Source organism: Rosa chinensis, chromosome 7 (assembly GCF_002994745.2).
Source record: "Rosa chinensis cultivar Old Blush chromosome 7, RchiOBHm-V2, whole genome shotgun sequence".
Lineage (NCBI taxonomy): Eukaryota > Viridiplantae > Streptophyta > Magnoliopsida > Rosales > Rosaceae > Rosa > Rosa chinensis.
In genome coordinates, this window is record NC_037094.1 from 21,009,419 (window position 1) to 21,153,021 (window position 143,603).

Genomic DNA, 143,603 nt, shown 5'->3' on the forward strand with positions numbered 1-143,603 from the left:
CCCATGAATGCTGCCCCCCTGTCCGAGACTAAAACCTCTGATATGCCAAACCTGCAAATAATATGATGAAAGATAAACTGCTGAATGGTGGCCCCGGAAGCCTCTTTTAAAGGCTCATCCTCTACCTACTTGGTAAAGAAATTTGTGGCGACGATGATGAACTTGTGCTGAAGAGAGGAGTGAGGATGAATCATGCCAATCAAATCAATGCCCAGCCGCGTGCTGGCCAAGGCTTAATAATAGGCTGTATGGGTATGTTGGGAATGTGCTGGACTGGTCCGTGTGCTTGGCAATCCTGACAACCCTTCGCGAACGTGATGCAGTCTTTTAGTATACTGGGCCAATAATAACAATGTCTCCGGATTAGCCAACGCATCTTTGGACCCTCTTGATGGGCTCCACACACGCCTGCATGTGCTTCTCACATCAGGCATTGAGCTTCGTGGCCATAAACACACCTGAAATCTATGCCATCCTCTCCACGACGCCGCAACTCGTTGTTCCTGAGAAAGTAATTCAGCGCGAGGAAACGGATCTTCTTATCGGCGTGGGGATCCGGCTGCTTGAGGTATGCGATCAAGGGAACCCGCCAATCCACGTCAATAGGGTCCAAAGTTTCCACTGTCGATTCCTCTGCTGGGTCAGGCCGCGCAAGCCACGAAGGCAATGTGCGGCGCTCAACTTTTAAAATTCGCTTGCAAGCTCCATATTTTAAAGTAATGCATGTAGTCAACTGGGCGAGTTCATTGGCAGCAAAGTTGTGCTTGCGAGGAATATGTTCGAGGTCCACGTCATCAAATTGGACCAGGAGTTCAAGTGCACGATCCAGATAGGGGGCGAGCAAGTAACTCGTGCACCTGAACTTTTCGCGTAGCTGATTAATAACGAGTAAAGAGTCACCGCGGACCTAGATATCTCGGACTCCTAACTCTAGCAACACCTCTGGGCCTATAGTGAGGACCTCATACTCAGCCTGGTTGTTAGTACACCGGAACTCCAACTGGAAGGAATATGAAAAACGATCTCCGGTTGGGTTTTCCAAAACTACCCCTGCCCTTGCCAGTCTGTCCGTTCTCAAACCGTCGAAATATAGCACCCAGGGTTGGAGTGAGATTGTGGCTTGAAACAACGCGGCATACTCGGGCAAGCACGCTGTTAATGTTTAAAGTTCAGCGGTAGCTAAACCTTTGTTAAATCTGGTCCGATGGGCGGACTGATACTTGTGATGTTATCAGAGCTTCTACTACCTGTCAAGTAAAATACAAAGGGCGTCAGAGGGAGACCGCGTTGGGCGGTCTTCTCTTCTCCGATGCCTAAGTTAGTCAATGTATTTATGTTGACAAAGTAACAGTAGGTAAGTATTGAATGTGTAATTAATGAGGAGAGAAGAGAGAACCTTTTATAGGTGAAGAAGGAGCTGATCTTTTTCATGTTTTCGATGTGGGACTGATGTGCTTCAGTCCCCAGCTTTGGAGCTTCTGATGCTGTCTTGGCGCGGAGCGTGGCGGCGCGTCGGCGGTGATCTGGGGGTAAGCCGGGGCTCGGGCGGTAGCCGGCCTGGCTGTGTTCCGGTAGGTCACTCCCTTGGCGGGAGTTGGTACCGCTGGCGGTAGCATGAGCGTGGCTCATTATAGCTAATTATGCTTGCAAATGGCTATGTAAGTACAATTCCCCCAAGTCCCCAGTCAAGGAGGGCAATTTTGGTTGGGGAGTTGCCATGCGGTTCGAAGCGTTGCTTCCGCCAGTCTTGCCAAAAGCATAATTAGCGTCAGTGCGTTGTCAACCATGGACTTATTGAGCAAACTCTTTAAACCATTTCGGGTGGGCCAGTGCTAGGCCCCTAGGGAGTCCCCCACTCCCCGGCTAAGATAGACCTCCATTTGGCCGGTGTATTGTTTGTTGAGGGGAGCTGTGGTGAGCAGAGAGTGTTGGGTAGCGAACCCAATCTTTGATACCCAAGTGGCGCTAGTCAACATGCCTGATTAGGGTTGTCGAAGACTGTGTTGATGTATCCCCCTGCCTGTTCCGGAGGACCATGTTTTGACTGCAACGCCGCGTTGCTGTCGTTGTCACAGTGAGGCGTGGCCTCAGGAATCGCCGTTGGCGGAATTCCCTCCGCTGAAGATAAGTGGCCTGCAATGTTGCGAGGGCCTGCCTGGCGGTAGCCTGGCAAATGTTGTTGCGGTCAGCGGTGACGAAGGAGAAGTTCCGCTAGCTGAGTTGCGCTTAGCGGAGACTATCTCGCTTGCAAGATGGAAAGAAAGAGGTTCCGCTAGCGGTGTTGCGTTTAGCGGAGACTATCTCGCTTGCAAGACAGAAAGAGAGAAGTTCCGCTAGCGGTGTTGCGCTTAGCGGAGACTATCTCGCTTGCAAGATGGAAAGAAAGAGGTTCCGCTAGCGGTGTTGCGTTTAGCGGAGACTATCTCGCTTGCAAGACAGAAAGAGAGAAGTTCCGCTAGCGGTGTTGCGCTTAGCGGAGACTATCTCGCTTGCAAGATGGAAAGAGAGAAGTTCCGCTAGCGGTGTTGCGCTTAGCAGAGACTCCATCGTTTCGTAGTCTACCTCCTCAGTGGTTACTTCGGGTAGACGCTTCGTTTGGCAATGTCCGACACGTGGTCGTCATGGATTGGTTTAGCGTGTGCAATAACGTCTTTTTAGCACGCCCATCTCCTCGCCATTAATACGAGTAATTATTGATTTTATAACCGAGGCGTTGCCTCGGTTAATCCGGAGAGTAAGTGCATTTGTGGGGCACGTGTACGGTTGTGGTGTGATGTCGTTTTTCAGCGGACGGCCTGGATTAGTTTGATGTTGACATAAAAGAGAGGGAAGATTGGAAGTTTGATACTTTGTACCTTTTACCTAGTATCGTCGTCTTCCAGTCTCGCCCTGCGTTCCGAGAAGGAGATTGTTACGATTTTGCGAAGTTGTCGATCTGCGAAGCGTGAAGATCTCCTGAAGTGAGGACGAGCGCCTCAGATCGCACCAAAGCTTTCGTCTTTTGAGGTTGGTACCCCGAATTGCATCTCTGTTCCATTGGATTTCTGTGTTTTTTTTTTTTTTTTTTTTTTTTTTTCTGTCAGTTTCTGGGTTTCCAATTTGGGGTGCTGCTTGTTCTGCCCTGGTGTGTGTTGAGGGTGTAGAGGGAGTTTTGGAGATGGGTTTTGGTGTTTTATAGAGGGTTGGGGTTTAGGGATTTGCTAGATGGTCGAATCTGGGTGTTACTTGCTTTTGTTTTGGCTTTTTCTGGGCTATTGTTCTTGATGTTCTTGGATGCAAGTGATGAAGGGATAGCCTAGATCTTGTGTGAACTGACTGGTTTGGGTTTTAGGGTTTTGGGATGGCTAGCATCGTAGATATCTCGAGCGATGAGGATTCCGGGTCTGACGAGTAGCTCAACACGGCGGATAGGGTGTTTATTGACTTGTTGCGTCCGTCTGCCCCTGCAAGAACCTCATCGTCCGAATCGCTAGACATTGTGCTGCTGCAGACCATACCTTGGGAAGTTGTCATGGGTCGTGCTGGTCATCCTGAGAGTTCTCGGGCAAGAGAAGATGCCCCTGCTCTCAAAAGGCGGGAGGAAAGGCTGGAGAGCAATAGCGCTGCTAGCGGCTCCGCTGATGGGCTGAGAGAAATTAGCGGGGAAGAGGTTGAGTCAGCTTGGGTTCTCGATGATGGGACATTGGTTGATGAGCCAGGCGGGCCGATGATGGTGGCCGCTGTCAATCGTATGAAGCGGGTGTTCCGCTTGCCAGGTGTAGTGAAGCTGCGACCACCGCTGAGGGATGAGAGAGTGTCGTTCATGCCAGCGGGGCATGCCGCTGTGCACGAGGCGATCTTCCGCCAGGGAGTGACATTGCCGCTACTGCCTAACCTCCAAATCTTGGTTTGCGAATTTGGCCTCGCTTTTGGGCAAGTTTGCCCTAACACGTGGTGGTTGCTGATGGAGCTTAATTCGCTATGGCGGTTGTCCGGTTGCGAGGGTCCAACCGTGGCTGAGGTGCTACACTTCTATGAACTTATATATGTGAGGCGCCAAGGCTGCAGTGGGCAGGTGAGTCTGACTCGTCATCAGGGGGTGCCCAAATTAGTCGAGAATTTGAGGGATTCAATGTCACCTTGGCGGGGGACCTTCTGCGTTGCCACCGCCGGATGGGAATATCAAGCGGGGCAGAATGAGGGGGAGCCGACAGTGAGGATTAAGTCGGAATTCCAACATATCCGAGGTTGTCGCTGGCCTCCGCTGCTCAGTGTTGGTTTTGGTTGCACAATAATTTCTTCTGTTGTAATGACCTTTTTTTTTTTTTTTTGTGCAGCGGGTCTGCGTTATAACCTAATGCGTGAGGAAGAGTGCCGCATGGCCAGAATTCGAGGCTGTTGGCAGAACCGCAACCTACTAGACTTTTGTCTACTAACGGAGTGGGAGTTGTTAGCCGATCAACAATTGACACGAGCCCTCGGTAAGTGTCTTACGCTGATGTGTGTTTTAGTTTGTTGTTTTTGGGCTAAGTCGTTGTTTTTCACAGATTCTCCGCCGGGCAACAAATCGAGCGGTGAGGCTTTCAAGAACGCCATGGACAACGGCGAGATCAACAACTTCCTGGAGACCATGTACTCCACTAGGCTGGCGGTCCAGAAGACCATCGTTGATCCGGAGACGCTGGCGCTAAGCCAGTCTGAGGTGCCCGTGGTGCCACCGATGCCGCATCACTCTCACCTTGGTGCCGATGGTCTGCTCGTTGTTCAGGCGGGGACTGGCGCTTACAGTGGGGCTGTCGGAGGGAGTAAGACCCCTGCTGCCACTGTGCAGCTCAAAGAGAGAGTGCCCGCCAACCGGCGTGGGCCGCAAAAAGAGAAAGTGGTTCACCCTGCGGAAACGGTCACCATTGCGGGGCTGGAGCAGCAGAAGGGATCGTGGACCGGTGTTGCGGGGTCCACACGGGCGGTGCTCCAAAGGAGGAGTCGCCAAAATGACTGCGATGGAGAGGAGGAGAGGGACGACGCGGAGACCATCAGGGCCCGCCAGCAGAAGATGGCAAGACAGGCTCCGCCCAAGGCACTCGTGGTTACCTATAGGGATGTGCAATCAAGCGACCTGGACTCGTTTGCCGCCTATGTAGAGTTCCTGACAGAACATGAGCAGGAATTTCTTTACCACCTCTGCGAGCGGCTTGGGTTTGGTGGTCTAGAAGGGATTGTGTGCTCAACCGCCGTTTATCAGTCACCTTTTAGCTCGGCCTTTGGGCACCTCTCCGTCTGGCTGCACGAGATGTTCTTGGAGGAGTCGAAGCAGCCCCGGGATGAGCGGCAGCTTAGGGAGGAGGTCAAGGGTCTCGAGCGGGAGCTGGGGGAGACCAAAGACAGGTTGGCGGATGTGGAGCGGCGCCTGACCAAAGCTGAGTGTGATGCTGCGGATGCTCGTGGCAAGCTGGCCGTCGCCGTTGAGCGGGACCTGGAGCGAAATAATGACGTCTCCAAGCTAGAGCAGGATATAGCCTTGCTGCAGGATCGGGTGGTGGTCAAGGATAAGAAGGTTGAGATCCTTCAGCGGGAATCTGCCGTCAAAGCCACTGAGGTGAAGAGGCTGGAGGGCGAAGTTGCTCGCCTTGGAGCTGAGGGGCAACGTGCAGCGGCTGCCGCTGTGGAGGTGTTTAAGCAATCGGCGGAATATAAGAAGGCACTGACTGAGGCGGCGAAGGCCGGTGCCGTTGCCAACGTGGAACTGCTGAACCAAAAGGGCGCCATCGACTGGGTCAAGGCGTCCCAGCCTGTCGGGTCGTCAGGTCAGAATGTACAGCCTGTGAAGGGTGTGGTTCCTACTCAGGCTGAGGGTGCCCGCTCGGGTAGTGGAGATAGCGGTACGCGTCCGGTGGATGACTCTCAGCAGACGCCACCTCCTTCTCAATCTGAGGTTTCCCGTGCTAACTTTCTGGCTTCCCACACTCGAGCAGATGGTACTATCATCACGCCGAGTCCTACTGCTCGTGGGTCTGACCAGATGAGCCGTCAGTCCGAGCAATAACAGCCTCCTGACCGTGAGACTGTCGCTGATGCTCCACAATTATGAAGTGTCATGGCTTGATGTGGTGCCGCTGAAGCTTTTTGTTTCCTTTCTTGTTTTTGCTGTGCTGCTGAAGCTTTTTGTTTCCTTTCTTGTTTTTGCTGTGCCGCTGAGGCTTCTTGTACATCTGACAATATTTTTTGGGCGGGGAGTCCCGATCCTCAATATATGTAACTTGTCTTTTGTGTTTGAATTTTCTAAGTGTTTGATGTTGTGTTGTTTACATGTTGTTATACCGCCAGAGTTTTGACTTGTGCTTCTATTAATCAATGAAACATTAAAGGAATTAAAATTGTTCCCAAGTGCACGATGTAGCGGACGTGGTCCGCCGAATGTTGTTGGCTTTGCCAGTTAATTCTTGTGCTGGAAGTGGGTGACAATGGTTTGAATAATTCCTCATTTCATTGAGAGCTGACAGATCATCGTGTTACAAAAGCAGGGTTGTACCCGTTGGGTAGCTTCCCTTAGCTAAATATTGAACAAAAATTTAGCTAAGTCAAGATGCTCTTGGGTGGCGGTATGACTATTTGTAGTAATACCGAAGGTGTTCGGTATTCCAAGGGTGGGTCGTTGTGACGCCATCCTTGTCCATTAAGTAGAAAGTGTCGGGGCTAGCGACTTCCACAATTTTGTATGGACCTTCCCAAGTTGGGCGGAGTGCCGTTGGCGGTGGAATGACTTCCTTCATTACCCAGTCCCCCAGTTGGAGGTTCCGGGCTTTGACCTTGGCGTTGTAGAAATGCGATACCCGTTGTTTGTTTTGCAAATTGTGCAGATGGGCCTTGTGTCGTTTCTCTTCTAGGAGGTCCCTGTCGAGATTGACGCCCTTGCCGTTAGTCTCTGGGCAGTAGCCTTCGACCCTAGTGGTAGGTTGAGTTACCTCAATGGGTAGGACAGCCTCAGTTCCAAACATCATGCAAAATGGCGTTTCACCGGTGGCGGAAGTTGGGGTAGTCCTGATGGCCCACAGAACTTTCGGGAGCTTCTCCGCCCATAAACCCTTGGCGTCGTCGAGTTTCTTTTTCAGCAGCTTCTTGATTATCTTGTTTGCTGCTTCGACCTGGCCGTTGGTTTGGGGGTGAGCGACAGATGCAAAACTCATCTTGGTGCCCAGGTCAGCGGTGAAAGATATGAGTTCCTTGTTGTTGAACTGTGTGCCATTGTCCGTGATGATTGTGTGGGGGACACCATAGCGGCAATAGATGTTCTTCCAGAGGAAGTGAGTTACCTTGGCGGTAGTTATTGCCTTCAGTGGCTCCGCCTCTATCCACTTGCTATTGTAGTCGATGGCGACGATAATGTATTTGAACTAGCCTTTGGCGGTTTGAAATTTTCCCATCAAGTCTAGGCCCCACGTGGAGTGAATCCATGGACCAATGATGATTGATAGTGGTTCCGCTGGGGCATGTGGGAGATCAGCAAATTGTTGACATTTATGGCAGGATCTTGATATCCTCCTAGCGTCGTCGCCGAGCGTAGGCCAGAAGTAGCCTTGTCGCAATGTGCGATTGGTCAAAGATCTGGCGCCCGAGTGGTTGCCATATTCCCCGTTGTGTATTATCGCCAGAACGACCTTTCCATCCGCCGAGGTTAGACACTGGAGGTTGGGGTGGGTGAACCACTGGTGGTAAAGCTTGCCGTTCTGGATGTTGTAGCGGGTTGCTCTCCGCTTGAGCTGTCGTGCTTCGACTTTGTCCTCTGGCAATGTCCCATTGCGCTTGTATTCGATTATCTCGTCCATCCAACTGGGACTGACCTCAATGTTGAAGATCTCTGCTAGGGTTTTTGTGATGCTTGGCTTGTCAAGGCACTCCACCCTTATGTCCGTTGGACTTTGGTGTGGTTGAGCGGTTGCTAGTCTTGCCAGTGAATCAGCCTTGGCGTTCTTTTCCCTGGGGATCTGTGTGATGGTGTGGAATTTGAATTTTTTGAGGAGCGTCTTGACGTAACCCAAGTATGCCACCAATTGTTGGTCTTTGGCCTGGAAACTGTCGTTGACTTGGTTGACGACTAACTGGGAGTCGCTGAATATGTTGACACTGTCAGCCCCTGAGTCAATGGCAAGGAGTAGGCCGGCGATGAGTGCTTCATACTCCGCCATGTTGTTTGAGGCTTTGAAATTGAATTTTAACGCATACTCCACGTTCAGTCCCCCTGGCCCTGTTAGGATGACTCTGGCGCTGCTGGCCTTTGCGCAAGTGGAGTCGTCCACGTGCAGGTTCTAATCTGACTGCTGGGGGGCTGGCTCCTCAGAGGTTACCATTTCCGTGCCGGGCTCCGCCTGTCGCTCGGTGAGCTCAGCAATGAAGTCTGCCACCGCCTGCCCTTTCATGGCTATTCTTGGTTTGTAGTCGATGTCGAACTCGTTGAGCTCGATGGCCCACTTGCTGAGGCGTCCCGAGTGTTCAGGGTTTTGCATTACTTGCCTCAGCGGTTGATTTGTTAGGACATGAATTGTATGGGCTTGAAAATACTGGCGGAGGCGTCTAGCGGCGACGATGAGCGCAAGAGCAAGCTGCTCCAGGGGGGATATCTGGTTTCAGCCCCGTTCATGCCTCTGCTGGCGTAGAATACGGGGAGCTCATCCTGGCCGTCCCGCCGGACAATGGTACAGCTTACCGCTGACTATGACACCGCTAGGTATATATACAACGTCTCCCATGGCACAGGGATAGAGAGGAGCGGGATTGCCGCCAAGTACTCTTTAAGGCCCTGGAACGCTGCCTCACAGTCTGGGTTCCAGTCGATGACCTTCTTGTGGGTTGTCTTTAGGACTTTGAAAAATGGGAGACATCTATCAGTGAGTCTGGAGATAAACCGAGAAAGGGCGGTTAGTTTGCCCTGGAGGATCTGAACGTGCTTCTTCCACTATGGAGTCTTCAGGTTAAGGATAGCTTGCACTTTGTCAGGGTTGGCCTCTATGCCCCACTCACTGACTATGTATCCTAGAAAGTTGCTGGCGGTGACGCCGAAGAAGCACTTTTCTGGGTTAAGGCGCATACCGTAGGCCAAGAGAATGGCGAATATGATTCTGAGGTTTGCCACGTGTCCGCTGGCCTTTATGCTCTTTACCAACATATCGTCCATGTAGACCTAGATGATTTTGCCCAGATGCTCAACGAGCATGGCATTCATCAACCGCTGGTAAGTTGCACCGACATTCTTCAAGCTGAAAGGCATGACATTGTAGCAGTACAGGCCCTTGTCGGTGGTGAAGGAGGTGCACTCCTGGTCTCCGGGGTGCATCTTAATCTGATTGTAGCGGGAGAAAGCATCCTTCATGCTGAGTAACTCGTGTCCAGCGGTTGCATCGACCAGTTGGTCTATGCGGGGTAGCGGGAAGCTATCCTTGGGGCATGCCTTGTTGAGGCCCTTGAAGTCGACACACATCCGCCACTTCCCGCTGGGTTTTTTGACCATGACCAGGTTGGAAATCCACTGAGGGTAATTTACCTGGCGGATGAATCCAATGCTCTGGAGCTTGGTGACCTCCTCCCCTATTGCACGATATTTCTCCTCATCAAAAGCCCCTCGCCGCTGCTTGACAGGGTAGGCGGATGGCTTGATACTTAGTTTGTGTGTGATGATCTCGGTGGAGATGCCTGGCATGTCAGCGTAGGACCATGCAAAGACGGCAGCGTTGTCACGTAGAAACTGGGTGAGCTCAGCCGCTACCTCTGGGTCTAGCTGGGCGTCGATGAGGACTGTCAACTCGGGGTGCTCGTTGGAGATGCTGATAACCTGCAGAGATGTTTCTCGGTTGACAGGCTCTTTTTTGACCTACTTCTTCTAGTCATCCCTGGGATCCTCAAAGATATTTGGTGCCGCTGCATGGTCTCCCACTGTTAGGATTTCATGATGGCGCGCTGACCGTGCCACGGTTGTGGAGTAGCACTCTCGTGCCAGCTGTTGACTTCCCTTCACACAGCCTGTTCCGTTGGGAGTAGGGAACTGCATGAGAAACATGTATCCGGCGATGATGCACTTGAGTTTGTTAAGCGCCGGTCAGCAAATGATGGCATTATAGGAACTGAAGCAATCTATAATGATGAACTCTGTATGGATTTCAGCCATAGGTGGACTGGCGCCGATAGCCAGTCGCATGTAGTCGGAACCTAATGGCTGTGTGACATCACCGGAGAAGCTAAGCAATGGCTTATGATCCTGTAGTAGTTTTCTGTTCTGCCGAAGTTTGTCGTAGCACCCGTTGAAGATGACATTTACAGCGGACCCGCTGTCTACAAGTATCCTTCCCACTGACCATTTATCGAGTATGGCGTCGATCAAGAATGGATCATCGTGGGGCAGATGTACTCCGCGCTCCTCCTCCTCTGAGAAAGTAATGGGCTCCCAACCAAACTTTGGGAGTTTAGCGGAACTCTCATAGCGGATATTGCACACCTCCTTAGGGTGGTTAGCACGTGCATTGAGCTTTTTTGCCCTGTGAGACATGTTGGTGATTGGAGCGCTACCGTGTTGATGCAGCCTAAGGGCTTAATGTTGGTGCACCTTGAATTGTTCCATCTTGCCGTCTCGGTACAAGGTCTCAATGGCTGTTTTGAGGGCGTTGCAATTGTTGGTATTGTGCCCGCTGTCCTCGTGGTATTTGCACCACTTGCCAGTGTTTCTGGGCTTTCCTACCCTTGGGTATTTTCTTGGGGGTGGTGGCGGAATCTGGTCCTTGCATTGGTCGTATATCTCCTCGTATGAGGCAGTGAGGACCGTGAACACTGTGTACCGCTGGGATGACTCCGTCTGCCTATTACGGTTGTCCCCATGAGATGAGCGGTTGCCCTTATTGTAGTGTTGGTCCTTCTGCCGCTTGCTCTGGTAGTTGCCTTGTTGCCACTCTCTCTTCTTATCAGTTGGCGGTGTATCAGAGGTTTTGGTAGCAGTTTGGTGATGGCTGGTGGAGACTTGGGTGGACTTTACAGGTGTTGGTGGTGGTGGGGGGGCTTCTCCATATGTGAGGAATTCCGCTTGTGCATGGATGACAGCCTCGCTCATGACGTGGTCGTAAGCGGCATTTGGATGATTGTAATTGAGGTGATAGAGAAATGGCCCCTTGAGGAGTCCCTGCTTGAAAGCAGCTAGTGCCATTGTCTTATCAAGATCGCGGCATTAGGATGTCGCCGCTCGCCACCTGGTGACGAACGCCTTCATGTTTCCTCCGCCCCCTGCTTGAGGCTGAATAGCTGAGTTGTAGAGGAAAGCATTTGATAGGGCATGGAATGAGTCAATGGATCCTAGCGGGCACTCGAAAAACCAACTCATCGCCTCACAATCGAGCGTTTCGCTGAACATGTAGCAAAGGGTGGCATCATCAAACCCCTTGTTATTGGTGACTTTTTTGAATGTGTCCATATGGACGAAGGGGTCAGTCTTACCGCTGTAATGTGACATCTTTGGTGTCTTTGCATGTGCTGGGTGGATGGCATGCAGGATCCTGGCGGTGAATGGTCCTGGCATGGATGCAAAGAGTGGGTTTTGTATTGGCGCTGGGGCGCCTGCCTCCGCCTGGATTAGCCTTTGCTCTAGTTGTTGCATCCTTTCTAGGATTAGGGCAGTTGCGTCAGCGGTGGATCCCTCTTGGAGGTTTCGCTGAGCCAGCTCCCACCGCCTGGCAGGTATATTTCCCTCGGTTCTCGCTCTGGTTGTTGAGCGGTTGGTGTGAGGCTGCGACTCTGCTTCCTGCTCCAACATTAATCGGGGTGGAGGCGGTGGACCCATCCCCAATAGCTCTGGTGGGTCCAGCGGTACCTATATCTGTATGATTGGTCCGGGTACCAATCCGCCGAAGTTGGGTTGACTGCGACTGGCACTCCGCGATTGCTGGCTTTGCGCTGGGTTGGCGTTTGAGTCCAGCGCCCTCTTCAGCTTGTCAAATTTGGACATCAGCGTGGCCACCTGCTTCTGGGCCTCGGCCTTTTCTCTGCGCTCATGTTCGCGCTTTCTATTTTCCTTGTAAAGGTCCGCCAGTGCCAGCTCATACATAGCGGCGAGGTCATGCACCTGTGGGCGGCTGCCTCTCGGTTGAGCCTCCGCTGAAGTGTGGGTTGGAGGAGCCTGGGTAGTGGCTTGGGTTTCCCCGCTAGGGTTGACCGGCGTGCCGAATAGTGCACGGTTAACATTAACCGCTGGGTTAACGTTGATCGTGGGGTTGGTGGGGTGGGGGTCGGCGGATTGGTCCGCTTGCCGCTTGGCGTTTCCCCGCTACCGTTAGTCATGGTGGATGTGGTGGGATGACATTTTGTTCAAGGATTCCCACAGACAGCGCCAATGGTAATGTTTAAAGTTCAGCGGTAGCTAAACCTTTGTTAACGCTGGTCCGATGGGCGGACCGATACTTGTGATGTTATCAGAGCTTCTGCTACCTGTCAAGTAAAATACAAAGGGCGTCAGAGGGAGACCGCGTTGGGCGGTCTTCTTTCTCCGATGCCTAAGTTAATCAATGTATTTATGTTGACAAAGTAACAGTAGGTAAGTATTGAATACGTAATTAATGAGGAGAGAAGAGAGAACCTTTTATAGGTGAAGAAGGAGCTGATCTTCTTCATGTTTTCGATGTGGGACTGATATGCTTCAGTCCCCAGCTTTGAAGCTTCTGATGCTATCTTGGTGCGGCGCGTCGGCGGTGATCTGGGGGTAAGCCGGGGCTTGGGCGGTAGCCTGCCTGGCTGTGTTCCCGTAGGTCACTCCCTTGGCGGGAGTTGGTACCTCTGGCGGTAGCATGAGCGTGGCTCATTATACTTAATTATGCATCGTCTAAATCTCGCTGAGCCTGGTCGATCTATTGTTTTAGTAGCAACCTCTAAATCTCGCACCGCTGGGACATCCAACATAGGGTGATGAGCCAGGAAGTCTGCAATAGCTTGCCCTTTGACTGCTTTCTGTGGGACGTACTGCAGAGAAAATTCCGACAAGGTGAGCACCCACTTGCCAATTCGACCTCACAAGATAGGTCGCGAAAGCATATATTTGACTAGATCGGTCTGAGCGATGATGCAAGTAGTAAAGGATAGCATGTAATGCCGCAACTTGCATGCGGAGAAGTATAGCGTGAGACACAACTTTTCCATTGGGGTGTACCTTGTTTCACAATCTGTGAGTGTCCTGCTGAGGTAAAAGATTGCATGCTTGACGCCGTGCTCATCATCCTGAGCGAGTAAGCTGGCAATAGAAGCCTCAGCTGCTGAGATATACAGTTTCAATGCGAAACCTGGTCTGGGAGGGATGAGTACTGGTGGACTTGCTAAGTAGGCCTTGATTTTATCAAAGGCCTCTTGGTGTTTAGGCTCCCAGACGAATTCACTTTGCCCTTGTAGCTTTAGTAGTGGGGAAAAGGGCTGGATTTTGCCAGCGGAGTTAGAGATAAACCGCCGCAGGAAGTTGATCTTGCCCAATAACCTCTGCAATTCCTTATTTATTTGTGAAGGGGACGCATTGACTACTGCGTTGACTTTATCCTCTAGGACCTCGATGCCCCTTTGATAGACAATGAAGGCCTAAGAAGTCTCTAGCCTAAACCCCGAAGACGCACTTAGCGGGGTTCATCTTAAGTTTGTGTTGTCGCATGCGCTCAAAAACCTTTCTGAGGTCTGCAATGTGATCCCCTCTCTTTTTAGATTTTACGACCACGTCATCTATGTAAACCTCTAAGATCTTTCCAAGTATGTCGTGGAAGATTAGGTTCATGGCTCTCTGATAGGTGGCCCCAGCATTCTTCAGGCCAAAGGGCATGACCACATATTCAAAAACTCCAGCGAAACCTAGGCAACGGAATGCAGTCTTGTGCCTATCTTCCTCCGCGACCGGAATCTGGTGATATCTTGCGGTGCCGTCCATGAAGGACAAGAGTTCATGTCCTGCTACTGCATCTACCAATATATCCGCTACCGGCATGGGATAGACGTCTTTGGGCGTAGCCATGTTAAGATCTCTGTAATCCACGCAAACCCTCATCTTGCCATTTTTCTTACGAACAGGCACTATATTGGATAGCCACTAGTTGTACTTGGCTGCCTTGATGATGCCTGACTTGTGCATCTTCTCGACTTCTTCTTTGACCAAAACTTGGGTCTCCGAGTTCATCCTTCGCGGCTCTTGCTTTACAGGCCTCTTATCAGGCAACGTTGGTAGCTGGTGGCAAACCAAGTCTGGTGATAGGGCTGGCATATCTTCATATTTTTCTGCGAAACAGTCCTTGTATTCAAACAACAAGTCAATAAGCCTCTTCTTCTCACTAGGCTCTAAGTAGGTGCTGATAGCCACCTCCATGGGCTCATCAGTTGTTCCCAGATTAACCTTCTCAAAAGGATCCCTAACCTTTGGAGGTGTGTCGTCCAACGCCGCTGGGGCGAGTTGAATTTCTTCCTCTTCCTCATGATCAGAGAACTCTTCATTAACGCATTCTAATGTCGCGACCTGCCTGTAGGCCTCTTTCTCCACCAAGTACGACAATAGCCTGTCATACAAAGAGTGGAAGGCCTCTATCCCTTCTTCTGGAAGGGTGTAATCCATTAAATAACCTGATAGTGGGGCACAACATGGCCAGGCCTTTCCAGGTCCTCTTTCGAGAGTGTAAGCCCCCACTGTGCCAATTCAGAGGCCGTCACCCCCAGGGGAGGCCCTTATTGTCGATGCCACTGACTTGCAATGGAGTAATAGGCTCCAAGTAGTACCTGGCATCTACATAATTTGCAGAAACAGGAAAAGGGCGAGGATCAGCTTTAATCACTTCTGCCCTGTTGGTAACCCTATTCCACATAATCAGTTCCTGGTGGAGAGTAAACGGAACAAAATAGCTCCGGTGAATCCAATCCTGGCCTAAAATGGCGCTGTAGGCTGCGTAGCAGTCTGTTACGAAGAAAGCGTAAACACCTTCTACCGAACCGACCTTGATATGCAGGAACAGTAGGCTCAATGTCTTTGTTACAGTCCCTGCAAAATTCTTCAGTGTTGGCGAGGTGGATTGGATCTTCTCTTTCTTGATCCCAAGTAACTGCATAGTCCTTGTAGTAATGACGTTGACAACGGCCCCAGTGTCGACCATGATTTTGCTAATCTTGGTGCCATCAATCTCCGCCGTGATATACAAAGGCCTCATGTGTTGTACCATAGCAGGAGTCGGTCTTGTGAAGCTCATAAAGAAACCCTTGCTATTAGCATATTCAGTTTCAAGAAACACTGCTTCTTCCACAGGTGTCGTTGCTGCTGAAGTGATATGCAGTGGCTGCTCGCTGTTTTCCTCTACTACCACACACTCCTGCGCGGCGATTGGAAGAGCGTATTTGGCAGGCAACACATACACCATCCCGCAAGTGGTGTCTATTACCTCAGTATCATCCATGTCCTCATCAAGGTTGAGTTTGGGCTCATTAACCGGAATCTCTGAGTTGAACTATTTAGCGACCAAAGCAACCAACGACTCTTTTGGGCCTCAATCATCGTCTCATCCTGCCTTTGTTCCTGCACTACGAGAATCAGCGTTGGAGGACCCGGCTTTTGTTCCGCAGCTGAAGCTTCTGTAGCGGTCGCGACCACTACGCTCTGGACCTTTTTAGGTCTCCATTGCAAGGTTTCCACGGTTTGATCCTTGCCCCCCAGTCTCTAAAAAACTATAGGTTTGGTTTCGGGCTGGACACATGGTCGCCTGGTTGGCGAACTTTCCTTCCTAACCGGCGGTGGTGTCCTTTCTTTGGTAAGCCTGTAGAAAACACTGGCACGCCCCTGGTGCCGAACTTGCTAGTTTCTGAAAGCTACGGGGAGCCACTAAGGGCTTAGCGACTAGCGCCTCCATCTTTCTTTGATACTGTTCGGGAGATTTAACCAATTGCGAAGGTTTAATCAGGCCTTGATCCAAAGCCTCTAGTGTTCGCTTGGCCTCTCCAAACCTGCGTTGTAATTTTCTTTTCTTGGAGGGACTGATTTCTACCACCTTTCCCTTTTCTCTGGTGTACCACTTGCCCTCCTTGATGGTAGATGTTGAAGTTGGCGGGATGTACGGTTTAGTCACGGTATCTCTGTGCTCGCTTTCGCTCTTCCCCTCTCGTTTTTTTCATCCGCGGCAGCCCTCAATTTGGTGAGCAAATTTGAATCTTTTGGGGCTGGCGGTGACTCTGTTCTGTCTTTCGCTCTTGGGCTGGAAGGCTGGTAGTTTCGCGAGGGAGAAGCCCATTTGATAGGTTGAAATGAGCCAAAGCGGAATGTCTGTTCAACTTCTTCATGTGATACTTGGATACCACACTCTTCTTTGCATCGCGTGCAGAGGACCACTGGTGAGGCCTCGCTGATGGACTTCGATTTCTTCCCAGCCGGGGTTCTTCTTCCTCACCCTTTTCCTTTTGATCCTTAGTAGTCAGATCAAGGGTTGGCTTCCTCTGGCCTTTTCTGGTCCAAGTCACATCAACCATGTTCACCCCAGTGTCGGGGAAAGGATTCAGGTCTACTAGCGCTGCAGCGGTCATTGGGGACTCAACTTGCAAACTACCATTATTGAGCCATACCTGAATTTGATCCTTCAGCTTCACACACTCAACTGTGTTATGATTCCACAGGTTATGGAACTTGCAGTACTTCTTCCCTTTCAGCTGTCCCGGTCTGGGGAGAGGTCCAAAGTCTGTCTTCACCATCTTCGCGACTATCATCTCATCCAAAATCTCATGTGCCTTATTGGCATTGTATGTATACGTCGCGAACTCAGGTTTGGTGAAGGCAACAGACTTGAGCTTGACTGGTTCCTTAGTCAACTTCAACTGTTTCAAGGCCAAATTTTTCTTTTCAGTTAGCTCAAAAGCAGAGACATCATTCTCCTCCTCTTCATCTTCCTCTGGGAAAACTTCTTCACTCCGATAATAGGAATCATAGGTGGCTGGCTGGTAGTTCAGTGCAGCCACTGTACGGTGTTTTCCGGGGACGTATGTTCCTTTGGACGCATTCTTCCTGGCATCTGTTTCTCTGAGAAGATGCTCGAAACTGCCAACCTCCGTGATCAACTCTCCTATGGATTTGATCATGCTGCCATGCTGTTTCTTTCGCTGACGCGGTTCTAAACCCTTAATGGCCAACTTGACTACTTCTCTTTCTCGCAAGACCACGTTCAGCTTGTTCTGGATCTGGAATCGTTGAAGATAAGCCACAGTAGACTCAGTAGGTTGTTGAGCCATCTGGGTAAGGGAAGCCAAATCAACCTCAGGCTCTATAGCTTCGAAGGTTTCTCGAAAAAGCTTTTCCATTGCGGGCCAATTGGCGACAGATCCTGGTCAGAGGCTGGAGAACCACTTAAAGGCGGCTCCAGACAGAGAAGTACCAAAGATCTTGCACTTGAGGCTGTCATCATTCTGGTACTGGATGCATTACACCTTGAACCTGGCCAGATGAGTTACCGCATTCTCTGTATCTTCTCCTGAGAAGGTGGAAAATATAATATTCTTGTAGCCTCTAGGAAATGGCGCGAGCATTATATGCGGTGGGAAAGGCCCCTCATAAACCTCATCAAGGTGGGCCCTAGGATTAGCCAACATGATCATCTCCTCCACCTCTTCACACCTCACGTAATCCAGGCCCGGAGAAGGAGGTATCCCCACAGCCTGGCTAGCCGTTTGAACAATGGGCGCAAGTTGACCTGCGGTCACTGTTCCTCCTCCTAGGTGAACAACCCGAGGAATCTGCGACTGTTGGAGAGTAATATTTGGTGTAGGCACATCCTTTTCCAGGGCTATTATTCTAATTGGGTTTCCAGCCTGGTCAATCCCATAATAGTTCCCTGGCAGCTCCTAATAAACGTTCTCTGTCCCATCGCTGTCATATTGGGCAAACCCGATAGGATCAGCGAGAGTACCCTCACCAGTCTTTGAAGTCTTGCTCTTCTGTGTGACTAGCGGTGTAGTCTTGTTTTGCCACCGATCACCAAGGCCTTTTCCTTACTCTTAGTCGATGCGTCAGTCGCAGCAGCAGAATGTGTCGCGGTATTACTGCTACTAGCCTTATCTCGAGTGTATGGCGGCACGTACTTGCCGGACCCGGTGGGCTGGCCGAGAGAACCAAGGATAGCATTGGGATCTCCTAATGCCTTATTCAGAATTTCTTTAGTCTGATCCAACTCAGCTCTCTGCATGGCAACTTGAGTCATGAGATTGGACCTGTCATTGCGAATTTCCGCGACGTTTGTTGCAATGTGTTTGCACTGGGAAGTTATTGTATTCACGAGTTGCTTATGGTTTGCCTGGTTTTGCTGGGCCATGTTTTCCAGGCTCTCATGTGCCTGCTGCATACCTTGGTTCAGGAATTAGACCCTATTACAAAGGTCGTTTATCTTCTTTCGCTCTCTCGCGAGGTCTTTTCTTGTCTTCTTATAAAACATATCATTGTTTTTCTGGAAGATGGCCAGTTGCTCCTCCAGGCTTGCATCCTCTGGGATAGGAGTGGGCACAAAGACATCTGTTATCTCCTTGTCTTCAACCACCTTTGTGGTATTAGACGCATCTCCAGCCTCATTAGACTGGGTGGTGGGAATTTTCTCGCCCTCAGTAGCTGGCGGTGGAGTTCCTCCTTGTTCAGTTGACATCTCGACTGACGGCGGGTTGAGGGAAAATCTTTGAATTACCTGTTCGTCGGAAAGACCATGACAGTCTGCATGTGAGTGCGGCCTGTAATCGGAGGTCTTGTGTTTCGGGCAGTTAACGTAAACCTTTTGGTAAGGATTTGTGCTTGACTTCCCAATGGTGGCGATGGCGAAGAAACGCTATGCAGGTCCCACCGGGCGTGCCAAAATGTTTGGCTCCAAAACCAGTCTGGGTGCAAACTGTCTTTTTGAGTGCGCGGGCGTGCCAACACCTTTCGGTGTAGTCGTTGGGGGAGTCCCTTGACCTGACTTCTTCTCAAACGCTGTGGACGAGGAGAGCACCAACCTCGTCACCAGGTTCTTTTCTATGCCTTTTGGAAAAAGGACTTCTTGCCTTACGGGTGAGGACTTGTGATGTGATCTCTTGCGTCACCGAGTCGATACTTAGTGTTGTAGACTAAGCAGAGCAATCACCGGGAAGCAGGAGAAAGCACAGGTTTGCTAAACGTGACTTTAGCTTCGCTGGGTTGCGAGGGTGTTACCCTTGCTTCGCTGGTTTTCAACTAGGTTGAAGGATAGGTTACTCCGGAGAGGCTTTGATAATCGTTGAGATTGATTGGAGAGTTGTGTTTTTTTGTCCTTGAAACCTGGTATTTATACCCTAGGGTTTCGACTGTTCCTTGCCATAGAACGATTATTGATTGCAGATTCCTATTCAATCTCCGCTACCTGACTCCCATAAGGGCTCGTTTTCCTTATGGATCTCGGAATGGGTGAAACTGTAACACAAACTTAAGTAGACTTAATCTTGGGCTGCAGGTATCGGCCCGCTAAGCTGAATCCCCTTCAGGGATCTTGCCAAAAATGAAGTTCCATAAAAAAGTATGGAATCCAAAAGAATAGTATGTACAGCTGCAAAACAGTATGCCAAATTGCCTATGTTGCTTTTATTTGTTTACAAGTCTAGTCCTCAGCAGCTCCATGACTAAAAGGGCATAGTAACTTACTGGGGTACATGAATCAACTTATCAGGTTATAAAATTGAGCCCTGTGAAGAAGTATTGGACCCCAGACCCACTGCCACGTGAGCAACCGGACCCCACTGCCACGCCAGCAACGGACCTCACTGCCACGTTAGCATGGGTCAACTCCGGTAAATTTTCCGGCGACTTTTTCCAGTCAAATTTTCTAGCGACCTATTTCGAGGTTTTTTTTACTAAAAGTTCCCGTTTTTGAAGTTTTTATTTCTTCTCTCTTCTTTTTCTCGGAGACTTGCAAACTCCTTTCTTCTACCCTCCTTTTCTTCATCATAGGGGAGACCTAATTAAGCCGAACTGTGGGGGTTTGTGCTCACTCCAAGCTTGGAGCTTGTTGAGATCTCCAAACTTAGAGTTTGTAAAGAATTTATGATCGACCACTTACGTCATTGTTTCGATCTAATCCAATACCTCTTGGAATTGAATTTCTTGGAAGCGATTATGCTCAGAAATTCCTAATTTCTTGGATGCGATTACGCTCATAAATTCATAATTTCTTGGGAGCAACTACGCTCAGAAATTTTATATGTTTTCGTGGTAGCCTTTTACGCTCCGAAACTAACCCTAATTTCTTGTTCTCTTTCAGGATGAGTAACCTGAACAAATTGGACTGGAACAACTGGCTCTGGATATCATAGGTGGGTTCGTGATGTCCGCCAGCATCTCAAGGCCGAGGGAATCCTGGATACGATTCTCGAGCCTAGCCAGGACGTGCTAACTGTTGAGCAAGCTCAAGCTTTGGAAGTAAATAGAGTAGCTTTGGAGGTAAATAAGGCGAAAGGCATCATCCTAATGACTCTTCATATGGATGATTCGCTCCAGTACGAGTGTATGAATGAAGAAGACCCCAGAAGGCTGTGGGTCTCACTCGAAGAAAGATTTGGCAACGTCCGTGACTCCCTGCTTCATGACCTAGAAGTGAGATGGCATAGCCTCCGCTTCTGTGATTTCAAGTCAGTTCTTGACTACAACTCGGAAGCACTTCGCATTAAATCCTTAATGGAATTCTGTGGTAAAGAGATCACAGATGTGATGTTGATTGAGAAGACTCTCTCTACCTTCCCCGTCTTTGCATTGATGGTTGCTAAGAACTATCGAATCGATATTACTGCAGGACGGATCACAAGGTTTCATGAGCATGTTGGAGCTATGAATGTCGCTGAAAAGCATGACAACATCCTTGTGGAAAACTATAATTCGAGATCCGTGGAAACATAGCATATTCCGGAATCCAATTATAGTCGTGCCCCTAAGAGAAGGCGCCAAGAGCGAAACCCTAATCTTAGGGATACTTCTGGACGTTCTGATCCATATAATCACTCTACTTGGGAAGGTAACCGCCAAAATAGGCAAATATGGAACCGAAGAGGTAAACGTGGAAAGAGAGAGGGAGGCAACGCCTCTGGCCATGTTGGTGGCGCCACCAACACTAAGAGCCATCTAAATGATGCTTTCAAAGCGCCTCAATTCATGGGGTCTAAGCACAGAGATGTATGTTCTCGATGTGGAGTATCCGGTCATTGGGCACACATTTGTAGAGCTCGTGAAGAAATTGTCACCGCCTACAAAGCATATTGTGAAGCAAGAGAAGCTCACTATGTGGAACAAGAAGATCAAGAAGATGATCTAGAGTGAAGGGTTGAAGACTACAAATCTGGCTAGGATCAATAGATCGCCAATTCTGTTTAAGTCTTTATTTTTCCAAGAGATGTAATAGGCAATTGCCATATACTTAGTAGTAAATGCCATTGGTTTAGTTTTTCTTCACATAGGCTCATCCAAATAAGTATGATGTCTAGAAAGGTTTTGACATAAGTGGTACTTAAGCGAGCTTTGCTCCACCAACATCTCTCTACTCACCTGGTCATATTTATTTTAGAGTTACTGAAAGAAGTTAAACGACTACCTTTGTTTTGCATTAGCTAGCATTTGGATTAGATTCTCCTAATGGTTAAGAGACAATGATGTACTCTGTTGGCTTATGAATAAAATTTTGAGTTCTTTTCATTATGACTCCATTTTGATTCTGAGCATATTACTTTGTGACTACGATGGCTAGGCCATCAGTATTAATTCAAGGACATGGAATAGCCCAAGTTCCCCTTGCCAAATGGCACCTTGATTATTGTCACAGAAACTCTCTACGCTCCTAGAGCAAATCACACCTATGAATAGCCAACAGATTCCATGCGAAAACGCATGTAGAGAAAGGAAATAAGTTCATTTGCAATACCTCTAATGATTGCGAACAAAGGCGCGTCTTAGAGAAGTTTATGTGTCTCTCTAGTGGACTCTATGTCACTATTCGAGCTATTAAATCCAATAAAGTCATGAGAGAAGATCTCTTGGACTTAGACACATATTGGCTTTGTCACGACAGGATAGGTCATCCTGGTCGTGATATGATGATCCATCTACTAAAGACTTCGCACGGACATCCATTCACTCGAGCGAAACGAAGCATGGATCAAAAGTTGATTCTTGGAGTAAGTGTGACCACCGCCGCCGTCCACCACCAGCCTAGGGCTGGCACAGTCCCTATCCATGACACCATGGATGGCGTCCATCATGGCGATGGCGCCCTAGGTGATGCTGCAATCACCAACTTTGCTTCAAATAGCGTTTCAGACGCTTAGGCCCAACCAAAATCCTCATTGGTTGCTTTTAAAGCCTCTCGCTCGTTTTACAAAGCCTGTTCCTTAAGGAAATTAGGACTGAGACCGTCTTATGCAAAAGATATGAAAATACTCATTTTGTTCCTACATAGAGTTCGTGGGGATTCTGTGGACTAGTTCAACCAACCTGCGGACGTTTAAATATCTTATGATGTTGGTTGACACGCAAACACACTGGTCACGTGTTATGCCATTGTCCACTTGTAAATGCTGCTTATACTACACTTCTAGCAAATATCATATGACAACGGGCTCACTTCTAGGATCATCCTATTCAGTCAATTAGATTTGACAATGCTAGAGAGTTTACATCGAAGACTTTCGATGGATATTGCAATGGGACTGATGTTGGACATCATATTCTCATGAACACACTCAAATTGTCTCGCGAAAACGACTACGATGGTAGTCAGGACATTGGTAATGCGCACCAATCTCCTTATATCCGCTTGGGGTGATGCAATATCGCATGCAGCTATGCTAATTCGTCTACGACCTACCACCACTTAATGTATCTCTGCGTTACAGCTAGTGACTGGGTACAAGTATTTCGTACTTACGCACATTTGAGTGAACCATTTATGTGCCAATTGCATTGTCACAACGCACTATGACAGGTCCTTACAGATGAATGGGCAACTACGTTGGATTTGAGACTCCAACAATCGTCCGCCACTTAATGCCCTTGCAAGGCGATCTCATTACCGCTAGATTTGCGGGTTGTCACTTTGATGAGACAGTCTTCTCGTCGTTAGGGGGAGATAAGAACATTAATGTTTAGCAGGAACGACAAGAATTGTCATGGTCTGTCCCCACTATATCTCATCTTGATCCCCACTAAAGTGACGAGATCACACATATATACTGCAAACATGCCTGCAAGGATAGACGTCCCTACGAGAGGACGTAGCGCCACCCTACACGGAGGTAGGTATGGCGCTAACGCCAAAGAAAGTGGCACTCCGGCGTTACAAGCCATGGCCCCAGCTAGGATGCATGGGAGACCCGGGGGTTCGAAGGATACCTTGGCACAACCAAATCCTTTAATCAGCGACACTCAAAATCCGTCTCATGAGAATCTTCTGGATTAAGGTTACCGTTGGGGGACGCCTCAACGTCAGAACCTATTCTTGAGAATATAGAGCTCTTTGAAAATTACACTAGTGTATATGAGACGTGGGATAGAAACTTCATCATAATTGATGATGTAGTTGCGCATTTCGTTGCGCATGAGTTTGTTGAGTCTGATGATATCGAACCACGCTCCGTTGATGAATGAATACCAACGTAGAGAAATTTGGCCTAAATGGAAAGATGCGATCCAGGTTAAGTTGGATTCTCTAACGAAGAGGAAGGTTTTAGAGCCAGTGATGCCAACACCTCCTAACATAAAACCTATTGACTAATGGGTCTTCGTTAGAAAGCGTGATGAGAAAAAGAGATAGTAATCTCGCCTTATGGCGTAAGGCTTCTCACAAAACGCCCTGGAATCGACTACGATGAGACATATTCTCTCGTAATGGATGTCAGTGCACTCTACTACCCTGTCAGTTTGGTAGTTTCCGAATAACTGATCATGTAGCTTACGAATGTGGTCACTATGTATCTCTATGGGGATCTAGATACAGAATATACATGGAGGTTCATGGTGAACTTCATTTACCCAAGTCAAGTGGCTTTAGACCACGGAGCGCGTTTACAATAAGGTTGAAACGCTCACCTAAGTGACTACTTGATTGGGAAGAGATATGCCCGCGCGTTTCCATAACAAGTTTCGGATTCTATCGCGGTTCATGTTGGACATGATCTTCATTAGAAGCCCTTAAAGAGTTAAGGGAAACCGCTAAACACTTGAAATCCGAGTTTGAGATGAACGATTTTGGGAGAACACGATTATGTCTCAGTTTGGAACTTGAGCATTGTGTTGATAGATCCTTAGGCATTTTGACAAGGTCAAACCTTCAAGCACCCCCATGATCGTCCGTAGTCTTGATCCTGAAAAGGATCCTCTTCGTCCAAAGGATGATGACGAAGATGTGCTAGGGGCAGGAGTGCCTTACTTAAGTACAATAGGCGCATTATTGTACTTAGCTCAATGCACAAGACCGGATATCTCATTTGCAGTGAACTTGTTAGCTAAGGTATAGCTCTGCGCCAACGCGATGCCATTGGATTGGTGTAAAAGATATCTTTCAGTTCTTGAGATGTATGATTGATATGAGCTTGTTCTATCCCTACAGAGAGACGATGGATTCAGACCCATCACACACTAGGAACGCCGCCAACATTGGTTTGCGTCCTCTATCGCCATCCCAAAACAACATGTGTTTTGGAAGGTTTTGCTGATGTTGGGTATCTCTCTGACCCACACAAAAGTCTTCCCAAACTGGTTAAGTGTTCACCATGGGTAAAGACCATGATATCTTGGAGATCTACAGAATAGACTCTAGTCGCTATATCTTCGAACAATGCAGAGATTATTGCTCTTCACAAATAGGTTCGTGAATGTGTATGGATTGGATCCATAATTACGCATGCTTGAACAATTGTGGTTTGAAGTCTACCACATATGAGCCTACGAGCATTTAGGATAATGCTGCTTGTTTTGAACAAATAAAGCAAGGTTACATCAAAAGCGACAACACCAAGGATAATCAGCAACAACAGACTCTCCTCAAGATCAAAGTGAACTAGATTCGATCTGAGGACAGTGTGGTAGACTTGCTCACTAAGTCATTGCCTAAATTCCACTTTCGAGAAACATGTTGGTAGCATCGTTTGCGGAAGTTATCCGAACTCTCATGACCGTTGTCATCAGGGGGAGATGCAGACATCAGGGAGAGATATCTACATGTATGGTCTCGAAACGTGAAGGGTGTGTTGTGCTCTTTTTCTCCTTCGACCGAGGTTATTTTTGTCCCACATGGTTTTTGTTACTCGGCAAGGTTTTTAATGAGGCAACGAGAGGAGCACCATGTTTGGGCGACACAAGGGGGAGTGTTCAAGTAAATCCAGAATATGTGTCTGGCCCAAGCCCTAGGTTACTTGTAATGGGGTTTTGAATTAGAGATATTCTCGGAGATATTCATAGATATCCGATTAATTGTACGATTATCTTTCCTTGTACAACTCTGATTCTGTATCTTGTAATCCTCTATATAAAGAGGCCCCTATTATCAATGAAAGTACGACTCAATTCTCTCTCAATTTTGATTTTCCTTAAACAGTTTTCAATTTCACTTTTTTGTAATAATTTTTACTGGTTTAGGGTGACTTTTGGAGTTTTGGTTGCAGAGTTACATTTAGTTGGTTTGATGTTTTAAACATTTTACTGTTGCAGTTGGCACAGAACCAAAACATAAGAAGACAGGGCTTCGCTTTTCTAAACTACCGGTGACGGGTATGGGTCCATTTTATGCGTATCGGGCCATGGGCTGAGACTTGGGATAAAATGACCGATAAAAAGCGGATACTAAATTACTAACCATATCTAAACATAAGGGTTTAAAAGCCTGAAAAGAAAAGCAAACTAAATAGCAATAAGCCTAGATTACCTTTCAAATTTTCAATCGTTACCGTGGTACTTGGTAAATACATTATAGTTACCCTGTGTGTGACACATGATTTTATAAACAAATGATCCAACATTATCGCTTTCGAGTATACGACCATGTATCTAGGAGTGTAGTGCATGTGGAGTGTCATGAACCACGGAGGTTGACATCAATGGTGTTGGTGCATCCATTTATGAGGAAGAACTTCATCAAAGAGGAGTAACTGTTTATTATGCCTTACAGTAACCATTGGCCAAGTTCTTCCTCACAACCAGAGACAAAAGTTACTTTGGGATTCTTCTAATGAAATAGAAATTTTCCTCAGCATATCACCCTAACGTAATACAAGTTCACATGTCCAAAACCAGTCTGAAATTTAGGTAGCCACAAATCCTAACTCAAGAAAATAACAAGGCAGTTTGGGAACTAATCCCTTTATGTCTTACAAACTTGAAAAGTAAAAAGGGTCAAAGGAAATAACTTAGGGGGTGATGGGGATGGATATATACAGAAGCAGGCCGAGACACCATTTCACATAACAGGACATTTTCCCTCAGACTCGGTTATATCTCTAGCAATCTGCAGAGGAGAGTAATGCTTGTCAGTAAGTTGATCGAACTGGCTTAGAGTTGTGAATGAATGAAAGCATGTTATACTGTGATAATAATTCACTAACTATTGCATAAAACATAGAAGTTTGCCAAGGAGACAGCATCTTAGATTTTGGCAATGACAAATGCAATGCACAACTTATCTTGCCCCAAATACAATGTTCTATTTGAATCTGAATTATTTTTCCCTCTCTCAGAAATTTCATTAAACACCAACCTAGTTTAAAACCCATGTATCAGTGTCACAGCTCACAAGTATCACAAAAGTCAACCACAATCGTGTCTATTACATTCACAAACCACTAACCGCTCAACCTCCATGAAGACTCAATCAAGAACTTGGCAATGTAAACTAAATGTTCAGCAAACCACCCAGGGGCGGGTGTGGAATTGAAACAATGCAAAACACATTACCTCAGATGCACGCATTCTCCACCCATTCAATCCTTGTTTTTAGTTCCTCAATCTGCTTCATCGTATTCTCCGCCCATTCATTCCTTATTTCTAGTGTTTTAACAATCTCTTTAAGCTCATTCTGACTTCTCTGAAATTTCATTGAACACAACTATTAATTTTAATACTCATGTACCGACCTCACAAGTAACAAAAAAGCTGAACTTGTCGTGTCACAATAACATTTCAAAAACTCAAGCTGCATGATGACCTCAATCGAAGGCATATTAGCAATTTAAACTTAATTTCAGCAAAACCCCCGAAAAAGAGAAAAAAAGAAAAAAAAAAGAGACAAAGAGGCGAAGAGCAATGTAAATGAGAATACAAAACACATTACCTGAAACTCAAGCTGTATCGCAAAAAACTTCATTATCAGATCCTTGCCAAAACCATCTCCCCTAGGTTCAGTTGTTGATTTTAGTCCATTCACAGCCTCTTTGAGCTCAGCCTCAAAATCGTGTATCAAGTACATTTCAAAAACCACCAAATGCTCAAGCTGCAGGAAGATTTAACATATGTAAACTTACTGTTCAGTAAAAACTCTGAAAAATGAGAGAGAGAGAGAGAGAGAGAGTATAAAACACATTACCTGAGATGCAGCTAGTTCATCCTTGAACTGCTTCATCACATTCTCCATCCATTCAGCCCTTGTTTTAATTCTATTAAGAGCCTCTCCGAGCTCAGCCTTTTCTTTCTGAAATTTCATTGAACGCAAACCTTAATTTTAAAAGCCATGCATCAGCTTCACAAGTATTACAAAAGTTGAGCACAATCTCGCATATATGCACGTCCTAGGCTAATTTATTTTACCTAGACACTAATAAAAGAAAGAGTACCTCAAAATCAGCTATTCCTTCACGAATGGTAATTACTTGAGGCCCAACCAGCTCCTTTAACTCCTTGACCAACAACTTACTAAAATCCATAACAAACACCCATTGTATCATTATGTAATTAACATCACCTAGTTAAATTAAGCAATTTGGGCGAAAGAAACTGCAAATACCCATTCTATTATACTTCTTTTTACTGGGCTGAACACAAAATGTTCAATGAAACTGTATTATTTTCTTAAACAATTTTAGACAGACGTTTTTTGAAGAACTATAAACAAAGGAACAAAATTTTAACTCATGATTTTGGTTCTGAAGAAACTCATATACAGAGATATATAAGACAGCAGATACATAAACAGAACATAGTAAAGTTCAAAGTATTGAAAAAAAAAAAAATTGAGAGATAGAAACCTTTGAAGGAAGTGGCTTAGGTTGAAGTTTTCGAGGTCATCTGAAATATCTGCAAAGGAAATTCAAAAGGTAAATTAGTTACAAGAACTTGAGGGATAAAGGGACAGAAAGAGAGGAAAAGAGAAAGCAATGCTTCTGGTGTTTACTTTCGATGAGCTTGTTGAGATTTTCGGGGTGATCAGCAGCCATGAATGAAACTTGAAACTCTCTCTTTCTCTATCTAGCTCTAAAAGAAGTCTCAGCAAAAGAGAAGAAGCAATGAGCCTTCCTGAATTGTTTGCCCTATCTTGTATAGACTGTAGTAGTGTGTCCTTAATAAAGCAGGTACTTAGCCTTCTGATTAATATCCAAGAGAGAATATTTTCCAATTGTGTTGGGAAAATAAATTGCTTTGGAACCTGGATACAGAGCTTAAGTAATGTTTTTTTAATCAAGGAGGATAGGTAATGTTGCCTTCACCATCAACATTATTTGATAAGAATGGAGTAATGACGGTTCCAGATGAAAAGACTGTACTTCATTAATTATGCATAAGATGTGGAGGAGTGCTGAGTGAAACCGTGAAGGTTTTGAGTGAGAGAGAAGAAATCTCTGAACCTTACCATAAGCATGAAAAGATTGGAAACAGATGACTTTTGACTTTGTGGCTTCACCATTTACTGCATGTCAGGTCTTGAGCCCATCAAAGTTCAAAACTGGGATTCTTCTTTTATTAGTCAGGGGACTCTCTTCATCTCTTGTATATCGAAGTATCAAACCAAGCTCTTCAGATATTAACATAGTACAATCATGCCCCTCTTTTCATATCTTCCCATCTTTGAGCTCTGATAAAAAAAAAATTTAAAAAAAAAAGCAAAGTACAATCAATCTTACTGTATCCAAAAGAGGAAAAAAAGATAAAAGAAAAAAGAAAATAATAATAATATTATAATAACACTCTTAGTCTTAGACTCAAGTGTGCTCTTGCAGTTAATCGTGTGAAGCTATAAAAAGATACACAACATATTTTAGGCCCTTTAATTTATAGAACTTAACACCTTCCTTACATGTTAGGATTCAGGTAACATTTTTCTGGTGATTCTGCGGTGGAATGGTTGAACCAGATTATACAGCTGCAATACAATTAGATAGACTGATAGACCATACTCATTACAGTGTCTGCAAGTGATCTCTAAATCAGCTTAAAGAAAAATACTGTTCTTAGAATTGGTATTTCATATAGGAAAAATTTCAATGGGGCAAAAGTACAAATGAAGTTCCATACAGAAGTATGGAATCCAAAAGAAAAGAATGTAGAGCTGCAAAACAGTATGCCTAATTGCCTATGTTGCTTTCATTTGTTTACAAGTCTAGTCCTCAGCAGCTCCATGACTAAAAGGGCACAGTAACTTACTGGGGTACTGGAATCACCTTAACAGTCCTGTGAAAAAGTATTGGACCCCTGACCAGTCTCTGAAATACTATTCAAATGTTGGACCTCAATGGTAGCTTCTTGGCTGATTTCCGGTTCTGTTGTGATGTTGGTTTCTAGAGCTGTTGTAATGGTACTAGAGCTTCCACATCCAAGAATGGATTCAGATCCTTCAGAGGTTGGATTTTGTTGAAATTGGGGATCTGAACTTGTTTCCACCTGTATATCTTGGTACACATGGGGAGGTATATATCTTCCTTCTTGGGGTTGGAATATAGTTTCAGCCAATGGGTTAGGGGGGTATAGAACTTGAAGCCCCACGGGTCGATGCATAGCTTCATGGCCTTTAAATCGTTTATACTTGGCAACATGCTTCTTTCCTGAAAGATGGCGATCGAAAAAAGCCTGCTTCTCACACTTGACATTACACAAGTCACAAACTATCGGAATTACAACTTTACGTTTGGAAGGTTCGACTGAGTGCTTCGGAGTTTTCGTTTTCTTGCGCTTCTTACCACGCTTCACATTGTCAGACGCATCACCTGGTGGAATTTCAGGCTGTCCGGGGTTCTTATTTTGTTTTCCAGTTTCCCTTGAATTTTCATAGCCAACAGGTTCGTATGGTATATTCTCTGTTGTGTTTTTCTCTTCATCGTCTTGTTCACACTGAGTCTGATGAGGCACTTCAAGCTTTGTATTAAAAGTGCAAAGCTGTTGGCCCTGCAATTTGGCCACTGTTCTGATACCATTTTTCAACCTTTCCATTTTTCTCAGGTTCCTTTGATGTCGCTTTCCATTTTGGTGCTGTTTAAGAACGTCCAAATTAGCGCATGAAGCATTACAAACTTCACACCAAGTAACCGTGGTTTTTTGAGCAACTTGAGGTTTTTGGTAGTTTGGAACTTCCGTTTTCAGTGCTGATGCAGATTCCGACTTCTGAGGTGTCAGCGTCACCGGAGATTGGTATGTCTGATGGGGAGGATGAAAAGATGTTGAAGGGACACCATGTTCCACTAAAAGCCAAGAACCACCCCTACCTCGACCATGTGATCCCCCAATGAAAGATGGGTGAGCTCCGCTGTAGCCAAAATTTCCTTGATGTCCTCTGAATAGTTCACCACCCCCTTCACCGATACCCCTATATGGAGGTTGGCCAACCTGCAAAATATAGCTTGAAAGGTTCTCAAGAATGTAGCAAGCCAAAATATAGCATAATATAGCAACAAGGTATGCAATAAAAGAACCCCCTATAACTTAGAATGTCAATTTTGTAGATTGACCCAAGTAAAAAAAGCCTTTTTTGGCTTTAAGAATTCCAAAATAGATTATATTAGCCAATATACAATTTTGTGGACTATTATTGCTTCAACCCTTTAGAATGTAAACAAGAGGGCACAGCTTCAACAAAGTCAGATTAAATCAAGACCATAAACTCTCTTGTAACTTTTGCTAAAACTAAACAGATACCCAAAACCAACATAATTTCACAGAAGAGAACGATGAAACCAAAATGATAACATAGAAATCAGGCAGAGCTTGTAACATAGAGGAATGGAAACCAGGCAAACGCAACATATTGTTATACAAAACCTGTTGCTGAATTTAAACCTTGAGTCAATGGAATCAGAAAAGCAAAACTTATGAAGCCGAACTAACATAATGCTGAAAACAGACACGTTGCAAGGCTCTAAACAGATCTAGAAACAAGTCCTGCTAATAAATATGTCATGTTAATTCTCACTGTGCAGAAGTTTCTATCATGGTCTGAATTAAGTGAACATTGTCATTCTGCATACAAAATTGCAGGTCATTTAAACTAAAAGGGTCACAATGCTAGTGGCTTGATTTTACCGTATGTAAGCACGAAAGGGAAAAAAAGCGAGAAAATAGTTAAGATCAGCCACATCATCTGCACCTATTTTGAGTTTATACAGATTCTCTCAAAGCAGGATATTACTTCACCAGAGAAATCCTAAAAGAAATTGGGAAGAGAATGGTGGTGGGAAGAAACAGGATAGGGTTGAGTTTGAACAGGCAATTGCATATGGACAGATTTTGTTTTGTTTTATATACTTCGAGAAGAAACACCCACATTACAAATTTTTAAAAGGAAAACTCCACTTGTCCTCATAATGTCAACTTCATTCGTCAAGAATTGATAGAAAGTTTGAAAAATAAGTACAGATAAACTTATAAGGAAGGGGTATCTTATTTAAACAAGAACCAAAAACAGAAGAAGGAGATTCCCTCCCCCCGCTACTTATTCCTAAAGTCCAATATCCATGAATGTTTTGTTTTTTGGGGGAAAATATCGTTATATCTGAGATCCTCTAGTCAAAATACAATCTTTTCTAACATATAACACAAAAACCAAAGGTCATAAATCCCCTAAACTAAAATTCAAACAAGAACCGCCGAAACAAAGCAATTAAGTGCTTTCTTAAATTCCCATATACTTACTTAAAACCATGGCTAAGGATAACATTACAAAGCAAAATCAGTAGAGTCGGAAACTATCAAAACAAAGAGAATGAAAATTCCAAGCTACTTGGAAGTTGGGATTATGGCATAAGTCGCCACAACTAAGAGACTAACCAATCTGCATATTATGCCAATTGACCCAGAGTATAACTATAACACCCAAGAGTTGTTCCGGTCTAAATCACTTAAAAAGATTAAATCTTTACATAGGGTCTACCTAAGTGAGCCCATCTCGCTCCCTATTGTGCATCATTTTTATGCAACTCAAACAGTAAGCACCCTCTCACCATATCCAAACTCAACATCATGAATCTGTTATGAACCTCCAAACACCCCAAAAATCATACAAATGTGGCTCCGAAACTGTATCAACTAACCCAACAAAACACATTCGACAAGCATTTGAACTCACAAGTCACCCAAAACAATGACAATGACATTAGTTCCATCAACATTCGAACATATAAACAAAACAAAAAAGTGTACCATTGGTGGAGTGTTCCATTGAGACCCCACAGCCCCTGAGTATCGCACCAAACGAGACAGCACAGCCACCGCTGGCGGGACCGGAAGCTCAGGTCGTCGAGGCACTGCCGACTGGGGATAAGCCTGCTGGGGATAGAGATTGGTATAGTTTGATGGGTGATAACCATTTTGTTGTAGTTGTAGTTGTTGTTGTTGTGGGTATTGATATTGAGGAGGGTAGTAAGATTGGTGGGTATTGGTATTGTAATGGTAGTGTGGTTGTTGTGGGGGTTGGAAGTGTTGTTGGTGGTGGTGGTGTTGGTGTTGGGCTTGGAGGAGTTGCTGTTGGTGAAGCTGTTGGAGGTGATGATGGTCCATTTTTGTAGGGGAAGAAAGATTGGGGCTTTGGGTTTTCTGGGCCGGAGGGGTTTGGGCGTTTGAACGGAAAAAGGTGAGAGAAGGCGGAAGGGGATCAACGGACGGAGAGGTATTGTGTTTGTTGCGATTGCGGGGCCGAGGGGAGAGAGAGGGGCATATATGGGGTCAAAATGTGGCAGCAATGCTAGATTCCTAGTGACATCACAAGTTCGTTATAAAAAATAAAATACTTTGTATTTTCAAAATTTTACACTAGTTTTACTTATTTATTTATTTGCAACTCTTGGTTTTTTTTTTTTTTTTTGAATTATTTATTTGCATTTCTAAAATTCGCAATTGGTATTCTCATTTTTATTCATTTGTAACATTCAAAACTACACTCAATTCTTTCAATTTCGTTCAACTATGTAAATTGGGCTATCTTTCTCTTTCTCTATAATTTTCATTCTTACTCCTACATTGCAAAGACATGAGAATATTTTTTGTGTTCAACGATGAAAATGCCAATTGAATTCGAAAAATATGATGTTGTAGGTAGTGTATTTGGCAAGCTTCTATTGAACAAAATTGTCACCCATGGGCATGTGGTGCGAAAAAAAAAAGAAAAAAAGATTGAGGTTTACATTTCGCCAAAATCAATATTTTATAATGTAAACTTTTTAACAAAAGATCACACAACAATTTAGAAGTCAACCCTCTTGGCGCTTGAGATCTCTCATTAAAAACAATAAGATGTTGGCAAGCCAATTACGCATTCGGTCCATTCGGCATGTAAAGCAAATTTTCTTGCAGATATCTTAGCAAGGCTCAGACATTCTACTCAAGCTCAAGTCTGGTCCAAGTCTCTTCCTCTGTCTGCTGCTCAAACTTTTTATTTTGATTCCCTGAATGTAGGTTGTTATAGGGCTTCTCTTTGTAATTTTCCTCCTTTATCGAAAAAAAAAAAAATTAAAAGTCAACAACTTCGAGTTACATTTTCTAAATGCAAAGTAGTTATTCAATTACTATCTGATTTTGGAAGACTTCCTATAATAAAACGGTGTGCAATTTTCTATGAAAACATCCACTTTTACAAACATAGTCATTTCCCTTTTTGCCAGGGAGCACTGTACTGTGGCCACAAATGCATTGGTGACTTCACAAAAAAAAAAAAAAAAAAGCATTGGTGAGCGAAACAAGAGTTGGACGATTTCAACCTGGAGGTGCAGAGAGGGAGAGCGAAGAGGAAGAGAGGACCGGAGCTTTGTTGCTTGCGATTTTCGAATTCGGATTTTGATCCCTTTGGTGCAACAAGACCGACGACTGCGTTGGCCGGTATCTTCATCCCTCTCTTTCTCCATTTTTATTTAATTTCATAGACGATTAGGAGGAGGGTTTCAGTAATTGTTTGAAATTGCTCAGCCAGTGAATTTTCATCTTGTCAAATTGGACGATTTTATCATTCTGCGATGGTCGATAGTTTAATTCTCAGCATTGATTTGTGGAAGCCTGTGTGTGATTAAGCTCTGAGAAATTGCCGCAAAAAAGGACTTACTTGGATTGGAAGAGGCTAAGGTTTGATTAGTAAAGTTGATCGTATGTAACTCTGAGTACCAACATTTTACCAAAGATTGAAATTGTGTTGTTGGGACATCTCTTCCGAGTTGAGGTCAGGGAAGATTCGGGTTATAAGGATCATGTCTTGTCTTGGGATTTAAGACCTAAAATAGGAAATCTTAGAAAATGATATTGTCACAATGTAGTTATTAAAGATAGTAGAAATTCTTTCTTCTTTCTTTTTGCAAGAAAACTAAATTTTGTGTCTTTATCGTGGAATTCGATGGTTTTTGGGTTTGAGATTCTATGCATGTCACTCTGCCTATGCTTTGTTTCTCTGGTTATTTCTAGTGTTGATTTGATATCTTCAGCCAAGACATTAACATTGATTTTGGGTTTTGATTGCTTTGTTGTCTTTTTGATGTTGATTACCCAAGTTTTTTCATCTTTGGGTTTCTCTGTGCCGGTCTGAAGGACTATCTGTCAATCTCTGGAAATTTTTTATTAGTTAAGACTAAATAAATTTCTTCATTTCTGAGAACCATACAGCATTTTAGTTGAGTTCATGGATGAATAAAACAAAACATATTTGATAATTTTGAGCTGCAGTTGGGTATAGATGACAACATCCAGGTTTGTATTAAGGCATTTTCAGTGTTAAAGTGAAAAAGAATGTCGTGGAAATATAAAGCTTTTGTGGTTTGTATGCCGTATGACAACAAATTGGTCTATTTTAAGTGTCAAAGAGATTATGAAGAGAAGGATCCAAATATTTATATAAATATCGCATAGACTTCCATGTCTAGCTACCTAGATCTGTTATCGGCTTTACACAACTAATACAAAACTTTTTGTTTGCAACTCAAAATCCACTTTGCTTTATATTTTTTGTCTTTATGGTTATGTCGGTGGTGAGGTAAATCGAATAAAATGTTTTAGAATCTAGCTTCAGACAATAAGAGGCGTTTAGGTACATAATAAAATGGAGCCTAAATTTATTCCAACACTATCAGAAATTTGGACGAACATGTAGCACTACGAAATTCAGTTTCAACCTCAATGAGTGCTAGCCCATATAATTAAACAACCAAAGAAGTGTCATTTGACTGGATAATAAATGAAGGAACTGGATCATTGAGCATATGATGACTTGGGTCTGGAGAGATTTCAATGGTTAGAGATGAGAGAGGTAGAGAGGTAGAGAGTTATTAGGATAAATTCTTTCATGCAAAACGAACAGCAATTCCAACTGTAACATTTTCTCTACTTCTCTTAAAGTAATTTTGTTTTGTTTCTATGAAATTAATTCTCTTTTTTCATTTGCTCTGACTGCTTTTTACTGAGGCAATTTGAGTTTGAGTTTTGACAAGTCCAGGGTATTCATTTGCTATAGGAGATACAGTTTTGATCGTATCGTCCTCTCAAATCTTTTGTAAATAAAAATTTATGATTTTGTCTTGCTCCTGCTTTATTGCTCTGAATATTTCAAGAAATATAATTAATGATTTTAAAGTTTTGTTCGGACTATTACGTGTGCTGTAATAGATTTAGTGCTATTGATTTACCCTATCAAGTGATAGGACAGTGAACACATTCTATGTCAATTGTGAGTAATTAAGTTTCCTTTTTCGATTTGATGTGCATTGTTGTGTATAAACTGATATGACCAAGTTGTAAAAGATTGAATATTTCTGAATGTGAATGATGTGGTGCTTGAATCAGTGGTCTTTCTAATGAAGCAGTTTTCACCATTGACATAGTATTATTCTTGACATAAAGGCAAATAGTATAAAACGATTTTTTATATTCTTGAGTAACTCGTTGGTCCTACACTTTTTCTGTGTTGAAAAAGGCAGCATGAAATATAGAATTAGGTGAACCGCCTTCTTACATGGAACAAGAAAATGAAGAAAAAACTGTGTGTGTGTGTGTATTTCTTTTTTTTTCTTTTTCTTTTTCTGCCAAAGAGCATTCTACTTTGGCCACAAAATGCATTATTTAAACTTTAAAGTACTACCACAAAATAGGAGCAAATTGTTCAATTTGCCTAATTATAATACAATAATGCCATGTCAGTAAACACATAATTACCAGATTCCCCAAACAATGAAATTCTGAATTGCGAAAAAAAGAAAAGCAGCTCTGACTGACTCGGTATTTGGTTATTTGTGAAGGAGGAGGAGAAGCTCTGCTTCTAGGAGGCGTCAGGTATGTCATATGTGGTTTTCTCACAAGTACCCAACAACCATTCATCCTACTTGGGCATGTTTTAGACTCTAACTTCGATTTAGATTCATGAACCATGGTTTAGGTGTCGAATTGATTTCTGATTGTTTGACTGATGAATCATTCGTGTTTCGTTGGTTCATTATGGTATCAAACTGAAATTGAAATTCATGATTATATATCAAACTACATTTTCAAGTTAAAAAGCCTCCAATTGACTCCCCTGTTTCCCCTGACTGGTAACATCTCTCTCTTTGTTTTGATCTTATCAATCTTATCAATTTGGTGTTCTTATTGATTTATGAGGTTCCTTAAACCCATCATAGACTCTGTAGTTTGGTAAATTGATATCAAATTCTTACTGCCATTGATGATTTCTGATATTGAAGACACATCCTTTAGAATCATAGCCTTATAGTTGTGTCGTTTTATGAATTGTGGGTATTGCTGAAAAAAGTTATGTTCTTTACTGTCTGCAGGTGCATTTGAGATGGCGTGGTTATTAATTATCTCTTCTGTGATTGTAATATGGATAGCATCTCTGTTCAAAATTCTCCATGGTTCATACTCACCTTCCAAGGGCGCTTTCTTGAATGATTCTAATAATGGTGGGTGGTCTGCACGAGCTTTGTATTTTGCAGGCTGCTTTTTGACTGTTGGTTTAGCATAATGTGTTTATGATATCAGGTGGCAGTGCCAAGAAGAGAAATGTGTTGCTGGTTGTTGCCCACCCAGATGATGAGTCCATGTAAGCATAGCTTTACAAATTGATGTATCATGTTTCAAGTCCATTTGGCTTTAGTTATAGCAGACTTCAGCTGAGTTTTTTTTATCAAGTCTAATTTATGTCGGGGCTATTGAATGTTGGAATGGTATGAAGGAGAATTTCTGTTCATCATATAAACTTCATATTGCCTCTCATGCCCTTCGATGTTGATGTCTGCATATATTGCCAAACTTGATTGTTGTCCTTGTAATTAACACAACTAGGTCACCTGAATGGAAAAGAAGGTCTAATTTGATTTCTAGAAAGCCTTCTTCTCCAGTACAATTGTTGAGCTTTTATGTTTTAAGAGAGGAAATCTGTTCTTGGTGGCAGAATTAGTAATGTGTTCCGTAGGATTCTTATGTATCGTGTTAAAACTCTTTGTCGCATTTTCCGCAGGTTCTTCACTCCAATAATAAACTACCTCACTTTGAGAGGGCATTATATTCACATCTTATGCTTGTCAATTGGTAACACTCTTTCATCCCTATATAACTGCATCGGCATACACTGATCTATTAATCTCTTCCCTTCTCCTTTTTGGTATTTATGTTAAATTTATATCTCTATATAACTTAAGCCATAAACTTACTCACAGATAAAAAAAATGTTGTCCTACTTTTTCTCTTAATACCCTTGAAATAAGAACTCTTACAGTTGAGTAAGTTCGTTAATGTATGTAATTTTGTTTGGCATTCCCATGTGCCCAAGACAAGGTAGAAGCCCATGCCTTGTTTGTGAATGGTGATTTTCCTTCGATACATCAAGTGTATCAAATTTACAAGCACGCAATTCTGACCTATTCGTGGAGATAGTCAAGGTCATATGACAAGAGAGTCAATGAAAATAATAAATATACTGCTGTAAGAGTGTAAGGTCTTCATTGGTTTAGGACTTTAACAGTACTTAAATGCTGTATGTTGGTTATCTCTAACCAATAGGTAAAATCCTCTTATTTAAACCATCTTTTCTTTTGAGTATCCAAAAGATAATTTATAGGATTTTGGACCATCTCTCTTCTTTAAGAAAAAGGGTGATCATTTTCAAGCCAAGCTGATCAAAACTGTTAAATGATGTTATTACTAAACTAAGTGAACATGTAACTGGTCTGTGTATTATAGTTACAACTTATACTTGGATTGAAGTTTCAGTAGCAATTTATACAAGGGTTGTATTTTCCATCCATAAGTGTATTTAGAAAAAAGGTAAGCCCGCCCCTTGGGATGCGAACTTCCTTCCAGATCTTTCTGTTGTGTGCTATTTGTAGGCTTTACCGTTGCTTATAGAGATGGTAACTGTTTGTTTGTGACTTCCTAGAGAATAGTTTATAGGATGCAGATTAAATTTGAAATTCTTGCCTATATCATTTCCTGGTGTTTGTAATTACTTTTCAGTTTCATCTGTATGCAGGTGATGCAGATGGTAAAGGAAATACTAGAAAAGAAGAGCTCTACCAGGCTTCTGCAACCCTCAAGGTGATATTCAATTTGGAACTAAAGAGATGAGGTTCTGTAATTCACTCGTAATAATGATGTGCTTCTTTACGTGCACCAGCACAATGCTTTGGTTTTTTTTTGTGCTGTTAAATTTATTTCATTCCATTCTAAAAACTTTGTTATCGTTTGTGGCTTAGAGAACTTTTAGTCTTTTGGAACCTGTGATACATTGTGGTGTACTTCCACCAGAGCATTCACATAGTTTTTCAATTTGAAATTGGTTATGCAGGTTGCGCATCAACATGTGAAAATTCTGGACCATCCAGATCTTCAGGTTTTACTTGACTATGCAACTACTACCTTTTTTGATACTATCTTGAGAGTCTATAACAACATATTCTTAAATCCTCAGGATGGTTTTGGTAAGGTGTGGAATCACAATTTATTGGCAAAGATTATTGAAGAGGAAGTCGTAAGTCAGGGCATTGACTTGGTAAGATAATCTTTCAAAACAAAATTACTGTAGTTTGCTTTAGCTCTTTACCTTCTACTGTCATTTCTGGACTCGTGAATTTGTAGTTCTCTTCTTTTTTGGTTTGCAATGAACATCATTTAATGGACTCCTGCTTGGTGATATGCACGCCGAATCTTGTTTTAATCACATTGTATTTCTAAGAACCATTTGCATGGGCTTTAACAGATTATTACTTTTGATAATTATGGAGTTTCGGGACACTGTAACCATTGTGACGTGCATTACGGAGTAAGGTATGTTGAACTTATTTTTCTAATCGCCTCCAATTAATGCTTATAAACTTGGAAATAAATTCCTGGTAAACAAATACCCATGTATGCTTGTTCTCATGGAAACATTTGTCACAAAAGTCAAGAGTGATGACTACTCTTCACGTCATTGTGATGCGTTGTCTTGTTGGTTAGTTTGTCTGCCGATGTATCTCACCACTTTCAGACTGATTTTAAGTATGTTGTAAGTTGGTTTGATTAAGATTTGGATGGCTGTCTAGGATGATTTATTCAATTATTTGTTTTGTTTCTATATTAATGGTAACCTACATTTAGTATTTGTTACCATTTATTGGAATTGGTGCTTTTTGAAGGGTAGCTGTGAACAGTGAAGTATATGAAAACTAGTTTAAGCCTTGCATTTTATGTATTTCCAAAGGTGGTAAAATGAACAGGATAAACCTCTACTTATAGTCTCATCAAGTTCTCTTAATCAAAAAGGTTTCCAGTTGGGTATTCAGTATTCACACAACATTTAAGTGAAGCTGTGAAGACTTTTGCAAATTCTTTAAACTGCCATGATTTCATAAGATAATATAATGATGTAACTATCTTTTCCTTAAATGATTTCTTTTGTCTTTTTAGTTGTATATTGTCTTTCCCCATTTTGGTGAATATACCATTTTAAGGATGGCTATCTTGTGCTGTTATCTGTTTACTTACTGAATTCCTTATTTGAGTACATTACAGTATGCTATTTAATATGTGCTGATGTTGCAAGCAGGAAGCTTTTACTTGCATTGTCACAAAGGAATGTTGAAGCCTGGGAACTTGTATGATCTCTTCTTTAGATTCATGTTTTTGAAATCTGTGGCGTTTTAGTTAACTTGCGCATTCTAACGTTTAAAGTATCCTGATGGAGCCTATATTCACGGTCACCCAAGTATTATATAACAATAAAAGTTGATGCATTCACATGTTTTCCGTTTTAGTAGTTTAATGATTGTTAAACCTGTTGTATAAATTGTTCTTTTGTTGCATCCACTGTCAGGTCAGTACTAACATATTCCGCAAGTATAGTGGACCAGTGGATATATGGTTCTCCAATTTATATTCTATGCAATGCTCAAATGAAATGTTGCATTGCTTGGTAAATGAACAACCCAGAAAGAGCTTCCTGGCAATGGCACAACATGCAAGCCAATGGGTTTGGTATGCTATTACCTGTTATCAATTGAAAGTTCATGGAAACGTCTATGTTATTGCTCTTACATTCTTCCTTGTTTTTCTTGGGTGAATCTTATTATACTTTTCATTACTACAAAAAATCCAAGTAATAACTTCTTCGACATTCCCAGTTTGGACATGTTTTTAGAATCAAGATAGTCCAATGAACTACTCTTCTTTTTAACATATTTTAATTTTATATCTGCAGGTTTCGCAAGCTTTTTGTGGCATTTTCCAGTTGTACCTATGTGAACACGCTTAGAAAGATGAAGTAGTTTGTGAGATCAATTTTGTACTTGCGTCTTGGTAAGTCCTCTCATGGATATATGGCAGCTAGGGACATGTTTTTTTCGTTCTTCTATTCTGAGATGATCATTTAGAAAACTGAGTAGAGACTTTACAATCATCGGGTAAAATTTCACTGCTTCTGGGACGACATTTCGGTGTTAATGTTTAAGTCAGTAATAAGATAGCAACCTTATGGAATAGATTAGTTCCTCATTTTTTTTTGGGGGTAAGTTTCTCATTGTTTTGCCCTTTTGCTGTCCATTAATTAGAGATGTAGAGAAGCTTCTGTTTAATGTTACATTAGTGTAATTTGATCCAATGAAATAGAGTAGTTCTTTTTTGTTCTGCCTTCTGTCCATGAAATAGAGATGCAGAGAAGCATGTGTCTACTGTTAATGTGTGTATTTGATCCAGTTAAACCTCTCTATAACATTACCCAAATGTTTTCATGATAGATACAAAGTACAATCTGGTTGATTTTGTGCTATTTCCAAAAAAAAAAGAAAAAAAAAAGAAAAAAAGAGAGGAGCAAATTTCAAATAAGAAAATCACGTCTCAAATGTTGAAGAACCAGCTTTTATTGGTGAATGAGAGGCTCATTATAATTGTACTTTTGTCAGGTTGGCGAGCATATTGGTGGTTGGTGGAAGCCTGACAGAATAGAAGCTTGAAAGTTTAGAATATCGATTTGATGAATTGAATCTGAATAAGGACATCTACTGAATTTACACCATTATGGTTCAGGTATTGACTTTTATTGTTAACTTTAAAACAGTTCTAGTTGCTCACTTTTGTAAATCATGCCTTTACAGCTCAGGCTATCTGAAATTCTTTTCTTTGGTAAAGAGAAAATGTGAACCTCAAGTTATAGAAATTCAAGATTAGAAGTATTCCAAGTATTGAGAAAGCTAAGATGTAGTCCTGCACTCCAACAAAAAGATCAATGGGACTGCTTTTTTAAAGATTTACACTCATTTGTTGTCATATAATATGGGAGATGGTTAATATGTCATGTATTTATTTATATGTCTAGCTATCTATACCCTGAATAGTTTTCTTGTTTCACTAGTTCCTCATGCTGGCTTTGGTTTGAGTATTGAAAGTCTCGTAAAGTTTGCAACTGGGATTAAGAATATCAGGGATGTGGTTCCTTGCCCACACCTAGTTCCTCAGAATATTGAGGAGGCTGTTTACATTCTTTGGCTCCCTAAGAGTTTTTTTTTTCTTTCTTTTTTTACTTTTTTTTTCCTTCTTTCCTTCTTACCTTCACCCTTTTGTAGCTGGTTTCTCAACTTATATTGTACAAGAAGCCCAAGGTAGCTTTCATGCTTTCATTCTCTAGGCCTGAAAGTGAAGGTTAATTATTGTATAAGAACTAAAATGTTTATTAACCCAATTGTCTGCAGTATTTGTCTTTGTTTTTCTTTTGCTTGGGCTCTTCTCATGTTAGTTGGCCTCCTTATCATACAACTTGCCGAAACATTTAAGATGGAGGAGTAGCCTAACATTTTCTGATGAGTTGAAACTTGAAAGTGTTGTATGCTTCAAACTGCCAAAAAGGTAGATAAATGCAATTGTCTCGAAAAAAAATAAAAAATAAATAAAGATACAGATTACAAAGAATTCAGAATACGGCTGTGGACAAACACATAATGATGAAGAATTACTATCAAACTCACGGAATTTATTGGACACAATCTCCTTTTTATTTCAAAGTTGTAAACATCAATCTCTTTAACATTGCTTCGAGGCACCGGCATTAAACAAGAACCTGTATTTTGTGATAAAACTGTCATGCAATGGTCATTGTGATCCTGAAAGTTTAGGAACAGTGTTCTTTCCGGAATTGAGTTTGCTCACCACTTTGCGATTTAGAAAGTAACTTTTGTTAACTCCTTAAAATTATATTTTCACCACTCTCCGGATTATGGGTTGCTGTTCGTGAAGCTCTGAGCTCGACACCTCCAATGACGTCCAATCAGAACCATCTCCGGCCTCACAAAATCAAGAAAGGTCATTCTCTTCGTTGTCCTAAGAGCCGGGGAGAGAGAGTGGGTTTTGTTTTTAAAAATAATAAAACATATTCAATTAATGATAGTTTGCTATCTTTTTTTATTATTATTATAGTTAACCATAGTGTTAGTGTTAACTTGTGTGGTGGTATCACTCAGAAGTCAGAACTATAGGTAATGAGCAAATTCGAATCCGTTCTTTCCTCCCCTCCAACTCAAAGCTCTGCTTCCTCCAAGCAAGGCATCATGTCATGGGCACATAAAATAAATCAAACGTCTGTTTATTTTTCTATAAACAAGATACAAAAAGCAAAGATGCTTATGGATTTGATTCGAAGCTTTGCAAATGATGCACTCCATCAGGGTAAAGTAAAGATGCTTATGCTTTATAGCTTTTTCCTATTTTTTCTGTACATGGTCACTTTAATAATTCAGGAGAGATTGCCTTTGCCAGTTACATACATTTCTACCTTCATTCTCCTATGCTTTTGCTTTCTCAAAGAAAAATCAGACCACTTCATAAGTTTCACAGTTTTTGCTCTGCACTTGGTTCAGTGTTTCCATTTGTCCTGCAACTTCCTGCTGGTTTTAATTCTTTGGAAAACAAGTATTGCCTCTTGCTTTCCTGGTGTTTGTTTCTCTTGTAATGTGTAATTAGCTTATTTTAAAATGCACACTATGTTCTTAGTCTGTTTAGTTTATTTTCATTTTACAGACTAATTCTATTCGCATTCCTGCTCCGGTGTCCCAAGGGAAGGATTTGAAGAGCTATTAGCTTCATTTGTAATCAACGAAAAAGGATAAGGTATGTTCTTTAGGTTTCTTGTTTAGTTTAACAATAATTCTTTAGTTCTAAAACAAATTTAAACATCATGTAATAAATGGACGTTTCATTATGATGATATTAAGTGCTGTCATCCGTTTGTTTGACACAGCATAAACAATTTTCTATTGAATAGATTTTTTGCAGATGATCTTTAAACTTTAAAGGGATTATGAAAATTTAATTTGAGGATTTTAAAATCCCAAATGGGGATGACCAAATAGGTTGACCCTAATAATGGTTCTTTCTATCAAATTGTAGTAACTTTTACCCCAATTAAACATCCTACATAACAAAGGAAATATGTATACCCCCAACCCTTCTGCATTCAATATCTCCTATATCTCTTGTAATACCACAACAAGAGACTACAATTAGATTTTAAATTATATTTGATTTGATATACATATGTTTTTAAACAGCATGGAGATTCTTGCTGCAATTGCTGGAAAACTTGCCGAGTACTCAGTTGCACCAATTGGACTCCAAGTGGGTTATCTAGCTCACTACAAAAGCAACCATCAAAAGCTGCAGACCAAATTGAAGGAATTAATTGCTGTCAGAGATGGGGTTCAACATAAGGTTGATCATGTTGAGAGAGAAGGTAAAAGAGTCGAGGCTACTGTTCTGAACTGGAAGGCAAGAGTGAATGCAATCATCACAGAGGCAGAGGAATTCCTGAAAGACGGCCGCCACGCGCAAACCGAGTGTCTTCATGGTTTTTGTCCTCATTTGGTGCTCCGTTATCGACTAAGCAGGAAATCAACAAAATTGGCGGAGGAGATTGATGAACTTGATCAAAAAAAGGAGTTCCCCAACTTTGCATATGATGTTACTCCACAAGAGGTATTTCTCGTATCTACCGGGCATTACAGTACATTTGATTCAAGGAATTCAATTGTGATGAGAGTCATGGAGGAACTGAGAAATCCTAATACAGAAATGATTCTGGTATGGGGAATCGGTGGAGTAGGGAAGACCACACTCGTGGAAGAAGTTCTTAGGAAAGCTAAGGATGACAACTTATTTGATGATGTGGTGATGGTGAGAGATGTTAAAGAGAACCCAGACCTTGAAAAAATCCAAAAAGAAATTGCCACAAAGTTAGGTATGAGCATCAACGAAAATCAGACTCTCGCTGAAAGAGCCCCCTCTCTGTGTACTAGGATAAAAGAAAAAAGGACTCTTGTAGTTTTGGATGACGTTTGGGAAAAAATTGATCTGGTGGCTGTCGGAGTTCCCCGCCTGGCTACCTGTAAAGTAGTGCTGACATGTAGAAGCCGAAAGGAATTATCCTTGGATAGGCGTACACAAACAGATATTTCACTGGATGTTTTAAATGAAGAGGAAACCTGGAGTCTATTTGAGAAGATGGCTGGTGATGTTGTCAAAGATAGCCGCATAAGAAGCATAGCAATTGAAATAGCCAAAAAATGTGGAGGTTTGCCGGTCTTGATCGTTACGGTTGCAAGAGCTCTAAAAGACAGAAACAAGTTGCATCATTGGAATGACACCTTGAGACGTCTTAGAGGCTTTGACAACAAAGAATTGATGGAAAAAACATACTCAGCTCTGGAGTGGAGTTACGATCAGTTGGAAGATAAAGAGCTTAAGCCTTTGTTCTTGCTTTGTGGGATTATTGTAGTTAAGAACCATATTTATTTGGCAGACTTGTTGAAATATGGTTTTGGTTTGGATTTGATTAAAAATGTCAATAAAATAGAAGATGCACGAGAGGCATTGTATACACTCGTTGACAAGCTCAAAGACTCTTGCTTGTTGCTGGACAGTGATATCTATATGCATGTTAGAATGCATGATCTCGTATGTGAGGTTGCTACCCAGATTGCATACAGAGAACACCACGTCTTATCTGTTGGATATGGTGGTGAATTGAAAGAATGGCCAGAGAAAGATTTCTTTGAAAGGTGCAGTAAGATGTCTTTAAAATCCAGCAATATTCCCATGCTTTCTGAAGTACCATGGAAATGCCCGAAAATAGAGATGTTTCATTTGTATAGAAAAGCAGGCCTGGGTGATGCATGGGTGGGAATCCCAGCCAACTTTTTTAGTGAAATGGAGAAACTGAAAGTGTTGGGTTTAACAAAAGTGCATGTGGTGTCACTATTCTCATCTCTTCAGTTCTTGAAGAATCTTCAGACATTGTGTTTAGAAGAATGCCTGCTGGGGGAAGAGAATCAAGAGATAGCTCTGGTTGGACATCTATGTAACTTGGAGATTCTTAGCTTTGCGCGGTCCAACATCAAACAGCTACCTGAAGAAATAGGGCAATTGATTCGATTGAGATGGTTGGATTTGAGTGAATGTGATGAACTTGAAGTGATTTCACCTGGTGTTATTTCAAGGTTGGAAAGACTAGAAGACTTATCACTGAGAAACGTCTATCTCAAATGGGAGGCTGAAAGGGGAGGAAGTAATGCTAGTCTTTTAGAGCTAAAAGACTTGTCTCAACTAACTGCATTGGAGATATATATTGAAGATGCAAATATTCTTCCATCATACTTGTTCTCCAGTAGGTTGGTAAGATACCAAATATATATTGGCGATGTTTGGAATAGTTGGGGGAAGACTATGGCTGAAACGACCCTCAACACGCTAAAACTGAAGCTCGCTCCCAGCGATGAATTGGACCACGGTATAAAAACATTGTTGAAGAAATCTGAAGATTTGTCTTTGGATGGAACAGAGAGTGTTAAAAGTATTGCCCGTCAATTACATGTTGAAGATTTTCAGCGACTGATACACCTCCGTCTCCAAAATAATGTTGATTTCACCTATATCATTAATAGGAAGGTAAATTTCTTTGGCTTTATTTTGATCTACTATTCAATGATTAGGTTATCTTTTTGGTTGACTAATGATTAAGGTATCTTTTATTTTTGAGAAGAAACTGAAGTTTTCTAGCTTAGCTTTCTAGAAATATATATGGGTATTCTAGCATACCAATTGTTGATAACATTTCTTGGTGCGCCATCCATTAGCAAATTGGATTGCTGTCGTTTCTATTCTAAAAAAGAAAGAAAAAAACAAATTGGATTGGTGCCGGTCACCATAAATATAATTTCTTTTAATAAAAACAATTTCCATTTCTGTCCGTAGGTAGAAATTGACCACACATTAAATCTCGCAATGTATGGTAATATGCTGCAATTTTTAGAGTTTAACATGGTTTATAATGACATTGGTAGATACCTTACCAGTCTTTTTTTTCTTTTTAATGAGAATAATGTCATTGTGGGGTTCATATTTGGTTGAGCTTGAAAATTAAGAATAGATTAATATAATTTTCCTCTGGTCATCTACAAATGATTAGAAGGTTTGTGATTTGTGGCATTTTAGACCCTGTACTTTCATAATTACATAAAATTATAACTCTGTATTTGGAATATACACATAGGCATGTAACAATGTATATAAATTGTGTACCACATGCAGGTTGTGTTCCCCAACTTAACAACCTTGAGCATATGGAACTGTGATCATCTAAGTTTCTTGTTCTCATTTTCTATGGCTCAAAGTCTGGTAGAGCTCAAACATCTTGAAGTATCCAGATGTGCAATAATGGAAGTGATAATATCATCAAGAGATCAACCTAATGGAGAAAATATCGATATCGTGTTCCGTAAGTTGGAAAGTCTAACATTAAAGCAACTTCCAAACCTCGATAGATTTTGTACTGAAAGTTGTACTGAATTTTCTTCCGTGATGAAATTTGATGCCGAACTGGGGGCATCCATCTTTGATCCTACGAGTAGTAAAAAACTTGATGTCAAGAATGGGACTGCTATACGAGCATGTCTTTTTGACCCACAGGTAATTTAAATCATTGTTTCTAAATCTTGCTATGACTTCTGCTAAATATGTCCACTTGAGATAAATTTGTAGGTTCATAACATGAATCTATGTTATAGGTAAAATTTCCATATCTGTCCGTAGGTAGAAATTGACCACACATTAAATCTCGCAATGTATGGTAATATGCTGCAATTTTTAGAGTTTTAACATGGTTTATAATGACATTGGTAGATACCTTACCGGTCTTTTTTTCTTTTTGATGAGAATAATGTCATTGTGGGGTTCATATTTGGTTGAGCTTGAAAATTAAGAATAGATTAATATAATTTTCCTCTGGTCATCTACAAATGATTAGAAGGTTTGTGATTTGTGGCATTTTAGACCCTGTACTTTCATAATTACATAAAATTATAACTCTGTATTTGGAATATACACATAGGCATGTAACAATGTATATAAATTGTGTACTACATGCAGGTTGTGTTCCCCAACTTAACAACCTTGAGCATATGGAACTGTGATCATCTAAGTTTCTTGTTCTCATTTTCTATGGCTCAAAGTCTGGTGGAGCTCAAACATCTTGAAGTATCCGGATGTGCAATAATGGAAGCAATAATATCATCAAGAGATCAACCTAATGGAGAAAATATCGATATCGTGTTCCGTAAGTTGGAAAGTCTAACATTAAAGCAACTTCCAAACCTCGATAGATTCTGTACTGAAAGTTGTACTGAATTTTCTTCCGTGATGAAATTTGATGCCGAGCTGGGGGCATCCATCTTTGATCCTATGAGTAGTAAAAAACTTGATGTCGAGAATGGGACTGCTATACGAGCATGTCTTTTTGACCCACAGGTAAATTAAATCATTTTTTCTAAATCTTGCTATGACTTCTGCTAAATATGTTCACTTGAGATAAATTTGTAAGTTCATAACATGAATCTATGTTATAGGTAAAATTTCCGAGCTTGGAGAGACTGAAAATCGATGGGCTAGGGAAGTTGCACACGCTATGGAACAATAAATTTGCTGATCAAGACTCTTTTTGCCAACTCAAAGAAGTTGAAGTTTCAAATTGCAACAGTCTGAAAAAGATCTTTCCAGTCTCAGTAGCCAGACGTCTCCAAAAGCTACATTCGCTGTATGTGATAGGGTGTGATGAAGTGGAGGAAATCATTACTGGTGAACAAGGACTAGAAACAGAGTCTCCTCATTTAGTGTTTCCAAAAGTAACACATGTGGGATTTCTCTATCTTCCCAAACTGAGTAGATTCTATCCTGGGATTATTGCTTCCAAGTGGCCGTTACTCAAACAACTAAACATTTATGGATGTGGGAAAATGAAGATGTTTGCCGCAGAACTTCCAATTTCTTCAGAAAGACATGAGCCGAACCCTCTAATTGAACAATCTCTCTTTCTAATTGACAAGGTACACAGTTTTCATAGACGAAATTTCTCCGTGAATATTTTCATTGTGAATTTATGTGCTAAACTTTTAGTTTAAATGACGATCAAATTCTTTGTTAAGATGTAGAGCTTTTCAACTGCATCCTTTGAAAAATCATTAGACCTACTTGTGAAATGATTTTCCAAGGTTAAATGTATCAAATGATAACATCCACTTATTGTCTCACGTGTCAATACTAGAAAATTTCCCAATACACCGATTCTTTTAGTTCCCTTAGTCCCAATAGACATTGATATAGAGGTTGCTAAAGGCATTAGCAATTATGCAGCCGCTAATGAGGATTCGATCCCCTCTACTGTAGGTGCCTTTCGGCTAATCACCACCAATATTGTAATAGTGGAATAACTTCACTAACTTGCATCAAAATCATTGCCACTACTGTTGGTGTCTTTGGAATGCCACTGGGATCAGTGGCAAATCGATTAGACTGGATTAAAAAACATAAGGTGCCAATCTCGTGATCTATGTTCTTGACCGTACTTTATACTGTATCCTAAAATACACCCATCAAAATACTCTAAAAATCACATACACCCATCAAAATTTAAACATCAAGATTTCCTCCCTGCGGCTGCTACCCTTCTTTGATACAGACAACCTGCAAATAAAATCTTGTAATTAGTTCTTATTTTAAAAAATGACAGAGTCAACGGATATCTTAATGCTCATATAAGAAGCATTATGGTAAACCAGAATTCGCTATATAAAGAGGTAGCAAAAAAGCCAAGGATAAACCAAATAAATGATAATCATACAAAAGTTTGAATCCTTTAGGTTCACTAACTTGCTGTATAATGACAAGTATTACTTGCCTACTAGTGTCAGAGAAGCCTAAGACATGGCTTGTCCAAAGATGCATTATCTGCAATATGTGTTTTGCAGTGTTCTCCATCTGATTTATGCACTAGGCACACACGTACAGTAAATTCTGAATCAGAGTCTAGAAAATAATATTTTTGTTTTTAAAATCCAAACAAAAATGATATGCAAGCCCATTGTTAAACCAGATTCCCAGAATAAATATTTCAGGTTAAACTGGAATTCCAAAATTAAACTAACAACACCCAAGTATAAAATTATTTGTACTCAAATAACAGTGCGTAGTTATAAGATTGAACTGTGTCTTTTGTTGAAGAATAGACGACACTGGTACTACCAAAATATAAACTATTATATGAGATAACAAAGCCAATTATGAACCAAATAGAAAACTATAGTATAAAGTTATATAACATTGAACCTGCGTAAAAGTTGCAAAAATGTTTGGCATTGCTGTCTTACCTCAGTTTGATGCAAAAGGTATTCAATCTCTTGGTAGGTTTCCTATATGTAGAAACTCTTACCATTTATCAAGCATGCTGTTGCTGTTTAGTTAAAAAGAAAAATGAAATGAAGTAAGCAAAAAAAAATAGATTGTATTATATAATCCATAAAGAAAAAAACTATATCCTCTAAAGCAAGAAACTAGTAATTAAGCTTTTGGCTATCAAAGTGTCACTATTTTTGATACCCACAATGGATAAGATATGTGATTCACCAAGGATCAATGAGTAGCATGACCCTCTTGCAACTCTGCTCCAAAAGAAGACCAAACATAGACCATGAACAAAGACAAAACCCTATCCCAATTTAGCTTACTTGTCCTATTAATAAATGAAATGGGAAAGGAATAAAAATAGCAGGAACTAACTTGGTGTAATTTATAAATACAAAACACAACCTTCAGGAACCCTGCTATGGGATTTCTTAAGAACTGATTTTCAAGTTGCAGTCTTCCTTGCCTTCTCCTTTTTCGTATTTTGTAACATAACTCCAACTATAAGGAAAAGAAGTAAACATGAAGTGAACTAGGCTCAAATGATTCATTCATAATGCCTACCAAAAACAGACAAAAAAATGTTCCATATATTTTACTTTTTGGATCAAATTTTTGAATATTGAAAGGGTGAGTGTGTCATTAACCTTTGTATGTGAAAGGTTACTTCAGATCACAGTACTACCAAGACCTTCGATTCAAGGTCTTGAACAGATTCTCATTTATTCAGTAATTTACAAACCCAAATAAGGTTTACATCCCCAACTTAACATCACTACCAATACATTCACACTTCCTCCGGCAAACATATCCAAGTTAAATCATCACAGAATCACTGCAAGCTGTTTGTGGGTCTCATAATTAATATTAGACCAACAATACCGATGCAAGAGTAAAGAAATTTTAGTTTTTGAAAATATTCATAACCAATAATAAAAATTATCAAACACGCTCAATCTGTAATCAAGTTTAATCATAAAACATAAGACATGAGCAACATGGAAGGGCGATATTCAGATGAGCTACAGAAGCATTATTTGCACTAGCAGACCAATCCAATCAAATAAAGTAAAATTTGACACTCTACTGTACCCATTAATATGGATGACCAATCCAATGAAACAAAACACTAAACTTGATGACCTGCAACATGCGACCAAAATAGAGTCTTCCCAAAAACAATCCGACCTATACAGCTTTCTCCTCCAAACTCAATCAAGTCAGAACTTATAACACCCAAAACCCCAAATTTCTTAAAAACACACAAACAAAATTTCATCGGAGTAAAGATTGAAGCTTAAAAAAACATAGAGAGAAGAGAAACAAGTTGGCGGAGAGAGATTACCAGTCGAAACACTCGAGCTTCTTCTTGGTTGAATCAAATTCGTAATAAGCAGAGGAAATAAAATTGAAAACACAACAACAAGAATTGCTGACGAATCGTATGGATAAGAACAAAACTGTCATACGTGGCAGTCTTACAATATTATATTTGATTTCTGCTTTTATTAATAATAATCCTCCTCCCAGCCCAATTAATATATATCAAAATCTACAAATTGATGGAAATCCAATCCAATCTATATTAATTAGAGTACGTATGAGGTGAAAAAACAAATCCTAATAAATTTCAAATAATCCGAAATTCACTGCATATCAGTCGTTTATGCTCATATATATTTAACATCCATACACGCATGCCTTCATATATTTCAGGATTCATTCCCCAATTTAGAATTCTTGAAGCTAGATGTTGCGGGTGAGATTTGGTACGGTCCATCATCAGCACAGTTCTTTCCCAAATTAAAAACTATTCGGTTTTACAACTGGGCACGGTTCTCCAAGCAAGCCGCAATACATTTCCTTGAGAAATTACCGAATCTTGAGGAGATAGCAATTACCGATGATGTTTCCACGGAAATATTTGTGAATGAAGAAATTAATGGCGGTGAGGAGATACGTGCAGTAAAAACTTTGAGGGTCTATAGGATGCCCAAGCTCTTGCAATTAGGGAATGGGAACTCTCAAACAGCGGGCCCACTTTTCCCAAACTTGGTCACTCTTCATGTGTCTTGGTGTAACATGTTAAGGAGTGTAGAGTCATCCGCAATATCCTTCCGCAATCTAACAACTCTGGAAGTAGTTGATTGTGATGGATTGGAATACTTGACAAGTTATTCCGTAGCTAAGAGCTTAATGCAACTGACAACACTGCATGTGAGCTTTTGTATTGGCCTGAGAGCAATTATAGGGGCAAGCAACGAAGATGATCATGATACAGGAGCAACTTGTGAGATTGCTTTCACCCGGTTGCAACATTTGTCACTTTATCGTCTACCAAGCCTGCAAGGCTTTTGCTCGGGAAATTGCATTGTCAAACTCCCATCCTCAACAGAGTTACATGTCAGTTACTGCCCGATTGAGTTGAAGATTTCTTCTGAAGGGGTCCTGCTCAGTAATCGAAAACCAGAAAGAGTAGAAATAGCAAAACCAGAAATAGCGGAGGAGGTAGATGATAATGGTGACGGAGAAAAAGAAAAAGATGAGGATGTTGGCACGAGGTATGTGTTCATTTGCCAAACATGTTATTACAGTATATATATATGTCAATACAATCAACTCACTCTTTCTGCTTTGCCTGGTCGCCAAGACATTGAAGATAGACAAGAATAAAAAACCGAAACCCACACAAAATTTCGACTCTTAAAATCGCAACTCCGGCGAGTAGAAGAAGAAGAAGAAGAACAAACGAGGAGCTTGAAATTCTTCCCTCATTGATAAGGTTGGTAATTCAATTCCATTTGTTTCCCATAAATTACAAGCCTTAGTTTCATTTGTTCATCTGGATTTTGACGAATCACAGGAGTTGGACATTTTTTTTGCTGTATTGTGTGTTGCTGCTTCTGTGCTTTAATCTCGATGGGTTAACTATTTCACTTTATTTTAATTCTTGAAAAATTGTGAGCATAGATTGATGGGTTGCCTGGAAATATTGACGTCAAGCTACTAACTCGTGTTGGTGGCACACATATTCATACTGAGTTGGGTCATTGCATATAAATGAAAACAAATCTATTTTCTCATCTCGACATGTTATATGTTTTCTGATAAATATTGAAAAACCAATTTATTGGATTTTGATTTACAGACGGATGAAGGAGTTTCAAGATCCCCAGGGATTCCATTGAAGGTATTACACTCTCAACAATTTGCTTATATGTTATGAAATGAAGAACTGTCCGTACGAACATGGTGTTTTGTTTGATTTGTTTGTACCATTTGATCCATCTGTTTCCATGTGGGTGTCAATGAAGCTCTTTTGCAAAAGCTGGTCTAGGGTCTGTGCTGCAACTTTGACTGAGTTTATGCATGTCAAGCTGAAAACCAATATCGCTAGCATAATGGTCTCATCTCTTATTGCCATCTTCTTCTGCTTCTTCTTCTTCTTCTTCTTCTTCTTCTTCTTCTTCTTCTTCTTCTTCTTCTTCTTCTTTGCATTGATATGATGTGAACCCACCAAACCTGAGAGTGAGAGAGATTTGATTCCCAGTTTGATGAGATTAGCCTCTTAATATAATGATCTCTGTATCAACCTACCTTTATGAGTTTCTGGATTGGTTTGTGTTGTGTATGAATTTTTAATTACATATTTAAGCTGATTAGTTCTCAAAAGTTGCAAAGGCATAAGACCATTTCAGTAAACAATTTCCCTTCAATCTATACCGTATCTATATTTTTTTGGCTTCAATCCTCCAGGTTCCAGTTGTTAATGGCTATTCATTTTCTCATCTTACAAAGCAAATGAATGTATTTGTGTACCAAAGAAGAGGGGCAAGGGTTTAATAGGGGTTTAGTACACTTTCTTAGTACAGGACTTCACCAATTGCTATTGAAACTGCCTTGGGAATTTGGTAGGGTAGGCATTTGTGAGCATTACAGTAATGTATTCAATTTTAGGATCTTGCTTTTTAGAGCTGTTTAGAATCATCTTGCATTTTAGAGTCTGTTTTAGCCTCCAATTGAATCCCCTGTTTCCCCTGACTGGTAATATCTTTCTCTTTGTTTTGATCTTATCAATCTTTTCCATTGCATTTGGGTTTCATTTTATATATAGTAAATATTCATAATTTGGTGTTCTTATTGATTTATGAGGTTCCTTAAACCCATCATAGACTCTGTAGTTTGTAACTTGCTATCAATTTCTTACTGCCATTGATGATTTCTGATATTGAAGACACGGCCTTTCGCATAATAGCCTTATAGGTGTCTCAGTTTACTGCAGGACAATCAGTGTTAGTTGTTTTGTCTTATTGGGTATCACTGAAAAAAGTTATATTCTTTACTGTCTGCAGGTGCATTTGAGATGGCGTGGTTAATAATTATCTCTTCTGTGATTGTAATATGGATAGCTTCTCTGTTCAAAATTCTCCATGGTTCATACTCACCTTCCAAGGGTGCTGTCTTGAATGATTCTACTAACAGTGGGTGGTCTACACGAGCTTTGTACTTTACAGGGTGCTTTTTGACTATTGGTTTAGTATAATGTGTTTATGATATCAGGTGGCAGTGCCAAGAAGAGAAATGTGTTGCTGGTTGTTTCCTACCCAGATGATGAGTCCATGTAAGCATAGCTTTACAAATTGCTGTATCATGTTTCAAGTCCATTTGGCTTTAGTTATAGCTGACTTCAGCTGAGTTTTTATTTAATCAAGTCTAATTTATGTTGGGGCTCTTGAATATTGGAATGGTATGAAGGAGAATTTCTCTTCCTCATATAAACTTCATATTGCCTCTTATTCCCTTCGATGTTGATGTCTGCATATATTGCCAAACTTGATTGTTGTCCTTGTAATTAACAACACTAGGTCACCTGAATGGAAAAGAAGGTCTAATGTGATTCCCAGAAACCCTTTTTCTCCAGTACAATTGTTGAGCTTTGATGTTTTGAGAGAGAAAATCTTTATTGGTGGCAGAATTGGTAATTTGATCCGTAGGATTCTTTTATATCATGTTAAAATTCTTTATCGCATTTACGCAGGTTCTTCACTCCAACAATAAACTACCCTAAACAATAAACTGCCTCACTTCGAGAGGGCATTATATTCACATCTTATGCTTGTCAAATTGGTAACACTCTTGCATCCCTATATATCTGCATCCTTTTGAATTGAGTGGCATACACTGGTCTATTAAACTCTTCCCTTCTCCTTTTTGGTATTTCTGTTAAATTTATATCTCTATATAACTTAAGCCGTAAACTTTCTCACAGATAAAAAAATGTTGTGCTACTTTTTCTCTTAATAGCCTTGAAATAAGAACTCTTACACTTGAGTAAGTTGGTTAGTGTATGTAATTTGTTTGGCATTCCCATGTGCCCAAGACAAGGTAGAAGCCCAAGCCTTGTTTGTGAATGGTTATTTTCCAAATTTACAAGCACAAAATTTGGACCTATTCGTGGAGATAGCTAAGGTCATATGACAAGAGAGTTGATGAAAATACATATATTGCAGTAGTCTTCATTTATGTATACATAAATATGCAAAACATCACAACATATAATTATCCATTTTTCAAGTTTCATACTGATTCTAATTAATGTTTTTATGCTTATTTGTTAGGCTCAGTGCAATATTTGAACAGGGCAGGCTAATTGCTGAAACAGACATTGCCAGACTCCATTTAAAAATTCACTGTAAGTAGTATGCACTTTGCAATGAGTAACATGAAATAAATTAGCCTTATTTTTATTAATGTTATGCTTCAGAACTTGTATATACTGCATGCTCTAATTTGACATTGTATCTTCAATTGTTCTGACAATTCTTTGTTCCACCTTCAACATTTGCGTAATTGTGTTATACTTGGGGCCTTGTTTCTGTTGCTAATATTATCTTGTTTGAGATAAGCCTGCAAGCAAGCTCAACGAAACAAGTCCAGAAGGCCGGCAGACCTGTTTGAGTGTAAGATTGATCTGCCGCTGCGTATTTGTGAAATGCTTGGGATGCTTACCACGAAGAATGAAGAGGCATATAGTGGATGCCCTGTAATGTCACTACGTCAGGGTCTATTTAAAGGCATGAACTCTCATTTCTATCCTTTCCTATTTTATACCTTAGAAGGGGAAAACTAGTTCTGACATTTAATTCCAGTTTTTAAGCTACTTTTCTGAAGCTTTTCAAGACACATATTACTATTTCAGGAGATCAAAGCATTTTATGGGGCGAAATGATGATGCGATCATGGGGAGTGTTGAAGCTAAGTTCCGCGGTAAATATCATTTCCTTTCAATTATTTCTGTCATATAAATAGTTATTAATAGAATTTTTCTGCTGTACTTACGTGTGTGTATTATGCATTATTTGAGTAAATCAAGTTGGAGACTAACTGTAATAACACAGTTAGTCCAAGGTGGTCTGTGGTTTAGCAATCAATCTTGTTGAGGCAATTTGGTGATAGTTAGGTCCACGGCTGGCAATTCGTGTTTCATGGTCATGCTTTTTGATCATGTGGTTAATCGTGTCATTTTATTGTTTCAGCTTTGCCAATTTCATTTTGTTTTGAAATTGGAAAAGCTGAAACATAGCATATTTTGTCAATTTTATGTCATTATATTGTATGGATCATCTCCAATATTGTCACAAGCATGGTGGTTCATGTGGTTCCCCAGGGAATACTTAACAATCTAACTGTATTATATAGTTTCCATGTTCTTTTGTCAGGTTGGGCTGATTGGTGCAGGGCAGAGAACACAGAGGCTACTTGAATATTTAGAAGATCAGTTGGTTAAGGCTGAATGAACAACCTATCAGTTCATCAGAGTTTTAATGAATATGTTTATATTAAGTCTTTGGCTCCCAAAAAGATATTCTTTTAGTATCTGTATTACTGTTTTCTCATCTTTTTGTAAGACAAATTTGAACCTCATGGTAGCTTTCACTCTTTTAGGCCTGAAAGTAATGGTTACTTTTCTCATGTAAGCACTATATTAAACATTGGTCACGTGATTGCCTATCGTATTTGTCAAATAAGTGGCCTTTCTGGTTGCTGTTCTAAAAGTCGCACTAAGATGGGAAGAAAGTCTTTAGGTGTGCCGAAGAAACATTCACCAAGGAATCAATAAATCGATCACTAGCAGCTTATACTAAGAATTTAAATTTATTGCAACACATTCAGTTTAATTTCAGATGAAGTTTTTGGTGGGAGTAGGCTGACATTTTTCTTATTTATGATATGATCGACTTCAGTGAGTTGAACAGAATTGTATGAAGAAAACTACTAACCTTTTAGGAGGTCAGCTGCCAACTCATTTAGTACTAACATCACTTTGATCAAGATTTGATTTACTGTTGTCTCAAAGAAAATTGAAGTATATATATGACAGGTTATGTGTAAGAAACCAAGAATATGGCAGTGGACTAAACACATATTGCTCAAGAATTATTAATAATTGAGCTCCAAGGCTATGCAATCTCCTTTTATTCTATATAGACTAGTAAACAAGATTCTTTTTAACATTGCTCTGGAGCAAATGACACTGTTGACACCAGCATCCAACAAGAACCTGTGATTTGCTTGCTGAGCCGCGCTCAAAATGTTTGGACCATCTCTACCGATTGATGAAACTGCCATGCAAAGCTCATCGTGTTGTTCGAAGTTCAGGAACTGTGTTCTTTCCTCAAAGTGAAGCGTCATGGATGGCACAGTATATATTAATCTGGTAACACAATTCAAACCCAGTCTTACTCTTCGATCTCCAATGGTTCCCATCCATACTTACTATGAAAGTACTCCCGAATGCCCCCTCAACAATGTGACTGTAAGGAGCTCCCGAATCAATGACCATTCCTCCGCTGGTCATAAACAGGTTTGGATCGATTTGGAGAAGAGCCCATTCAGACTTATACCTTTCAGTTTTAAGAATGGTAAGTTGAGCATGATCACCGAAATGTAACAATGCTTGGTCCTCGACGAGATATCTCCTCACAAAGTTTCTAAAATCACACTCAAAATTTTCACCCGCACAATTTGTCACTAAAAGATTGGACAAGAGCTAAAAATTTGGGAAACCTGAGTATTGATTATCAGCCAATCAGCCCGGTCATTAAATGTAGGTCCGGCTGCCGGAGTGACTAGTAAATTTGCTGACATGATACTTTATTCCTCCCGGAGGGAAGATCATCAAGTTTTGTACTTGCAATGGAGATGAAGGCGAATGCGAATGGAGATTGCATGGCTGTATGCAAAAAGAAAACATGGTTGGACCATGAACGGATTATCTCAGCTTAATTTTGATGCAATACATGATCCTTTATTTATGCTTTCTAGGGACTAGACATATTATTTTTTCTGTAGCCTTAATTATATTCCTTTTAATCTGGCTTTTGTTGTTTTATGTTATTTTGTCCTTTGGAGAGACAGAAGTACTAGCTAGCTAAGCTAAGCTAACGGAGAGAAAGGGTGGTTTATCATGTATTCAGATTAATACTGGAGGTGTTGTAGGAGAATAGAATTGTGTGTTTATTATTGATAATAGGAGCCCTTATATAGAGAGTTACAAGGTATACAAAAGGTAAGAGAATCCGAATACAATTGAATACCTATAACACTTTCCTATTACAATCCTAAACCCTAGTTTGTAGAGGCACACTATGTCGACATCCTTCAACACTCCCCCTTGTGCCGCTCAAACTTGGTGATGACGCTTTAATTGTTGTCTCGTTAAAAACCTTGCCAGGTAACAAAAACCCTGTGGGACAAAAATAACCCTGGTCGAAGGACAAAAAGAGCACAACACGTCATTCACTCTTCGAGATCGAACATGTAGACATCATGCCTCCCCCTGATATCAATATCTCCCCCTGATTGCTATAATCGTGGGAGTTCGGATAACTTTCTCAATCCGATGCTCTTCACATGTTTCTCGAAGGTGGATTTTGGTAACGACTTAGTAAATAAGTCCGCTACATTATCCTCTGATCGGATTTGGTTCACTTTAATATTTAGAAATGCTTGTTGTCATTTTGATGGAGGGGAGGAGGAGCACGGAAGGTGACATTTTGCCTTGTGGGGTCCGATCCCACACTTCCGTCATCTCTTTTCTCTGTAGGGATATAACAAGCCCATATCAATCGTACCTCTCAAATATCGAAAGATTGTCTTTATACCAATCTAATGGCGTTGCGTTGGCGCGGGGCTATGTCTAGCCAACAAGTTCATAATAATTGAGGTGTCTGGTTTTGTATTTTGCTAAGTACAATAATGCGCCTATTGTACATAAGTAAGCACTTCTGCTATTAACACGTCTTCATCATCATCCCTGGGACGAAACGGATCCCTTTTAGGGCCAAGACTACGGACGACCATGGTGCATCTTTGACTTTATCAAAAATGTCTCTTGACACGGTATACAAGTTCTGAATTTAGACAAAACCGTGTTCTCCCAAGGTCATTCCTCTCAAATTTGGATTTCAGGTGTTCAACGGTTTCCCTTAACTCTCAAGGGTTCCAATTATATTTATCAACATAAACCGCGACAATTGCAAATCCGAAACTTGTCATGGAAACGCGTGGGCATAGTTCATCATGTCCATTCCCAATCAAGTAGTCATTTTAGTGAGCATTTCAACCTCGTTGCAAATGCGCTCCGTGGTCTAGAGCCACTTGACTTGGGTAAATAAAGTCCACAAGGACCTTCATTATATTCCGTATCTAGATCCCCATAGAGATACGTAGTGACCACATTTGTAAGCTGCAAGTTCAGTTATTTGGAAACTACCAAACTGATAAGGTAGTGGAGTGCAATGACATCCATTACGAGAGAATATGTCTTCTCGTAGTCGATTCTAGGGCGTTGTGAGAAACCTTGCGCCATAAGGCGAGATTGCCATCTCTTTTTCTCATCACGCTATCTAACGAAGACCTATTAATGTCAACAGGTTTTATGTTAGGAGGTGTTGGTATCTCAGGCCCGAAATCCTTCCTCTTCGTTAGTGAATCCAATTCAACCTGGATCGCATCTTTCCATTTAAGCCAATTTTCTCTATGTTGGCATTCTTCAACGGAGTAAGGTTCGATGTCATTGGTCTCAATAATTCCACATCCTCATGTACACTAGTGTAGTTCGTAGAGATCTCTATATTTTCAGGAATTGGTTTTAACATTGAGGCGTCCTCCAACGATGTCTCTTGGACATAACCACAATCCAAAATATTCTCATGAGATGGATTTTGAGTATCAATGATGAATGGATCAAGTTGTGCCAAACTCGCTCTCTTCTTAGGGCGAGAATCCATCGAGCCTATGGGTCTCCTACTCTCTCTAGCGGAGCCCATGGCCTATGACGCCATTATGCCACCTTTGTGGCGTCACCATACCACCATCCACGGTAGTGGTGTAGTACCCATCTTCTCTGGGTGGCACCATGTCCTCTTGTGGGGACATCAATCCTTGCAGGCATGTTTGCAGCAGGTATATGTAATCTCGTCACTTTTAGGGGATCAAGATGAGACATAGTGGGGACAGACCACGACAATTCCTGTCGTTCTTGTTGAACATTGACGTTCTAATCTCCCCCTAACGACGGGAAGACTGTCTCATCAAAGTGACAATTCGCAAATCCAGCCAAATAGAGATCGTCTGTCAAGGGTTCTACATAGCGGACTTATAGTTGGAGACTCATGTCCAACAAATATATATATATATATATATTTATGCATTCGTTGCAATGACTCATGTTGATGCGCTGTGGCGGCCCATTTGGCACATGAACCGCACAGTCAAATATGCATAAATACGAGATGTTAGACTCGAACCCAGTCACTAGCTGTAACGCAAATAAAAGTTGAGTGGCTGCTATGAGTCGTAGACGAATTAGCATAGCTGCATGCGATATTGCATAACCCAAGCGGAAATATTGGTGCGCATTACCAATGTCCGGGCTACCATCGTAGTCGTTTAATGGTAGCTTTTCCGCTAGACCAATTGGGTGTGGACATGGGAATATGATACTTGATATCAATACCCAATGATATGCAATAGTCATCGAAAATTGTCGATGTAAACTCTCTAGCATTATCAAGTCAAATTGACTGAATGGGATGATCTGGGTAGTGAGCCCGTAGCCATATGTTATGTGCTAGGAGTGTAGTATAAGCAGCATTACGAGTGGATAATGACATAACACGTGACCAGTGTGTCTGCGTATCAGCCAACACCATAAAACATCTATATAGTCCGCAAGTTGGTTGATCAAATCCATAGAATTCCCTTAGATTCTTTGTAAGAATGGAATTATTTCCGCAATCTCCTTTGCATAGGATGGTCTCAATCCTAATAGGGGTCGTCAACGGGCCGGGCTTTATTAAAAATCAAAGGATCCAAGCCCGTCCATATAAAGCGGGCCTTGCGGGCTTTTTCGGGCCGGGCCGGGCTTGGCCTTGCGGGCTTTTTTGGGCCGGGCCTTGCGGGCTTTATTTATAAATAAATATTTAAAGACACAAGTTTTTTTTTTTAATCAAGCTTTGGAAATTCAATGGATAATGATCAAATACAACCAAAGATAATAGATCTATATAACTATATTGTACCAAAAAAAATCTATATTTATATATAGATACTAATTTATTGATAAATAAATTTTTAAAGACACTAATTTTTTATAAACCTATATTTATATATCATACACTCCAAAGAGCAACCCCTATCAATTCAAAGAAAATGGAAAAACCGACCGTTGGATGGGTTTATTACAATAAATTATGAGTATGGTAAAAAATTTAGCCAATTTCACCATATTTTAGAATCCGATCGGATTGGTCAACCGTAGTCACTTATATGTTTTATTGGTTGACCGATGGCGTGGCAACCGCGAAACGTGCTTATTTTTTCACATCACGTTTGTATATATTCCATCGATGGATGTGCGTGGACATAAGATAAAAAAAAATTAATTTTAATTACAAACACATTGGTGTATACCAATTTTATTCCTTTAGTTGTATGACTTATACATTACATTTAAATTGTTTAGGTTCATTCTAAAGCAACCATGAAGTAGAAAATGAATTCGGAGAAACTAACCGCTCGATGGAGAGATTGTAATGTTTTATGGTGATTGTAGAAAATCTAGCCAATTTCGTTATTGTTTCGAATTCGATCAACTAGGTCAAACGTAGTTACTCTTATAAACCTATATTTATATATCATACACTCCAAAGAGCAACCCCTATCAATTCAAAGAAAATGAAAAAACCGACCGTTGGATGAGTTTATTACAATAAATTATGAGTGTGGTAAAAAATTTAGCCAATTTCACCATATTTTAGAATCCGATCGGATTGGTCAACCGTAGTCACTTATATGTTTTATTGGTTGACCGATGGCGTGGCAACCGCGAAACGTGCTTATTTTTTCACATCACGTTTGTATATATTCCATCGATGGATGTGCGTGGACATAAGATAAAAAAAATTAATTTTAATTACAAACACATTGGTGTATACCAATTTTATTCCTTTAGTTGTATGACTTATACATTGCATTTAAATTGTTTAGGTTCATTCTAAAGCAACCATGAAGTAGAAAATGAATTCGGAGAAACCAACCGCTTAATGGAGAGATTGTAATGTTTTATGGTGATTATAGAAAATCTAGCCAATTTCGTTATTGTTTCGAATTCGATCAACTAGGTCAAACGTAATTACTCTTATAAACCTATATTTATATATCATACACTCCAAAGAGACCCCTATCAATTCAAAGAAAATGGAAAAACCGACCGTTGGATGAGTTTATTACAATAAATTATGCATGTGGTTAAAAATTTAGTCAATTTCACCATAGTTTTGAACCCGATCTAATTGGTCAACCGTAGTCACTTATATGTTTTCTTGGTTGACCAATGGCGTGACAACCTCGAAACGTGCTTATTTTTTCACATCACCTTTGTATATATCCCATCTATGGATGTACTTGGACATAAGATACAAAAAATTAATTTTAATTACAAACACATTGGCATATACCAATTTTACTCCTAAAGTTGTATGACATATACATTGCATTTAAATTGTTTAGGTTCATTCTAAAGCAACCATGAAGTGGAAAATGAATTCAGAAAAACCAACCGCTCGATTGAGAGATTGTAATGTTTTATGGTGGTTGTAGAAAATTCAGCTAATTTGGTTATCGTTTAGAATTCGATCAACTAGGTCAAACTTAGTTACTCGTATAAACCTATATTTATATATCATACACTCCAAAGAGCAACCCATATCAATTCAAATAAAATGGAAAAACCGACCGTTGGATGAGTTTATTACAATAAATTATGCGTGTGGTTAAAAATTTAGTCAATTTCACCATAGTTTTGAACCCGATCTAATTGGTCAACCGATTACCGATATGTAGAATATATATATATATATATGCACATATTCTATATAGAATAATAGAAGTATAAGAACTTCCACACACACACACACACACACACACACATATATATATATATCTCTATATATATTATTATATTAAATATATAAACACACACATATATAAATATATATACATATATATAAACACACACACACACATATATATATATATATCTATATATATATTATATATATAAACAAACACACACACACACACATATATATATATATATATCTATATATATATCTCTATATATTTATTATATATATAAACACACACACACATATATAAATATATATATACATATATATAAACACACACATATATATAAATATATATACATATATATAAACACACACACACACACATACACACACACACACACATATATATATATATATATATATAAACACACACAAATATATATATATCTATGTGTGTGTGTGTGTATATATATATTTATAAACACACACACACATAACTACAAATATATATATATATATATACAGTCCGGCTACACTAAGGATGTCCTTAGTTTTTCTTAGGTACGAATTTCCGGTTTTCACCCACTTTCCGATCAAATTTTCACATCTTAACCGTTCAGTTTTTAGGTCCTAATGTATAGATCACCTCTGCAAAATTTCAGCCAAATTGGTGATCATTAAGGCATCCAAAACTGCAAATTACAACAATGTAAACGAACGGTTCCAGTTCGACAGATTCGGTTCGTTCGTGTAAATTGCAGTTTTGGACGCCTTAACGATCACCAAATTGGCTGAAATTTTGCAGAGGTGATCCATACATTAGGACCTAAAAACTGAACGGTTAAGATGTGAAAATGTGATCGGAAAGTGGGTGAAAACAGTAAATCCGTTCCATAAGAAAAACTAAGGACATCCTTACCTAAGAAAAATCCTATATATATATATATATAAAATATTTTACGGGCTTTTACGGGCCGGGCCTAGCGGGCTTTTACGGGCCGGGCCTAGCGGGCCTTTGGCGGGCCGAGCCGGGTTTTTGCGGGCTTTAGGCGGGCCGGCCCTCGGCCCACCAAGGCGGGCTTTTGCGGGTTTTTTGACGGGCCGGGCCGGGCTAAAAGCCCTCCGGGCCGGCGGGCCTCCATCGGCCTACTTGATCCGCGGGCTTTTTGATGAGGCCTAAATCCTAAATAACAGGCTTTACAGAACGAAACATGGGCTTTATAATTAACCAATGAAGGTTTTGGTGAAGCCATAATGTCACAATAGACTTGAGAAGTAGAGAGAGGAGTTTATGGCCTCAATACCATGTATTTACCGCGGGGGGTAGGCGGCGCCTACCATGTATGGCCAGTCTTTGCACAATCATGGGGCCATGAGGCGCATGTGCAGCTCCTCGAACCAATTCTTGGTTCTTACTTTTCTTCGTTCTGAAAATGGATGTCCGTGTAAAGTCTTTAATACACGGCTCATTATGTCAAAGCCTATATGTGTCAAAATCTCATAAGTCGTCTCTCATGACATGGTTGGATTCAATAACTCAAATAGTGGTTGCATACAACCCACTAGAGCGACACATAAGTTTCTTTTTTTTTTTTTTTTAAAGAGGATCAAAGGATTTCACTCCTACCTCTATGGTGACTCGAACCCATGACTTCGTCATTAGGTAGTGGGTGCTCTAACCACTGAGCTAACACCACTTCGTCAGCGACACATAAGTTTCTCTAATACTCGTTTATGTCCGTAGTCATTAGAGGTGATGTAAAGGAACTCTGTCCATTCTCATAATGTGTGTCCACATGAAAACCATTGGCTCTTATATAATAAAGTTCGAATTAAGGTATGTCCAAGACATTAAGTAAAAGAATTGACACTTTATTAATAGCCAATGATTACATCAAACTTTCCAAAAATCTAATCCATAATAAAATCAAAGTAAGACACATTGTAGTCACTCTATCCGTTTGGTAATTTCAATCAAATATGACCAGGAAAGTAGAGAGAGACGTTGGTGGAGCTAGGCTCTCTTAAGTACCAATAATCTCAATGACTTTCCTAGACATCACATTTTATTGGGTTCGCCACATAAGAAAGAGTTAATACAATTGTCATTTATTGACTAAGGCAAATTGCCATTACAAAAGTTCTTGGAAAAATAAAAGGACTAATCTAATCAAAGTCTGCTGCATCCTTGTGCACTTCATCTTCAGCTTTGAAGTCCTCTATGGTGAGATTGACATCTCCACCATCTTCTTCTTCTTCTGCAAGGTACACTTCTTGCTCTCTCAGGTCCCTATGTGCCCTGTATCGTGCAACTAGTTCCTCGCTTACCTTGCATTGCTTGAACCAATGCTCAATTGATCCACATTGATGACACTCATCATTGTGGTTGCCTCCCTTTAATTGAGGTGCACGTTGTGCACGTTGCGGGCGTTCCCTAGGAGGGTTGGTGCTACCACCACGACCTATGGTGCCACCATTATGGCTAGGGATACCACGACCCCCTCTTCCACGTGTGGCATTACCACCACGTGTATCCACACTAAACTTGCGGTTTCCTTCCTGGTTAGGGCGGTTATATGGGCCCATACGTCCCTCATGTCCCCCATTCTTAGGGTACCGCTCCTTGCGCCCTCCTTTGGGTGTATTATAATTCGCCTCATGAACGCTCTGAGTTCCAATGGGCCTTAAATTATAATTCCTCACGAGTATGTTATCATGTTTCTCAGCTACAGATATAATATTGATAAGTTGATGAAACCTCGTGATCGATCTAGCATTGACTTCAGTACGGTATTGCTTTGATACCACAATGGCTGAAACGGGGAAGGTGGAGAGAGTTTTCTCAATTAGCTCTTGCTCTGTGAAAGGTTGTCCACAAAACCTCAACATGGACTGTATGCGAAGGGCTTCTGAATTATATTCAGCAACAGACTTGAAATCAGCAAAGCGCAGGTTGTTCCATTGAACCTTCAAGTCAGGGAGGAGGGAATCTTGGACATTGCCAAAGCGCTCTTCTAGCGCTACCCATAGCTCTCTTGCATTCTTGATCGACATATACTCCAATCTGAGTGCCTTGTCCATATGGCGTCGCATCAAGATAACTGCTTGAGCATGCTTTGTAGGTGTTCGCATGAACATAAGATCCGGGTTAGGTGCATGGATTATATGGGTAATATTCCCTTTGAAGTGAGATGGTTCTCAACATCGGTTACCCAACTGTGGTAATCCGAGCCTGTTGAGTCAAGCATGGGAAAGTCGAGTCTAGGTTCATTCGACATCCTGAAAATAAGAAGAGAAGATATATTAGTTTCGAAGTTAAACTTCCACGAAAACAAAAACAATAAGATTTCCGAGTTATGCTACCAAGAAATCAATTTCCAAGAATCTCTTTTGGATTAGACCAAACAATGATGTTTTAATATGGTCACAATTTGATGCTTACGGACGCTCTTAGTCCAAGCATTATGAACGCTCTTAGTTCACACGAACACTCTTAGTTCGATTATTTATGAACACTCTTAGTTCATATGAACACTCTTAGTTCGTTAAGCGTGAATCCCCACAATTCCTCTTTGTTAAATATTAAAATCATTTGGCAACATATATTCCAATATTTGCAGGAAATAAAAGGAATTTAAATACAAGAAAGCAGCAACCTTAATTATAAAAACTTACGTGATTGTTCTTGGCTTGAAGACACGTACGCGCGTGTTGATGCAGGCGTGTAGCTAAATTAGGATTGCTGGAATCTGGTCGGAAATTGGCAGTTGGTGGGCTGCACTTCTGCCTTCCCTTTTTTTTTCTTCCTCCTTTTTTTTCTTCTTTTTTTTGTTTTTTTTTTCTTTCCGGGCCCAGCCCTTCTCCTTTTTTTTTTTCTTTCTTCTTCCTCCTTTTTTTTTTTTCTTTCTGGGCCCAGCCCTTCTCCCTTCCTTTTTTTTCTTCTCGCGTCTTCTTCCTTCCTTCTGGTTCTTCTCCTTCTTTCTTTCCTGGGCAGCGTGGATGGCAGCGTGGGCTGTAGCGGGTTGCAGCGGCACAGGTAGGCAGGCAGGGCGCGGGCAGGCTTGCAGCAGCTTCGGCAGGTAGCAGGGCAGTAGCGCAAGGCAGCAAGCAGTCAGTGTGCAGAGGCTGCGCGGGCAGTAGGCACTCGGGTACGCAGATGTGTGGGCTGGTGCAGAGTTTGCAGGGGGCAGCAGGTTCGGTTGCAACTAGTTTGGCAGGAGGTTGTAGCTGGTTCGGCAGGAGGCTGCTGGGGCAAAGCTACGGTGCTGGGCAGCAGGTAGGTTGGCGGGCTGCAGGCTTGCGACAGGGAGGCTGCAGGCTGGTGCAGGGACGTGTGCGGGATGGTGTGCAGGTTGCAGCTGTGCGGCAGGAGGCTGGGCTGCAGCTAGGGTCTTGTGGGCAAGGAGAGTTTACGACAGATTTTTGGGAGAAAGAGTTTTTAGGTTTTTTTTTTGTTTTGGGCTAGGGTTAGAACTCGTGCTGATAACGTGTTGTAGGAGAGTAGAATTGTGTGTTTATTATTGATAATAGGAGCCCTTATATAGGGAGTTACAAGGTATACAAAAGGTAAGAGAATCCGAATACAATTGAATACCTATAACACTTTCCTATTACAATCCTAAACCCTAGTTTGTAGAGGCACACTATGTCGACATCCTTCAACAAAAGGAGACTTGTAATTTTTCAATAATTTCAATCAGTTGATCGTTAACGCTAATTCTCCCAAATAATATTAATTTTATGTATATATTAGTCTTGGTCTGCATAGTGTATAATCTGATACCAATCGGGTCTTGGAGCTTCAACATTACCTGGCAAAAGTGGTCGTCAAGAGCCAAGAGGCGAAGACCTAGAACAAAAACAAGACCGAAGGGAAAGGACCTTTTCGAGAGCCCCGACACAAATTTGAATGAATCTTGTGGTCTTTGTTGAAAGGCTCTCTTTTATTCTTCTTTTTTCCTTGTGCACATAGGAGTATAGTAGGAAAGCAGTAGATTCTAGCAATAATACTAGCTCTCTCTTTATAGGGAGACAGAAAGAATTCCATATCCAATAAGAACAAAACGGGACATCTTATTTTTCTCTCAATTCAATACACTTATCTTTTCCCCTTGAGAAGATCTGTAGAGGACCCCCTTTCATCTACCTCAAGGAACATTTTCTGTTTTTAAACAAATGAACAAATGATCTGTACATTGGTGCCCATGCACGTTTTTTTCTCTTTTTTTGGGGGTTAAGAACAAAAAAAGACCTTTACTATAGTGGCAACTCCCATGGCATTCAAATAAATATTGGCTCAAAAGAAAAGGAATTCCGCCAATTACATATTTCAAGATACATGTTAGGGTGGGGAAGTATGAATGTTGGTAAAGAAAATAACCGTTCTATGAACCTTCTTTCAGCACATACCACCATTTTGACCTTTTGAGAGATGCAGGAGCAGGGACATCACAAGTATTTGTATTGATCACTAAGAGCAAAACTTGATATTTACATTTCACAACTTCGGCTCAAAGTTCCACTTCAGGAAGATCGTCACCAAAACTGCCGCTGCCATTCATTGGCGCATGCATTTGAGAAGGCGGCTCACTAGGCCTATATAAAGTAAGGGACATGCCTAATGCCTCCTCTAGAGGTTTTATTTCTCCAGTCTTTGGAGGGCTAAATATATCATTGGAGCTCCCACCCCATGATGTCGTCCTTCATGAGTGAGCTGGAAGGGGACCATTGGCATAATTCTTTGGATATTATTCATGCTTGGGTACCTTTGCATACTCATTGGTGATGATGTTGAAGGATCTTCTTTAGTTGTTGTAGCATCTTCTTGTACATGTTCGGCAATAGCCTCCATGGTCTGGTCACCTGATGATGCTGGAGTGGGAATGAAAAACTTTGCATTGGCAGCAACAGCAGGCTTAGTCGATGGAACAGAAGGTGACTGGAACAAGTTTGCTGGCATTCCTCCAGCTTGGTTGAAAGTGTCAACATATCTGCCAAAATCCCATCAGTAGTGAAGTCATTCATTGCCTTCATTTGATTACTAGAAAAGCAGAAGTTATGGTGAAAGGGCAGAAAGTTTTAAGACTAATTCCTTTTCTACTTGATTAACGAAAATTAGGTAATCCTAAACCAGTACTTGCTTCTTTAAAGAGTTTTCAACTCATCCCTGAAGATCAACAATAACTGCTTTGGATTTTGAGCTTTGATTATAAATCGCTTAACTAAACTAAAGGAATATAAATTTCTTTAGGTACATAAAATCCACATAAATATGACTGTACAAAAGATGAATTTTAAATACTCTTGAGAAGAAAGTTACTCAGCCTTTTATGAATCATAAAATTTATAAGTAAAATTTGTGTGGAAATAAGATATTAATGATTCTAAAGCAGATTTTAGCAATTTACGCTAAAACCTCAAATCCGAATCCCTCATTTTGAATCATAAATCCAACTGCACAGTAAGTGAACATGACCAAAACAGAGAGAGAGAGAGAGAGAGAGAGAGAGAGAGAGAGAGCTATACCTATAGACCACTCGGGTTCGATGGTCTGTTTCGGTCTTCATCGGTGCCTCCACCAGCGATGCAGAACCACTCGGTCGGCGCCTCCTCCAGTTGCCGCTGCTTCTGGAAATATTACGCCGTGCCAGAGTCGAGAGAGAGAGAGAGAGGGACGTGTCTGAGAGGAAGAGAGAATATGATAGAAGAGTAGTTTTTTAATTAAATGAGAGTAAAAAACGTTTAGTGGAGTAAGTGGGTATTTTTTAGTTTAAAATTGTGTAAGTGATCATTATCCTTAAAAAAAATTGGGCTCATGAAGTTGTGATCTATCTTTTACTTCTTTTCTCTTCTACCGCCATAATCATACTCTATAATAAGAGTCAATTAGTATAGCAACCATAAAAGATACATTGTAGTGAAATCAAGAATAGAGCCTGGGAGGCTCCGACCCGAGCCTGGGAAGCTCCTTTGTTGTATGGTGATTTCTTCTTCGGTTCTTCCCCATACTCCACCGTTACATAACTAGTGGGGCTAGTCCAATTTTATCTTAACCAACTTGCTGGTATGTTTTCACGAGATTCTTGGATTTAAAGATCAATGTTTTATCAACGTTGCATACATCGAGGTTTTTAAATGAAGAACACGTGGGAAAGTATTAAAGCTTTGCTTCATTTAAATTATTTTATTTATTTTTGTCCACTCAAGCTAACATGTTTTTCAATACTTTCCCCTCGGCCCTTCGATTTCAAATGCTCAGTTTGCAGGCTAGATTAGTTGAGGTCGGGCATACATGGAGTTAAGTCATAGTTGTCACTGCTTCCACATTGTAGGATCTATCGATCCTTTACCCTCTTTACTTTTTATTCTTGTATACCTTTTGTTTTAGAATTGCTTTGATAACTTGTGGGATTAATGTTGTTAAGTTAAGACTTGTGTAATGTGAATTAGGAAATGTTGTGATTTGGGGAGCAGGATGACTCCAGGAGTTGAGGATGGTGTTTGATATTAGAAGTGTAAATGTCTTTCTACAGGTTTGGTGCTGATTTCTGAAGTAAGCACTTTTAGGGGACGTTCTGCCAAATTTCTGGTAGAATTTCTTCTAAGGTGGGCCCCGCAGGACCGCTTCAGATTTCAGGGTGAAATCTGGGGCGGGTCCTGTTGTTTGGACCCAAAATGAAAATTGGAGCCAAACACCTGTCATGTCTAGTAGTGTTTATTATTTTTTCTGTAGCTTTAATTATATTCCTTTTAATCAGGCTTTTGTTGTTTTATGTTAGTGTCCTTTGGAGAGACTGAAGTACTAGCTACCTAAGCTAAGCTAACGGAGAGAAAAATGTGGTTTATCATGTATTCTGATTAATACTGGAGGAGACTTGAAATTATAATGATTTCTAATCAGTTGAGTTCAAGCTTCAAGCTTGGCCCGAAGCATCTGGTTCTTCACAAGCAGGTTAACCTTCGGATCTTGGATAGCGGTGCCGAAATTTGAATTCGGGAGATCCGTCGGCACATAGATCGGTGACGCTTCTCCTTCATATTTCTCTCTCTCTCTCTCTCTCTCATGGACTGTCCTCGTCGCTCCTCCGTCATCTTAATCAGTGTTGGAGTCTCCGGTGAGAGCCAAAACCTTTCTTCGATCACTTCAATCAGCTTCGTTAAGTCGTTTGATCAAGTTCAATTTCATCATTCTTTAATTTCTCGCTAATTAATTTTGTTTTTGTTTAATTAAGGCCTATAGGAGGCGAAGCTTTTGATCGAGAACGGCATAGAGAACGTAGTGATTCTCGAAGCTTCGGACCGCATCTGCAGTAGGATCCGAAAACAAGAATTCGGAGGAGTGTCGGTGGAGCTCAGCGCGGGTTGGATCGTCGGAGTTAGTGGAGAACAGCTTAATCTGGTTTGGGGAGCTCGCTGAGAAAACAAAACTCCGGACTTGCTTCTCTGATTACAATAATGCTCGCTTCAACATCTACGATTGCAGGTCCGGCCATATCCCGGAGCATTTTAGTGATTTTGTTTCTAGTTTTGCTTAACGTACGTCGTGTGCCAATCATCATATTAGTTCCTGCGATTGAAATTGTTTCAGTTTGATCTCTATTCGATTAATTGATTATTGCTTGTTGCCTATATAATGTTGTAGATCCATTGTGGTTTTCTAAGTGGGTTAGATCATAATTGTAGGACAGAATGAGAATCGCTGAAGTTTCTATTAAGAAGGAAATGAAATTGGATCATAATTTTATGCCTCGTTGTTCAATTTTGATGTTATGCTATCTATGTTTCTGATTGTGTTTTATCTTGGTTTGTGTTTTTGTTTTTGTGGTTGAATTCTGGCAATATTTGTCTTGCACTTGCATCATTTCAGAAAGAAAGCAAGTGAAGCAATTTTCAATGTTGTCAGAGTAGCTTTCGGAGTTTGTGAGAATAGCTTTAGGTTTTGATGAAAGTAGCGTTTTCTTGTTGGTGAGAAGGGTTTTTGATGTTGATGAGAGTATATTTTGTTGTTGTGAGAGTAACTTTTGATGGTGTTGATTATAGCTTTTTGTGGTGGTGATAGTAGTTTTTGACGTTGGTGAGAGTAGCTTTTGTTGGTGGTGAAAGTAGTTTTTTGCGGTGGTGATAGTAGTTTTTTGTGTTTGTGAGAGTAGCTTTTGTTGATGATGAGAGTAGTTTTTGATACAAGAGTAGCTCTCTAATGTTAGTAAGAGTAGTTCGTTGGTGTTGGTGATAGTAACTTTTGTTGTTGGTACGAGTAGTTTTTTGTGTTGGTGAAAATAGTTTTCTGATGTTGGTAAGAGTAGCATTTGTTCCTAGTGAGAGTAGTTTTTGGTATTTGAGATAGTAGCTTTTGTTGGTGGGGATAGTAGCTTTTCGTTTTGGGGAGCGTAGGTTTTTTGGTAAGGAGTAGCTTTTGTTGTTAGTGGTAGTAGCTTTTGTTATCTAGCCAAAGGTTGCCGGAAATCTCACAAGAGTAGCTTTTGTTGTTAGTGATAGAAGCTTTTGTTATCTCGCCGGAGGTTGCCGGAAATAGAAGCTTTTGTTATCTCGCCGGAGGTTGCCGGAAATCTCACAAGAATAGCTTTTGTTGCTAGCAACAGTAGTTTTTGTTACTAGTGATAGTAGCTTTTGTGACCTCGGCGGAGATTGGCCGAAATCTCATCAGAGTAGCTTTTGTTGCTAGCCACAGTAATGTTTGGTGTTAGTAACAATAGTTTTTGTGGTCGCTGAAATTCGCCGGAAGTTGTCCAGAGGTCAGCCGGAGTTCACCGGAGGTTGGCCAGAGACCCGCATGAGTTGGCCAAAGAGGAGAGAGAGATTGATTGTTGATTTTATACTCTAGTGGTATTTATGTAAATATGTTGGTTTTTAATATCCAAAATATAACACCCTTTAATCTAGTGGCCTTATATAAGGGAAAAAAAATAATTGGTAGCCATACAGCTAAAAAAACATTGAAAGATGCACTTATATATAATTAACTCTAGATTCTAACAACAGTACCAGGTCTCTCTTTATACTGAGGGAGAGAATTCCATATCCAAAAAGAACAAAACGAGGCATCTTATTTTTCTCTCAATTCAATACACTCATCTTTTTCCCTTGAGAAGAGGATCCCTATTCATCTACCTCAAGAAACATTTTCTGTTTTTAAACAAATGAACAAATGATATGTACATTGGTGCCCATGCAGGCTTTTTTTCTCTTTTTTTGGGGGTTAAGAACAAAAAAAGACCTTTAGTATAGTGGCAACTCCCACGGCATTCAAATAAACATTGACTCAAAAGCAGAGGAATTGCGCCAATTACATTTCAAGATAGATGTTAGGGTGGGGAAGTATGAATATTGGGAAAGAAAATAACCGTTGTATGAACATACTTTCGGCACATACCACCATGTTGACCCATTGAGAGATGCAGGAGCAGGAACATCACAAGTATTTGTATTGATCACTAGAGCAAAATTTGATATTTACATCTTCACTACTTCGGCTCAAAGTTCCACTTCATGAAGATCGTCACCAAAACTGCTGCCACCATTCATTGGCGCATGCATTTGAGAAGGCGGCTCACTAGGCCTATATAAAGTAGGGGACATGCCTAATGCCTCCCCTAGAGGTTTTATTTCTCCCGTCTTTGGAGGGCTAAATATATCATTGGAGCTCCCACCCCATGATGCCGTCCTTCGTGAGTGAGCTGGAAGGGGACCATTGGCATTTGACATAACTCCCATGCTTTGGATATTACTCATGCTTGGGTACCTTTGCATACTCATTGGTGATGATGAAGGTGGAGCATGAAAAGAGTCATTCCTGGCTGATGTTGAAGGATCTTCTTTAGTTGTTGTAGCATCTTCTTGTACATGTTCTGCAATAGCCTCCATAGTCTGGTCACCTGATAACGCTGGAGTGGGAATGAAAAACTTTGCATTGGCAGCAACAGCAGGCTTAGTAGATGGAACAGAAGGTGACTGGAACAAGTTTGCTGGCATTCCTCCAGCTTGGTTGAAAGTGTCAACATATCTGCCAAAATCACATCAGTAGTGAAGTCATTCATTGCCTTCATTTGATTACTAGAAAAGTAGAAGTTATGGTGAAAGGGCAGAAAGTTTTAAGACTAATTCCTTTTCTACTTGATTAACGAAAATTAGGTAATCCTAAACCATTCCTTGCTTCTTTAAAGAGTTTTCAACTCATCCCTGAAGATTAACAATAAATGCTTTGGGTTTTGAGCTTTTAATATAAATTGCTTAATTAAACTACAGAATATAAATTTCTTTAGGTACATAAAATCCACATAAATATGACTGTACAAAAGACGAATTTTAAATACTCTTGAGAAGAAAGTTACTCAGCCTTTTATGAATCATAAAATTTATAAGTAAAATTTGTGTGGAAATAAGATATTAATGATTCTAAAGCAGATTTTAGCAATTTACGCTAAAACCTCAAATCCGAATCCCTCATTTTGAATCATAAATCCAACTGCACATTAAGTGAACATGACCAAAACAGAGAGAGAGAGATAGAGCTGTACCTGGATCTAATACCCATTCGTCCACGAGCTGAGAATTGATTTGAGCTGGGTGGAATGGGAGGTGTCCCTGAAGTTGGTCCTGGAGGAGTTGAAGTACGCAAATCTGGGCCCCCTTTAGTGGGGGACCCCCCTTCTCTCTTTAAAGCAGACCTTAAGTTATAATCAGAAACACCATTCTGGAAGACTGTAGTTGTTGGGGGAGGAGGCAATGCAGGTTCTTCAGCTGGAGGTTCAGCACCTTCCTCAACCCATCTCTTAAGTTTTTCGTCATAGTAGAACTTATTTGTTTCACCCAACTTAGCCTTCAGTAGCAAGTGCAGAGCAGAATTACAGAAAGTTTTCCATAAGAAAAATACCCATAGTTCTTCTCTAGATGGAAAAAGGAAGGAAAGCCTACAATAGAAACTTCACGAACTACCTGTTTTCCAGGGCGAGGTCTCAGGACTAGGCCCACAGTCTTTTGCAACAGCTGAGACCCAAAACAAAAACGAGAAAAGCGGGAAGTCCCTCATGAGGCTTTTCCCTGTCCATCAGGCGAGGCCATTTCCTTTGATGAATCAACCTGATCTTATAACGAGCTAGATGTCACATAGATTGTATAATCAACCACACATATCAATTAGGTGATTAACTGCAAATATGGGGTGTGGTAGTGGGTTGAGTATGTGTATGTGCACATACATGTCAGAATTTGAAAATTCACCAGTTTGGAGAGTAGTGCACACCTGAGTTCTGCCAAAGTCTGGCTCTGAAACACTTCTATTATGCATCAGCTTTCTATTGCCAAAATCACTTATGGGTTCCATAGAAGCAGAAGGAATTAAGGATGACATTGCCATAGTTGATTGACTACTAGATACTCTAGGACCCATTGGCTGTTGGTAATGATTACCGTGAACACTTCCTTGGGATGTGGATGGTGCAGGTGGTGGTAGGCTCCCAACAACACGATGGGCAGTAGTATCGATAAAGTTGAGCAATTTACCTTTGAAAGTAGAAACCAGATTTACAGAGTATCCACCCTGTAAATGGAATGTGCATTCATAGACTGACCATAACAGCTCAAAAATGATGAACATATAAACAAATGAGAAAGAAGTACCTGCTGATGAGTTCTGATCCTCTCCTCTAGAGACAATACTAGCTGCTTCCACGTTTCCACTTCAGGTGCTCTAACAGTTTTTAAGGACTTCAATATTATTTGACAGTACCTGTATTAAGTTTACATCATTAAGTAAGGGAACCGTATCTAAAAGAAAGCATCAAAGTAGGGATAAAAAAAAATACACCTACTTACTTCAACGAATCAGAAACTCTTCCAACTTCAGCAAGCATGTGTGCATATTTGAGCTTATATGGCTGGAATGGTAGAAGAATAAACTGAGAGTTTCCGAGCACCTTTGAATATTCATATAACTCAGTCCTCTGCCCAAAAATAACAAGGAAGAATAGTATAAGTTCCAGAGAGTGTTACTAAACGAATTAATAACCAACTTGTATTAAGCAAGGCTTATGTCTCACTGAATATGAATAAACAAATAACAATCAGTTACCAAAGTAGAAACTACAATTAAGATTTGCAGTGACAAAATTTTGGGTGGATCTATAATTTGCTGGTAAAAATGTCTCAATAGTCAATACTGCTATTCAGATAACCCAGCCCACTGCCAAAGATCGACAAGGACAATTGATATATAAGATTTTGAGAGGAATACTTTGAATAAAGTAATAAACAACACTTATTAGCTTTTATTATCACTGAAGATGAACAAACAAATAAGAATCGCTAACAGAGAGAATTTACTGTGCATTTAGGACACACACACACACACACTTGTGTTCATATACAGAGGACTGCCAGATTATGACGAGCAACAATGCCAGAATACCATATTTATAAAAAGAAAATAGGGTTCAGTGACTCATCAGCTCAATATTACATTCACGTCAGATAATCTACCCATGCGTCAACTCAATATTAGATTTGAATGTGCAGTTAGGAATTACAAGGTTTATATACCTTGTGTTATACAGAGGAGTACCAGATTGTCACAAGTATCAATGCCAGAATACCATGTTTATAAAAAGAAAATAGGGTTCAGTGACTCGTCAACTCAATATTACATTCATATCGGATGATCCACCCATGTGTCCTATCATGCTCTACATTACCAGCAATGATGACACAATGTTATGCAGGGTGCTTAACAACTATTCTATTAATTTATATATCATACTCGGACTGCATTTTTATGCTTTGGGCAAGCCCTCCAGTTAGTGGTGGCTGATTAGCAGTGTGACCCCTCTATCTCTGAGGTGCGGTTAGGTTATGTCAATTTAGCAAACCAATGCCTCTATACACACACACACACACACATGATGCGCTCATGGGAGCGCATAATTTAACCCTGAAATATCGTTAGTAGTATAAGCAAATAGGAATCGTTCTATCCGGGGATTGAGGGTACACTGTAAATGTGAAACAATTAAAGAAAAGTATTATTTACAAAAATAAAATAAAGAATATAAATATATACAATTGTATAAACAAATAAAGAATTAAAATAATAAAGTATTATTTACAAAAATAAAATAAAGAATGGAAATATATACAAGTAACAAAATAAAAAGGGAGGGGGTTTAAGAATTATAGAATTGAAAATTAAGATAAATAAAATAAAGAAAATGTAAAAACATATATACAAGGGTGGATCGCAAGGAACAAAGATCAAAATCAATTCCATGTAATCAAATTCGATTCAAACCCTATAATTGTTCTTCCAAGTCATGAGAAAGGAGTTGATCATGTGAAACATTCGAAAGCAAATGATTTCCCATATTTTACTTTTCAATGCTAATTAACCTAAGCGAAAGCACCTAGATTAATCCTATCAAACATGCAATCAAGCCCTAGAAAGCTAGTCAATCATGACATGTTCAATGCATTAGACATAGAGAAAGGCTATCAACTCAAGTGTACAACTTAGTTATGGAAAAGTCCACCTAATTGCAATCCTCTTCAATTAAATTCGATTCTTGTCCAGAACCTTTACTACTTTTGATTCAAGTTACACAAAACGAAAAGTCGATTTCATGTTCTTAAACCTAGCACCAATTACATGCAAATCCTATAAGTGTCGACCCAAATAAGATAAACATATAAAAGTTTTCTGTAAAGCAAATTTAATCGAACAAACTCACATAAGCAACTTAGAATCACAATTATAGAATTCGAAAACTTTATTTAAACATAGAAATTAGGCTTAAACTTTGCCCTAAACATTATTGTTAACTAGAAACAAGTTCATATGAATTCAAACAAGGAAAACAAAAGATCATTACAAGGAAAAAGAATGAATTACACCGTGAGGGGAGATGGAGATGGAGAGCTAGATGGTTGGATCTTGAATCTTCGAAGCAAGCCTTCAAGGTGGATGATGGAGGATATGATCTTCATGGCTCCTTCTTCTTCTTCCTCTCCTTGCTTGAAAACGCAGAACTTTGCAACTAGAGAATGGAGAAGGAAAATGGAAAGGAAATGGAGAGACAAAGAAGATGAAATGGATGAAGGAATTGGTCTAGGAAAATGGAAAGGAAATGGTGAGACAAAGAAGATGGAATGGATGAAGGAATTGGTGGGAAATGGTGACTAAGGAAAATGGAGAGGAAATGGTGAGACAAGAAGATGAAATGGATGAAGGAATTGGTGTTATGAAATGGTGAATTGGTCTCTATTTATAGGCTTCCAAGCAACATTATTTGGCCTTTAAACAAATCATAATGGGTTAGGTTTGAGCACTTAAACACTTGGTGGATTTGTTAGGTGAGAGCACTTAAACACTTAGTGGATTTGTTAGGTGAGATCACTTTCTCTTCCTTTATTCCTTTAATTTTTATCTCCACTAAGAACTCAGTTTTAGCCTTTGATTTCTTCATATGAAATGTTCCACTATGAGTGTAGATCATTGTGGTAAAATTTCAGAATGTATTGCCATGTGGTTGGGCCGGAAATGCTGCTGGACCTCTTACAGGTCCAGTTTTCCGGTTTTGCTTCTGTAGAAAATTGGGCTGATTGTTTGAAGGTCTTCCACTCATAGTTTGCTCTGGCACTCTCATAAGAAATGTTCCTTTGGGTGTCTAGAATGGATCTGGAAGGTTTCAGCTCATTTGAAGTTCATTTGGTCAGGCGGCCGCTCCTTCTTCTTTGCTTGGCTTGGTTTCTCCTAGCCGGAGTAGGAAAATGTGTAAAATTGACATTTTAGTACATTTCCATTTTTCTCCACCATTTATAGGTAAGTGTGGACCTAATGCTCATTTCACCATCATTTACTCCAATGTACCTAAGAAAATAGAAATTGAGTTAAAAATCGATTCGTTAAAGAATTAACTAAGCAAAATGTGAGGAATTAACTATTAAAATATCACATTAAAATGCTCCTATCAAATTCCCCCACACTTAGCTTTTGCTAGTCCCTTAGCAAAACAAAACAAAAAAAATCCAAAACAGAACAAAGACTTGACAAAAAGCAAGTAAATGACTCTATTGCTCCTAACTGTTGTCTCAGAGACTCCAAACTCATGACTTTCACGTTAAACACTTAATCAAAATCACAAAGATAATTCCATGGTTAATAAACCTGTGACATTCATATGACTAAGCAAGATATGGAGAACTTAAGTTATACAGTGAATGATAGCATGTTTCGAACAAGTCCAATCCAAACTCACAGGGCATACTCTCGATTTTTCACTCAGAAATGGCTATGCTTAAAAGCTTCACACTCAAGTATATGCAAGAGAACAAATTGTAAGGCAACAAACAGCTTGCATATTTCATCAATAAACACATTTTGTGAAGAATTTTTAAAGACCTCATGAAATGACTCAGTGCACAAATGGACCTAAACCATAAGCTCGACTGCGTAACTGACTCCACTAACCAAAGACTGCCCATCTCAAGGATCAAGTCAGCACTTAAAACAGGTTGTAATGGGGCTAAGCTAGGGTTTTCGAAATGAAGATTAAGGATACAAAAAATCCTAAGGACCTAGCAGAGCATATAAGGACCACCTTATGTCATCATTTTTGTAGACCAAATATCATTGTTTTGGGCCAAACCTTCACTCTAACCAACATGGGAATGGACAAAGGCATAATTTTCAACTTTGAGCCTTCTACAAATTTGCAAGTCCAAAACCACACTTCAACATTTTCCCAAGAGTTTTCTTTTCAATTTTTCTTCTCTTTTGCCGCTTTTCTTTCTTTCTTTTTTTTTTTTTTTTTTTTTTTCAAGGCAAAATTTTTTTTTTTTTTTTTCTTCTTTTCTTGGATTTTCCCCACCCCACACTTGTCTTTCATCGTCACCCCTACATACTATGTCATGCTCTACTAAGTCCTTAAGACAAGGGTAGAGATATCCTGTACTAAGCTCATGGTAGGGTAGTGAGGGTGATGAAACAAAGGTTTTTAACGTAGGCTCAAAGGGGTTCATTCTAAGGAGTCCCACGATGGGCACAATTGGGGACACATGCTTGTTTGGCTATGGTGGTTACCCTAATGCCTTCTATCCTATCCAGGATCAGTGCATATTATGGCATACAAGTTTTGACAGTCACAACAGCCGAGTTCTAGTACTCTCTAGTCCATTAAAATCTATGGCACATGATCATTGGATTTTCAAAGAATGATGAGGTTTTGCAAATACAGCCACGAAATTCTATAATTATCAATAAGCACTCAAAAAGAAAGTATTTTAGCTCAACAGCTCACTTAGGTCAAATGAATCAGACTTAATCATAGCATGCTTAATGAACCAAGTTACAATCCTATCTCAAATCTTCATACAAGCATCACAATGTCGATTAACCACAGAATTCAATTAAGTCCTATTTTGATTGTGAAAACCTTCAGCCATGAATTCGGAGACATGTTCATCCTAGACGTTAGGAGCATCCTAAGACTCAAACACACAAAAACACTCTAAAACCAACATTTTTTTTTTTTTTTTTACAATTTAATTAATTTCAACACTTAGGTACGAGAACATGGAGTCTCGATGTGCAATGGGACTGAAACAGCTACCCTTTTTCAAGACTATGTTTAATCCAATATACCTTAGTGTATCACAACATCAACTAAAAACACAATAAAAACACAATCCAACATCAACTTTTTTTTTTTTTTTTTTTTTATATACTAACTATTATATACTAACTACTAAAAACACAATAAAGCAATAATCCTTCCCCCATACTTAATTCATGCATTGTCCTCAATGTATAACAAATATAAAGCATGCAAAGCATAAATCAAGCATAGAAGAGAAAGTTAACACAACGAAACCTAAAACAACTTAAAATTCATGAAAATAAAATAGAAGGAAGAGTTCAAGAAAGCAAATCTGCGTTTGATGGCTCCTCCACAGATACGGTTGAAATGGGTTGCCTCCCATGCAGCGCTTAATGTTTAAAGTCTTTCAGCCTAGACTTGTACCTCCATTTACTCCTTTGGAGGAGCGGTATGCGGGCGAGTGGCAGCCCTTTTGCTGGTTTCAGCCTCCGGAGGAGAGTTCTCATGTTGTGATGCAGTAGCGTCCTTGCGAGGAAACCCAGGAGGATAACTCTGCAAGTTATTGACTTCCTGAGCAAGCTTGTTTATTGCAGTGTGACAGCGGATCAAAGAGCAGTTCATCTCAGAGATGTAATCGATCATGCAATTGACTCTCCAATCTGTCACCATAATACCATCGCGGAGAGAGGAGCGCAAATCATCAATCAACTCCGACAAGCTTTCCAAGGTGGCCATAGGGCGAGGAGCACGAGCAGCTGGTGAGGAAGAAGACTCTCCGGGATGCAGTCTGGGAGAGCGACGAGGCAGAGGAGGGGGACTGCGGGTACGCTCACGGATAGGACGATGGTCCCATGGACGAGTAAGCCCAGCTCTAGTGGCCGCTTGACGACCTTCTTCTTCCAAAGAGAGAACACGGCGTTGATTGACACCCCTGCGAGGGGTAACCTTGGTTCGAGCCATGAGGAAGTAGAAGGAATTTGAAACTGCACGCTTAGACAAACCTTAGTAAAATCTGGAGGAGACAAAAAAGGATGTATATGTAAAGCACAAAATAGGGTAGAAATCTCAACAGGCACACGGTTTTAACAAAGCTTCTCCGGGAAGGAGAAGAGTTATGACAGTTCACGGCCCAAGAAACTCCCCCACGTGTAAATATTCCTTTCTTTTCCTGGATTTATGGCATGCTTTCGGCTATAGCTTGTCTGTCACGGATCCTCGAGATTCGTTTGATTCCCCCACGCGTCCTTTCTTTTCCTTGATTCACGGCAATTAAACCTGCTTTCTGCTGTAGCTTGTCTGTCACAGCTCCTCGAGATTCGTTTGGTTCCCCCACGTGTCTTCCACGCACCAACAGCTTTTCCGTGTTTTCGGGTGACTTTAATCCAACGCGTAGATTTAATCTCAGAGGTCGTCCATCCAACGATGGAGATCCGCTCACTCGTTCTATAAATAGGTGCATTCTGAGGGAGCGACTATTCACTCCAAAAGAAAATTCTTCCGAGTTCCAGCCTTTCTCTCTCAACCCTTCAGCCTTTCTTTCGAAACTCAAATCCTTTCTTCATCAACATGGAACCACGAACTCTGCAACTAATGGAGCAACAGACCCAGGAACAAATCGAGGATGGAGGAAACAACCAAGCAGCCGGGACTAATAACCGGTGGGCTCCCACACCGCCTCAACTAAGAATCCTCAAGGGCCTTTACTATGATAAGGGTTTTAAGTACCCAACTCCAGAGCAGATTCAAGAGATCTGCCTTCATCTGAAACAGTATGGGCAGATCGAGGACAAAAACGTCTTCTTTTGGTTCCAGAACCTCAAGGCTCGTGAGAGGCAGAAGTTGAAGGAATTTCGGAACGTTCCGGTTGGTGGATCTCTCGATCTCAATTTTGGTTCCACTGGTTCTACTAGTAATGACAGATCCACTGACAGATCCATTGATCTAAACTTTGGGTCACGTGTCGGCTATGGTGCTGATGGATCGATCATGGAACAACGAGGAGAATATCACCAGGAGATTGAAACCCTTCCACTATTCCCCATGCATGGTGAAGACATCTTGGGCAACATGAAGACTACTTCCGAGGGAGGTGGCGGTTATGGCGGTGGCTCTCACATTTCCCTTGAGCTCAGTCTCAACTCCTACAGAGATGCAGACATGGCTTAGTATTATTATTATTATTATTATATATATATTTTTTTTTTTATTTTTTTTTTTTTTGTAAATAGCTGAATTTAATAAGACTGAATGAATGCAAATTTTTTTATTTTTATATATTTTTATTTTTTATATAAAGGACTCAAAAATAAAAGACAAATATATATATAGGACTCAAAATGAAAGACAAAAATATAAATCTCTTCCCCCACACTTAAATATTGCATTATCCTCAATGTAATCAATTAAAAGCATGCAATGTAATAAGTAAGCATAGATAGAAGACATTTACGAAAACAAATCCTAAAATAAAAACTAAAGAGAAAAATTGAAAAATAAAAAGAAATAGGGAAAGAGAAAGCAAATCTGATTATATTCTGAATTGGGTTGCCTCCCAAGTAGCGCTTGTATTTTACGTCTTGCAGCCAGACAGTACCTACATTAAATAAAGTTAGTAACTATAATTAACAAAGAAATACAAAATAAAAACAAGTATAACTATTAATTACAAACTACAAGTATTAACAAGTATATTGTACATAAGACACAAGTTAAGTACTCAAGTGAGTATAAAACGTGAAAAGTATTTTTACAAGTTTAAAGTGTGAAACAACAAAATAATTTACACGTATAGAGTATTCACAAGTATTTCTTTTATTATAAACATTATTGATATCGAATCAAATTCCAAGCGGTAAATCAAGTAGACGTGCGGCCCAAGTATAGTCGCCTAGACACAAACTCCCTTTCAAATCGTTTGGGCAACCTTACTGAAATGGCCAGGTAGGGGAGGACGAACACGAGAGAAAATCCATTTTGGCATGAGCTACTCCCACATAGTGGTTTAGGCCCATTTGCAAGCACTTCTGGATTCAAAAACCCGTCATGAACGTTGTCCCCTTCCTAGACACCATTTCACATAGGCTATACTTACTAAGATGAAAAAGTTCATAAGTGTGAAGACAGTTCAACAAGTGTTAATAAAGGCCGCCCTCAACCTTAAGGGACCTGAGCTAGGTACCAATAAGGGGTTTAGGCCAATATTAACAAAAGAGACTTCACCTATGCCTCTCAATTTACAACCTACAATTAAAATTCGTGTTCAATAATATAAATAACATCCTAGTTAATTTAAACTAAGTTTCAAACAATTCATATACAACAAATATATACAATAAATGACACAATTTAGCAAGTGATTTTTCAATCCCCGGCAACGGCGCCAAAAATTGACGCGCTTATGGGAGCGCATAATTTAACCCTGAAATATCGTTAGTAGTATAAGCAAATAGGGATCGTTCTATCCGGGGATTGAGGGTACACTGTAAATGTGAAACAATTAAAGAAAAGTATTATTTACAAAAATAAAATAAAGAATATAAATATATACAATTGTATAAACAAATAAAGAATTAAAATAATAAAGTATTATTTACAAAAATAAAATAAAGAATGGAAATATATACAAGTAACAAAATAAAAAGGGAGGGGGGTTTAAGAATTATAGAATTGAAAATTAAGATAAATAAAATAAAGAAAATGTAAAAACATATATACAAGGGTGGATCGCAAGGAACAAAGATCAAAATCAATTCCATGTAATCAAATTCGATTCAAACCCTATAATTGTTCTTCCAAGTCATGAGAAAGGAGTTGATCATGTGAAACATTCGAAAGCAAATGATTTCCCATATTTTACTTTTCAATGCTAATTAACCTAAGCGAAAGCACCTAGATTAATCCTATCAAACATGCAATCAAGCCCTAGAAAGCTAGTCAATCATGACATGTTCAATGCATTAGACATAGAGAAAGGCTATCAACTCAAGTGTACAACTTAGTTATGGAAAAGTCCACCTAATTGCAATCCTCTTCAATTAAATTCGATTCTTGTCCAGAACCTTTACTACTTTTGATTCAAGTTACACAAAACGAAAAGTCGATTTCATGTTCTTAAACCTAGCACCAATTACATGCAAATCCTATAAGTGTCGACCCAAATAAGATAAACATATAAAAGTTTTCTGTAAAGCAAATTTAATCGAACAAACTCACATAAGCAACTTAGAATCACAATTATAGAATTCGAAAACTTTATTTAAACATAGAAATTAGGCTTAAACTTTGCCCTAAACATTATTGTTAACTAGAAACAAGTTCATATGAATTCAAACAAGGAAAACAAAAGATCATTACAAGGAAAAAGAATGAATTACACCGTGAGGGGAGATGGAGATGGAGAGCTAGATGGTTGGATCTTGAATCTTCGAAGCAAGCCTTCAAGGTGGATGATGGAGGATATGATCTTCATGGCTCCTTCTTCTTCTTCCTCTCCTTGCTTGAAAACGCAGAACTTTGCAACTAGAGAATGGAGAAGGAAAATGGAAAGGAAATGGAGAGACAAAGAAGATGAAATGGATGAAGGAATTGGTCTAGGAAAATGGAAAGGAAATGGTGAGACAAAGAAGATGGAATGGATGAAGGAATTGGTGGGAAATGGTGACTAAGGAAAATGGAGAGGAAATGGTGAGACAAGAAGATGAAATGGATGAAGGAATTGGTGTTATGAAATGGTGAATTGGTCTCTATTTATAGGCTTCCAAGCAACATTATTTGGCCTTTAAACAAATCATAATGGGTTAGGTTTGAGCACTTAAACACTTGGTGGATTTGTTAGGTGAGAGCACTTAAACACTTAGTGGATTTGTTAGGTGAGATCACTTTCTCTTCCTTTATTCCTTTAATTTTTATCTCCACTAAGAACTCAGTTTTAGCCTTTGATTTCTTCATATGAAATGTTCCACTATGAGTGTAGATCATTGTGGTAAAATTTCAGAATGTATTGCCATGTGGTTGGGCCGGAAATGCTGCTGGACCTCTTACAGGTCCAGTTTTCCGGTTTTGCTTCTGTAGAAAATTGGGCTGATTGTTTGAAGGTCTTCCACTCATAGTTTGCTCTGGCACTCTCATAAGAAATGTTCCTTTGGGTGTCTAGAATGGATCTGGAAGGTTTCAGCTCATTTGAAGTTCATTTGGTCAGGCGGCCGCTCCTTCTTCTTTGCTTGGCTTGGTTTCTCCTAGCCGGAGTAGGAAAATGTGTAAAATTGACATTTTAGTACATTTCCATTTTTCTCCACCATTTATAGGTAAGTGTGGACCTAATGCTCATTTCACCATCATTTACTCCAATGTACCTAAGAAAATAGAAATTGAGTTAAAAATCGATTCGTTAAAGAATTAACTAAGCAAAATGTGAGGAATTAACTATTAAAATATCACATTAAAATGCTCCTATCAACACACACACCCCCAGGTAGAATAAAATAAGATGTTATGAGATTGTGTTATTCATAACTAATTGGGTATACCTAGAAAGAAATAAAGATCAGATAAAGGAAGATGTTTTACCAAAAGATATGACTGGTTCATGTCGTTTGAATTCAAAAAGTTGAATTAGGAATTAGAAGACGAGAAACAAGAGAAATGAGACTATTAATCTGCAGTCTCAACGACCTGCTTATGTTATGTATAATACTATGAGGTTATAGAGAGCGTCATCTTTCACTACTGCAATTCCTATCCAGGAAAGAAATACCATCTTACAGTTGTCTGGAGCTACACTTTTTAATTAAAGAGTTAAAAGCATGTGTTCTGCAAGGCCCAACCACCATATACAGATAAGAGACTTGCACTGGAAGAAATTTCTAAAGAAGGTATAAGAGAAAATGCATGAATGATCGAACGCACCTGAATGGCCTCTGGGCTAGCATACGTTCGAGGCAATTTCCAGTGATCTGCTCCAATTAGACATAGTCTTGCAGTATCTGAGTATGACTCAAAATTTGCTTATGCAATTAAATAGCAGATGTGTGCTGCAGTAATCTGAAACATAACCCATGTCAGATTAAGAAATAAAACAATTTGGTATGCAAACAAACTAGTTACATGTTACGTTAACATACCTCACTCCTATCCTTCCACAAGGTATCTCCAAGATGAATGATTACCAGTTCATCATCTTTCGTTCTGTTTGCAGTTATCACAGCTAAATTCTCCTCCCAATCATCAAGCATTGTATTTGAACCAAACTGTAGTTACACAAGGAATACAACATTCTTACTGAGGTATTGCTAAGGAATTCAGTACATAAGATGCCACTGGAGAAAAGACTTATTCCGATTGCAGTACCAGCTTCGGCACTACTTATGATCTATGTTCCAATGTTATTAGAATGTCTACAATGGGCAGCTCAACATGTACAGCTATGATGAACGAAGTAAAATCCAATAGGCAATTTCTAAATAAGTATCTCACCTGCACAGGCTGTTGAGGCATATTAACAGCACCAGGAACACTGATTTCAGATGTAGTGTCAGCAGAAAACACTTCCGCAGGTTGGCCTGCAATTAGCAGGCATAATGTTCGCAAAGGTGATCCTGGAATTAACTGGCATACTGCCATCTGCTTAACAGTATCAACATATAACTGGATTGGTTGAGAGCCACCATCCCCACAAGAGGAAGAAAGAAAGAGAAAGAGTTAGAAGAGTGCATGCTTACGTATAAACTGACAACTTTACTCAAGATTGTAAGTATTTATTTTAAGTTGCCCAGTATAATGACAATGGTGAATGAACCTGTTCGCCAAGCTGTGAAGCAAGAACAAGCGCCGGCCCCCACAATTGACCTGCCTGTGCACATTGTAAAGCCTCTTTCTTTCTACCAGAAACCAGTAGATTTTGTACTTCAGAAGCAGTTGCCTAGGAATAAAACCAAGACTTATTACAAAAAGAAAATAGAAAAGAAAAGTAATAGGAGAGGGGGAACTATCAGATTGATTATCCCATACCTGTATTTGTCCTTCTGAAGGGATGTTCTGCACACAGTGGCTAAGAGCATTATACTCACCGAGTTGTGCACCATTGCTCTTTGCAGATGCAAAAAGCTTAGCAACTGCAGATTCTGGAATATCATTTTCCTATGGAGAAGAGAAGCCCAGAATTACACCAGGCACAGGACTGGCACTTAAAGAATGCTATCACTAGGAACAAAACTTGAGAAACAATTTTGGGACGATATGTACTTTCAAGGTAGAGAGAAGACAGTATGGGTGACTCAATACAGGAATATTTGAATGATAAAGAATTCAACATCAGACAAATTTCCATTACTTAAAGAAGGACATAAAATGAAAGGTGAACATTAGTAGGAAATCCATGTCAGTGGAAACTGCAGCGTCAAGGGCAGGCAGTATGTCCGCAGTTCACTCTTTCCATGTACGGAACATATATTCTAAAGCATTTTTTTTATTTTCTAAAGCATTTCTCTTCACACAAATGCATTGATACAGAACATAACCTCTCTTGTACTTAAGAACCCCCCGAAAACTATATTGTTCTGTAAAATTCCAAACAATTTAAAGCATGAAGAATAAGAATTCAACATTTCATGAAGTACAGTATCACAATAACATAGGATCCAGAAAGGACATCCTACCCAGCTACACCCCATACAGAGACCCATACAGTCACCAGTAAAAGAAACTGTGCATGGAAAATATATAATTAAATGTGAACAGAAGAAGAGAGAGAGAGAGAGTTGAAGTGGCTCACATCAAAAACAAGATCAAAGGACATGAATGTGATGTACCTTGGATAGAGTGTCGGTACCAAAAGGAGATCGGAGTTTTCCATAGTGTTGACAAGCTATCTTAAGCAAAGAAATAAGTAACCTCAATACTTTTCCTTTCCTATAGTCCATGTCGGGTGATTCACAGTAAGTAATCCTTTCATCAATCCATTTGTTCAACTCTTTACTTCCAACATTCCCTCCAACCAACGGCCCTGGAAAGGACTGTTGGCACAAGGCACGAAAATAATCACAAGTAGTCATTCCAAAACTTGAAGCATCAGGCTTTTGCATGAAAACTTCTGTCAAGTTCAGAACAGAAACTGAGCCCGCTACAGGATCCTTCACATGGTAATAAACATCCATAATTACACATTTGGCAACATTAATGTAAGCAAAATAGGTCACCGCTCCATTCGGCCACAATTCAGAGAGAATGTAGGCAAAGATAATAGGACCAAAGAGAAGCTCACAAAAAACAAAAGAAAAAATCTCCACTCAAGAAATCCTAATAAAGTTATCAATCCATAAAACAATTACCTTGTAGTTTTTACTTTATTTTCGGTAACAACCTCAGAATTTGGATCTCTATGCCAACGAAATGGGCAGTTATTTATATTAAAGCAAGAAGGATTCAGAGCCTCACCTGGCTTCCATAGGAAGAGTTCCCAAGACTACTACTGTCCTTCATCACAATGAGTTTTCCACCAAATCCAAAAGTTACTAAGGCATGTGGAGGACGCCCGGCAGAAGATCTTCCAACAGTTGGAGCATATGTAAACTGATTGCCACTCTGGAAAGATTGTTGTGAATAATTTACAGGTTTCTGACTGCCATAGTAATCCTCTGAAAATTGGGTTTGTTCATTCTGCTTTGCATTTCCTTGATTAAACTGCTGGTTAAAGTTTCCAGCTGGGGCAAAACTTTGGAACCCAACAGTCCCATTAGCCTCACCATGACCCTGACTTGCTTTGTTATACAAAGGAACTGCTCCGAACTTCTGCTGATCCTTGTTAACCGTAGAAGCTAATGAATTACCCAACTGTTGGTTTCCACCAAAACTTGGAAAAGACTCGCTGGTAGCTACAGCCTCAGGTTGCCACATATTTGAAACTTGCTGATTGTAATTATTATAAGACTGAGACCAGCTACCCTCTTGACCTTGGTTACTAACACCTTGTGACCCATAATTTTCAGCTTGTCCATACTCATGATATAAACTATTCTCATTCTGGGCCTGAGCTGCTGTTGTGGCCGTGGGTTGCATAGAAGCATTATATGCTTCCAATGAACGCCACTCCTGGGCAATTGTGTCGTAGTACCAATCAGGGTGTTCAGGATAAAAAACCATATGTTCCGGGTACCCATTAGTCCATTGTGAGACCTGTTCCCAGCTAGACAAACAACCAGTAGTGCTAGCTTCAGTCACAGTTCCGGCAGCAGAGTGAGCTGTTTGCTGCAAATACGAAATCTCCTGTTTAGTATCAGTAACGGTGGTCCAATTAGCAGCTCCATCGAAACTGTCCACCTCGTACCATTGCCCTGTGTTGGGGCCATACTTCCACCCAGGATACAGACTGTCCCAATACTCGGTACTGTTTACATCCGGCTCGTTTTTGCTTTCTTCCCCAGAGGCTCCATAAGCTTGAACCTCTTGATACTGCTGGCTATTATTAACCGAATTGCTCAAGCCATTGCCTGTATAATCTGCACCGCCGGATATCACATTTGGTTGCGCAGTCAAACTGTTGGCTGTATAATCTTCACTGCCGGATACCACATTGTGTTCCACTTTGGCGGGAAAATCCCCAGTGCCATCCCCCAACTCATTGAAAAAATCCGAGTAGGATCCAAATCCATGGATCCCATTCTGACCCGAATTGGCATAAAACAAACCCCAATCCACCTCCTTAACCCCCGAAACCCCGGAATCATTACTCTTGCTCACCACCAAATCCGAATCGGGCTTCAATTCGGCAACCGCCCCATCATTGCCGGACTCCACCGCCCCCTCCGCCGAACCATTGATCGCATTACTCGACTCAACCACATTACCAACCCCAACCGCATCCGCCTCCGCCTCTCCAACATCCAAATCCACACCCCCTTCTCCTTTTTCTTTTCCGCACCGGAATCCGCCGCTACAACGCTCAGATTGGCAACGCCTTGGCGTCGTCCGAATCACTTCCCTCATTCAAATTGGGTCCCTCTGCCGCCGCAGCCGCCGACGATGATGGCGGTTCGAGGTCATCTTCGACCAATAATAGCTCCTTAACATGTTAACATACGCTCCTTAACATGTACAGAAAATAAATCTATTTTCTCATCTGGACTTATATGTTTTCTGATAAATGAAAAAGCAATTTATTAGATTTTTTTTTTAATGGTGGTCGAGTGAGCTACCACTTCGGGCTGGAATCCTCAAGGGATGTTTTTACAAGTCGGGGTTTGAACCACAGACCTCCTATTACCAGGAGAAATTTTGCAACGTTCGCCCCACTTAGGCCTCGTTTGGTTCACGGAAAGGAAAATAATTCCTTTGTCTTTCCCATGGGAAGAGAAATGAAATTTCTCAACAACTTTCTATTCCGATGTTTGGTAACATCAGGAAAGTTGTTAAAAAGCTTGTAAATAATGTAATAAAATAATATGTTGTGAGTAATAAATGTAAGAAAAGAAGGGGGGAAAGTGATTCCTTTGAGATTTGGAAGGAACCACTTTCCCCCTTATTTTTCCTTATTTCAAGAAACGATTTCCTTTCCTTTTGCATCCCAAACACAGGAAAGGAACAAGTTTTCTTTCCTGATGCTTCCTTTCCGCGAACCAAACGTGGCCTTACAGCTTAGCATGCTTCCACTAAACCAACCCCTCATAGCAGCAATTTATTGGATTTTGATTTACAAAAGGACAAAGATGTTTCAAGATCCCCACGGATGCCATTGAAAGTATTACACTCTCAATTTGTTTATATGTTGTGAGATTGTTGAGACATTGTTCATCATTATCTAGAATAGAATTGTCTAGACTAGAATATTCTTTCCTTGCAAAAGAATTCGTTGTTCCTATTACTCAACTTTTACCTGTTTGACACTTTGGTTACTCACTTTTTAAATATATCACTTTGGTCACTCAACTTTAACTCTGTTATTCACTTTAGTCACTTCGTTAATTTTTTTTCATTTAAAAAAGGGTGGTGCGATTCACACACCCCCTCTATTTTTCTATTACTTTAATTCAATTCTTTTTTACAAATTACCCTAACTACACTTTCTTGCAATTCTTTTTTTTCCTTTTTTTTTCTTTTATCTATTTGGCAAGTCAATCATGAATCAAACATCATTATGCAATAAATCAATTTTTTTTTACCTATAAATGAAGAAAAAATAATACGTTCATTAAGTAGAATGACATGTATTATTAAATGAGAAATCTGCTTCCCAGATAATTACTTTCATCCAACTGAATTTAAATTGCAAAGTTTGTCCTCATATAAGAGGAGGGATAAGACGCATGCTTTACTCCCTTGTTGTCTCGGGTTCCAATATTGCACCTAGCTTACTAGAGTTTCTCGTCTCTTATAGATTGGCAATAAGGCATTTCCAAATGTAGTCTGCAAATTTGAGAAATTTGTATGTACAAAAAAAAAAAGGAGTATGGTTCAAAATTAATTGTTTGAATAAGACTTACCTAAAGGACTAGACAAATGTAGACACACGCATAATCGCATAATCAATGGTATGAACTCTTAATATAATGTATTTTAGATAACTGTATTGAAAAAACACTCATCCATAAATAATAAAAATGTATTACGCAAGGTTGAGGACAAACTTTGCAATTTAGATTCAGTTGAATGAACGTAATTATCTGAGAAGCATATTCCTTGTCTAATAATACAGATCATTCCACTAAATGAATGTATTATTTTTCCTTCATTTATAGGTAAAATAAATTTGTTTTATCATATAATGATGTATTGATGTTTGATTCATGATTGACTTGCCAAATGGAAAAAAGAAACAAGAAAAAGAATCAGAATTGCAAGAAAGGGTAGTTAGGGTGATTTATAAAAAAAATTGAATTAAAATAATAGAAAAATAGAGCAGGTGTGTGAATAGAGAAAATGAGTGTGTGAATAGCAACACCCTAAAAAAAAACTTTATTTACTGCAATATCAAGGATATTTTCGTCCAACCAATTGTCAAAAATTGAGAAGTTTGAATTGGAATGATTGAGGGAAGTGATTAAAGTGAGACAAAATGCTCATTCAGTGACTAAAGTGATTAACAGAGTAATAGTTGAGTGACCAAAATGATATATTTGAAAATTGAGTGACCAAAGTGTCGAATGAGTAATAATTAAGTAACTATTTGTGAATTTCTTCTTACAATGTAATCATATCATCAATACACTATCATTTTTCATACTAAGTTTAATATGGTATCAGATCTAAATTTGGCTCTTACCACCTTCAACAAACCCTAGCCTTCGTTCACAAGCTTGAAATTATCTTGATTCAATCCAATGGTGGGGTAATTTGATATATGGTTGAATATATATAACTTTTGTTCCTGTGTAATATAAGTTTCTCTTTTCTGCCAAAAAATTAAAAAAAATAAAAAATTTCCCCACCATGGTTGTGATATCAAAGCCACTTGTTAGAGATAACTACGGAACTTGAAGATCACTCGTTGCCAGTATCAATCAAATGCTTCAATCCCGGAGTCGTCAGCAGCAAAATAAACTAGTACACAAAATCAAGCACCAATCTCCACTCTCAATCTTACAGCCACCAATTTCTCATAGCTAAAATATCGTGAATTTATCATTTCTCATAAGCATGTGATGCAAAGGAAAACAAATAATAGAAAGATTGAGGTTTATGTTTCGCCAACCAATATTAAATAATGTAAAAATTTTCAAAAAAAGACACAAAACAATTTAAAAGTCAACAACTTCGAGTTACATTTTTTAAGTACAAAGTAGCTATTGAATTACTCTCTAATTTTGGATGACCTCCCATAAAATGCTGTGCAATTTTTTCATCAAAACAACTACAACCGCAAACACTGTCAGATCGCGTATCGAAAGTGATTAATTGTAGAGATTTTTTTACAAAAAATAAAAAAATAAAAATCAACCGATATATATATATATATATATTTATAATACTTATCCATCTCTGAAATTAAAGTGCGAGATATATATATATATATATTCCTTTCTTTTTGGCCAAACGACATTCTACTTTGGCTGCAACTGCATTATTTACAGTCATTTTTTTTTTGTTGAAACTGAATAATTTATTACTTGGGGGAATTAATCCTCTATAGATAGTAAATCATTAAACCACTCTAAGCTATTACATATCCAAACGTGAAAGTCAGGAATCACAACATGCGCTGCCTGATTACAATCACGTGGAGAGAACATACACTGAATAGAAGTAAAATAAGAAAAATAAGACTTTAGTGCCTCCACACACTACAACAAAAGTCCTCATTTCCGACGAAAATTTCTGACAGCACAGAATTACCCTCGCAAAAAACTCCTTTTTCGACCACAAAAAATGGTCGTCGGAAATGTTCTGTCAAAATATATTTTATTTCTGAGGGACAATATGTTGTAGGAGAAGAGTTTCAATTTCGTCGGAAAAACAAAAAAATTGGCGGGACCTTTTGGCCCCATTATTATTTTCGACAACATTTTTTATCGTCGGTAATGGTAGACCTATTTCCAAGAGGCAGTTGACTTTGTCGGAAATGATTTCTTAATTTCGAGGGCAACAAAGTACCCTCGATAATGAACAAAGTATTTCCGACGGCTAGTGACCCTTGAAAATATTTCTCTAAATTGTATTATTTTTATAAAAATATTATGTCAAAAGAGGAGAATTGAGCATAGGATCTCTAACTTTTCAAAATTAATTTTACCATTTTTCCACATCCCAATTTTCATCAGAAGAGGATATACATGACACAGCTTCCTTTGCATCCATTTCAAGGACAACATGTGAATAGCCTCCATTTCTTCTCACTTGAAGACCCAATATGGCAGCATATAATTTGGTAGCTTTTGGAGAGAAATTACCAATCATTCCATTAGACACAACCACTAAAACAAACCCATCCCAACTTCTGATCACAACACCTAGACCACGTCTGCCTACATTCAAATTAACAGCCCCATCTACTGGCTAATTTGAGATTGTTGTGACTTAAAAAAAAACTGCTGCTGCTGTGTTGTGAGAATAATCAGCTATGAATTAAAACAGTTTCGTGTTTGGTAAATAATATTTTTGAAAGTGTTGTCAGTACATAAAACAACTGCAAAATGTGTGTTTTGATCCACAACAGTTTGTAAAAGTAACCTCTAGGCTGCTTCTAAAATCTGCTGCCAGTGACTTATAACTTTTAATTAAATGTGCTTTTTATTTATTTACCAAACACAATAAAATCTAAAATTTTGAACAAAAGCTGATTTTAAAAAAAAAAAAAAAAAGCGAAGCAATCCCAAACAGGACTTACATTAATTTTGATAAAAGGAAATCTAGGTCCTCCAAGTCATCCGGACAGAAGGCAAACTATTCAAATTTCTACTACAAACAATAGCCTTATTCTTAACATTGTGAACTTTGGCAAATTCTTCCATTAACAATTGTGCTTTCTCTACAATCATCAGTGCAGCCAAGGTTTGATTATTAAAAATAAACTCATTTTATCCAAACCAAATGCCCCAGCGCAAATAAGCCAAATAAGTTAGTTCCACCTTAGATAACATGGAAATGGCATACCGATAAAAATCAACAAAATCACCACCCTTCCAAGAATTGAGCAAAGATAGAAGGAGTAAAACACCATACCTCCTTGGAAGAACGGCATAGCCAAATTGCATGCAAAACAGTTTCAGCCTTTCTTCCACATCTACAGCAAATTGGTGAAGAAATGATGCGTCGAGAAAATAAATTCTGACCACATGGTAAGGTGAATGAAAACCCCTCCATAAAAATAACTTCACTTTATTTGATATTGCTATTGACCGTAGACATTTGCATAGATTCTCCTCCTGCCTCGTCAGCGCCTGAATCTCCCTTTTTCGCCGTGCTGCTGGATCTCACAACCGCCGCCGTCTGGATTCCGTTTTCTCTCTTATCTCCTCCGTTGAGAGTTTCGGTCTCTCCGATTTTTCTGAAACTCGCGCCTCCGGTTTCCGGCTCAATCTCCTCCTCTTTCATTCCTAGGAGGCATCAGGTATGTCGTCTGTGGTTTTCTAGCAACAACCATTCATCCTACTTGGGCATCTTTGAGACTCTTAACTTGGATTTAGATTCATGAATCATGATTCGGCTACTCGAATTGATTCTGGTTTATTTCTAATTCGTGTTTCATTGCTTCATTCCTGTATCAAACTGAAATTGAAATTCATGATTATGTATCAAATTCTTACTGCCATTGATGATTTCCGATTTTGAAGACACAGCCTGTAGCATTACGGCCTTATAGGTTATGTTCTTTACTGTCCGCAGGTGCATTCTAGATGGCGTGGTTGTTGATTATCTCTTCTGTGGTTGTAATATGGATAGCTTCTCTGTTCAAAATTCTCCATGGTTCATACTCACCTTCCAAGGGCGCTTTTCTTGAATGATTCTAATAATGGTGGGTGGTCTGTACGAGCTTTGTATTTTACAGGGTGCTTTTTGACTATTGGTTTAGTATAATGTGTTTATGATGTCAGGTGGCAGTGCCAAGACGAGAAATGTGTTGCTGGTTGTTGCCCACGCAGATGATGAGTCCATGTAAGCATAGCTTTACAAATTGCGTTATCATGTTTTTTACTCCAATTGGCTTTAGTTGTAGCTGACTTCAGCTGAGTTTCTTTTTAGTCTAATTCATGTTGGGGATCTTGAATGTTGGGATGGTATGTAGGAGAGTTTTTCTCCATCATGTAAACATCAGATTGCCTCTTATGCCCTTCAATGTTGATGTCTGCATATATTGTCAAACTTAATTGTTTTCCTTGACGATTAATTCAACTAGGTCACCTGAGTGGAAAAAGAAGTTCTAATTTGATTCCAAGAAAGCCTTTTACTCCTATGCAATTGATGAGTTTTTATGTTTTCAGAGAGGAAATCTGTTCTTCGTGGCTGAAAATTGGTAATGTGATCCATATGAATCTTTATATATCGTGTTAAAACACTTTGTCGCATTTCTGCAGGTTCTTCACTCCAACAATAAACTACCTCACTTCGAGAGGGCATAATATTCACATCTTATGCTTGTCAAATGGTAACACTCTACCATCCCTATATATCTGCATCCTTTTAAATTGAGTTTTTGGCATGCACTGGTCTATTAAACTCTTCCCTTCTCCTTTTTGGTATTTCTATTAAATTTTTATCTCTATATAACTTAAGCCATAAACTTGCTCCAAGATAAAAAAATGTTGTGCTACTTTTTCTCTAAATACCCTTGAAATTTGTAAGTTCAATAAGTTCGTTAGTGTATGTAAATTTGTTTGCCATTCCTATGTGAACCAAGACAAGGTAGATTGTGAATGGTTATTTTCCTTTGATACATCAAGTGTATCAAATTTACAAGCATACAATTCTGACCTATTCATAGCGATAGTTAAGGTCATATGACAAGAGAGTTGATGATAAATATGCTGCAGTAAGGTCTTCATTGGTTTAGGACCTTAACAGTACTTAAATGCTGTATGTTGATTATCTGTAACCAATAGGAAAATTCCTCTTGTTTAAACCATCTTTTCTTCTTAGTATCCAAAAGATAATTTATAGGGTATTGTGGGCTATCTCTCTTCTTTAAGAAAAAGGGTGATCATTTTCAAGCCAAGCCGATCAAAACTGTTAAATGATGTTATTACTAAACTAAGTGAACATGTAACTGATCTGTGTATTACAATCACAACTTGAAATTGGACTGCATTTTCAGTAGCAATTTATACTAGGGTTGTGTTTTCCATCCATGTCTAAAATCAAGGTAAGCCCTCCCTTGGGATGTGAACTTCCTGCCAGATCTTTCTGTTGATTCAGCGTATTGTGCTGTTTGTAGGCTTTACTGTTGCTTATAGAGGTGGTAACTGTTGTTATATAACTTTCCAGAGAATAGTTTTAGGATGCAGATTAAATTGGAAATTCTTGCCTCTGTAATTTCCTGGTGTTTGTTAGTTACTTTTCAGTTTCATCTGTATGCAGGTGATGCAGATGGTAAGGGAAATACCAGAAAAGAAGAGCTCTACCAGGCTTCTGCAATCCTCAAGGTGATATAAAATTTGAAACTAAAGAGATGAGGTTTTGTAATTCACTTGTAACGATGTGCTTCTTTATGTGCCCCAGCACAATGCTTAGGCTATTTCTGTGCTTTTAAATTTATTTCATTCCATTCTAAAAACTTTATTATGGGTTGTTGCTTGGAGAACTTTAGTATTTTGGAACCTGTGATACATTGTGGCGTTGTTCCACTAGAGCATTCACATAATTTTGCGACATTTGAAATTGGATATGCAGGTTCCATATCAACATGTGAAAATTCTGGACCATCCAGATCTTCAGGTTCTACTCAACTATGTAACTACTACTTTTTGGATACTATCTTGAGTCTATAATAATTTATTCTTAAATCCTTAGGATGGTTTTGGTAAGTTGTGGATCACAATTTATTGGCAAAGATTATTGAAGAGGAAGTCGTAAATCAGGGCATTGACTTGGTAAGATAATCTTTCAAAACAAATTAGTTTGCTTTAGTTCTTCACCTTCTACTATCATTTCTGGACTCATGAATTTCTAGTTCTCTTCTTTTTTGGTGTGCAATGAACATCATTTAATGAACTCCTACTGATATGCACGCTGATCTTGTTTTAATCACATTGTATCTCTTAGAACCATTTTGCATGGGCTTTAACAGATAATTACTTTTGATAATTATGGAGTTTCGGGACACTGTAACCATTGTGATGTGCATTACGGAGTATTGTATGTTGAACTAATTTTTTTAATTGCCTCCAGTTAATACTTATAAACTTGGAAATAAAATCCCATGTATGCTTATTATCATGGAAACATTTGTCACAAAAGTCAAGAGTGATGACTACTCTTCACATCATTGTGCTGTGTTGTCTTGTTGATTAGTTTGTCTACCGATGGACATTTAAACCTTTTATATTTCACCACTTTCAGACCGATTTTAAGTTGTAATATCATACCTTAGAAAGAACTAGGAGAGTTATAAGTATGTTGTAAGTTGGTTTGTTTATGTTTTGGATGGCTATCTAGGATAATTTATTGAATTGCTTGTTTTGTTTCTATATTACTGTTAACCTGTATTTAGTATTTGTTACCATTTATTGGAATTGGTGCTTTCACCAGGTAGCTGTGAACAGTGAATTATATCAAAACTATTTAAAGCAGCTTAAACTCTTTATAATGTTTAAGCCTTTCTTTTTATGTATATTTTCAAAGGTTATAAATGAACAGGATAAACATCTACTTATAGTCTCATCAAGTTTTCTTAATCAAAAAGGTTTTCCAGTTAGGTATCTCACACAACATTTAGGAGAAGATGAGAACACTTTTGCAAATTCTTTAAACTGCCATGATTACATAGAATAAGATAATGATGTAACTGCTTACCTTATATGGTTTCTTCTGTTTTTTCAGTTGTATATTGTCTTTCCCCATTTCGGTGGATATACCATTTCAGGGATGGCTATCTTGTGCTTCTATCTGTTTACTTACTGAATTCCTTATTTGAGTACATTCAGTATGATGCAGTCTATTTAATATGTGTTGATGTTGCAAGCAGGAAGTTTTTACTTGCATCGTCACAGAGGAAAGTTGAAGCCTGGGAACTTGTATGATCTCTTCTTTAGATTCATGTTTTTGAAATCTGTGGCATTAATTTTAGTTAACTTGCCCATTCTAACGTTTAAAGTATCCTGATGGAGCCTATATTCACGGTCACCCAAGTGATTATATAACAATGATAAGATGAAGCATACAAATGTTTCCGTTTTAGTGCTTAAATGATTGTTAAACCTGTGCGATAAATTGTTCTTTTGTTGCATCCACTGTCAGGTCAGTACCAATATATTCCGCAAGTATAGTGGACCAGTGGATATATGGTTCTTCAAGTTATATTCTATGCAATGCTCAAATAAAATGTTGCATTGCTTGGTAAATCAGCAACCCCGAAAGAGCTTCCTGGCGATGGCACAACATGCAAGCCAATGGGTTTGGTATGCTGTTACCTTTTATCAATTGAAAGTACATGCAAACGTCCATGTTATTGCTCTTACATTCTTCCTTGTTCTTGTGTGAATCTTATTATACTTTTCATCAACTACAAAAAATCCAAGTAATAACTTCTTCGACATTCCCAGATCGGACATGTTTTTAGAATCAAGATAGTCCAATGAGCTATTCTTCTTTCTAAAATATTTTAGTTTTATATCTGCAGGTTTCGCAAGCTTTTTGTGGCATTTTCCAGTTGCACCTATGTGAACACGCTTAGAAAGATGAAGTAGTTTTTGAGATCAAGTTTGTACTTGCTTCTTGGTAAGTCTTCACTTCTCATGGATATACGACAGCTAAAGACATGGTTTTTTTTTTTTTTCTTCCTTCTGTTCTGACATGATCCATTTAGAGAACTGAATAGAGAGTAGAGACCTTACAATCATCGGGTAAAATTTCACTGCTTCGGGAAATTGCAATGTCAAACTCCCATCCTCAACAGAGTTAGATGTCAGGAACTGCCTGATTGATCGAAGATTTCTTCTGAAGGGTCTCAATAATTCAGAACCAGGAAGAGTACAAATAGCAGAGGAGGTAGATGATCGATGATAATGGAGAAAAAAGAAAAAGATAACCATGATGGCATGGTACGTGTTCATTTGTTAAAGATCTTATACAATGCCAATACAATCAACTCAACCCTTCTGATTTGCCTAGTTATATTGCCAAAATAATCAATATACATAAAGTATATATAATTATTCATAATCCTGACATATAATTATTCATATTTCAAGTTTCGTACTGATTCTAATTACTGTTTTTATGTTTATTTGTTAGGATCAGTGAAATATTTCAACAGGGGCCTGCTAGCCAATTGCTAAAACCGATATTGCAAGACTCCATTTAACTTCACTGTTAGTAGTCTGCAATGAGTACCAGGAAATAAATAAGCCTTATTTTTAATTATATTATGCTTTAGATTTGGGATATTCTGCTTGCTCTAATTTAACATTATATATGCACTTCTTCAGACAATTCACAATTCTTTGTTCCACCTTCAACTTTGCGTTATGCTTGCTTCCGATATTATCTTGTTTGGGATAAGTCTGCAAGCAAGCTATAGCCTCAACGAAAAAGTCCAGAAGGCAGGCAGACTTGTTTGAGTGGAAGACTGATCTGCTGCTACGTGTTTGTGAAATGCTTGGGATACAGAAGAGGCATATAGTGGCTGCCCTGCCCTGTAATGTTACCATGTTAGAGTCTATATAACTACACTTTTTTTTCTCCTATTCCTGTTATATTGAATAACCATAAAGGGGGAACTGACTTTCAAATTTAATTCAACTTTTGGTACTACTGTCCTGAAGCACATCACTACTTCTGGAGATCAAAGCATTTTATATATATATGCGGCACAATGATGATGGGAAGACTGTCGAAGCTATATTTCCGCCAGTAATTTTGGGATATGTCATTTCCTTTCAGTGATTTCTGTCATAATAGTTACTAGCAGCATGAAAATGCAATATTTGAGTGAATCAAATTCTGGAGTAACAATTATAATAGTTAGTCCAAGGTTGTCTGTGGTTCAGCAATCAGTCTTGTTCAGGCAATATGATGTCTATGTGCCTTTCCTGAGATAGTTCATTTAGAAAATTGAGTTGCTCTTTAACATTGCCTGGAAGTTTCACTGCTTCTGGGATGACATTTCTCCTATGTGTTTGAGTCAATAATAAATTAATAAGATTGCAATTTTATGGAATAGGCTAGCTCTTTATTGTTCTTCTCTTTTGCTGTCCGTGAAATAGAGATGCATAAAAACATCGGTCTAATGTTTGTATTATTGTAGTTTGTTTCACTGTGTGTGTTATGTTTATTGGTGCTAGCATAGTTTTGTTCTCACTAATATAGATTGATTTGGTATTTCATCAATTTGGCTGGCTTATTGGTGGAAGCCAGAGAGAACAGAGGCTTGAATATTTAGTACACCAATTCATCTTCTTCTCACCAACTCTTTTCTCTTTTTTTATTTCCCCCGCCCCCACACACGTTACCAAGCAATTAAGTATTTGTCAAAGTAGCCTTTATGGTGGCTCTTCTAATTAACCTTCTGTCACAGAAAATGGATAGGAAGTCTTTAGAAACCATGGGAAATAATAAGATGATACTGGCTAACCTCGTTGGGTAGCACCTCCTAACCAATGCTAACGTGTCTCTCCCATGGAGCAACACATGTCCTTTTGGAAGAGGATGAGGAGAAGAAGGAAGATGGTAATTACCTACCAGGCTACCACGGGCAGCCAAGTATGATCCGAAAAAATATTAACAAAAAGTGGAGTAATTAGTAATTACCAACGCGTAAAAGTTGGCAAATTTATATGAGAAAATTGAAAGTGACTGCGTACATATTCTATATGATGCATGATTTGATCATTTGTAAGTGTTGAATGCTTCATGCTTCCAGAGAGTTTTTTATTTTTTATTTTTTTATTTTTTTATAAGTAGAGGATTCATGGAAAACTTAACAGACTACGTTTTCTTCAGATCTAGAAAGGAAGAAATTTTCTCAAAGAAAATTGACTAGCAGGTATGTTTAAGACATACAGATTGCTGTGGTCCTGATGCACATTTTGCTGGGCCTTAAACGATAGGACTATCTCCCACCCACCCATATTGATGAGACGCTGGCCCTCATCAATAATGTTGTCGAGCAATCATGCATATGCCATCCTAATGGACGGACGTAATTCTTTTTCTTTCTGTTGTGCACTTTAGAAAATCCTAATTAAAGTTGGATTTTTAGGCCAACTATCACTTTGTACAGAAACAGTGGTCTGTTGTCTTACGATTATGAATTCAAATCTCAGGAGTATCATTGCCTGAAAGAAAGAATGGGTAAGATAGCGATAAGGAAGAACAAAAATTAATCACTAGAGCATAAATATAGCAAAATGATAGTTAAAGAAGTGATTAATGATGAAGATATAAGTTTATCACTTAAAAGAAGAACATGAATGGTTATTGTCTTATTGAGTTATAATATATTCGACACTTGATTAGATTATATATTTAGCCAAAATAGTTAAAAGAAATAATCATCATATGAATATAGTTGGTTTGAAAATTAAGAATGTAGTTGCGAGCTGCACATGCATGATGAAGAACACTATTATTGATGTCCTGGAGTTGAATGGAGATTGGAGACATACAAATACAGCAATAAAGCAAATGACCCATCACAATTTGCTGGGCCTATCATTCACTCATATTGATAAGATGCTAGCCCGCATAAATAATGTTGTCCAGCACTCGTGAATCATGCCACCGACGCTACTGCTAAGGCGACATTCATTCATTCCTTCTCTCACGCATTCAAGCTTCACACTATTGTTGCTCTGCTTTTGGATAATCTACTTCTCTCTGAGAAACAAGTATTGCCTCTCAATTTCCTGGTTTTTCTTATTCTGCTCATGTCTTCTTAACTGTTTTTTAGTATATATGCATGCTCTCTGTTTTTACTTGCAACTTTATTCTCATCTACAGAGATTGTTTTCGCATTCCTCATCCGGTGTTCTGAGGGAAGGATAAAGGATTTGAAGAGCTAACTAGCTTCTTTCATACCAGATAAGGTACGTTCTTCAGTTTCCTTGATTGTTTACTTTTGTTTCCTCTTGTACTAGTTTTACTTTTTACCCCAACTCTTCAAAATTTCTTATGCATCTACAAGAGACTTTATAAGCAGGAACCACGCATGTTTGTCTTATACTCGTGTAAATCATATTTAATTAATATATGCGGGTGTGTATTTATAAATACTTGAACAGAAATGGAGATTCTTGCTGCAATTGCCGGAAAACTTGCCGAGTTCACAGTTGAACCAATTGGACACCAAGTGGGTTATCTAGCTCACTACAAAAGCAACCATCAAAAGCTGCAGACCAAATTGAAGGAATTAATTGCTGTCAGAGATGGGGTTCAACATAAGGTTGATCATGTTGAGAGAGAAGGTAAAAGAGTCGAGGCTACTGTTCTGAACTGGAAGGCAAGAGTGAATGCAATCATCACAGAGGCAGAGGAATTCCTGAAAGACGGCCGCCACGCGCAAACCGAGTGTCTTCATGGTTTTTGTCCTCATTTGGTGCTCCGTTATCGACTAAGCAGGAAATCAACAAAATTGGCGGAGGAGATTGATGAACTTGATCAAAAAAAGGAGTTCCCCAACTTTGCATATGATGTTACTCCACAAGAGGTATTTCTCGTATCTACCGGGCATTACAGTACATTTGATTCAAGGAATTCAATTGTGATGAGAGTCATGGAGGAACTGAGAAATCCTAATACAGAAATGATTCTGGTATGGGGAATCGGTGGAGTAGGGAAGACCACACTTGTGGAAGAAGTTCTTAGGAAAGCTGAGGATAACAACTTATTTGATGATGTGGTGATGGTGAGAGATGTTAAAGAGAACCCAGACCTTGAAAAAATCCAAAAAGAAATTGCCACAAAGTTAGGTATGAGCATCAACGAAAATCAGACTCTAGCTGAAAGAGCCCCCTCTCTGTGTACTAGGATAAAAGAAAAAAGGACTCTTGTAGTTTTGGATGACGTTTGGGAAAAAATTGATCTGGTGGCCGTCGGACTTCCCCGCTTGGTTACTTGTAAAGTAGTGTTGACAAGTAGAAGCCGAAAGGAATTGTCGTTGGATATGCGTACACAGATTGATATTTCCCTTGATGTTTTAAATGAAGAGGAAGCATGGAATTTATTTGAGAAGATGGCTGGTGATGTTGTCAAAGATAGCCGAATACGAAGCGTAGCAATTGAAGTAGCCAAAAAATGTGGAAGTTTGCCTGTCTTGATTGTTACGGTTGCAAGAGCTCTGAAAGACACAAACAATATTCGTGCATGGAGAGACACCTTGAGACGCCTTGGAGGCTTTGACAACAAAGAACTTACAGAAAAAGCATACTTGGCTCTGGAGTGGAGTTACGATCAATTGGAAGATAAAGAGCTTAAACCGTTGTTCTTGCTTTGTGGGATTATCGTAGTTAAGAACCATATTTATTTGGCAGACTTGTTGAAATATGGTTTTGTTTTGGGTTTGATAAAAAATGTCTATACAATAGAAGAAGCACGAGATGCATTGGATCCACTGGTTAAAAAGCTTAAAGATTCTTGCTTGTTGCTGGACAGTGATATCAATATGCATGTTAGAATGCATGATCTCGTATGCGAGGTTGCTGCGTGGATTGCATCCAGAAAACACCACGTCTTATCAGTTGGGTGTGGTGGTGAATTGAAAGAATGGCCTGAGAAAGATTTCTTTAAAAGGTGCGGTACGATGTCCTTAAAATCCAGCAATATTCCCATGCTTTCTCAACTATCTGGGGAATGCCAGAAAATAGAAATGTTTTATTTGTACAATAAAGGTGTTGCATCGGTGGAAATCCCAGCCAACTTTTTTAGTGAAATGGAGAAACTGAAAGTGTTGGGTTTAACTGAAGTGGATATGGTGTCACTACCCCCATCTCTTCAGCTCTTGAAGAATGTTCAGACGTTGTGTTTAGAAGACTGTGAGTTGGAAGATGTAGCTCTAGTTGGATATCTAAGCAAATTAGAGATTCTTAGCTTTGCGCGGTCCAACATTAGACAGCTACCCGAAGAAATAGGGGAATTGATTCGATTGAGATGGTTGGATTTGAGTGATTGTGTCAAACTTAAAGTGATTTCACCTGGTGTTATTTCAAGGTTGGAAAGACTAGAAGACTTATCACTGAGAAACGTCTTTCTCAAATGGGAGGCTGAAAAGGCAGGAAGTAATGCTAGTCTTTTAGAGCTGAAAGACTTATCTCAACTAACTGCATTGGAGATATATATTGAAGATGCAAATATTATTCCATCATACTTGTTCTCCAGTAGGTTGGTAAGATACCAAATATATATTGGCGATGTTTGGAAGAGATATGGTTGGGAGAAGACGTCGACTATGGCTGAAACGACCCTCAACACGCTAAAACTGAAGCTCGCTCCCAACGATGAATTGGACCACGGTATCAAAACATTGTTGAAGAGATCTGAAGATTTGTCTTTGGATGGAACAGAGAGTGTTAAAAGTATTCTCCATCAATTAGATGTTGAAGATTTTCAGCAACTGATACACCTCCGTCTCCAAAACAATGTTGATTTCACCTATATCATTAATAGGAAGGTAAATTTATTTGGCTTTATTTTGATCTACTATTCAATGATTAGGTTATCTTTTTGGTTGACTAATGATTAAGGTATCTTTTATTTTTGATAAGAAACTAAAGTTTTCTAGCTTTCCTTTCTAGAAATATATATGGGTATTCTAGCATACCAATTGTTGATAACGTTTCTTGGTGGGCCATCGATTAGCAAGTTGGATTGCTGTCGTTTCTACTCTAAAAAAGTTATAAAAAAAAAAAAGACAAATTGGATTGGTGCCGGTCACATTATAATTTCTTTTCATGAAAACAATTTCTGTTTCTTTCCGTAGTTGTAAATTGGCCACACATTAAATCTCGCAATGTATGGTAATATGCTGCAGATACCTTACCAGTCTTTTTTTCTTTTTGATGAGAATAATGTCATTGTGGGATTCATATTTGGTTGAACTTGAAAATTAAGAACAGATGAGCAAATAATATAATTTTCCTCTGGTCATCTACAAATGATTAGAAGGTTCGTGATTTGTGGCATTTTAGACCCTGTACTTCCAGAATTACATAAAATTATAACTCTGTATTTGGAATATACACATAGGCATGTAACAATGTATATGAATTGTGTACTACATGCAGGTTGTGTTCCCCAACTTAACAACCTTGAGCATATGTAGCTGTGACCATCTAAGTTTCTTGTTCTCATTTTCTATGGCTAAAAATTTGGTGGAGCTCAAACATCTTGAAGTATCCAGTTGTGAAATAATGGAAGAGATAGTATCAGTAAGAGATCAATCCAACGGAGAAAATATCGATATCATGTTTTGTAAGTTGGAAAGTCTAATACTGGATAAACTCCCAAACATCACTAGATTCTGTACTGAATTTTCTCCCGTGACGAAATTTGATACGGAACTGGGGGCATCCATCTTTGATCCTACGAGTAGTAAAAAACTTGATGTCGAGAATGGGACTGCTGTACGAGCATGTCTTTTTGACGCACAGGTAATTTAAATCATTGTTTCTAAATCTTGCTATGACTTCTGCTAAATATGTCCACTTGAGATAAATTTGTGGGTTCATAACATGAATCTATGTTACAGGTAAAATTTCCGAGCTTGGAGAGACTGGAAATCGATGGGCTAGGGAAGTTGCACACGCTATGGAACAATAAATTTGCTGATCAAGACTCTTTTTGCCAACTCAAAAAAGTTAAAGTTTCATATTGCAATAGTCTGAAAAAGATCTTTCTAGCCTCAGTAGCCAGGCGTCTCCAAAAGCTACATTCACTGGATGTGCAAAATTGTGATGAAGTGGAGGAAATCATTGCTGGTGAACAAGGACTAGAAACAGAGCCTCCTCATTTCGTGTTCCCAAAAGTAACACATGTGAGATTTTTCAATCTGCCCAAACTGAGTAGATTCTATCCTGGGATTATTGCTTCCAAGTGGCCGTTACTCAAACAACTGACCATTCATGGATGTGGAAAAGTGAAGATGTTTGCCGCAGAACTTCCAATTTCTTCAGAAAGACATGAACCGAACCCTCTAATTGAACAATCACTCTTTCTAATTGACAAGGTACACAGTTTTCATAAATGAAATTTCTCCTTGAAAATTTTCATTATTAATTTATGCACTGAAGTTTTAGTTTAAATGATGATCAAATCCTTTGTTAGAGCTTTTCAACCGCATCCGCTTACATTAGAACTACATGTGAAATGATTTTCCAAGGTTAAATATATCAAATGATATAATCCTCTTACTAGAAATTTTCCCAATACATACTGATAGTGGTTGCTAAAGACATTAGTCATTATGCAGCCACTAATGGGGTTCAATCCCCTCTATTATAGGTGCCTTTGGGGCAATATCACCACCAATAATGTAATAGTGGAATAACTTCAACCAAAACTAACTTGCATCAAAATCAGTGCCACAACAAACATCTAATATATTGGTGTCTTTGGAATCCTACTGGTACCAGTGGCAAATATATGAGGCTGGATATAAAAAATAAGGTGCCAATAGTTGGCACCTCTACATTCTTTACCATACTTTATATTGTATTCTAAAATATATCATTCAACAAAATACACTAAAAATCACATCAAAATTTAAACATCAAGACTTCTTCCCCAAGGCTGCAACCCTTCTTTGATACAGAAAACCTGCAAATAAAATCATGTAATTAGTTTTATTTTAACAATTACATAGTCAACTGATATCTTAATGCTCATATAAAAAGCACTATGGTAAACCAGAATTGGTTGTATAAAGAGGTAGCAAAAATCCCAAGGATAAACCAGATAAATGACAAGCATACAAACGTTTGAGTCATATTCACTTAATTAAAAAGGAAAATGACAAGTATTACTTGCTTACTAGTGTCAGATAAGCCTATGACATTCGCTTGTCCAAAGATGCATTATCTCCAATACGTGTTCTGTAGTGTTCTCCATCTGATTTATGCAGAGGCACAGAGGCACACACATACAGTAAATTCTTATTCAGAGTCTAGAAAATAGAGTTAAAAAAAAATCCAACAAAAATGATATGCAGGGCCAATAATAAGCCAGATTCCCAGAATAAGTATACCAAGTTAAATTGGATTCCCAAATTAAACTGACAATTATACCAAGCATGAAATTATTTGTACTCAGACAACAGTGTGTAGTTATAAGATTACACTGTGTCTTTTGTTGAAGAATAGACAACATTGGTACTACCAAAATATAATCTATTATTTGAGATAACAAAGGCAAGTATGAACCAAATAGAAAACTAGTATAAAGTTGTATAACATTGAACCTTCATATAAGTTGCAAAAATGTTTGGCATTGCTGTCTTACCTCAGTTTGATGCAAAAGGTACTCAATCCTCTTGGTAGTGTTTCCTATCTGTAGAAACTCTTACCATTTATCAAGCATGCTGTTGCTATTCAGTTAAAAAGAGAAATGACATGAAGTAAGCAAAAGAACAAGAGATTGTATTATATGTTAATCCATAAAGAAAAAAACTATATCCTCTAAAGCAAGAAACTAGTAATTAAGCTTTTGGCTATCAAAGTGTCACTATTTTTGGTACCCACAATGGACAAGATATGTGATTCACCAAGGATCAATGAGTAGCATGAGCCTCTTGCAACTCTGCTCCAAAAGAAGACCAAACATAGACCATGAACAAAGACAAAACCCTCTCCCAATTTAGCTTACTTGTCCTGTTAATAAATGAAATGGGAAAGGAATAAAAATAGCAGGAACTAACTTGGTGTAATTTATAAATACAAAACACATCCTTCAGGAACCCTCCTATGGTATTTCTAAAGAACTGATTTTCAAGTTGCAGTCTTCCTTGCCTTCTCCTTTTTTGTATTTTGTAACATAACTCCAACTATAACGAAAAGAAGTAAACATGAAGTGAACTAGGCTCAAATGATTCATTCATAATGCCTACCAAAAACAGACAAAAAATGTTCCATATATGTTACTTTTTGGATCAAATTTTTTAATATTGAAAGGGTGAGTGTGTCATAAACCTTGTATGTGAGAGGTTACTTCAGATCACAGTACTACCAAGACCTTCTATTCAAGGTCTTGAACAGATTCTCATTTATTCAGTAATTTACAAACCCAAATAAGGTTTACATCCCCAACTTAACATGACTACCAATACATTCACACTTCCTCCGGCAAACATATCCAAGTTAAATCATCACAGTATCACTGCAAGCTGTTTGTGGGTCTCATAATTAATATTAGACCAACAATACCGATGCAAGAGTAAAGAAATTTTAGTTTTTGAAAATATTCATAACCAATAATACAAATTATCAAACACGCTCAATCTGTAATCAAGTTTAATCATAAAACATACGACATGAGCAACATGGAAGGGCGATATTCACATAAGCTACAGAAGCATTATTTGCACTAGCAGACCAATCCAATCAAATAAAGTAAAATTTGACACTCTACTGTACCCATTAATATGGATGACCAATCCAATGAAACAAAACACTAAACTTGATGACCTGCAACATGCGACCAAAATAGAGTCTTCCCAAAAACAATCCGACCTATACAGCTTTCTCCTCCAAACTCAATCAAGTCAGAACTTATAACACCCAAAACGCCAAATTTCTTAAAAACACACGAACAAAATTTCATCGGAGTAAACATGCAAGCTTAAAAAAACATAGAGAGAAGAGAAACAAGTTGGCGGAGAGAGATTACCAGTCGAAACACTCGAGCTTCTTCTTGGTTGAATCAAATTCTGTGGACATATATGGGGAAGATATTCGTAATAAGCAGAGGAAATAAAATTGAAAACACAACAACATGAATTGCTGACGAATCGTATGGATAAGAACGAAACTGTCATACGTGGCAGTCTTACAATATTATATTTGATTTCTGCTTTTATTAATAATAATCCTCCTCCCAGCCCAATTAATATCAAAATCTACAAATTGATGGAAATCCAATCTATATTAATTAGAGTACGTAAGAGGTGAAAAAACAAATCCTAATAAATTTCAAATAATCCGAAATTCACTGCTGCTCGGTCGTTTATGCTCTCTATATATAATATATTTAACATCCATACACGCATGCCTTCATATATTTCAGGATTCATTCCCCAATTTAGAAGACTTGGAGCTTCAAGTTGCGGGTGAGATTTGGTACGGTCCATCATCATCCCCAGCACACTTCTTTCCCAAATTAAAAACTATTTGCTTTTACAAGTGGGCAGCGTTCTCCAAGCAAGCCGCAATACATTTCCTTGAGAAATTACCGAATCTTGAGGAGATAACAGTGGGCTGGGATGATGTTTCCACGGAAATATTTGTGAATGAAGAAATTAATGGCGGTGAGGTGATACATGCAGTAAAAACTTTGAGGGTCCGTTTCATGTACAATCTCTTGCAATTAGGGAATGGGAACTCTCAAACAGCGGGCCCACTTTTCCCAAACTTGGTCACTCTTGAGGTGGTTGGTTGTGACATGTTAAAGAGTGTAGAGTCGTCCGCAGCAATATCCTTCCGCAATCTAACAACTCTGAGGGTAGTGTGTTGTGATGGATTGGAATACTTGACAAGTTATTCCGTAGCTAAGAGCTTAATGCAACTGACAACACTGCATGTGAGCTTCTGTAAAAGCCTGAGAGCAATTATAGGGGCAAGCAACGAAGATGATCATGATACAGGAGCAACTTGTGAGATTGCTTTCACCCGGTTGCAACATTTGACACTTCATATGCTACCAAGCCTGCAAGGCTTTTGCTCGGGAAATTGCATTGTCAAACTCCCATCCTCAACAGAGTTACATGTCAGTAACTGCCCGATTGAGTTGAAGATTTCTTCTGAAGGGGTCCTGCTCAGTAATCCAAAACCAGAAAGAGTAGAAATAGCAAAACCAGAAATAGCGGAGGAGGTAGATGATAATGGTGACGGAGAAAAAGAAAAAGATGAGGATGTTGGCACGAGGTATGTGTTCATTTGCCAAACATGTATATATATGTCAATACAATCAACTCACTCTTTCTGCTTTGCCTAGTCGCCAAGACATTGAAGATAGACAAGAATAAAACCCAAACCCACACAAAATTTCCACTCAGGCGAGTAGAAGAAGAACAAACAAGGAACTTGAAATTCTTCACTGATTAATAAGGTTGGTAATTCAATTCCATTTGTTTCCCATAAATTACAAGGATTATTTTTATTTGTTCATCTGGATTTTGACGAATCACAACAGCTGGATATCGATCACATTTTTCTGCTGTTTTGTGTGTTGCTACTTCTGTGCTTTAGTCTGGATGGTTAACTATTTCACTTTATTTTAATTGTTTTTGTTGTTGAAAAATTGTGAGCATAGATTGATGGGTCGCCTGGAAATATTCATAGTGAGTTGGGGCATTGCATATAAATGAAAACAAATCTATTTTCTCATCTGGACATGTTATATGTTTTCTGATAAATGAAAAACCAATTTATTGGATTTTGATTTACAGACGGATGAACGAGTTTCAAGATCCCCAGGCTAGGGATGCCATTGAAGGTATTACACTCTCAATTTGTTTATATGTTGTGAAATGAAGTACTGTCAGTACGAACATGGTGTTTTGTTTGATTTGTTTGTACCATTTGATCCATCTGTTTCCATGTGGGTGTCAATGAAGCTCTTTTGCAAAAGCTGGTCTAGGGTCTATGCTGCAACTTTGACTGAGTTTGTGCATGTCAAGCTGAAAACCAATATTGCCAGCATAATGGTCTTATCTCTTATTGCCTTCTTCTTCTTCTTCTTTGCATTGATATGATGTGAACCCCCCACCAAACCTGAGAGTGAGAGAGATTTGATTCCCAGTTTGATGAGATTAGCCTCTTAATATAATGATCTCTGTATCAACCTACCTACCTTTATGAGTTTCTTGATTGGTTTGTGTTGTGTACGAATTTTTAATTACATATTTAAGCTGATTGGTTCTCAAAAGTTGCAAAGGAATAAGACCATTTCAGTAAATCATTTCCCTTCAATCTATACCGTGTCTATATTTTTTTGGCTTCAACCCTCCAGGTTCATTTCCTCATCTTACAAAGAAAATGAATGTATTTGTGTACCAAAGAAGAGGGGCAAGGGGTTTAGTACACTTTCTTACTACAGGATTTCAGCAGTTGCTATTGAAACGGATTATGCCTTGGGAATTTGGTAGGGTAGGCATTTGTGAGCATTACAGTAATGTATTCAATTTTAGGATCTTGCTTTTTAGAGTCTGTTTAGATTTTAGAATCATCTTGCGTTTTAGAGTCTGTTTTAGCCTCCAATTGAATCCCCTGTTTCCCCTGACTGGTAATATCTTTCTCTAATTTGTTTTGATCTTATCAATCTTTTCCATTGCATTTGGGTTTCATTTTATATATAGTAAATATGCATAATTTGGTGTTCTTATTGATTTATGAGGTTCCTTAAACCCATCATAGACTCTGTAGTTTGTAACTTGCTATCAATTTCTTACTGCCATTGATGATTTCTGATATTGAAGACACAGCCTTTCGCATAATAGCCTTATAGGTTGTTTTTTCTTATTGGGTATCACTGAAAAAAGTTATGTTCTTTACTGTCTGCAGGTGCATTTGAGATGGCGTGGTTAATAATTATCTCTTCTGTGATTATAATATGGATAGCTTCTCCGTTCAAAATTCTCCATGGTTCATACTCACCTTCCAAGGGTGCTTTCTTGAATGATTCTACTAACGGTGGGTGGTCTACACGAGCTTTGTACTTTACAGGGTGCTTTTTGACTATTGGTTTAGTATAATGTGTTTATGATATCAGGTGGCAGTGCCAAGAAGAGAAATGTGTTGCTGGTTGTTTCCTACCCAGATGATGAGTCCATATAAGCATAGCTTTACAAATTGCTGTATCATGTTTCAAGTCCATTTGGCTTTAGTTATAGCTGACTTCAGCTGAGTTTTTATTTAATCAAGTCTAATTTATGTTGGGGCTCTTGAATATTGGAATGGTATGAAGGAGAATTTCTCTTCCTCATATAAACTTCATATTGCCTCTTATTCCCTTCGATGTTGATTGCTGCATATATTGCCGAACTTGATTGTTGTCCTTGTAATTAACAACACTAAGTCACCTGAATGGAAAAGAAGGTCTAATGTGATTCCCAGAAACCCTTTTTCTCCAGTACAATTGTTGAGCTTTGATGTTTTGAGGGAGAAAATCTTTATTGGTGGCAGAATTGGTAATTTGATCCATAGGATTCTTTTATATCATGTTAAAATTCTTTATCGCATTTATGCAGGTTCTTCACTCCAACAATAAACTACCCTAAACAATAAACTGCCTCACTTCGAGAGGGCGTTATATTCACATCTTATGCTTGTCAAATTGGTAACACTCTTTCATCCCTATATATCTGCATCCTTTTGAATTGAGTGGCATACACTGGTCCATTAAACTCTTCCCTTCTCCTTTTTGGTATTTCTGTTAAATTTATATCTCTATATAACTTAAGCTGTAAACTTTCTCACAGATAAAAAAATGTTGTGCTATTTTTTCTCTTAATAGCCTTGAAATAAGAACTCTTACACTTGAGTAAGTTGGTTAGTGTATGTAATTTGTTTGGCATTCCCATGTGCCCAAGACAAGGTAGAAGCCCATGCCTTGTTTGTGAATGGTTATTTTCCAAATTTACAAGCACAAAATTTGGACCTATTCGTGGAGATAGCTAAGGTCATATGACAAGAGAGTTGATGAAAATACATATATTGCAGTAAAGTCTTCATTGGATTAGGACTTAACTGTACTTAAATCTTCCTATTTAAAGCATCTTTTCTTTTGAGTTTCCAAAAGATAATTTATAGGGATTGTGGGCTCTCTCTCTCGTTTTCAAGCCAAGCTGATCAAGACTGTTAAATGATGTCAGTCGCTGCGAGATTGAGTTTGAAGATTTCTTCTAAAGGGGTCCAGCTCAGTAATCCAAAAACAGGAAGTGAACAAATAGCAGAGGAGGCAGATGATAATGATGATGGAGAGAAAGAAAAAGATGCCGATGTTGGCATGGTATGTGTTAATTTGCCAAGCATCTTATTACAATGTCAATACAATCAACTCACTCTTTCTGGTTTATCTAGTTATATTGCCAATACAAATCATTTATGTATACATAAATATGCAAAACATCACAACATATAATTATCCATTTTTCAAGTTTCATACTGATTCTAATTAATGTTTTTATGCTTATTTGTTAGGCTCAGTGCAATATTTGAACAGGGCAGGCTAATTGCTGAAACAGACATTGCCAGACTCCATTTAAAAATTCACTGTAAGTAGTATGCCCTTTGCAATGAGTAACATGAAATAAATTAGCCTTATATTTATTAATGTTATGCTTCAGAACTTGAATATACTGCATGCTCTAATTTGACATTGTATCTTCAATTGTTCTGACAATTCTTTGTTCCACCTTCAACATTTGCGTAATTGTGTTATACTTGGTGCCTTGTTGCTGTTGCTAATATTATCTTGTTTGAGATAAGCCTGCAAGCAAGCTCAACGAAACAAGTCCAGAAGGCCGGCAGACCTGTTTGAGTGTAAGATTGATCTGCCGCTGCGTATTTGTGAAATGCTTGGGATGCTTACCACGAAGAATGAAGAGGCATATAGTGGATGCCCTGTAATGTCACTACGTCAGGGTCTATTTAAAGGCATGAACTCTCATTTCTATCCTTTCCTATTTTATACCTTAGAAGGGGAAAACTATTTCTGACATTTAATTCCAGTTTTTAAGCTACTTTTCTGAAGCTTTTCAAGACACATATTACTATTTCAGGAGATCAAACTATCAAAGCATTTTATGGGGCGAAATGATGATGCGATCATGGGGAGAGTGTTGAAGCTAAGTTCCGCGGTAAATATCATTTCCTTTCAATTATTTCTGTCATATAAATAGTTATTAATAGAATTTTTCTGCTGTACTTACGTGTGTGTATTATGCATTATTTGAGTAAATCAAGTTGGAGACTAACAGTAATAACAAAGTTAGTCCAGGTGGTCTGTGGTTTAGCAATCAATCTTGTTGAGGCAATTTGGTGATAGTTAGGTCCACGGCTGGCAATTCGTGTTTCATGGTCATGCTTTTTGATCATGTGGTTAATCGTGTCATTTTATTGTTTCAGCTTTGCCAATTTCATTTTGTTTTGAAATTGGAAAAGCTGAAACACAGCAAAACACAGCATATTTTGTCAATTTTATGTCATTATATTGTATGGATCATCTCCAATATTGTCACAAGCATGGTGGTTCATGTGGTTCCCCCGGGAATACTTAACAATCCAACTGTATTATATATTTTCCATGTACTTTTGTCAGGTTGGGCTGATTGGTGCAAGGCAGAGAACACAGAGGCTACTGGAATATTTAGAAGATCAGTTGGTTAAGGCTGAATGAACAACCTATCAGTTCATCAGAATTTTAATGAATATGTTTATATTAAGTCTTTGGCTCCCAAAAAGATATTCTTTTAGTATCTGTATTACTGTTTTCTCATCTTTTTGTAAGACAAATTTGAACCTCATGGTAGCTTTCATTCTTTTAGGCCTGAAAGTAAAGGTTACTTTTCTCAAGCACTATATTAGACATTGGTCACGTGATTGCCTATCGTATTTGTCAAATAAGTGCTTCTGGTTGCTGTTCTAAAAGTCACACTAAGATGGGAAGAAAGTCTTTAGGTGTGCCGAAGAAACATTCACCAAGGAATCAATAAATCGATCACTAGCAGCTTATACTAAGAATTTAAATTTATTGCAACACATTCAGTTTAATTTCAGATGAAGTTTTTGGTGGGAGAAGGCTGACATTTTTCTTAGTTATGATATGATCGACTTCAGTGAGTTGAACAGAATTGTGTGAAGAAAACTACTAAAAGGATAGATGAGGTCAGCTGCCAACTCATTTAGTACTAACATCACTTTGATCAAGATTTGATTTACTGTTGTCTCAAAGAAAATTGAAGTATATATATGACAGGTTATGTGTAAGAAACCAAGAATATGGCAGTGGACTAAACACATATTGCTCAAGAATTATTAATAATTGAGCTCCAAGGCTATGCAATCTCCTTTTATTCTATATAGACTAGTAAACAAGATTCTTTTTAACATTGCTCTGGAGCAAATGACACTGTTGACACCAGCATCCAACAAGAACCTGTGATTTGCTTGATGAACCGCGCTCAAAATGTTTGGACCATCTCTACCGATTGATGAAACTGCCATGCAAAGCTCATCGTGTTGTTCGAAGTTCAGGAACTGTGTTCTTTCCTCAAAGTGAAGCGTCATGGATGGCACAGTATATATTAATCTGGTAACACAATTCAAACCCAGTCTTGCTCTTCGATCTCCAATGGTTCCCATCCATACTTACCATGAAAGTACTCCCGTATGGGCCTCAACAATGTGACTGTAAGGAGCTCCCGAATCAATGACCATTCCTCCGCTGGTCATAAACAGGTTTGGATCGATTTGGAGAAGAGCCCCATTCAGACTTATACCATTCAGTTTTAAGAATGGTAAGTTGAGCATGATCACCGAAATGTAACAATGCTTGGTCCTCGACGAGATATCTCCTCACAAATTATCTAAAATCACACTCAAAATTTTCACCCGCACAATTTGTCACTAAAAGATTGGACGAGAGCTAAAAATTTGGGAAACCTGAGTATTGATTATCAGCCAATCGGCCCGGTCATTAAATGTATGTCCGGCTGCCGGAGTGACTAGTAAATTTGCTGACATGATACTTTATTCCTCCCGGAGGGAAGATCATCAAGTTTTGTACTTGCAATGGAGATGAAGGCGAATGCGAATGGAGATTGTATGGCTGTATGCAAAAAGAAAACATGGTTGGACCATGAACGGATTTTCTCAGCTTAATTTTGATGCAATACATGATCCTTTATTTATGCTTTCTAGGGACTAGACATATTATTTTTTCTGTAGCCTTAATTATATTCCTTTTAATCTGGCTTTTGTTGTTTTATGTTATTGTGTCCTTTGGAGAGACAGGAGTACTAGCTAGCTAAGCTAAGCTAACGGAGAGAAAGGGTGGTTTATCATGTATTCAGATTAATACTGGAGGAGACTTGTAATTTTTCAATAATTTCAATCAGTTGATCGTTAACGCTAATTCTCCCAAATAATATTAATTTTATGTATATATTAGTCTTGGTCTGCATAGTGTATAATCCGATACCAATCGGGTCTTGGAGCTTCAACATTACCTGGCAAAAGTGGTCGTCAAGAGCCAAGAGGCGAAGACCTAGAACAGAAACAAAACCGAAGGGAAAGGACCTTTTCGAGAGCCCCGACACAAATTTGAATGAATCTTGTGGTCTTTGTTGAAAGGCTCTCTTTTATTCTTCTTTTTCCTTGTGCACATAGGAGTATAGTAGGAAAGTAGTAGATTCTAGCAACAATACTAGCTCTCTCTTTATAGGGAGACAGAAAGAATTCCATATCCAAAAAGAACAAAACGGGACATCTTATTTTTCTCTCAATTCAATACACTTATCTTTTCCCCTTGAGAAGATCTGTAGAGGACCCCCTTTCATCTACCTCAAGGAACATTTTCTGTTTTTAAACAAATGAACAAATGATCTGTACATTGGTGCCCATGCAAGCTTTTTTCTCTTTTTTTGGGGGTTAAGAACAAAAAAAGACTTTTACTATAGTGGCAACTCCCACGGCATTCAAATAAATATTGGCTCAAAAGCAAAGGAATTGCGCCAATTACACATTTCAAGATACATGTTAGGGTGGGGAAGTATGAATGTTGGTAAAGAAAATAACCGTTCTATGAACCTACTTTCGGCACATACCACCATTTTGACCTTTTGAGAGATGCAGGAGCAGGGACATCACAAGTATTTGTATTGATCACAAAGAGCAAAACTTGATATTTACATTTCACAACTTTGGCTCAAAGTTCCACCTCAGGAAGATCGTCACCAAAACTGCCACCGCCATTCATTGGCTCATGCATTTGAGAAGGCGGCTCACTATGCCTATATAAAGTAGGGGACATGCCTAATGCCTCCCCTAGAGGTTTTATTTCTCCAGTCTTTGGAGGGCTAAATATATCATTGGAGCTCCCAACCCATGATGCCGTCCTTCGTGAGTGAGCTGGAAGGGGATCATTGGCATAATTCTTTGGATATTATTCATGCTCGGGTACCTTCGTTGAAGGATCTTCTTTAGTTGTTGTAGCATCTTCTTGTACATGTTCGGCAATAGCCTCCATAGTCTGGTCACCTAATGACGCTGAAGTGGGAATGAAAAACTTTGCATTGGCAGCAACAGCAGGCTTAATAGATGGAACAGAAGGTGACTGGAACAAGTTTGCTGGCATTCCTCCAGCTTGGTTGAAAGTGTCAACATATCTGCCAAAATCCCATCAGTAGTGAAGTCATTCATTGCCTTCATTTGATTACTAGAAAAGTAGAAATTATGGTGAAAGGGCAGAAAGTTCTCTTTTCTACTTGATTAATGAAAATTAGGTAATCCTAAACCATTACTTGCTTCTTTAAAGAGTTTTCAACTCATCCCTGAAGATCAACAATAACTGCTTTTGGATTTTGAGCTTTGATTATAAATCGCTTAACTAAACTACAGGAATATAAATTTCTTTAGGTACATAAAATCCACATAAATATGACTGTACAAAAGATGAATTTTAAATACTCTTGAGAAGAAAGTTACTCAGCCTTTTATGAATCATAAAATTTATAAGTAAAATTTGTGTGGAAATAAGATATTAATGATTCTAAAGCAGATTTTAGCAATTTACGCTAAAACCTCAAATCCGAATCCCTCATTTTGAATTATAAATCCAACTGCACAGTAAGTGAACATGACCAAAACAGAGAGAGAGAGAGAGAGAGAGAGAGAGAGAGAGAGAGCTATACCTATAGACCACTCGGGTTCGATGGTCTGTTTCGGTCTTCATCGGCGCCTCCGCCAGCGACGCAGAACCACTCGGTCGGCGCCTCCTCCAGTTGCCGCTGCTTCTGGAAATATTACGCCGTGCCAAAGTCGAGAGAGAGAGAGAGAGAGAGAGAGAGAGAGAGAGAGAGAGAGAGAGAGAGAGAGAGAGAGAGAGGGACGCGTCTGAGAGGAAGAGAGAATATGATAGAAGAGTAGTTTTTTAATTAAATGAGAGTAAAAAACTTTTAATAGAGTAAGTGGGCATTTTTTAGTTTAAAATTGTGTAAGTGGTCATTATCCTTAAAAAAAATAGGGCTCATGAAGTTGTGATCTATCTTTTACTTCTTTTCTCTTTACCCCCATAATCATACTCTATAATAAGAGTCAATTAGTATAGCAACCGAAAAAGATATATTGTAGTGAAATCAAGGATAGAGCCTGGGAGGCTCCTTCGTTGTATGGTGATTTCTTCTTCCCATACTCCACCGTTACTTAACTAGTGGGGCTAGTCCGATTTTATCTTAACCAACGTGCTGGTATGTTTTCAAGAGATTCTTGGATTTAAAGATCAATGTTTTATCAACGTTGCATACATCGAGGTTTTTAAATGAAGAACACGTGGGAAAGTATTAAAGCTTTGCTTCATTTGAATTATTTTATTTATTTTTGTCCACTCAAGCTAACATGTTTTTCAATACTTTCCCCTGGGCCCTTCGATTTCAAATGCTCAGTTTGCAGGCTAGATTAGTTGAGGTCGGGCGTACATGGAGTTGAGTCATAGTGGTCACTGCTTCCACATTGTAGGATCTATCGATCATTTACCCTCTTTACTTTTTATTCTTGTATATCTTTTGTTTTAGAATTGCTTTCATAACCTGTGGGATTAATGTTGTTAAGTTAAGACTTGCGTAATGTGAATTAGGAAATGTCGTGATTTGGGGAGCAGGATGACTCCAGGAGTTGAGGATGGTGTTTGATATTAGAAGTGTAAATGTCTTTCTACAGGTTTGGTGCTGATTTCTTAAGTGAGCACTTTTAGGGGACGTTCTACCAAATTTCTGGTAGAATTTTTCTAAGGTGGGCCCCGCAGGACCGCTTAAGATTTCAAGGTGAAATCTGGGGCGGGTCCTGTCATGTCTAGTCGTGTTTATTATTTTTTCTATAGCTTTAATTATATTCCTTTTAATCAGGCTTTTGTTGTTTTATGTTAGTGTGCTTTGGAGAGACTGAAGTACTAGCTACCTAAGCTAAGCTAACGGAGAGAAAAATGTGGTTTATCATGTATTCTGATTAATACTGGAGGAGACTTGAAATTACAATGATTTCTAATCAGTTGATTGTTAACGCTAATTCTTCCAAATAATATTAATTTTATGTATATATTAATCTTGGTTTGCATAGTGTAATAATCCGATGCCGATTGGCTCTTGGAGTTTCAACATTACTTAGCAAAAGTGGTCACCAAGAGCCAAGAGGCGAAGACCTAGAACAGAAACAAGACCGAAAGGAAATGACCTTTTCGACACTAGATCCATCCGACACAAATTTGAATGAATCTTGGGGTCTTTGTTGAAACGTTCTCCTTTATTCTTCTTTTTCCTTGTGCACATAGAAGAATAGTAGGAAAGCAGTAGATTCCATAACAAATTACATATAAGTGTCATTTTAGGACTTTAATTAGTTATAAGGACACTTAAACTTTTTTGTGCACATAAGGCCACTTTAGAGCCCAAAACCATCAGCTTCTTTGTGTTATTCCTATTTTGCCCTCAACCCCTTTTCTCTCTCTTCTTCGATGGAGCGAAACAGATTGCATTCTCATATCTCTCTCTCCCCCTCTCCCCCTCCCTTTCACAAACTGACACGACGACGACGTTGCAGACCTAACGATCTCGCAGACGAAGAACCGATCGTTGAACGGCGAGCAGATTTCAAGCTTGCCCAAAGCATCTAGTTCTCCACAAGCAGGTTAACCTTCGGATCTTGGATAGCGGTGCGGAAATTTGAGCTCGGGAGATCTGTCAGCACATAGATCGGTGACGCTTCTCCTTCAGATTGCTCTCTCTCTCTCTCTCTCTCTCTCTCTCTCTCTCTCTCTCTCTCTCTCTCTCTCTCTCTCTCTCTCTCTCTCTCTCTCTCTCTCTCTCATGGACTGTCCTCGTCGCTCCTCCGTCATCTTAATCAGTGTTGGAGTCTCCAGTGAGAGCCAAAACCTCTCTTCGATCACTTCAATCGGCTTCGTTAAGTCGTTTGATCAAGTTCAATTTCATCATTCTTTAATTTCTCGCTGATTAATTTTGTTTTTGTTTAATTAAGGCCTATAGGCGGCGAAGTTTTTGATCGAGAACGGCATAGAGAACGTAGTGATTCTCGAAGCTTCGGACCGCATCTGCAGTAGGATCCGAAAACAAGAATTCGGAGCGTGTCGGTGGAGCTCAACGCGGGTTGGATCGTCGGAGTCAGTGGAGAACAGCTTAATTTGATTTGGGGAGCTCGTTGAGAAAACAAACCTCCGGACTTGCTTCTCCGATTACAATAATGCTCGCTTCCACATCTATGATTGCAGGTCCGGCCATATCCCGGAGCATTTTAGTGATTTTGTTTCTAGTTTTGCTTAACGTACGTCGTATGCAAATCATCATATTAGTTCCTACGATTGAAATTGTTTCAGTTTGATCTCTATTCGATTAATTGATTATTGCTTGTTGCCTATATAATGTTGAAGATCCATTGTGGTTTTCTAAGTGGATTAGATCATAATTGTAGGACAGAATGAGAATTGCTGAAGTTTCTATTAAGAAGGAAATGAAATTGGATCATAATTTTATGCCTCGTTGTTCAATTTTGATGTTATGCTATCTATGTTTCTGATTGTGTTTTATTTTGGTTTGTGTTTTTGTTTTTGTGGTTGAATTCTGGCAATATTTGTCTTGCACTTGCGTCATTTCAGAAAGAGAGCAAGTGAAGCGATTTTCAATGTTGGTGAGAGTAGCTTTCGGAGTTTGTGAGAATAGCTTTCGGTTTTGGTGAAAGTAGCATTTTCTTGTTGGTGAGAAGAGTTTTTGATGTTGATGAGAGTATATTTTGCTGTTGTGAGAGTAACTTTTGGTGGTGTTGATTATAGCTTTTTGTGGTGGTGATAGTAGTTTTTGACTTTGGTGAGAGTAGCTTTTGTTGGTGGTGAAAGTAGTTTTTTGCAGTGGTGATAATAGTTTTTTGTGTTGGTGAGAGTAGGTTTTGTTGATGATGAGAGTAGTTTTTGATACAAGAGTAGCTCTCTAATGTTAGTAAGAGTAGCTCGTTGGTGTTGGTGACAATAACTTTTGTTGTTGGTGAGAGTAGCTTTTGGTGTTGGTGAAAGTAGTTTTTTGATGTTGGTAAGAGTAGCATTTGTTGCTAGTGAGAGTAGTTTTTGGTATTTGAGACAGTAACTTTTGTTGGTGGGGATAACAGCTTTTCATTTTGGGGAGCGTAGGTTTTTTGGTAAGGAGTAGCTTTTGTTGTTAGTGAGAGTAGCTTTTGTTGTTAGTGATAGTAGCTTTTGTTATCTCGCCGGAGGTTGCCGGAAATCTCACAAGAGTAGCTTTTGTTGTTAGTGATAGTAGCTTTTGTTATCTCGTCGGATGTTGCCGGAAATCTCACAAGAATAGCTTTTGTTGCTAGTAACAGTAATTTTTGTTGCTAGTGATAGTAGCTTTTGTGACCTCGCCGGAGGTTGGCTGAAATCTCATCAGAGTAGCTTTTGCTGCTAGCCACAGTAGCTTTTGGCATTGGTAACAATAGTTTTTGTGGTCGCTGGAATTCGTCGGAAGTTGTCCGGAGGTCGGCCGCAGTTCACTGGAGGTTGGCCAGAGACCCGCAGGAGTTGGCCAGAGAGGAGAGAGAGTGATTGTTGATTTTGTACTCTAGTGGTATTTATGTAAATATATTGGTTTTTAATATCCAAAATATAACACCATTTTTTATCTAGCGGCCTTATATGAGGGAAAAAAAAAATAGTTGGTAGCCATACGGCTAAAAAAAACATTGAAAGATGCACTTATATATAATTAACTTATATTCTAACAACAATACCAGGTCTCTAGGTCTCTCTTTATACTGAGGGAGAGAATTCCATATCCAAAAAGAACAAAACGGGGCATCTTATTTTTCACTCAATTGAATACACTCATCTTTTTCCCTTGAGAAGAGGATCCCTTTTCATCTACCTCAAGAAACATTTTCTGTTTTTAAACAAATGAACAAATGATATGTACATTGGTGCCCAACTGCCCATGCAGGCTTTTTTCTCTTTTTTTGGGGGTTAAGAACAAAGAAAAGACCTTTACTAGTGGCAACTCCCACGGCATTCAAATAAACATTGGCTCAAAAGCAAAGGAATTGCGCCAATTACATTTCAAGATACATGTTAGGGTGGGGAAGTATGAATATTGGGAAAGAAAATAACCGGTCTATGAACTTACTTTCGGCACATACCACCATGTTGACCTATTGAGAGATGCAGGAGCAGGAACATCACAAGTATTTGTATTGATCACTAGAGCAAAACTTGATATTTACATCTTCACTACTTCGGCTCAAAGTTCCACTTCATGAAGATCGTCACCAAAACTGCTGCCGCCATTCATTGGCGCATGCATTTGAGAAGGCGGCTCACTAGGCCTATATAAAGTAGGGGACATGCCTAATGCCTCCCCTAGAGGTTTTATTTCTCCCGTCTTTGGAGGGCTAAATATATCATTGGAGCTCCCACCCCATGATGCCGTCCTTCGTGAGTGAGCTGGAAGGGGACCATTGGCATTTGACATAACTCCCATGCTTTGGATATTACTCATGCTTGGGAACCTTTGCATACTCATTGGTGATGATGAAGGTGGAGCATGAAAAGAGTCATTCCTGGCTGATGTTGAAGGATCTTCTTTAGTTGTTGTAGCATCTTCTTGTACATGTTCGGCAATAGCCTCCATAGTCTGGTCACCTGATAACGCTGGAGTGGGAATGAAAAACTTTGCATTGGCAGCAACAGCAGGCTTAGTAGATGGAACAGAAGGTGACTGGAACAAGTTTGCTGGCATTCCTCCAGCTTGGTTGAAAGTGTCAACATATCTGCCAAAATCCCATCAGTAGTGAAGTCATTCATTGCCTTCATTTGTTACTAGAAAAGTAGAAGTTATGGTGAAAGGGCAGAAAGTTTTAAGACTAATTCCTTTTCTACTTGATTAACGAAAATTAGGTAATCCTAAACCATTCCTTGCTTCTTTAAAGAGTTTTCAACTCATCCCTGAAGATTAACAATAAATGCTTTGGGTTTTGAGCTTTTATTATAAATTGCTTAATTAAACTACAGAATATAAATTTCTTTAGGTACATAAAATCCACATAAATATGACTGTACAAAAGACGAATTTTAAATACTCTTGAGAAGAAAGTTACTCAGCCTTTTATGAATCATAAAATTTATAAGTAAAATTTGTGTGGAAATAAGATATTAATGATTCTAAAGCAGATTTTAGCAATTTACGCTAAAACCTCAAATCCGAATCCCTCATTTTGAATCATAAATCCAACTGCACATTAAGTGAACATGACCAAAACAGAGAGAGAGAGAGAGAGAGAGAGAGAGAGAGAGAGAGAGAGAGCTGTACCTGGATCTAATACCCATTCGTCCACGAGCTGAGAATTGATTTGAGCTGGGTGGAATGGGAGGTGTCCCTGAAGTTGGTCCTGGAGGAGTTGAAGTACGTAAATCTGGGCCCCCTTTAGTGGGGGACCCCTCTTCTCTCTTTAAAGCAGACCTTAAGTTGTAATCAGAAACACCATTCTGGAAGACTGCAGTTGTTGGGGGAGGAGGCAATGCAGGTTCTTCAGCTGGAGGTTCAGCACCTTCCTCAACCCATCTCTTAAGTTTTTCGTCATAGTAGAACTTATTTGTTTCACCCAACTTAGCCTTCAGTAGCAAGTGCAGAGCAGAATTACAGAAAGTTTTCCATAAGAAAAATACCCATAGTTCTTCTCTAGATGGAAAAAGGAAGGAAAGCCTACAATAGAAACTTCACGAACTACCTGTTTTCCAGGGCGAGGTCTCAGGACTAGGCCCACAGTCTTTTGCAACAGCTGAGACCCAAAACCAAAACGAGAAAAGCGGGAAGTCCCTCCTGAGGCTTTTCCCTGTCCATCAGACGAGGCCATTTCCTTTGATGAATCAACCTGATCTTATAACGAGCTAGATGTCACATAGATTGTATAATCAACCACACATATAAATTAGGTGATTAACTGCAAATATGGGGTGTGGTAGTGGGTTGAGTATGTGTATGTGCACATACATGTCAGAATTTGAAAATTCACCAGTTTGGAGAGTAGTACACACCTGAGTTCTGCCAAAGTCTGGCTCTGAAACACTTCTATTATGCATCGGCTTTCTATTGCCAAAATCACTTATGGGTTCCATAGAAGCAGATGGAATTAAGGATGACATTGCCATAGTTGATTGACTACTAGATACTCTAGGACCCATTGGCTGTTGGTAATGATTACCGTGAACACTTCCTTGGGATGTGGATGGTGCAGGTGGTGGTAGGCTCCCAACAACACGATGGGCAGTATTATCGATAAAGTTGAGCAATTTACCTTTGAAAGTAGAAACCAGATTGACAGAGTATCCACCCTGTAAATGGAATGTGCATTCATAGACTGACCATAACAGCTCAAAAACGATGAACATATAAACAAATGAGAAAGAAGTACCTGCTGATGAGTTCTGATCCTCTCCTCTAGAGACAATACTAGCTGCTTCCACGTTTCCACTTCAGGTGCTCTAACAGTTTTTAAGGACTTCAATATTATTTGACAGTACCTGTATTAAGTTTACATCATTAAGTAAGGGAACCGTATCTAAAAGAAAGCATCAAAGTAGGGATAAAAAAAAAAATACACCTACGTACTTCAACGAATCAGAAACTCTTCCAACTTCAGCAAGCATGTGTGCATATATGAGCTTATATGGCTGGAATGGTAGAAGAATAAACTGAGAGTTTCCGAGCACTTTTGAATATTCATATAACTCAGTCCTCTGCCCAAAAATAACAAGGAAGAATAGTATAAGTTCCAGAGAGTGTTACTAAACGAATTAATAACCAACTTGTATTAAGCAAGTCTTATGTCTCAGTGAATATGAATAAACAAATAACAATCAGTTACCAACGTAGAAACTACAATTAAGATTTGCAGTGACAAAATTTTGGGTGGATATATAATTTACTGGTAAAAATGTCTCAATACTCAATACTGCTATTCAGATAACCCAGCCCACTGCCAAAGATCGACAAGGACAATTGATATATAAGATTTTGAGAGGAATACTTTGAATAAAGTAATAAACAACACTTATTAGCTTTTATTATCACTGAAGATGAACAAACAAATAAGAATCGCTAACAGAGAGAATTTACTGTGCATTTAGGACACACACACACACTTGTGGTCATATACAGAGGACTGCCAGATTATGACGAGCAACAATGCCAGAATACCATATTTATAAATAGAAAATAGGGTTCAGTGACTCGTCAGCTCAATATTACATTCACGTCGGATAATCTACCCATGCGTCAACTCAATATTAGATTTGAATGTGCAGTTAGGAATTACAAGGTTTATATACCTTGTGTTATACAGAGGAGTACCAGATTGTCACAAGTAACAATGCCAGAATACCATGTTTATAAAAAGAAAATAGGGTTCAGTGACTCGTCAACTCAATATTACATTCATATTGGATGATCCACCCATGTGTCCTATCATGCTCTACATTACCAGCAATGATGACACAATGTTATGCAGGGTGCTTAACAACTATTCTATTAATTTATATATTATAATCGGACTTCATTTTTATGCTTTGGGCAAGCCCTCCAGTTAGTGGCGGCTGATTAGCAGTGTGACCCCTCTATCTCTGAGGTGCGGTTAGGTTATGTCAATTTAGCAAACCAATGCCTCTATACACACACACACACACACCCAGGTAGAATAAAATAAGATGTTATGAGATTGTGTTATTCATAACTAATTGGGTATAACTAGAAAGAAATAAAGATCAGATAAAGGAAGATGTTTTACCAAAAGATATGAATGGTTCATGTCGTTTGAATTCAAAAAGTTGAATTAGGAATTAGAAGACGAGAAACAAGAGAAATGAGACTATTAATCTGCAGTCTCAACGACCTGCTTATGTTATGTATAAAACTATGAGGTTATAGAGAGCGTCATCTTTCACTACTGCAATTCCTATCCAGGAAAGAAAAACCATCTTACAGTTGTCTGGAGCTACACTTTTTAATTAAAGAGTTAAAAGCATGTGTTCTGCAAGGCCCAACCACCATATCCAGATAAGAGACTTGCACTGGAAGAAATTTCTAAAGAAGGTATAAGAGAAAATGCATGAATGATCGAACGCACCTGAATGGCCTCTGGGCTAGCATATGTTCGAGGCAATTTCCAGTGATCTGCTCCAATTAGACATAGTCTTGCAGTATCTGAGTATGACTCAAAATTTGCTTCTGCAATTAAATAGCAGATGTGTGCTGCAGTAATCTGAAACATAACCCATGTCAGATTAAGAAATAAAACAATTTGGTATGCAAACAAACTAGTTACATGTTACGCTAACATACCTCACTCCTATCCTTCCACAAGGTATCTCCAAGATGAATGATTACCAGTTCATCATCTTTCGTTCTGTTTGCAGTTATCACAGCTAAATTCTCCTCCCAATCATCAAGCATTGTATTTGAACCAAACTGTAGTTACACAAGGAATACAACATTCTTACTGAGGCATTGCTAAGGAATTCAGTACATAAGATGCCACTGGAGAAAAGACTTATTCCGATGCAGTACCAGCTTCGGCACTACTTATGATCTATGTTCCAATGTTATTAGAATGTCTACAATGGGCAGCTCAACATGTACAGCTATGATGAAGGAAGTAACATCCAATAGGCAATTTCTAAATAAGTATCTCACCTGCACAGGCTGTTGAGGCATATTAACAGCACCAGGAACACTGATTTCAGATGTAGTGTCAGCAGAAAACACTTCCGCAGGTTGGCCTGCAATTAGCAGGCATAATGTTCGCAAAGGTGATCCTGGAATTAACTGGCATACTGCCATCTGCTTAACAGTATCAACATATAACTGGATTGGTTGAGAGCCACCATCCCCACAAGAGGAAGAAAGAAAGAGAAAGAGTTAGAAGAGTGCATGCTTACGTATAAACTGACAACTTTACTCAAGATTGTAAGTATTTATTTTAAGTTGCCCAATATAATGACAATGGTGAATGAACCTGTTCGCCAAGCTGTGAAGCAAGAACAAGCGCTGGCCCCCACAATTGACCTGCCTGTGCACATTGTAAAGCCTCTTTCTTTCTACCAGAAACCAGTAGATTTTGTACTTCAGAAGCAGTTGCCTAGGAATAAAACCAAGACTTATTACAAAAAGAAAATAGAAAAGAAAAGTAATAGGAGAGGGGGAACTATCAGATTGATTATCCCATACCTCTATTTGTCCTTCTGAAGGGATGTTCTGCACACAGTGGCTAAGAGCATTATACTCACCGAGCTGTGCACCATTGCTCTTTGCAGATGCAAAAAGCTTAGCAACTGCGGATTCTGGAATATCATTTTCCTATGGAGAAGAGAAGCCCAGAATTACACCAGGCACAGGACTGGCACTTAAAGAATGCTATCACTAGGAACAAAACTTGAGAAACAATTTTGGGACGATAGGTACTTTCAAGGTAGAGAGAAGACAGTATGGGTGACTCAATACCGGAATATTTGAATGATAAAGAATTCAACATCAGACAAGTTTCCCTTACTTAAAGAAGGACATAAAATGAAAGGTGAACATTAGTAGGAAATCCATGTCAGTGGAAACTGCAGCGTCAAGGGCAGGCAGTATATCCGCAGTTCACTCTTTCCATGTACTGAACATATATTCTAAAGCATTTTTTTTATTTTCTAAAGCATTTCTCTTCACACAAATGCATTGATACAGAACATAACCTCTCTTGTACTTAAGAACCCCCAGAAAACTATATTGTTCTGTAAAATTCCAAACAATTTAAAGCATGAAGAATAAGAATTCAACATTTCATGAAGTACAGTATCACAATAACATAGGATCCAGAAAGGACTTCCTACCTAGCTACACCCTATATAGAGACCCATACAGTCACCAGTAAAAGAAACTGTGCATGGAAAATATATAATTAAATGTGAACAGAAGAAGAGAGAGAGAGAGAGTTGAAGTGGCTCACATCAAAAACAAGATCAAAGGACATGAATGTGATGTACCTTGGATAGAGTGTCGGTACCAAAAGGAGATCGGAGTTTTCCATAGTGTTGACAAGCTATCTTAAGCAAAGAAATTAGTAACCTCAATACTTTTCCTTTCCTATAGTCCATGTCGGGTGATTCACAGTAAGCAATCCTTTCATCAATCCATTTGTTCAACTCTTTACTTCCAACATTCCCTCCAACCAACGGCCCTGGAAAGGACTGTTGGCACAAGGCACGAAAATAATCACAAGTAGTCATTCCAAAACTTGAAGCATCAGGCTTTTGCATGAAAACTTCTGTCAAGTTCAGAACAGAAACTGAGCCCGCTACAGGATCCTTCACATGATAATAAACATCCATAATTACACATTTGGCAAAATAGTTCACTGCTCCATTCGGCCACAATCCAGAGAGAATGTAGGCAAAGATAATAGGACCAAAGAGAAGCTCACAAAAAACAAAAGAAAAAATCTCCACTCAGGAAATCCTAATAAAGTTATCAATCCATAAAACAATTACCTTGTAGTTTTTACTTTATTTTCGGTAGCAACCTCAGAATTTGGATCTCTATGCCAACGAAATGGACAGTTATATATATTAAAGCAAGAAGGATTCAGAGCCTCACCTGGCTTCCATAGGAAGAGTTCCCAAGATTACTACTGTCCTTCATCACAATGAGTTTTCCACCAAATCCAAAAGTTACTAGGGCATGTGGAGGACGCCCGGCAGAAGATCTTCCAACAGTTGGAGCATATGTAAACTGATTGCCACTCTGGAAAGATTGTTGCGAATAATTTACAGGTTTCTGACTGCCATAGTAATCCTCTGAAAATTGGGTTTGTTCATTCTGCTTTGCATTTCCTTGATTAAACTGCTGGTTAAAGTTTCCACCTGGGGCAAAACTTTGGAACCCAACAGTCCCATTAGCCTCACCATGACCCTGACTTGCTTTGTTATACAAAGGAACTGCTCCGAACTTCTGCTGATCCTTGTTAACCATAGAAGCTAATGAATTACCCAACTGTTGGTTTCCACCAAAACTTGGAAAAGACTCGCTGGTAGCTACAGCCTCAGGTTGCCACATATTTGAAACTTGCTGATTGTAATTATTATAAGACTGAGACCAGCTACCCTCTTGACCTTGGTTACTGACACCTTGTGACCCATAATTTTCAGCTTGTCCATACTCATGATATAAACTATTCTCATTCTGGGCCTGAGCTGCCGTTGTGGCCGTGGGTTGCATAGAAGCATTATATGCTTCCAATGAACGCCACTCCTGGGCAATTGTGTCGTAGTACCAATCAGGGTGATCAGGATAAAAAACCATATGTTCCGGGTACCCATTAGTCCCTTGTGAGACCTGTTCCCAGCTAGACAAACAACCAGTAGTGCTAGCTTCAGTCACAGTTCCGGCAGCAGAGTGAGCTGTTTGCTGCAAATACGAAATCTCCTGTTTAGTATCAGTAACGGTGGTCCAATTAGCAGCTCCATCGAAACTGTCCACCTCGTACCATTGCCCTGTGTTGGGGTCATACTTCCACCCAGGATACAGAGTGTCCCAATACTCGGTACTGTTTACATCCGGCTCGTTTTTGCTTTCTTCCCCAGAGGCTCCATAAGCTTGAACCTCTTGATACTGCTGGCTATTATTAACCGAATTGCTCAAACCATTGCCTGTATAATCTGCACCGCCGGATATCACATTTGGTTGCGCAGTCAAACTGTTGGCTGCATAGTCTTCACTGCCGGATACCACATTGTGTTCCACTTTGGCGGGAAAATCCCCAGTGCCATCCCCCAACTCATTGAAAAAATCCGAGTAGGATCCAAAGCCATGGATCCCATTCTGAGCCGAATTGGCATAAAACAAACCCCAATCCACCTCCTTAACCCCCGAAACCCCGGAATCATTACTCTTGCTCACCACCGAATCTGAATCCGGCTTCAATTCGGCACCCGCCCCATCATTGCTGGACTCCACCGCCCCCTCCGCCGAACCATTGATCACATTACTCGACTCAACCACATTACCAACCCCAACCGCATCCGCCTCTCCGGCATCCAAATCCACACCGCCCTTCTCCTCTTTCTTTCCGGCACCGGAATCCGCCGCTACAGCCGCAGAATCACCAACGCTCAGATTGGCAAACGCCTTGGCGTCGTCGGAATCACTTCCCTCATTCAAATTGGGTCCCGCCACCGCCGCGGCCGCCGACGACGACGGCGGTTCGAGGTCATCTTCGACCAATTTATCAAAGAAATCCTCATCCGTATCCTCCACCTGAAATGGAGGAGGATTCGAAGCCATCTAACCTAATCCCCGCAACAAAATCCAAACTTCCACCCCTCAAATCCCTATAATTTACCAAAATCCTCGAAATTGGAGCTCGAATCCTCCCAAAAAACCCGAGATCCAGAGCCCGACGCCTCAAAACCCAAAACCAAAACAAGATCTAGGGTTCCTGAGCTCCCCCTTGCAATTCCCACAGCCACAAAAATCAACCAAACATCGCAGATTTCTCCTCCCTTTTCCCCGCTTCAATCCAACGCATTTTCGTCAAAAAAAAAATCAATAAAAAAAAACCAACATAACTTACAGATCGAGGGAATGAGAGAATCAGAGAAACAAAGAAAGAAAGAAAATGGTGTCTGTATGTGTTTTTAGGAGAGAAAAAGAGTCTGAGAGTAGAGGAAAGCCCAAAAATTCGCACCTCCCACCCACCATTATAATTTCTTTTTCCTTTTAATTAACTCTTTTTTTTCTTTTTTGTTTAATCTTAATTTCCCGAATTTACTGGACCGAAAAAATAATAACCGTGATGTGTTGTCTGAAAATGGGAGCTGAAAATAGAATTATTATGGAGTAACGTAGTGAGGAACATAGCCACGTGTTGCTAGAATGAGGAGGTTAATAAAGTTAATGATTAAGCTACAGACTAATTAATGATTTTCTAGTTTCTGACTAGCAGGATCTACTGTTTATGGGACATCTTTGCAAATTTGGGGTTTGATTGGGGAATCTACTTGGCGGTGTGGCGTACGGGAGGGGGTAATTGCATTTTTTTACCTCGTGGTGAATAACTTTGGAGGGTGAAATTTGAGGTTGAATCTAAATTAATCCTCATTTCGTTTACACAAAGTTTGGCATCTAAGGTTGAAAACTAATGTAAACAACCATGAACTTGTTAGTTAGATTGGATGAAAGGAGTTCTGTTTTCTTTCCCATCTAAAATAGTGTTACACTTGAATTTTTAAGCGATAGATAGGAGTGAAACAAGAAAATAACATTAAGTATACACGGAGTTTATGTGAAATGGCTAGTGCTCAATTAAATAAAAGTTATTTTGACTGTGTAGTTATATCATGAGGATTTTGCATCATTGAAACATCATGCAACGTATATTTTTGTTTTTGAGTCACATTTGTATGAAGATGAACTTCATGTATTTGCAAAATATTAAGTTAATTGATACTATCTATGATTGATTGTTAGATTGTTAGGGGAATGGAAAACCAAATTCTTATATGTGAGATGTCGGAGAAAACCAAAAATTAAGTATTATCTATCTTCACAATGGTCACAGGATTAATAGGTTTAATGGAAAATTTAGACTATATAAATTTAGTGATGCTTTAGTTAGTAATACTAGTTTACAGATCCCGCGCTTCGCTGCGGGTAGTATAAATCCGTTTAAGTCATATAACGAAAAAGGAAAAAGGGGCAAGTAAAACTTATCTAATAGTCAGGGCAAATAAAATTATAGAGTCCTTGACCCAAAGCACAAAAATTGGTCAAATTTATCCCACTTACCCTAGCAACAAATTTTTATTCCCACTAGTCCTGTTTAAAAATAAAATGACAGTTTTGCCCTTGATTTAATTAATAAACTACATTTTATGCCACTCTCATCTCTCTCTCTCTCTGATCTCCATTTCCGGCGAGGCGTCGAACTCCGACTTCATGATCTTGGACGACATGGCGGCGATCGTCCATACCTGATGCTCCGGTCGGAGCTACCAGAGTTGAACTCACTCTTGATGCAAAGCCTCGCAGTGGAGCTTGCTGACATGGTCGAGGCGGAGGACGCAGTGGAGCTGCTTCGAGTGGAAGTCTTTGGATTTGGCGAGGAATCAGAAGTAGGCGTCAATCTCAAACCTTCTGAGTCCAACGGAGTCCTCGCTGACACTTTGAACTCCAGTCGCTCCTAGTACATGTCCATCGACCTTTGCTAGGTGACCGGTGTCCCGACTTGCAGCGTTCCCACTTCCAATTAACGCAATTGCAGCCTGCAAGTCCTGGAGCATGGGAGTTCTGGTTTGGGCTTTGTTCCAGGTCGGAGCTAGCGATGACACGTTGTTCTGGCTTTATTTTATTTTATTTTATTTTATGTTTTTGGGTAAAATGGGGCAGATGGCCCATAACGAAAGAAAAAAGAAAAAAAAAGTTTTATTGGAATCCGGTGGTTGCCGCCGTCATCTTCTTCTTCCTCGGCAAATTCAAGCCTCATCTCTTCTTTTTTTTTGGTAAAATGGGGGCAGAAGGCCCAGAAAGAAAGAAGGAAAAAAAAATTTACTGCCCCCCAATAGAGGTCTATTGGGGGGCAATAAATGTTTTGAATTAACATAATCTTCTCATCTTTTTTCTTTAATTAAAGTTTTATTTGTCTAATTTTAGGGAGATTAGTTCCAATTCTGGCAACCGAAAAATTTATTGTGGGGGTAATAAAAGGTCTATCAGGGGGCAATAAAAGTTTATTGGGGAGCAATAAACCTCTCAGGCCCCCTATGAGATCTCCAATACCTTTTTTGGGGCCTCCACTGAGGTTTTATAACTTTTATTGTCCCCAATAAAGGTCTATTGAGGGGCAATATACCTCTCTGGTGACCTAGTAGATCTCCGACGACCTTTTTGGAGACATTCGGTTAGGTTTTCAGAGAAGTCTGATGGCCTTGACCTGATTTTAGCTACCGGCGACCGGATTCCAGTGAAGTCTCCCATGGCTTCCCTCTCTCTCTCTCTCTCTCTCTCTCTCTATGTAGCAAAAGGGTGAGGATAAAATAGTCTCAAAAATAAATAAAAAACTTTAATTGGGTATTAGAGAAGACCTTATTAAAGTATTTATGGGTAAGTGAGAAGAAAAATAAGTTGGTGGTGTTCCTAGAATTATGGTGAATGGTCAAAAACCAAAAATTCTATGTTTTGAAGAGAATTTGAATTGCATGCCGAGCCAAAAAAAAAAAAAAGTACATTGAATTCACATACATGCATCTGTTTGTAATACCAGACTTGAGTCAAGGGCAGAACAGTCATTGCATTGTTCATTTAATTTGTCAGTTTCCGTTTCAGTTTTAGTATAGTCATAATTACTAGTTTCATATAGTAACATGATTTACAGCATAAGGCTTACCAATCAATGCAACTCTCTGTCTATCCCCTAAATGGCCTATACATTGGACAATAACCACAGTTAAGGGGAAAAAAATTATAAATTTTTTTTTTAGTTGAAAATGTCATCCATTATGCAGCTCAACAAGCAGTACAAAAACGATCCCCCCTTATGGCGACAGAAAGAACCGTTCCGTAGAAACTACTACAAATCCACCCCTAACAATAGCAAACTAAAGAGAAAATGTTACAAACAATACCTGAATTAAGGCTCATTCTTAACTTCAGTACCCGACTATGCAAAACTATCACTTTGGTACCCCAAATTTGAAGTCCGACCCAAGAATGGTACACGCCGTCCATCACGGCGTTAACTAGCTAACCACATGGTATATTTTGAGGGCCCTCATGGTTTGCCACGTAGCAAAGACTTAACGCTGTGATGGACAGCGTGTACCATTCTTGGGTCGAGTTTCCAACTTTGGGTACCAAAGTGATAGTTTTGCATAGTCGGGTACTGAAGTTAGGAGTCGGCCTTAGTTCGGGTACTGTTTGAAATATTTTCTCCAAACTAAACTAGTAATCTCCTAACACACCCAGCTTCTAGAATTTAGCCCAAACAAAGAAAAGTAGAATCTCGAGGAATAAAAATAACGCCTCCAAGGGCTCAACGGGTATCTCTTTTCTTTGCGATCTTTCCCACTCAAAGCAAGAAATAAACAGACCCATCATCTTTTAGAAGAAAAAGATGAAGGATCAAATTTAAAATAACAAACAAAAATAAAGCAACTGCCCAAGCCCAAAACAGAACCCTAGCAGCCCAATTCCAAGACCAACCCAACAACCTAGGACAAACCCTAAGTGAGAAGGCAATTTTGCCGCTGCCACCATTTGCCGCTCGCCGGAGGATGCCGACTGCGCTTCCACCTCTACTGGCCTCAACTAATGTCGACTTTGAGAAGAAAGCCTCCACCACTGTCCTCCAATTTCCATCGCCAGAGATGAAAGCATCTTCGCCGCCATACCAACAAACCCACCACCAGGCGCTGGCAGTATCAACCAGTAACAAAGCCGGAAAAACCTCCAATTGTACCAGAACTAGATCGGGAACAGGGTCACCATAACTTACTGCTGTGAACCAGCAATAATCCAGGAAGGCCCAGCCTTTGGGATGGAGAACACCATCAATGCCGACTGTGATACTATCACCACGGTCGCCAGCCGCACGACCTCGATCCAAGATCCAGATGCACCGATCTACCGCAGACCACCACGACTTCAGACCATAAGAGTTCAGCCATGGAAACACATCTACTGTCTTTGACAGTAACCACAGGGATCCCTATCCAAGGCGGCACTCCCAGCGCCAAATCGAAAGCAGTAAAAAGAAAAAGACAATTAGCCACAAGGCTAGCAATGGCCATGACCATTGAAGTTTGAAAGTTTGTCGAAGGAGGAAGCCGACGATAACTCTAGCAGAGTGCTCGGTCATTATTTTTTAGAGAAGGGAAGTCAAAAAAAATTATAAATTTATAATCACTCTTACAGGGTACCTTTATTCAATACTTCAAAATAAGATTATTTTTTCAACTGTGTTCCTTTGTTATTAATTACATGTTAACATTCTTTAACTCAAATAAGAAAGTGTTTTTTTCGACAAGCTCAAATAAGAAAGAGTTGTATTTAGCGATAGTTGAAAACTTGCAATAAATGTTGTTTATCTTTTCATGACATTATTGCTTTTGTAAAATAAGTGAAAACTTTTTGTTTGCTTCTTTAACCCATATACGTTCATCATTTCAAGAAACATATTCATGTGGCACGTAAAAAGATACATTTTTCTACATTTCGAATTAGGTTGAATATTTCATTCTAGCAACTTGATAAACTATAAATCTTTGATTTTAATATATTTCTTTTGAAGAGAGAGAGAGTTCAATAAGCTGCATGCATTGATTTAATTTCAATCTTTTCATGACATTATTGCTTTTGTAAAATAAGCGAAAACTTTTTTTTTGCTTCTTTAACCCAATAGTTCACCATTTCAGAAAACATATTCATGTAGAGCGTAAAAAGATACATTTTTTTTCTACATTTTGAATTAGATTGAATATTTCATTCTAGCAACTTAATAAACTATAAATCGTTGATTTTAATATATTTCTTTTGAAGAGAGAGAGAGAGAGAGAGAGAGAGAGAGAGAGAGAGTTCAATAAGCTGCATGAATTTCTTTTACTATAGCAGTTGACAAAAAATACAATATCATAGAAAAATTGGAGTGAAATCCACACTCTCCATTTTACAATCCACACCTCATGTTTCTTTTTTTGGTAACTTGAATTTTGTCTTTACTAACTTAAATTCTGTCTTTTTATGAAAATTTTGACCAAATAATGAAATAGGGAGTGTGGATTACAAATTACAAATTAAGGAGTGTGAATTTCACTCCCTTAGAAAAATGAATCAACCAACAGTAAAAATTTACCAATTCATGAAAAGGACAAAGAAGATTGCATAGCAAAGACATGACAACAATGGCACCAAGGTTTGGGTTCAATTTATACAAAATGATGAATGAGGAATTAAAAAAAAATACATGTAAAAAAGTAGCATGTGGATGAGATTTTCCACTAAAATTGGAATCCATGTTGTACTTTTTGCAGAGAAACATCAAATTAAAGAGGGAGAAACATGAGATGAAGATGACAGGGGAGGAAGACAGAGCAGCGTGAAAATAGGGAAGCGCATGTAATGGGCTTTCTCTTGTAAGGTTTGAATTTTACAAAATAATAAATATTTTGAATAATAAATACGTGTTACGTTCTTAATTGTTCATGTCAGAGAATTTAGATGCTCGCATACATACTGGTTTGGATGCAAGTTTTTCGGTCACTATTTCATACTATTTTGATTTTGAGTACTCAAATGTTCATCAAACTCCAAGACAAATTGATCATTGAAACACTCTAAAAAACCATGTTTAATTAGTGTTTTTTTTTTTTATGTTTGTTTACGCAATTGTTCCTCATACATGCTACATCCCTGGCAAGGAAGCACAAGGTTAAGCATCAATATTAATACCATGTGTTGTAGCACCCTACTAACTCAGATAAAGATAATCTATAATGAGAACAATAAAATCTACAAATAGTTGGGGCATCAATGTGGTCCTCGTCAAGGACCCTCCAATGATGAAGTCAGTATTACAATAAGGAGTTGGCTTAGAATAAGATTTTATGAGATACCTCCTTACGTCGTAAAGGGATGTTTATATAGAGTGACTTTGAGTCCTTGAAAGGTAGGAGTCCTTGAGTCTCTAGCTAGTTGCTATGATCCTTGGAGATTAAGCGGACATATTTGGATCTAGTTTGTGGAGAAAGGGACTATTAGAAGTTTTCTCACATCGGGTCCTCCCGTATTAGACATCACATCCCCTTTTTTTTCATATCGTGCTTAGTACGTTATCTTACGAGTCCTGTATTAGGCTCAACTGCCCGAGTCATAGTAAGCCGACTCGTTGAGCTTAGAATATTAAAGACCCTAGGGTTTGTTGAAGGCTTAATCTCATTCTCGAATTATTCAGTACTTCCTCATTGCTTGAAATAATGTTGACATGGGTAGGTGATGTTAAACCATGCCGGTCATGCTTATATATACTATCAATTGTATCATTCTTTTTAGCTCTATAATGTCATCTTTGTCAGGAAACATTAAAAAAAAAAAAAAAATGTCGTAACGAAAAACCTCGGAAGTTTGTGCATGTAATTTTCTCTAAATCCATAATTCATCGGTTCATCACAAGTAGTCGACCCACAACACTAAAAAATCCCTTGTTCGATATGCATTTCCACCGGGTGCATGACAGCTTAGACCCCAAGAAATATATGTATTTGTGCTCCACCCACTCCAGTTCGTGATGGCAATTTTTTTTATCTTAGTGGGAGTTCGCTGAAGAAATTAACACAAAGGGTTGGGTTTTGGATCGACTTGAAGGTAAAAAGTTGGATAACGGCCAAGGAAATCACAATTAATTGTGGTCGTCAAACTAGGTGATGAAGGAAAAAAATTCACCTTTTCGGTTTCAAAAAATATTAGGTATAAAGCACAATGAGCTATTTGTCAGTTTGTCTTTACTTTGAGTTTGATGTATCGCTATTGCTATGCTACCCTATATTAGCCGATAAATGGTGTCATTGTGCCGGCAAAAAGCCATCAGGCGACAATTTTTTCCATTGTCCATTACAACTAGATCGACCACATCAAATTTGATAAAAGGGAATGAAAGCCGCCCGGACAGCTTCTGCAAACACATCTGGATTCTTGTTAATGTTTATGAAATCATTACAGTAGTCGACTGAGAAACACTCTTGAACATATGCATTCAGTAGTAAGTTTTTTGAAGCTACGACCAATTCAGCTAAAGCATATTTACCTTATGCAATCGTGTATTCATAATACTTCAACACAGAAATATATAACCAAAACAGTAATGTCTTTCAAAGGTAAAACATAGATAGCTTGGCGAATTGATGCATCTCAATACAATAAACCAACTACCATCATCAAATCCCCATAGTCCTACTAGCTATACCTCAAACTGCTGGTTGTACATCATGATTTTTTTTCTTTTGTCTTGGGACGTTTATATTTTTACTGAAAGCAAATGAAGTCATCAAGCATATGATGATGGATGTGGACAAATTCATTTATGAAATAATTTACACTTCGTTGTTTACATATTTATCAATCAGCATATGACTAAACAGTACTTTCATAATTAAGGTGAATCAAACTATGATACAAAGAGGAAGTTTATGGTTCTCATGAAGCCACAGCTTGTATACTTAATGAAAGTCCCAAGTTAATTTTCATTGGTATATCATGCAACACATGATAGTGTACTTATATGTATGAAGAATATTATGTTGATAGGCATGAATTAGTTCATGAATAAAAACTGAACTATGGTAGAACAAATTTTTGATATTTGAGATGTCGGAAAAAATTATGGATTAAGTACATGCAACATATGCTTAATTTGTAATCGCATAATATGTACTAAACTCACTTATAAAGATAGAGTGTTAGTTGAATCGCTGTTGAAGAATATATTTCTGATAAGTTTGATATATTGGAGCAAATTAGAAATTGACCATTATAGTTGCTAACACGTGAATGAGGAATTAGTTATAGGCTGGAAAATTAAATATTGGAAAAAGTTTGTGCTGCTCATAATCTCCAAACAAAACAAAACATATTCGGTTTTTAGTAACAGAACTACGATCAATGCATCTTGCTTATCCAATTTATTATCATTAGACCGATATGGATCACTATACAACTATAGTAAGTGGTAAAAGGCATACTTTTATATCTTTTTAGACATTTAACTCGCTCTTATTTTGTGAACTGTGGTTGATATGCCAAACACATAATTCAATACTCTAAATGTAATACAGAACGAGTTTAACTGGGCTCCCTTTTCTTCCAAATTTATATTTGTGTGCGTGTGTCAGGATTTTGGGCCGCTCTATTTTGGCCCACTCTGTAGCTCATTATCTGACCCATAAAAACGGCACATGGTCCTCACCTTGACATAGAAACTAGTATAAACTATAAAGTTTTCATTAACAAAAGGAAATTGTTGGCTCCACCACCAGTGCTTGTATAGCATGCAAATGTTGAAAGGGTTTAATTGGCTCACGTGAAGAAGACAGTTCCTACTTGCTTGCAAAGCTATTACACAACTGGCCAAGATTCATATGCTTCCTCGGGCCAGACGCGTTATTCTCCGCATAGTATTATGTGATTGGTAAGTTTCAAATACTAATCACAAGTCTACGCTTACAGCACCAGTGATTATCGTTAGAAATGTACACTGTTGGTGTGATCCTACCATGTTCATATCGTTTTTTGAAGGCGTTGTAGTACCCTATCTTCTTCGTCCGTAACTTATCTACCGGGCAAGAATTCGACGAGGTCAACAGAGCATTTGTGCATCTGATTGCTGATGCATTATATGTGTGTGTTTGCGTGGTCACATATATATGCCTGGTTACTGCATGATCTTCTTCTATTTATCAGTTTGTAACTATTTTAACTTAGTACTCACTTTGAGTATTTTATTTTGTTCTCAAACAAGTTTTGGTTCATGTTCTCCTCTCTCTTCTTGTACTTTATTTTCTTTTATTAATAAAATAAAATGGGTGCAGCTATTGTCACCCTACCATTTTCTTTGTTCACCCTACAAATATTTGAATTATTGAAATACTATATTACCCAAGTGCAAAATGACTAATAAGTACACTAATTTTCTAAAATCCAAATATGGAAGAAAAAAATAAATATATAATTAATTAATTAAATACAAAGGCTACTTATTTTCTCATTAGATAACATTAATCTTTATCTTCTCAACCCAAATTTGAATTTGTTACTATTTTTTTGTCTTTTTGTTGCCTCCTCATCATTAATTCGTTATTCAATTCACAAAACCATTACCTTTAACTTCATCAAAATTTTTGCATAATTCTTTGTGAACACGGAAAGTAAAAATTTAAAACATAAAGAAAAAAAATCAATCTCTTCTTCACTGATCATAGTTGTAAAATTACTAATTTTTTTACATAGATTGAACTAGAGAACATTGAAATTCCTAATAAAAAAATTAAAATTGAAAGAAAAAATTAAAAAAAATGGGAGTAAAATTAGATTATGATTTTATTAGGAAATTTTAATAAATTTTAAAATTTTATGAGTATAAATTAAATGAGAGATTTTCTTTAAAAATATTTATTTTCTAATTGGATATGTCATATAAGGATATTCTTGGAAAGAGAAATGAGTTAAATAAGTAAATTTAATAATTGAAATTAAAATGTAGGGTGTAATGAGCAAGTAGGGTGAACAAAGAAAATAGTAGGGTGGCAATAGCCGCACCCAATAAAATAGAGGGACGGGCGACAGGTTTCCAATTGCGATGACTTTCGAGATTTGTGGGTGGGTGGGTGCTAGTCACCCCAAATCGACTGTCTCAGAAAAACTAATATCGCCTACTACTCTATTTAATTTAAAAATAAAAAATAAAAAATAAAAAAACAGCATTTGTGCATCTGCATCTTCAGTTGCCGTAAACATTTGGATTTTGAATGAAGTCTTCTTTGATCTCAAAAGAAAGAAAGTTTTTTTTTTTTTTTTGTATATCGCTAGCGTTCCGAGACCGAATTCCCCTACTTTGACATTATAATTATTCAAAAATAAGAAGATGCATCAATTATTCTCCAGAGTTGGAGTAATGGATAGCGTCATGGAGGCTAATGGGTTGCCGCTTAAGGTGGCTGGAGTATAAATAATTTATAGCCAGAGTTGGTAACTTGGTTTTAGATATAAATGGTGCATACAAATCGAAGAAAACGACAGCTCACAATGACCAAATATCCATTGTAAATTATCGTATTAGCTAGTCTTGGTGATTGCGTTGAAGCAGCAGATTAATTAGCACAACTATATCTGGTCCATTTCCTATGTTCGTAAAGAACACAATTCTTTCA

At 39.2% G+C, this 143,603-nt stretch overlaps 6 protein-coding genes, 3 long non-coding RNA genes and 2 pseudogenes across 22 annotated transcripts; 6 read left to right on the forward strand and 5 right to left on the reverse strand.

Annotated features, from left to right (window-relative positions):
• Positions 1 to 26,193: 26,193 nt before the first annotated feature.
• On the reverse strand, positions 26,194 to 33,093 carry LOC112179995. 8 transcript variants are annotated; one of them, XM_040511660.1, is made up of 10 exons: positions 32,579 to 33,093; positions 29,611 to 30,769; positions 28,803 to 29,024; positions 28,347 to 28,426; positions 28,201 to 28,249; positions 27,790 to 27,868; positions 27,543 to 27,647; positions 27,291 to 27,449; positions 26,915 to 27,044; positions 26,194 to 26,468 (listed from the first exon to the last, which is right to left on the reverse strand). In XM_040511660.1, exons 4-9 carry the CDS (start codon positions 28,387 to 28,389, stop codon positions 26,916 to 26,918), a joined length of 564 nt encoding a protein of 187 aa, XP_040367594.1. In that variant the 5' UTR covers positions 28,390 to 28,426; positions 28,803 to 29,024; positions 29,611 to 30,769; positions 32,579 to 33,093; the 3' UTR covers positions 26,194 to 26,468; position 26,915. The 8 variants fall into 8 exon arrangements, 5 of the variants coding, with proteins under 5 accessions (XP_040367594.1, XP_040367595.1, XP_040367593.1 ...); XM_040511661.1 differs by having other exon boundaries at positions 28,347 to 28,437; XM_040511659.1 differs by having other exon boundaries at positions 28,347 to 29,024.
• Positions 33,094 to 34,002: 909 nt separating this feature from the next.
• On the forward strand, positions 34,003 to 42,168 carry LOC112180313 (probable N-acetylglucosaminyl-phosphatidylinositol de-N-acetylase). 3 transcript variants are annotated; one of them, XR_005803530.1, is made up of 14 exons: positions 34,004 to 34,249; positions 36,646 to 36,679; positions 37,177 to 37,305; positions 37,385 to 37,445; positions 37,863 to 37,933; positions 38,874 to 38,938; positions 39,189 to 39,233; positions 39,312 to 39,392; positions 39,600 to 39,667; positions 40,428 to 40,476; positions 40,695 to 40,855; positions 41,079 to 41,176; positions 41,779 to 41,902; positions 41,971 to 42,168. XR_005803530.1 is itself a non-coding variant. In XM_024318844.2 (13 exons), the coding sequence occupies exons 3-12, from the start codon at positions 37,188 to 37,190 to the stop codon at positions 41,143 to 41,145; spliced, it is 786 nt and encodes a 261-aa protein (XP_024174612.1). In that variant the 5' UTR covers positions 34,004 to 34,249; positions 36,646 to 36,679; positions 37,177 to 37,187; the 3' UTR covers positions 41,146 to 41,176; positions 41,779 to 42,168. The 3 variants fall into 3 exon arrangements, 2 of the variants coding, with proteins under 2 accessions (XP_024174613.1, XP_024174612.1); XM_024318844.2 differs by having other exon boundaries at positions 41,779 to 42,168; XM_024318845.2 differs by lacking the exon at positions 36,646 to 36,679 and having other exon boundaries at positions 34,003 to 34,249; positions 41,779 to 42,168.
• A 1,421-nt stretch (positions 42,169 to 43,589) lies between these two features.
• On the forward strand, positions 43,590 to 53,323 carry LOC112177578 (disease resistance protein At4g27190). The gene is made up of 8 exons (XM_040511180.1): positions 43,590 to 43,777; positions 43,886 to 43,975; positions 44,416 to 46,807; positions 47,450 to 47,827; positions 48,287 to 48,664; positions 48,763 to 49,239; positions 52,310 to 53,154; positions 53,244 to 53,323. The coding sequence occupies exons 3-8, from the start codon at positions 44,417 to 44,419 to the stop codon at positions 53,248 to 53,250; spliced, it is 4,476 nt and encodes a 1,491-aa protein (XP_040367114.1). The 5' UTR covers positions 43,590 to 43,777; positions 43,886 to 43,975; position 44,416; the 3' UTR covers positions 53,251 to 53,323.
• Positions 49,607 to 52,076, reverse strand: LOC112180319. Of its 2 annotated transcripts, none has more exons than XR_002928196.2 (4): positions 51,939 to 52,076; positions 50,999 to 51,094; positions 50,560 to 50,642; positions 49,607 to 49,876 (listed from the first exon to the last, which is right to left on the reverse strand). It is a non-coding gene; the product is annotated as an uncharacterized LOC112180319 (long non-coding RNA). The 2 variants fall into 2 exon arrangements; XR_002928195.2 differs by having other exon boundaries at positions 50,999 to 51,153; positions 51,939 to 51,979.
• Positions 53,276 to 102,408, forward strand: LOC112177580 (annotated as a pseudogene).
• On the forward strand, positions 55,218 to 56,515 carry LOC121050576. The gene is made up of 4 exons (XR_005803531.1): positions 55,218 to 55,340; positions 55,632 to 55,720; positions 56,212 to 56,285; positions 56,500 to 56,515. It is a non-coding gene; the product is annotated as an uncharacterized LOC121050576 (long non-coding RNA).
• LOC112177579 lies at positions 74,047 to 91,674 on the reverse strand (annotated as a pseudogene).
• Positions 102,409 to 103,535: 1,127 nt separating the features above from the next.
• Positions 103,536 to 115,376, forward strand: LOC112180312 (disease resistance protein At4g27190). Its single transcript, XM_040511181.1, has 10 exons — positions 103,536 to 104,077; positions 104,190 to 104,275; positions 104,471 to 106,854; positions 107,468 to 107,833; positions 107,932 to 108,408; positions 111,459 to 112,315; positions 112,386 to 112,499; positions 112,840 to 112,886; positions 113,954 to 114,728; positions 115,264 to 115,376. The coding sequence occupies exons 3-7, from the start codon at positions 104,473 to 104,475 to the stop codon at positions 112,414 to 112,416; spliced, it is 4,113 nt and encodes a 1,370-aa protein (XP_040367115.1). The 5' UTR covers positions 103,536 to 104,077; positions 104,190 to 104,275; positions 104,471 to 104,472; the 3' UTR covers positions 112,417 to 112,499; positions 112,840 to 112,886; positions 113,954 to 114,728; positions 115,264 to 115,376.
• LOC112180318 lies at positions 108,731 to 111,407 on the reverse strand. 2 transcript variants are annotated; one of them, XR_002928194.2, is made up of 4 exons: positions 111,063 to 111,407; positions 109,680 to 109,764; positions 109,205 to 109,289; positions 108,731 to 108,998 (listed from the first exon to the last, which is right to left on the reverse strand). It is a non-coding gene; the product is annotated as an uncharacterized LOC112180318 (long non-coding RNA). The 2 variants fall into 2 exon arrangements; XR_002928193.2 differs by having other exon boundaries at positions 109,213 to 109,289; positions 111,063 to 111,406.
• LOC121050575 lies at positions 114,750 to 116,987 on the forward strand. The gene is made up of 5 exons (XM_040511182.1): positions 114,750 to 115,400; positions 115,592 to 115,665; positions 115,880 to 116,047; positions 116,173 to 116,250; positions 116,712 to 116,987. Exons 1-4 carry the CDS (start codon positions 115,354 to 115,356, stop codon positions 116,208 to 116,210), a joined length of 327 nt encoding a protein of 108 aa, XP_040367116.1. The 5' UTR covers positions 114,750 to 115,353; the 3' UTR covers positions 116,211 to 116,250; positions 116,712 to 116,987.
• Positions 116,988 to 124,440: 7,453 nt separating this feature from the next.
• LOC112175831 (protein transport protein SEC16B homolog) lies at positions 124,441 to 133,392 on the reverse strand. Of its 3 annotated transcripts, none has more exons than XM_040509941.1 (13): positions 131,290 to 133,391; positions 130,680 to 131,000; positions 129,880 to 130,008; positions 129,668 to 129,790; positions 129,346 to 129,516; positions 128,995 to 129,120; positions 128,780 to 128,914; positions 127,267 to 127,394; positions 127,070 to 127,178; positions 126,693 to 126,989; positions 126,386 to 126,490; positions 125,968 to 126,269; positions 124,441 to 125,428 (listed from the first exon to the last, which is right to left on the reverse strand). In XM_040509941.1, the coding sequence occupies exons 1-13, from the start codon at positions 132,973 to 132,975 to the stop codon at positions 124,900 to 124,902; spliced, it is 4,161 nt and encodes a 1,386-aa protein (XP_040365875.1). In that variant the 5' UTR covers positions 132,976 to 133,391; the 3' UTR covers positions 124,441 to 124,899. The 3 variants fall into 3 exon arrangements, with proteins under 3 accessions (XP_040365875.1, XP_024169351.1, XP_040365876.1); XM_024313583.2 differs by having other exon boundaries at positions 126,386 to 126,529; XM_040509942.1 differs by lacking the exons at positions 124,441 to 125,428; positions 125,968 to 126,269 and having other exon boundaries at positions 126,415 to 126,545; positions 131,290 to 133,392.
• Positions 133,393 to 143,603: the final 10,211 nt, after the last annotated feature.

Coding starts and splice junctions, on each gene's coding strand:
- LOC112179995 (XM_040511658.1), bottom strand. CDS start 32,935: ATGGACCATCATCACCTCCAACAGCTTCACCAACAGCAACTCCTCCAA. Junction 30,770..32,578: donor AATGGAACACTCCACCAATG/GTACACTTTTTT, acceptor TATATTTTGCAG/GTTGGCCAACCTCCATATAG.
- LOC112180313 (XM_024318845.2), top strand. CDS start 37,188: ATGGCGTGGTTATTAATTATCTCTTCTGTGATTGTAATATGGATAGCA. Junction 37,446..37,862: donor CACCCAGATGATGAGTCCAT/GTAAGCATAGCT, acceptor CATTTTCCGCAG/GTTCTTCACTCCAATAATAA. Junction 40,856..41,078: donor CATGCAAGCCAATGGGTTTG/GTATGCTATTAC, acceptor TTATATCTGCAG/GTTTCGCAAGCTTTTTGTGG.
- LOC112177578 (XM_040511180.1), top strand. CDS start 44,417: ATGGAGATTCTTGCTGCAATTGCTGGAAAACTTGCCGAGTACTCAGTT. Junction 47,828..48,286: donor CATGTCTTTTTGACCCACAG/GTAATTTAAATC, acceptor TACTACATGCAG/GTTGTGTTCCCCAACTTAAC. Junction 49,240..52,309: donor CTCTCTTTCTAATTGACAAG/GTACACAGTTTT, acceptor CATATATTTCAG/GATTCATTCCCCAATTTAGA.
- LOC112180312 (XM_040511181.1), top strand. CDS start 104,473: ATGGAGATTCTTGCTGCAATTGCCGGAAAACTTGCCGAGTTCACAGTT. Junction 107,834..107,931: donor CATGTCTTTTTGACGCACAG/GTAATTTAAATC, acceptor TCTATGTTACAG/GTAAAATTTCCGAGCTTGGA. Junction 112,316..112,385: donor GATGAGGATGTTGGCACGAG/GTATGTGTTCAT, acceptor TGCTTTGCCTAG/TCGCCAAGACATTGAAGATA.
- LOC121050575 (XM_040511182.1), top strand. CDS start 115,354: ATGATAATGATGATGGAGAGAAAGAAAAAGATGCCGATGTTGGCATG. Junction 115,666..115,879: donor ACTCCATTTAAAAATTCACT/GTAAGTAGTATG, acceptor GTTTGAGATAAG/CCTGCAAGCAAGCTCAACGA. Junction 116,048..116,172: donor ACGTCAGGGTCTATTTAAAG/GCATGAACTCTC, acceptor TTACTATTTCAG/GAGATCAAACTATCAAAGCA.
- LOC112175831 (XM_024313583.2), bottom strand. CDS start 132,975: ATGGCTTCGAATCCTCCTCCATTTCAGGTGGAGGATACGGATGAGGAT. Junction 131,001..131,289: donor ACTCTTCCTATGGAAGCCAG/GTGAGGCTCTGA, acceptor TATCATGTGAAG/GATCCTGTAGCGGGCTCAGT. Junction 126,530..126,692: donor CAGACTTTGGCAGAACTCAG/GTGTGTACTACT, acceptor TTATAAGATCAG/GTTGATTCATCAAAGGAAAT.